The sequence below is a fragment of the Hemicordylus capensis genome, chromosome 6 (genome assembly GCF_027244095.1).
Source record: "Hemicordylus capensis ecotype Gifberg chromosome 6, rHemCap1.1.pri, whole genome shotgun sequence".
NCBI classification, from domain to species: domain Eukaryota; kingdom Metazoa; phylum Chordata; class Lepidosauria; order Squamata; family Cordylidae; genus Hemicordylus; species Hemicordylus capensis.
Window position 1 is genome coordinate 167,912,169 of NC_069662.1, and position 142,526 is coordinate 168,054,694.

The 142,526-nt window shown below is 47.7% G+C and overlaps 5 protein-coding genes across 9 annotated transcripts in view; all 5 read left to right on the forward strand.

Annotated features, from left to right (window-relative positions):
- Positions 1-12,218: 12,218 nt before the first annotated feature.
- On the forward strand, positions 12,219-36,925 carry LOC128330481 (cytochrome P450 2C19-like). Of its 3 annotated transcripts, none has more exons than XM_053263459.1 (9): positions 12,220-12,453; positions 16,719-16,881; positions 19,292-19,441; positions 22,600-22,760; positions 28,916-29,092; positions 32,064-32,205; positions 33,102-33,289; positions 35,512-35,714; positions 36,324-36,446. In XM_053263459.1, the coding sequence occupies exons 1-8, from the start codon at positions 12,274-12,276 to the stop codon at positions 35,686-35,688; spliced, it is 1,338 nt and encodes a 445-aa protein (XP_053119434.1). In that variant the 5' UTR covers positions 12,220-12,273; the 3' UTR covers positions 35,689-35,714; positions 36,324-36,446. The 3 variants fall into 3 exon arrangements, with proteins under 3 accessions (XP_053119435.1, XP_053119434.1, XP_053119433.1); XM_053263458.1 differs by having other exon boundaries at positions 12,224-12,453; positions 35,512-35,653; positions 36,324-36,925; XM_053263460.1 differs by lacking the exon at positions 35,512-35,714 and having other exon boundaries at positions 12,219-12,453; positions 36,324-36,490.
- An 8,222-nt stretch (positions 36,926-45,147) lies between these two features.
- LOC128329876 (cytochrome P450 2C19-like) lies at positions 45,148-71,297 on the forward strand. Of its 2 annotated transcripts, none has more exons than XM_053261733.1 (10): positions 45,148-45,223; positions 48,306-48,512; positions 49,646-49,808; positions 56,334-56,483; positions 56,811-56,971; positions 61,046-61,222; positions 64,263-64,404; positions 65,726-65,913; positions 70,002-70,143; positions 70,844-71,297. In XM_053261733.1, exons 2-10 carry the CDS (start codon positions 48,342-48,344, stop codon positions 71,023-71,025), a joined length of 1,476 nt encoding a protein of 491 aa, XP_053117708.1. In that variant the 5' UTR covers positions 45,148-45,223; positions 48,306-48,341; the 3' UTR covers positions 71,026-71,297. The 2 variants fall into 2 exon arrangements, with proteins under 2 accessions (XP_053117708.1, XP_053117709.1); XM_053261734.1 differs by having other exon boundaries at positions 45,217-45,341.
- A 7,814-nt stretch (positions 71,298-79,111) lies between these two features.
- Positions 79,112-88,834, forward strand: LOC128331376 (cytochrome P450 2C42-like; the record flags this gene model as incomplete). Its single annotated transcript, XM_053264719.1, is given in 6 exon segments — positions 79,112-79,297; positions 84,164-84,305; positions 85,058-85,186; positions 85,189-85,244; positions 87,808-87,949; positions 88,653-88,834. Coding segments are annotated over 6 exon segments (837 nt in total), but the record flags the coding sequence as incomplete, so codon positions are not given.
- Positions 88,835-96,559: 7,725 nt separating this feature from the next.
- Positions 96,560-121,037, forward strand: LOC128329874 (cytochrome P450 2C19-like). 2 transcript variants are annotated; one of them, XM_053261730.1, is made up of 9 exons: positions 96,564-96,790; positions 98,989-99,151; positions 101,521-101,670; positions 101,884-102,044; positions 107,772-107,948; positions 110,121-110,262; positions 111,384-111,571; positions 115,590-115,731; positions 119,450-121,037. In XM_053261730.1, exons 1-9 carry the CDS (start codon positions 96,620-96,622, stop codon positions 119,629-119,631), a joined length of 1,476 nt encoding a protein of 491 aa, XP_053117705.1. In that variant the 5' UTR covers positions 96,564-96,619; the 3' UTR covers positions 119,632-121,037. The 2 variants fall into 2 exon arrangements, with proteins under 2 accessions (XP_053117706.1, XP_053117705.1); XM_053261731.1 differs by lacking the exon at positions 119,450-121,037 and having other exon boundaries at positions 96,560-96,790; positions 114,407-115,726.
- Positions 121,038-135,065: 14,028 nt separating this feature from the next.
- The window catches only part of LOC128329875 (cytochrome P450 2C19-like), a 26,212-nt gene continuing 18,751 nt past the window's right edge, over positions 135,066-142,526 (forward strand). Inside the window, exons 1-4 of the mRNA XM_053261732.1 lie at positions 135,066-135,272; positions 137,477-137,639; positions 140,085-140,234; positions 141,610-141,770. Coding sequence (XP_053117707.1) covers positions 135,102-135,272; positions 137,477-137,639; positions 140,085-140,234; positions 141,610-141,770 — 645 coding nt within the window. The 5' untranslated portion in view covers positions 135,066-135,101. The remainder of the gene's footprint in view (positions 135,273-137,476; positions 137,640-140,084; positions 140,235-141,609; positions 141,771-142,526) is intronic.

Genomic DNA, 142,526 nt, shown 5'->3' on the forward strand with positions numbered 1-142,526 from the left:
TAAGGTACGGCTGTGCCCTTGAATCGGTGTCGACTCCTGATGACCACAGAGCCCTGTAGTTGTCTTTGGTCGAATACCAGAGGGGTTTACCATTGCCATCTCCGGCGCAGTATGAGATGATGCCTTTCAGCATCTTCCTATATTGCTGCTGCCCGATATAGGAGTTTCCCATAGTCTGGGAAACATACCAATGGATATTCGAACCAGCAACCTCTTGCTCACTAGGCAAGTAATTTCCTCGCTGTGCCATTAGGATGCTCATACACTCTTGATAGTCATGACATTAAAAAATAATCCAGTAGATGTAAGAACTAACAAATAAATTATTTTGTGGGTGGGAAGAAAGAAGCAAGAATAAAGAAAGAACAAGTTAGAATTGCCCAATTTGTACTGCAAATAAGGCTTTGATAGGGTAGCTGGATGTTTCTGGCTGCTGCAGTTCCTGTATTTTGAGCTGTATGACATCCAGGGCCCCCTTTCTGGCTGTCAGAACAGCTCTGGCCACCAGGCGGGGGAGACTGAGGAAAGCCCCTCCACCCAAAGCAGTTTAACTAGAGAAATAAGCATAAATAAAATGGCTCCCTGTCCCCTAAGGGCTCACAATCTAAAAGAGAAACATGAAATAGACACTAGCAACTGCCACTGCAGGGATTCTGTGCTGGGGTTGGATAGGGCCAGTTGCTCTCCCCCTGCTAAATACAAGAGAATGATCACTTTCAAAAAGGGCCTCTTTGTTCAGTTGAGGGGTTTGTGGTTTGCTCCAACCTCCGTTCCTCCGACTTTGTCAGATGGGTGTATTCTGATTCGCTGGTCTGAATGCTTTCGCCTTGTCTGCCATTCAGAACTGCAGTCCTTTTGCCACTGACGGGCAGATTTAACTAAGCTGGGCTCCTGATCTGCCAAGAAGCCTATGAGCCAGGATGATGCCCAGTTAGCTATGCATAATGTGCCCTTGAGTGGGGACAGGGGAACACCATCCTCCTGGAAGAGCTCTGGCCACTTGGCAGAGAAACCGGGTTGTAGAAGAAATTCTCCACCCTTCTGGCTCTGATCTTTGCAATGTCTTTTGATCCTGGTTCTTTCTACAACCCCCTCATTCTTGGTCCCTTGCTGGAGAAGCTGCAGAAGCACTTCCACGAAAGCTATGACAGCCCTGGAAAATAGCTTTGCCAGTTCCGTGATGTCCCTGGCAAGGATAGAGATTACCCCCAGGCTGGAGGACCGCACCAGCTTATTCTCCTCTAAATGGATGGCCAATGGCTTATTCATGAGAAGGGCCAGGCAGCAGGATCGGCATTGCCATCACTGAGAGGGCGATTTCTCCTCTGTGATAATGATGGATGCTGACTGGGGGTGGACCATGGTCACTCAAGAGATTTCCAGGCCTTGGGGACACCCCCTAACAACTCATGAGAAGGACCATGATAGGGAGGGGAGGGGAGAGAATTGCCGAACAAAATCTGTAATGATACCTGATGGTATCATTTCTCCCACAGATCGCTCTCTCACGAGAGTGACAGCCCATTGTGGGGCTCTATATCGGACCGGGTGGATCTATGGAGGAAAGCCATGCGGATGGGTACCTCTGTGACTGCTCTGCTGTCTAGGTGACTGTGGCCAACTAGCTGTCAAAGTGTGTCTCCTGTCAGCTGCTCCGCACAAGTGGACATGTGTACCCTTGCTTGTGTCCCCAAAGGGTGATCCTACGATCCTGGGGTTGCTGGAAATCAAAGATCTCCTTTGCCACGAATCCCTGCATTGGCATTTCTGCATATGGTTCAACATATGGTTTCTCTGTGTAAACCGCCCTGAGCCATTTTTGGAAGGGTGGTATAGAAATTGAATAATTAACAACAAACAAACAAACAACAACAACAATGGACCTAACCCAGGAATTTTGAATGGGTTCAAAATCTGTACATGCGCCTGGTGTGTGTTCCCCCGTACATGCATGCAGCCAGGATCTGATACAAGGAGCGTCAAAATCCTCTATGGGTGTGTGCAAAGTTTCACAGGGAGGCAAGGGGTTTGTAGAGATTCTGTTCTATCTTTTGCCATGGAGAGTTGGAGGCCCCATGCCAACGGGGCCCCCTTTGGAGGGATTGGTCAACTCATGAGTGTTCAGTCGAAAGGGAGACCTAGGGCTAACAACCCATGGTCCTCCTCTGTAGGCTGGCCCTCTCATGAGAGGGAGAGCCCATCGTCAGCAAGCAATATAAGCAGGGCACCCCATTGCAGTGCCGGGAGGGGAGCAAATGGCTGGGTAGGGTGCCCGGGATTGGGTTTAAAAGGCATCCCCCAAGAGGGAATCTGGAGCAGCCAAGTTCTATTTTTTTCATAGAAAGGTTGGGGAAAGGGGCCCAGACCCTTCCCCTTGGGGGCTTTGCGCTCCCTAGGCTTACTCATGAGCAGGGCCAGTCACCAGGGTCAGTAGTGCTCCAGTCAAAGGAGAGTGCCCACTGCAGTGACGACAGAGTATTATGCGGACCCGGAGCGGACCACGCTCACTCAAGAGAATGCCAGGCACCCTCACAACTCACAAGAAGAACCGTCTGTGGGGAACAAGGCAGAGGTGCAGATTAATAACGGCTAATAATGCATGATGATGAAGCAATCCCTTCTCCTAAAGAGCGCTCTCTCATAAGAGTGACAGACCATTGGGGCTCTATATGGGGTCAGGTTGCTGTATGGAAGAAAGCCAAGAGGACGGCTACCCTGGCGACTGCTCTGCCTGTCTTGGTGATGGTGGCCAAGTAGCCATCAAAGCATGTCCGTTCAAGTGGACATGGGTGCCCTTGCTTGTGCCCTAAAACTGTGACCCCGCTCTCCGGTGGCCACTGGAAACTGGGGCTCCCCTCTCCCGTGATTCCCTGCACCGTCATATCTGCATACAGTGCAATGCTGGACTGGATCTGGGGATTTTGAATGGGTCTAAAGGTCTCTCCCAGAACTGTCCATGCACGTGGCCAGGCTATGGCACATGGAGTATCAAAATGTGATGTGAACTGCCTGGAGCCTCTGAGGCAGGCGGAATATAAATCACAACAATTTTTTAAAATCTCCTTTGGCTGCTTGCAGGGCTTCACAGGGAAGGGTTGGGCTTTTGGTCTTTGCAGAGATTATGTTCGATGTTCTACCATGGAGAGTTGGGGGCCCCACACAAGCGGGGGGCCCTTTGGTGCATTAGCTCAACTAATGAGCATGGAGTCTGGAGGGAGCCCTAGGGGTCACAGCCTCATGGTCCTCTCCATTAGACTGGCCCTCTCATGAGAAAGCAAGCTGCCAGTGGAGCTGGGGTTCTGTTTGGTCTGCATGGACTGCTTAGATTGATCTGTGCCCGAAGTTTTTTGCACATCCCTACTAAATTGTTGTGCACGCAGGACAGGGCCTTCTCTTTGTTGCCCCCAGGCTCTAGAATGCTCTCCCAGTGAATGTCTGCTCTTTTGACATCTGTGTCTGCTTTTCAAAAACAACAACTAAAGACCCTTTTAATTGTTCAGGCGTTTACCCCTTAGGGCTAGGGATTAGCCCTTAGGGGCTGCCAGGTCTCTCAGCCTTTCTGCTTCTGTTTGTCTTTTTAATGGTGTTTAAAAAAAACAAACACGTTTGTATGTGTTAGGTTTTTTACTGTTTAACTGATTTTAAGGTTCTAAATGTGATTTTTATAGAATTTTATTGTATTTTAACTTCTGTAAATCCCTTTGTTATGTCTTATCAATGGCGGTATCCAAACTGAACAATTAGAGTCCCCTCCATCTTGGGACTCTTTTACTCAAGTGGCAGCTGTGTCTTGGGGGTGCCTGCTTTGTGTCCCAAGTGAGGCCCTTTTATGCACTGCCTTGCCCTGGGTTTTGGAGCAGGTGAGTTCATGATTCATCAGGTAAACCCTCAAGCAGACTCTCCCGAAGGACTCCCCACTCTTCTAATTATGAGAAATGCTTTTTGGCCATTATGACTGCGTTAGTAGGAGTTGGGTGGGATTGGAGGTGGGGAGGAATTTCCCAATTTTCTGCTGACTCTAGGTGAAAATAAATCATAATAATCCAAAGTTTGGGGATAGGGTGCAACTCCAGAAGTGATTAATGTTGCTCTTCATGTCCTAAATGGTGCAGTGCGAGCCTCCAGCCAGTTTCTCCATTGCTGGCTATATGTTGGGTTCCTGATCCAAGAGGGAACATGAGAACATAAGAACACGAGAACAGCCCTGCTGGATCAGGCCCAAGACCATCTAGTCCAGCATCCTGTTTGGCACAGTGGGCCATCAGATGCCGCTGGAAGCCACAGGCAGGAGTTGAGGGCATGCCCTCTATCCTGCTGTTACTCCCCTGCAACTGGTACTTGTACAGACCACAAATGAGTGCAAAATTCACTCACATGTAGGACCAGCCAGCTGCACAAGGAATCCCAACAATAATCGTGGCAAGATTTCCAATGGCACCAGTGAAGCAGCAGCATTTCAAGAGAGCCATTGGTAGCAGATTACCACCTTTGTCTCAGAGCTAGCTCACATGAGGGAGAGAAAATGCTGAGTCATCCCTGCTGAGCAGCTTCAGTGGGCTTCTCCTGAAAACTTTTCTATATTACCAGTAGATATAAAATGCTGCTGCCACCACCTCCTTTATCTACAAAACCTCTCTGGGATAACTCAGAGAAAACTCTTTTAATTTGGCTATTGGAAAAATACAATGTTGTTCTAGTAAGAACTAATCAGCTACTTTCCTTTTACTATCTCTACATCTGGACTAAATTTGGTGCAAATCTAGGTCCACAAGTTACATCTCTTGGGTCTCAAATGTTCATTTGTCTGCCATCTTGGATCGGGATGGATGTCATCATTACAAACCACACCACTGAAGTGTCCCTGTGTGTCACTCACTACAGCTGTTCCAAATTTGGTTCAAATCAGTTAGACAGTCCTCAAGTTAGTGCACTTGCACCTCAAAAGTTTATGCATCCACCATCTTGGATAGGGGTGGGTGACTTCATTACAATCTAAACCACTGGGGCATCCCTATGGGTCCTTACAGTTGTAGCAAATTTGATTCAAATCATTTAAGTGGTTCACAAGGTAGCTCACTTGTGTCAAAGTTTATGGTTCCGCCAACTTGGATCAAGGTGGATGACATCTTCACAAACTGCACCACTGAGGTGTCCCTGTGTGTCACTGATTACAACTCTACCTAATATGGTTCAAATCAATTAGGCAGGCCACAAGTTATCCCACTTTATGATTGATTGATTGATTGATTGATTGATTGATTGATTGATTGTAAAATTTATATACTGCCTTTCATTAAAAACAATCCCAAGGCAGTTTACAAAAGTTAAAAAATATATAATAAAAATGACAGTCAAGAGTATTTAGCTAAAAATATGAAAACAAATCTGATTTAAAATATATAATATAAAACCACAAAAGCCGTACATGGATAAAAACACACAGAAGCAGCAATAAAACAATCATGTAAAGGCCTAGATAAAATGCCAAGATTTAACAAGCTTTCTAAAAACTGTGATGGAGTCCGAGGAACGAATGGCCACCAGGAGAGCGTTCCAAAGTCTGGGGGCAGGAACAGAGAAGGCCCTGTCCCGTGTGCACGACAACCAAGCCTCCCTCATTGTCGGCACCTGGAGCAGAGCCCCCTCAGATGATCTCATCAAGCAGGCAGCAACCCTTGGGCGCAGACGGTCCCTAAGGTATCCTGGGCCCAAACCATTAAGGGCTTTAAAGGTCAAAGCCAGCACCTGGAATTGGATCCAGAAACACACTGGTAACACACTGGTAATCTTTCAAAATAGATGTGATATGATCACACCAGGTAGCTTGAGATAGAACTCTAGTTGCTGCATTTTGTACAAGCTGCAGTTTCCAGATATTCTTCAAGGGCAGCCCCACTTAGAGTGCATTACAGTAATCCAGCCATGATGTGACTGGATTAGGCATGGGTAACTGTGGCCAGAGCTGCCTTCTTGAGAAAGGGATGCAGCTGGCACACTAGCCGAAGCCATGCAAAGTCACCCCTGGCCGCTTAATTGGTTAAACGGTTCACAAATTAGTCCACTTATGCCTCAAAAATTTACGCGTCCACCATCTTGAATTGGTGTGGATGGTATCATCACAAAGTATGCCATGGAGGTGTCCCTGTGTGTCACTCACTGAAACTGTACCTAATCTATATATATATTTCTCCTGGGTGTGCCAGGGAAAATGCGTCCCGGCAGCCCAGCTGATTGGCTGGGCTGCGGGGGCGCCTGATTGGCTGGCGCACCCAGGAGAATTAATGCCTGGCCTAGCCGCGGATGTTAAGGTAGTACTTGGCCCGGTGGCGGCGGCCACAGCGGCGGGGGGACCCGGCCCGCTGGCGGCGGCGGCCATGGCGGGGGGACTCGGCCCGCTGGCGGCGGCAACCGCACTCAGCCCCACCAGAGACGGGGGGTGGAGAGAGAGAGGTAGCTGGCCCCAAAGAGCACACAGATGCTCTGTGCGGGGTCAGCTTGTTTGGTTTAAATTGGTTAGACAGTCCACAAATTAGCCTGCTTGCGCCTCAGATGTTCACATGGTCGCCATTTTGAATTGGAGCTGAATGCATCATCACATACCACACCATTTGAGCATCCCTATGTGTCCCTACAGCTGTAGCAAATTTGGTTCAAATTAGTTTGGCGGTTCACAAGTTAGCCCACTTGCACCTCAAAAGTTTTTGCATCTGCCATCTTGGATCAGGGTGGCCGACATCATCACAAACTATGCCATTGAGGTGCCCCAATGTGTCCTTACAACTGTACCTGATTTGGTTCATTTTGGTCCATTTGTTGCAAAGTTGATGGGGGGGGGAATACATGGAAAGACACACACAGGGACATAAGGACACACACACTGAATGTTGGGTGATCTCATAAGCCTACTGCAAATTAGGCTAAAAACCTTCCATGTGTAAGCCTACATGTGGTGAGAAAACTGATAGCTGCTAAATGCTTGAGGGCATATTTGCACCAGAGAAATTCCCCTTTCCCGCCCTCTTTTCCTGAGTGAAAAACCAACTCGGAGAGGCTGGTTAAAAGAAAAGAAGAAGGGGGGGAACAGTTTCTGTCTGCTTCTGTCTGAGGCTTTCTCAGCTTTTAGATACAATTAAAATACTTAGTAGGATGATAACAAAAATAGGTTGTCTTAATGTATCTTTAAATGTTTACAGAGGCTTTTGCAACACCCTAGATGTATTGCATGTAGGCTAGTGTTTCTTATTTCAATTATGTTGCAGCTAAGCTATAATAGAACAGTATCCAGAATGTGCAAAGCAGTTTGAGTAGCAGAAATTTGGTGAAGGTTTACTGTATTAGTATTTGCTTTGTTTTTGTTTTATTCTATTATTATCCGCTTTTACTCTGTAACCTGATTGTATTATTCTGTAGTTGTTTTATTTTATTTGGCCGTTGGCCGTAATAAAGTGGATGGAAGGAATATGCAAAGCACACACACACAACCCAATATTACATCCCTAACGCACAGTCTGACTAAACAAATTGTTCCCTATGCTTCTCCCCTTGAACTCAACAAACCCCTAGACAAGGGTTCACTTCCTGTTAACTCTTTAGAGGTTGAGGAGGCTGGTCACTACAGCATCCCCAATCCACTTGCTGTGGAGTGCCTCTTTCAGGTCATGCACAGCAACATCACAACTCCAGGCTTCTCCCAGCAACCCTTGACAGACTGCAAGGGATCCTAGACACATGTCTCGGGGCACACTGGCCAGCCATTTGGGGCCACAAGATGCCTCAGTTTGGCCACACCTTTAGAATAGTAAAAACCTTTGGTCTATCTAGTTCAGTATTGTCTACACAGACTTGCAGTGGCTTCTCCAAGGTTGCAGGCAGGAATCTCTCTCAGCCCTATTTTGGGGATGTCAGGGAGGGAACTTGGAACCTTCTGCATGCAAGCATGCAGATGCTCTTTGCAGAGCAGTCCCATCCCCTAAGGGGAATCTTTTACAGTGCTCACACATGTAGTCTCCCATTCATATGCAACCAGGGTGGACTCTGCTTAGCAAAAGGGGACAATTCATGCTTGCTACCACAAGACCACAATCATGTTCTTCTGCATGATCCCTACTGCACATTAAGGTCATCTGAGGAGATCCGTCTCCAGAGCGCAGCAACAGAACTTTTTCTCTTTTATGCTCTGAGGGGGCTTGCATCCCAAACTGTGCATATAGCCAATCAAACCAGGGGGAGGATCCCATTCCAATGCCAAAGCAATAGTCAACAGAGTACCTGTCTCTCTCCCCATGTCAACTGAGGGAACAGCAGCTTCAGGTCAAACGGCATGGGAAGTGGTTAGAACCTTCTCCCAGAGAGCGGTAATCGTGGTATATGGTTCAGGGCCACTAGGTGGCACTGTGTGGGGAGAAGGGGGAGGTTTGGAAAGAGAGGCTAAAAGTTAGTTTCTGTTTCAGCTCAACATGGTGTCCAGGCTCTTTGCTATCTCTACACAGAGCACTGTCTCCCAAATCTTCATAGCAGTGATACAGGGCTCTTGAATAGGCTTGTGCATTTCGATTTGGGTACAAAACGTTTTGTGCCCGAAAATGGCAATTTCAGAGGTTTTGTAACCAAAACAAAATCAAGAATTAAAAAACAGAGATTTTTGTTTCCAAATCGAAATGACTGTGTTTCGGACAGAATGCTTTGTTCTTCGGAAAAGCACTGCAATTCAAATTGACTTCTCTGACTCTCTCCACTCCAGCTGAGGCACTGAGTGATTAGCAGAAGATAAGATATGCAAAAAGCTGTTGAGCATGAATGGTTTGGTTAAGCGTTGTATTCAGTGTGGTTGAAATGCAAACTGACCTTGCAAAGGGATTTGGAAGACAGCATTTTGAGACAGAAATACCCAAATATCTTTGGGAGCTCAATACAATTCCAAAGCTCTTGCTAAAAGCCATGGTATAAATTGTGTGGAGAAGCTTTTCGAGAAGCTGGTTAGGAAAGTTCTGAAATGACACAGGTTTTTCTTTCCAAAGGTTTAGAAAGAATCTCTTGACTTGTTCAGGGCTCTTTTGAAGAGCTATTTTGTTTTTCTTCTGATTTTTATGAGTTATAGTGGTGTCTAAGTTTTGTTGCCCAAGTTGAGCAGTCTAATGTAATTTAGGCCACAATGTAATTTGGTGGGACATGATGTCTAAGCCAGTGGTTCACATTTTGCCATTGCAGGGACAGGTCATCCACATGGGACTACAGGAGACAAAAGGAGGGGGGTGGGGAATACCCCTGTCAATCTATTGACATCCCCAGGAATCTTAGTTGCTTCTCTCTTTCTTGTAACCATGTTCCATAGTTTTGCACTTTCTTAAATGGAGTGATGAAAAATCTCAACAATTCTGAACAGTAGGCTATCCCCTGCTAACTGGGCAAAAAAGGCACCTTTTACCGTGGTGATTCTCTTTATTTAGCAGGGGGAGAGTAACTGGCCCTATCCACCCCAGCACAGTACCTCCAGTGACTGTAGCTGGTGTCTATCTTGTGTTTTTTTAGAATGTGAGCCCTTTGGGGACAGGGAGCCATCTTATTTATTTGTTGTTTCTCTGTGTAAACCACCCTGAGCCATTTTTGGAAGGGCGGTATAGAAATCAAATTATTATTATTATTATTAATAATAATAATAATAATAATAATAATAATAAAATTGTTTGGGATATGGCTCACTCCACTTCAGTTAAATGAACATTTGAAGCTGTTCCATAGTACCAAGGCAGATTTATTTATTTATTTATTTATTTATTTATTTATTTATTTATCCATCCATTTTATATCCCCCTCTTCCTCCAAAGAGCCCAGAGCAGTGTACTACATACTTAGGTTTCTCTTCACAACAACCCTGTGAAGTAGGTTAGGCTGAGAGAAGTGAATGGCCCAGAGTCACCCAGCTAGTATCATGGCTGAATGGGGATATGAACTCGGGTCTCCCCAGTCCTAGACAAGCACTCTAACCACTACACCATGCTGGCTCATTGGTCTATCTTGCTATCTCAAATGACCTGTGGTCACTGTTCCATGGGGAGGGAGTATTTTTATTAAAAGATTGGTTGAATCCACAAATGGGTTGTGCTGCTGTGCTAGTGCCACAGGGACAGGCTCACACCCACTGCAAAATTCTCAAATAACTGTGCCAAAAAATTAAGTGTCATTGTTGTTCATCATTCTCTTCACTCTTTCAATTTGTTTATGTGGGGCTTCAGGGGAAAAACAGTGGGTTGGCTGGCAGTGCCCAAAAGGTGGTGCACTCAGATTCCAAATAGGGCAAAGGGCTGATTTCTTAGGGATTTTTGAGGTTTACGCATGTCTAAGATTTTTCCCCATACGGAATAATGGAGGTTTCAGCAGCCCCATAACTCCACATGGGGGGCACTGGGATGGCCCAAAGAGAGTGGTGGTGTAGTGCACAGAGGGTGCCAACCACCCCCCTGGATTGCTAACCCATTGGGGTACTGGGCTTTGTTGTTTCTGAGGTGCTGAGTTTAGATTCTCTGGTAGCAAATGAGATTTTTAAATGAAAAACCATGAATCCACTCTCATATGCTTCTAGAGAATCTACTCTCAGAACACCTCTAGAACAACAAAACCCTGTACTTCATGGGTTGGCAACCCATGTGGGTGGTTGGCACCCTATGTGCACTACACCCCCACTTGCTATGGGCCACCCCAGTGCCCCTCAAGTGGAGTTATGGGACTGCAGAAACCTCCATTATACCCTCCAAGGAAAATCTCAAATCCGTGTAACTTCATTAATTCTTTAAAAATCAGCCCTTTGCCAAATTCCTCTGAAAAAATTGTGGTAGCTTCCTTGTACCAACTGGGCACTACCACCAAACACACTCCTCACTGGGCCACCCCTCCACCACCCACGTGAAGCTATACTTTTCCTGAAACCTCCATCATACCCTATGGGGAAAATCTGAAAGAAGCGCAAACTTCAAGAATTCACCAAAAATCAGCAGTTTGCCCAATTCCTTTGAAATTTTTGTGGTAGCTTCCACTCATTGGGCACTCTAACCCCCACCCACTCTTTTGACCACATGACCCATTTTTAAAATCTGAATTAACTTGGATTCAGATTCGGATTAATTCGGATACAAAACAAAACTGGGGTGATTCGGAAGGCTTAATTTCGGACAAAATATAAAATGGGGTTGATTCGGATTTGGTACAAATCGAAACAGAAAAAAATACAGAACGCGCAACCTTACTCTTGAATGGTTAAAAAAAAACACAGACACAGGAGATCCCAATCATGAATTTCCTGTATCATGCCTAGTTTAACTCTGATTGGCAGCAGTTTCCCAGGGGCGGCTCCTCCTCCTCCTCCTCCTCCTCCTCCTCCAGATATGATGGAAACTGGGACCTTCTGCCCAACTTGCTCCCCTGCACGGGGGGCTGTCTTCTGAGGGCACTTCTCCATTCAATCACATAGTTTTCTTACGACAGCCATGAGGAGGCTTTTACCAGAGCCCCAATGTCTATCAGCTGGAGCCAGATGCAAAATGAAGGCTCAGGGGCTATACGCTGTGATGACTTGCATGCACCATTACAAATCTGGTATACTGAGTGCCCCGTTTGTATTACTCATTTTTTTCCATTGGAATGCTTCACTTGCTTGAGTCTCCTCTGAAGCTCTTTGCATGGCAAGCACCTTTCTGTTTCTTTGCATGCAAAAGAGAGAGAGAGAGAGAGAGAGAGAGAGAGAGAGAGAGAGAGAGAGAGAGAAATTGGTGGGGGCAGGGCCATCTTAGCTTACACACGTGCACACACACACACACCGGCAGAGGGTCTGCTGTGTTGAGTTGACTGGGTGCATCTTTGTTCCCTGGCAACCTTAGAAGCCAAGGGTTTGGAGTGCGCTGAACATACAGGTGGGGTGGCCAGGAGTGGCCCAGAATAGAAAGTGTGATTTAGGAGAAATCGTGAGCTGCTTCTCAGCAAATTACTCCAGACTCCCAGCACATGCGCCCTGCCCCATATATGTCTCTTCCACCAGTGGTTCTCACCCATAGTTGGAGAGCACACAGGAGAGTATGAAGGGTTCATATTCCTCCTTGGAGCTACAAAAGAGAAGAGGGCACAGTTCATGCCAAACACAAACACAGGCTCTGTTCCAAGAAGTATACAATGATCTTTGGACCAATGGCCATTCACCCCTGATATCTCCCGTCTCCCTACTGCTGACTCTCATTCTATCACTCTGAGAAGCTCTAGAAAATCCAGCCATCCTTCGCAGCTGCCATGGATCTCTTGGGGAGCCCCACACTGCTCCTGGTCCTCTGCCTCTCCTGTCTGTTTTTCGTGGCCATGAGGAGGAAGAGGGCCAAGCACAAGAACCTCCCCCCTGGCCCAACACCCCTGCCGCTTATCGGGAACCTCCTACACCTAAACACCAAGAACATTATGGAACCCCTAAAGAAGGTAAGAAATGGGAATTCAGCTCTGCAGTTTCACCCTGACTCCATCTCTGTCTAGGACTTCAGGCATCACTTCATGCTGCTGGATCTCGCCCCGCAACAGGGCTTTCTGTCCCGCATCCCAGCTGTACCTTCATGTCTCAGGTCAGGCACTGCTAAAACAACAACAACAAAACGCCAGAGAGAAAAGGTTTCCACTTTTAATTTTTTTTGCCCCTTCTGTCTTACTTTCCCCCTCCCTCAAAACTGGTGCTGGCCACAATTGCAAACTACATATGGATAGGACACAAACAAGCCATTTTGGAATCACCATCTACCAGCTGAAGACCAGCAACCAAATATCAAATTCCAGCCTGGGTTTTGTACAGACACGGCTTGGGTTGTTTTCATTGACAATCTACACTGGAAACTAAACAAGGGAAATTTTCCCTGTTGGCTCTAGCATTAACCAGGGCTTCCCAACCATGGGTATCCAGATGTTGTTGGACTACAACTCCCATCATCCCCAGCCACAACAGCCAAAGGGCATTGTGGCTGGGGTTGATGGGAGTTGTAGCTGCACAACATCTGGGGACTGGGAGCTAAGGTAGGCAAGCAGAAGGACTGGGGGGGGGGGGCAGTGTTTTTCAGTGGCACCAGTCTCTCCTGGGAGGTAGATTCCAGAAGATGGCCCCGGAGTGCTCCTGCTCTATGCCATGGTCTTTGGCCTATGGCATCCCACAGGCTTCCTTTTTGTCTGTGATGCTGTTTAACATCTACACCTGCTAACTGGGCAAAGAGGCTTCTTTTACTGTGGTGATTCTGTTTATTTAGCAGGGAGAGAGTAACTGGCCCTATCCACCCCCAGCACAGTGACTGTTGCTGGTGTCTATCTTACGTTCCTTTTTTTATTGTGAGCCCTTTGGGGACAGGGATCCATCTTATTTGTTTGTTATTTCTCTATGTAAACCACCCTGAGCCATTTTTGGAAGGGCAGTATAGAGATTGAATTAATAACAACAATAACAACAACAACAACAACAACCTCACAATGAGCAACCTCATTGTCTCACACATGGATACTAAAATTAGAAACAACTGGTGTCAGCAAAAACATTCAGATATTTATTTTAAAAAGCAATGAGCATGTGGAGTACACAGTTAACCATCAACGGCGAGACACTTGGACAGGTTAGCATTAGAAGAGGTATTTTCAAAGGGGACTCACTATCCCCTCTGTTGTTTGTAATCGCCATGACTCCACTTTCACAAATACTAAACAATACAGGCCTCGGATACCAAACATCTAAAACATCAAGTAAAATCAACCATCTGCTCTACATGGACAATCTGAAGCTATATGGAAAGTCCCAGTCAGAAATCGAATCACTGCTAAACACTGTCCGTATATTCAGTAGCAATATAACAATGGAGTTTGGACTAGACAAGTGTGCTGCATTAATAATGAACAGAGGAAAAATAAGAAAAACAGAAGGAATAGAACTTGCCCAAAGGAAGCAACAGCAAGAACCTGGAAGAGAAAGAACATTACAAATACTTGGGCATTCTCCAGGCTGATAACATCGCACACACTGAAGTTAAAAGAAAAATTGGGAGTGAATACATCAGGAGAGTTAGAAAAATCTTAAAGTCCAAACGCAATGGCAGGAACACCATACAAGCCATAAACACCTGGGCTATACCTGTTATCAGATATATTGCAGGAATAATAGACTGGACCCAGGCAGAGCTAGAGACACTAGATCGTAAGACCAGGAAAATAATGACCATCAATCATGCTCTGCACCCCCACAGTGATGTAAATAGGCTATACCTCCCTTGCAGCTCAGGTGGAAGAGGAATGCTACAAGTCCATCAAACAGTAGAGGAGGAGAAAAGAGGCCTTGAAGAATATATCAAGGACAGTGAAGAAGATCCACTTAAAATGGTCGATAATGAGAAACTATTCAACACCAATGAAACAAAGCAGGCCTACAAGAAAGAACAAGTCAAGAACCGAGCAGAAAAATGGAAAAAGTAAGCCACTGCATGGTCAATATTTGTACAATATAAGTGGAAAATCAAACATCACCAAGACCTGGCAATGGCTTAAGAATGGCAACTTAAAGAAAGAAACAGAGGGTTTAATATTGGCTGCACAAGAACAGGCACTAAGAACAAATGCAATAAGAGCTAAAGTAGAAAAATCAACAACAAACAGCAATGCCGCCTTTGTAAAGAAGCAGATGAAACACTGGACCACCTAATCAGCTGTTGTCAAAAGATTGCACAGACTGACTACAAACAAAGGCATGACAAGGTAGCAGGGATGATACACTGGAACATCTGCAAAAAATACAAGCTACCTGTAGCCAAAGATTGGTGGGACCATAAAACTGAAAAAGTGGTAGAAAATGAAGATGCAAAAATATTATGGGACTTCCAACTACAAACAGACAAACATCTGCCACACAATACACCAGATGTAACTGTAGTCAAGAAAAAAGAAAAACAAGTTAAAATAATTGACATAGCAATACCAGGTGATAGCAGAATAGAAGAAAAAGAAATAGAAAAAATCACCAAATACAAAGATCTACAAATTGAAATTGAAAGGCTGTGGCAGAAAAAGACCAAAATAATCCCAGTGGTAATTGGCGCCCTGGGTGCAGTTCCAAAAGACCTTGAAGAGCACCTCAACACCCCAGGGACCACAGAAATCACCATCAGCCAATTACAAAAAGCAGCTTTACTGGGAACAGCCTATATTCTGCGATGATATCTATAATAATAACAACAATGATATTGATAATAAAATCCAGCCATCCCAGGTCCTTGGGAAGGACTCGATGTCTGGATAAAACAAATCAGTCAATAACACCTGTCTGACTGTGTAACAAGAAATAATAATAATAATACATGAAACCTCTGGGAGGGATCCTTGGGGGTTTGGGGTGGAGATGTGCCTCCTGAATATGCCGGTGACTGCTGGAGTCCACCAAGGCTTGAGGCCCAAACTCTGCTTGCCACTGACTGCAGCAGCTTTTGAGTCTCGGCGTTCCAAGTGACCCCTGTCCTCTTTGGCGGCCGTTCATTGGTTTCCAGGGAGGAAGAGGAGTCTTGTCTGGAACAGACCTTGCCTCATTTTCAAGGTCCCCTTTGGTCCTGGTGTGTTGGGTGTCTCGATCCTGGTTCCTGCTCGGCTTGGCTTCAGGTTGCCACAAGTCTAGCATTGGTCTGGACATTTCAGGAATTGGATGTCCTGACCAGGATGTAGGAAAAGTCTTACCCTGGATATGAAATGTCCAGGGATTTGAGCATGAAGATTGCTTTGATGGATTTTATCTATTTTTTCCCCTGGTGCTTTTCTCCAGGTCTTTCTAAGTGGGCAGAAAGAAACCAAAGGATCTGCTGACGGCAGCAACAGGGGAGCTCAAATACAAAACAAAAAAGAATAAATGTTCCAAGTCCAACTCTTGGTTGGACAAGGGTTATTTTTAAAATTGTTATTCAAGAAAGTCAACACTTAATACAAGTGTCTTTCATTTCTCACCTGCACTTGTGTTTCTGTCAATATATTTGTTTCACATCTTTGGTTGTGTTTATTGGGCTGAAATGATCCTAAAACTCTCCTTGTAAAGTCTGCTATAAGGGAGAAAAGTGTGAAACAGGCACTAGAGTGTCACGCTCTCTTTCCAGTCCTTAACTCCTGGATCCAGTTTTTCTGCTCAGCTTTGATACTTGGCTTCAACTCTCCAGATCGTGGTTCCTGATTTTCTGCTTGACTTTGATTCTTTGTTTTGGCATTAATACTGAGCTAAGCTGGCTTGTTGACCCCAGTCCACAGATTGTCTTGTTGTTTAGTTTATCTGTTAGCCAGCTTGCATTCCTGCAGCAAGAAAGGTGAGTACCAGTTGCAAGGGGGAAAATAGCAAGAGAGAGGGCATGCCCTCAACTACTGCCTGTAGGCTTCCAGCTGCATCTGGTGGGCTACTGTGGGAAACAGGATGCTGGACTAGATAGGCCTTCTTGGGCCTGATCCAGCAGGGCTGTTCTTATGTTCTTATGCTCTTAGGTGGGGTACACATCTCTAAGTAAATAAATAGCATTGTTTCTAGGATCAATTTTGTTTTGTCCCTGGTGGGAACATTCAAAGAAGTGATCAAGATACCAAAAGGTTACTCAGCTCCTGGTGGCTTCTTCTCTGTCTCCTTAGCCTCCATTTCATCTGTTTGTCTGAATGCATCTTCACCCTGCTCAAGTTCTCTCCTCCCTGCTCTGTCTCTACAGATGTGTGAAAAATACGGACCTGTGTTCACCGTGTATTTTGGCCCAGAGCGAGTGGTGGTTCTCCACAGTTATGAGACAGTGAAGAAAGTTCTGGTTGAACACGGAGATGAGTTCATGAACCGAGGCACCTTGCCAATAATAGATAAGAACAACAAAGGATTAGGTATATTATTTATTTATTCATCTCTCAAACTCATTTAAATGTTATTTTTGATCTTCTTACACCAGGTATACAGTAGACACAGGAGCAGTCACTCACATGTTATGCTGAACACAGGTACAGATGTACACTTCCTATCTGTCCCATGCATCGGAAGGGCTGCTGGTATCCAGGTCCACTTTTTAAATGAGCACAGGTACAGTCATCTACACCAACATGAGTATGATTATACAGATATCTGTACACACATGCAGCATAATGTCAGAATTGAGCTTAGGATCACCCAAAAAGCAAGTCACAGGAGCGAATGGCTTAAACACACACACTCCAATAGCTTGAGCACCAGTGCATGGTAGAACTTTTCATGGGATAGCAGGGAGATCCTGCTGGTGTCCTGACTGTGTACCCTTACCCAGCATATGCCCCAGATCTTCTGTAACACATTAAGTTCCATGGGAGATGTGTACAGATGCGTAGAGAAACTGATAACCAGGGAAGCTGCTGCAGGGAAGCTGCCACTGGATGGGTGTCATACTTGTGAAATGTCTTGTGCCCGCAAGCATCCTTGTTGCAATGTCCCAGAACAGCTGAAGCTTCCAAATAGTCTTCAAGGGCAGCCCCACACAGAGTGCATTGTGATACTCCATTCTGGATGTTATGAAAGCATGATAGAGTGTTTGCCTTCATCCTCTGCGAAGCTCACTTGCTGCTAAGGGGGCTAGAGCAGGACAGGCTGGTTTTTCCTGGTCAGCTGACAGCCCTAGAAATCATGGTCATGGGGGCCAGCTCACATGTGTGTTGTGGCCGCTGAGTGTGCCCTCCATATGCTTAGAAGTTCCTACAGGAGTATCATGTGTGAATCTGCATCCCAGGCAGGTTGGCAGCCTGGCTCTTCTGGTCTGTGCGGAGGTGCAGTTCTATCTTGGTTAATTATTGGCCTCCTGACCATGGAAGCCATTTTGAAAGGCAAACACTGTAACTGTGGGAACCCTGTGAATGGTTCTCAGAGGAGAAATGACTTGGGCAGAGGTGGGGGTGGGGAGAGAGGAATATCTTTTCTTTAAAGGTACCACAATTTAAATTCCCTCATTCCTGAACTGTTTGGTTGTGTGCGTATTAAAGCTATGTCATGACCCCAAATTTAGGGGGCCCCCCAGCACTTGAGGAGAGACCCAAAATTCAGATGCCAGGTGACCCTGCACTGCTCGGGACTCCCACCCCAGAAGAAGCAGGGGAAACCAAGCTAAGGCTCCCACCACCACCAGAGGACACAGGTGTGCCTCCATCCTCTGACTTGGATGTGACCTCTGAGGACCTCCTAGTCCTAGTGGGGGCAGAGGGCTAGCATTTGTGGACCTAGTGGTTAGGACACAAGGCAAGGCGGCACCTTCCTAGAGGTGGGGCGGAGCTAATTCACCCTGCCTGAGCAGCAGCTATAAGAACCAAGAAGTCACTGGAGCAACATTCCCTTCTAGGCTGCAGTGCCTGCCTTCTGTTTCCCTGCTCTGTGCTCTCCAAGGTCCTGACTTTGGCCTTCAGAGCTGCCCTGTCTGGCCTGTCTTGGTGGAGACCCAGAATGGGCTAAGTAGTGAGGGTTGGCTCCACATACAAAGACAGTAAAGGAGGAAGGGACCCCTAAAAGTAAACAGGAAATACCCTGTTCAGGCATTCGGGATCTGTGTGCACACACCACATGGGACAGTGAGCCAATCCATTGGAGAGCAGAGCAGTGTTGCCTCTAACAGGGATTCCCAGATGTTGTTGACTACAACTCCTTTAATCCCCAGCCAAAGGCCACTGCAGTCAACAACAGTTGGGAATCCCTGTTAGAGGGCACAGTGGAGCAGAGGTATGACCCACTTTCCCCACCACAAGTTGAATCTGCGTGGATTCTGGATGTACCAAAAAGAGCTACTCTCTGTCCTTCCACGTGTGAACAAAACATGAAGGAATGCAGTGTTGAATGTAGGGGCAGCCAACCAGAGGCTCTCCAACAGTGGTTGGACTACAACTCCCATCATCCCAAGCCAATCTACATTGTGGCTGGGATGATGGATTGTAATCCAGTGACAACTGGAGAGCCTCAGGTTGTTCTGCATAGAATGCTCACTCACATTTCAGACAAGGCGAGCAGTCGTGCAGCCATTCTGAAGTTCTTAGCCTGTCCTCTCTAAGCAAAGAGGCACCTTTTTAGAAGTGGTGATTCTCTTTTCTGAGCAGGGGGAGAGCAACTGTCCCTACCCATCCCCAGGACAGCATTCCTCCAATGGCTGTTGCTGGGGTCTATCTTATGTTTCTTTTTTAGATTGTGAGCCCTTTGGGGACAGGGAGCCTTTTTTCATTTGTTTATATCTAAACCACTTTGGGAACTTTTGTTGAAAAGTGGTATATAAATATTCATCATATTCTCCAGGTATGCTCATGTCCAATGGTGAGCGTTGGGTTCAGCTCCGCCGTTTCTCCCTCACAACCTTGAGGGACTTTGGGATGGGTAAGAAAAGCATCGAGGAGCGAATCCAAGAGGAGGTCAAGCACTTGGTGAAGGAACTCTGGGCCAAAAAAGGTTGGTGGCACATACATGCATGTGTTGTGCCCTGTCGGTCGTGTGAATACCCTTACAGACTTCAATCAGGCTTACTCTTGTCTAACTGTGCACAGAATCAAAATCTCTGCCCAACCATTGTGTTCTCTAAGAGGGGAAAGGAGGGTCAGGAGGGCAGAGGCGGAGATGAATATTTAGTTAGTTAGTTAGTTAGTTATCTAACATATTTTTATACCGCCCAAACCTTGCATCTCTGGGTGGTTCACAAGAAAAAATAACAGAAAATTTAAAACATTAGTTTAAACAAATAAATGACAAGAACAACAATTTAAACCCTGGTTAAAATAAATGACAGCAAAGAGTTAAAACATTACATCAATTTATAATTTTAAAACATTATTTTAAAACAATGTTAAAACTATTAAAACAGTATTTAATTAAAGGCCTGGGAGAACAGAGGCATCTTTAAATATATATTTTTAATATATAATAGGTGGGGATTCTCTTTTTTCACTAGGGAGCGCATTCCAAAGCCTTCGGGCAGCAGTGGAGAAGATCTGTCCCCGAGTAGCCACCAGACAAACCGGGGGCAACTGCAGACGGACCTCTCCTGATGATCTCAATGGATGGTGGGGTCCATGACAAAGAAGATGTTCTCTTAAATACCCAGGGCCCAAGCCGTTTAGGGCTTTATCCTCTCTAATAAAACGCTTGGTGTCCGTCCGTGGACGGACACCAAGCGTGTGTTCGTGCCTCCCTGCCCTGTTTTGCGCCTGCGCGAAGCACAGGCGCAGAACAGGGCAAGGGAGACACGACCACCGGCACCCGGTGGCCATCTTGGGCGGCCAGAAGCGGCCGCCCTGAAAAAACGAAGCCTGGCGGTGGACGGCGAGTGGAGGAGGCGGCGGGGGAAAGCCAGGCAAGCGGAGGAGGCGGCGGCGGCGGCGGGCCCGGCCGGAGCCGCCGACTCACCCGGAGAAGGTGGCGGGCCCGGCAGGGGAAGGCCAGGGAAGGCGGCGGCGGCCCAGCGAGGCGAGTGGCCGCCCCGAAGAAGCGAAGCCTGCAGGAGGCGGTGGACGGCGAGCGGAAGAGGCGGCGGGGGAAGGCCAGGCGAGCGGAGAAGGCGGCGGCGGGCCCAGCCAGAGCCGCGGACTCACCCGGAGAAGGCGGCGGGCCCAGCAGTGGAAGGCCAGGGAAAACAGCGGCGGGGGCCCAGCGAGGCGGCGGGGCCGGCTGGGAGAGGGCGAGGGCGGGGGCAGGGGCTACGGGGAAGGCAGAGACGGCAGCGGAAGGCAGCAAAACTCTCCCCTACTAGCGCCCGTTATTACAACGGGCTAGAAAACACTAGTTGGTTATAAAGCAGCATCTTGTATTTTGCACAGAAACCTATTGGCAGCCAGTGTAGATCTTTCGATACGGGAATAATACGGTGTCTCCAAGATGACCTAGGGACCAAACTGGCTGCCTCATTGTGAACCAGCTGTAGTTTCCTGACTACATAGAAAGGCAGCTCCACATAGAGCACATTGCAGTAATCCAGTCTGGAGGTTACCAGAATATGTACCACTGTTCTGAGGTTGTTTATCTCAAGAAACAGACACAGCTGGCATATCACCCAAAGCTGATAGAAAACACCTCTGGTCACTGCCTCAACTTGGGAAACCAGGGAGAGACTTGGATCTAGAAGCACCTCAAAACTGCGTACCTGTTCCTCCCAGGGAAGTGTGACCCCATCCAGGACAGGCAGATCAGGCTCATTTCCCAGGTTTTGACCCTGCACAATGAGTACCTCCGTCTTATCTGCATTCAGTCTCAGTTTGTTATCCCTCATCCAGCCCATCGCCACCTCCAGGCAGGCATTTAGGGAGGTTATGCCTTTTCCCGGTGATGTTGACATAGAGAAATAGATTCTCCATGTAGCAGCTTATCTAAGGCCACTTAGGAAGTCCATAACTCAGCTGAGATTAGAACTGGAGATTTCCACTGTGCTCACTCAGCAGGGCTTTGTTGCAATGGACTGACATTGATAACTGGATAGGTCCAAGCAGGGGCGTATCTAGGGTGGTGCAGGCAGGGCATGTGCCCCGGGTGCCACTTGAAGGGGGAGTGCCATTTTGTTAAAAATAAAATAAAAAATGGCTGCTGAAAACAAAATGGCCACTGTGCATGCTCAAATGGCCTCTGTGAGGCCCTAGGTCATGCCAGGCCTTGCAGAAACCATTTGAGCATGTGCAGTGGCCATTTTGTTTTCAGTGGCCTTTTTTTTTACATATTATTTTTAAAAATGGCCACCGCACATGTTCAAATGGTCCCTGCGAGGCCCTAGTGGCCAGCGGGGTGAGGGGGAACCTTTGCAACCCCCCAGCATTTAGGAAGCCCCCGCAAAGGGGCTACAGGTAAAATATAATATTAATATAATATAATATAATATAATATAATATAATATAATATAATATAATATAATATAATATGACACTGTACACATATTCAGATTGTCACTATGTACAGAGAATCAGGGCTTGTGAATGCGGAGCTGACGCTTAAGAGCCAGGATTGTATTCATTTGCTCTTACTTTGCTTCTTGTGATAAGTGAGTTAAATGTGATGTCTTGCTAATATGGCTATTAATGGTGAGTTTGTCTTTGAATCAATGTGAAATCCTTAATATTAAGGCCCACTGGGAGTTTCTTGCTTTCTCTCATTTTAACTGTCTTTCTGAAAGTCTAGAATATATCCCAAACAGTGACACAGTTTACTCTACATATCCTTTAATTATTTACAGAGTATCTGGGAAATGTCAAATTCTCCATTGATTTTTAAAACTTATGAAATAGTGATGCTACAATGCATAGTAGAGAATTAGACAGGCACTTCTGTTTAGTTTTCCAAGTACAGCTCCACATAGTATTTGGGTATTTCATGAGCCCTCACATACTGAAATTTGTAGTTTTCCGGCATTTTTTTTTGGTCTGGCTAAGTCCACTGCTAAATAGTTTTTGAAGTATTAAGATTAACGAGCTTGACTTGTATTTTTCAGCTGATATTATGGTAAAGTTATCTCAAAGATGGGTGTCAGATGCTTGGACAGGGGGCGCAATTTCAGTGTTTGCCCTAGGCGCTATTTTCCCTAGATACGCCTCTGGGTCCAAATTTTGCAGTCTTTCCAATTCTCTCGGCAGGCCAGCCCTTCAACCCAGCGTTCCTCTTCAGCTCTGCTACCTGCAATGTGATCAGTCACATCCTCCTTGGAGAAAGGTTCGATTACCAAGATGAGCAGCTTCTCCAGATCCTTCACTGGATCACTGAAAGTATCCGGATTGAGAACTCCACTGCAGGGCAGGTAAGCTGGCTTGGAAGAAGAACATGAAGGGGATGAAAATAAATTGTGTGCCGTTGAATGGTCGAAAGGGGCGGGTGTGTTTATGAAGGGCAGAATGGATGGAGTTTGGGATTTATATTGGCACAGTAGTGTCAGTATAGTTTAGATGAGGAGTTTCCCCCTACATTCTACCATCTTCTTTATATATATATTTCTCTTAGGTGTACCCATTGCTCATCCTATGTGTGGCAGCTTTTACGAGAGTTCATGAACGAGTTGCCACATAGCAACGGGGACAGTGGGGTGGAGGAAACTGCGGCTGCCAGCAGGTGGGTGGGAAGCGGAGAGGGTGGCACAGCCTCTCTTTCCAGACCACCTGCCGGCCTAAAGGAAGGATGGCCCAGCCACTGGGCAGAAAAAGGCAGTGGCAGTCACGAAACCAGCGGCTGCGGGTGGGCAATAGAGAGGGCGATGTACACCCTCTCTGGAAGAAGAACATGAAGGGTGTGAAAATAAATTGTGTGCCACTGAGTGGTCGAAAGGGGTGGGTGTGTTTAGGAAGGGTCGAATGGATGGAGTGTGGCCTTTATAATGGCACAGTAGTGTCAGTATAGTTTAGAAGAGGACTTTTTCTACCATCTTTCTCTCTCTATATATTTCTCCTAGGTATATTCATTGCTAATCCTATGCATGGCAGCTCTTGTGAGAGTTTATGAACGAGCTGCCACATAGCAACGGGGACAGTGGGGTGGAGGAAACTGCGGCTGCCAGCAGGTGGGTGGGAAGCGGAGAGGGTGGCACAGCCTCTCTTTCCAGACCACCTGCCGGCCTAAAGGAAGGATGGCCCAGCCACTGGGCAGAAAAAGGCAGTGGCAGTCACGAAACCAGCGGCTGCGGGTGGGCAATAGAGAGGGCGATGTACACCCTCTCTGGAAGAAGAACATGAAGGGTGTGAAAATAAATTGTGTGCCACTGAGTGGTCGAAAGGGGTGGGTGTGTTTAGGAAGGGTCGAATGGATGGAGTGTGGCCTTTATAATGGCACAGTAGTGTCAGTATAGTTTAGAAGAGGACTTTTTCTACCATCTTTCTCTCTATATATATTTCTCCTAGGTATATTCATTGCTAATCCTATGCATGGCAGCTCTTGTGAGAGTTTATGAACGAGCTGCCACATAGCAACGGGGACAGTGGGGTGGAGGAAACTGTGGCTGCGGGCAGGCGGACAGGCGGAGGGTGGCGGAGAGGGTGACACAGCCTCTCTTTCTGGCCCTCCTGCCGTCCCAAGGGAAAGATGGTTTGGCTGCTGGGCAGAAGAAGGTGGCGGCGGCCGCAAAACCAGTGGCTGAGGCCAAAAGGCAGGAGTGCCAGGGTCAGGAGCACAAGGGGGGAGAAAATCGGGGGGTGGGGGTGGAGGCTGCAGAACGGGACATGATGTCTAAGCCAGTGGTTCACAACTTTTGCCATTGCAGGGACAGGTCATCCACATGGGACTATGTGGAATGGAAAATTCCTTATTGTTCTCTACTGTTGAAACTGTGGAGTCTCTTATCTACCAAGGACAGACAGGGTGGGGGAAGTGGGTATGGATGTTGCAAACTTCATTAGCAATAGGCGTCGAATGATAGGCTTATTCCAAACTGTAACTGTTCTGTTTCTTGGAATGTGGATGTGTCTTCTCTTAATTTGCTTATCTGTCTGCTGAAGGACCAAAACTTAGGGCAAAGTCCAGCCTCAAAGCAAACACATGTGTAAATGTAATAAATTAATTGGTCCCTCGGGCTGAATGGTGACACCCAGCTGTGTAACAATGCCAAGGTATAAAATCCCCAGGCACTGGGTATTTGGAGCGTTTTTCTGGTAGGCCGAGAGGCGCCAGGAAAAGCCACCAGCGCTGGTTTTGGTTCAATAAATGGTGACTATTGCTTCCTTCAATCATCCTTGTTCGTCTGGTTTGTGGTAGCTGGGGTCTCCCAGGTAACAACTACAGGAGACAAAAGGAGGGTGGGGTAGGGCATACCCCTGTCAATCTATTGACATCCCCGGGAATCTTAGTTGCTTCTCTCTTTCTTGTAACCATGATCCGTGGTTTTGCACTTTCCTAAATGCAGTGATGATACATCTCAACAATTCTGAACAGTAGGCTGATTTGTTTGGGCTACTGCTCACTGCACTTCAGTTAAATGAACATTTGAAGTTGTTCCATAGTACCAAGGCAGGTCATTGGTCTATCTTGCTATCTTACATGACCTGTGGTCACTGTTCCATGAGGAGGGAGCATTTTTATTGAAATATTTCTTGAATCCACAAATGGGTTGTGCTGCTGTGCTAGTGCCACAGGGACAGGCTCCCACCGGCTGCAAAATTCTCAAATAACTGTGCCAAAATATTAAGTGTCGTTGTTGTTCATCATTCTCTTCATTCTTTCAACTTGTTTATGGGGGCTTCAGGGGCAAAACAGTGGGTTGGGCGGCAGTGCCCCAAGGGGTGGTGCACTCAGATTCCAAATAGGGCAAAGGGCTGATTCCTTAGGAATTTTTGAGGTTTATGCATCTTTAAGATTTTCCACCATAGGGGAGGTTTCAGCAGCCTCATAACTCCACCTGGGGGGCACTGGGGTGGCCTGGAGTGAGTGGTGGTGTAGTGCACATAAAGTGCCAACCAGCCGCATGGGTTGCTAACCTATGGGCTGCTGCGTTCTATTGTTTCTGAGGTGTTCTGAGTGTAGATTCTCTGGTAGCATATGAGATTTTCCATGACAAACCATGAATCCACTCTCATATGCTACCCGAGAATCTACACTCAAAATACCTCAGATACAACAAAACCCAGTACCCCATGGGTTAGCCACCCATGGGGGTGGTTGGCACCCTATGTGCTCTACACCACCACTCTCTCTGGGCCACCCCAGTGCCCCTCAAGTGCAGTTATGGGGTTGTTCTAACCTCCATCATTCCTTATGGGGAAGAACCTTAAAGACTCCATTAATGTAAACTCCATTAAATCTCTAAAAATCAACCCTCTGCCCAATTCCTTTGAAATTATTCTGGCAGCTTCCTTGCCCCCACTGGGCACTACCAGCCACCCTACTCTGCTCTGGGCCACCCCCACATGAAGCTATACTTTTGCTGAAACCTCCATTATTCCCTCTGGGGAAAATCTTAAACTTCAAAAATTCACCAAATATCACCCCTTTGCCCAATTCCCCTGAAATTTGGGTGGTAGCTTCCACCCATTGGGCAATACCAACCCCACCCACTAGTTTTGCCCTGGGGCCATTTTTTAAAATCCAAAACGTTTTAGATTCAGATTGGTATATAGAAGAACTACGGGGGCTGAAGCAACAAGGTAGACGATTGGAGCGCAAGTGGAGAAAGACTCAGCTGGAATCCGACAGATTGCAACATAGAGCTCATTTGAAGACCTATGCTCAGCCGATACGTGCAGCAAAGAAGCGATTCTTTTCTGCCCGTATTGCATCCTCAAGTTCACGTCTGGTGGAGTTGTCCAGGGTTGTAAGAGGGCTAGTATGTGCCCCTCCTCCCTTGAATCAGAATCCCGAACCATCGATTATCCGCTGTGATGTGTTTAATGTATTCTTTGTTGAAAAAATCTCTCGTATTCGGGCTGACTTAGATTCCGTCACCACAATTACTTCAGTGTCTGATGTGGAGGTGTCCAGCGACTCCTCTTGTGTGGTTAGGTTGGATCAGTTCCAGTTTGTGACTCCTGAGGATGTGGACAAGCTGATTGGAATGGTGCGGCCTACCACTTGTTCTCTTGACCCTTGCCCGACATGGCTTATACTATCTGGCAGGGCAGTTGTTGTAGAAGGCCTGGTAGAGATTATAAATGCATCTCTGAGGGAAAGTAGGATGCTTCCTAGTCTTAAGGAGGAAATTATTAGACCGCTTCTGAAGAAGCCTACCTTGGATCCCTCTGAGCTGAGTAACTACAGGCCTGTCTCCAACCTTCCGTGGTTGGGCAAGGTAATTGAGAGGGTGGTGGCCTCCCAACTCTAGTCAGTCTTGGATGAAACTGATTATCTAGAGCCATTTCAGACTGGCTTCCCAGTTGGCTATGGGGTGGAGACTGCCTTGGTCAGCCTGATGGATGATCTCCAACTGGGAATTGACAGAGGAAGTGTGACTCTGTTGGTCCTTTTGGACCTCTCAACGGCTTTTGATACTATCGACCATAGTATCCTTCTGGAGTGTCTGAGGGGGTTGGGAGTGAGAGGCATTGCTCTGCAGTGATTCTGCTCCTGCCTCTCGGGCACAGGCAGGTTCCAGATGATGTCCCTTGGAGACTGTTGTTCTTCAAAATATGAACTTTTGTATGGTGTCTCTCAGGACTCCGTATTGTCTCCGATGTTGTTTAACATCTACATGAAACCGCTGGGAGAGATCATCAGGATATTTGGTGCACAGTGCTATCAGTATGCTGACGACACACAAATCTATTTCTCCATGTCAGCATCATCGGGAGATGGCATAATCTCCCTAAATGGCTGTCTGGAGTCGGTAATGGGCTGGATGAGGGATAACTAACTGAGACTGAATCCAGATAAGATGGAGGTACTCATTGTGCAAGGTCGGAACTCGGGAGATGATTTTGATCTGCCTGTTCTGAATGGGGTCACACTTCCCCAGAAGGAACAGGTATGCAGTCTGGGGGTGCTTCTGGATCCAAGTCTCTCCCTGGTGTCTCCGGTTGAGGCAGTGGCCAGAGGTGCCTTATATCAGCTTCGGCTAATACGCCAGCTGCGTCTGTTTCTTGAGATATATGATCTCAAAACAGTGATACATCTGCTGGTAACCTCCAGACTGGATTACTGTAACACGCTCTATGTGGGGCTGCCCTTGTACATAGTCGGGAAAATACAGTTGGTTCCGAATGCGGCAGCCAGGCTGGTCTCTGGGTCATCTCGGAGAGACCACATTACTCCTGTATTGAAGGAGTTACACTGGCTGCCGATAGGTTTCTTGGCAAAATACAAGGTGTTAGTTATAACCTACAAAGCCCTAAACATCTTGGGCCCTGGGTAATGTCTTCTTCATTATGAACCCCACTGCCCATTGAGATCATCAGGAAAGGTCCATCTGCAGTTGCCACCGGCTCGTCTGGTGGCTACTCAGGGATGGGCCTTCTCCGTTGCTGCCCCAAGGATTTGGAATGTGCTCCCTAGTGAAATAAGAGCCTCCCCATCTCTGACAATTTTTAAAAAGTTTTTAAAGACACATCTGTTCCCCCAGGCTTTTAACTGATACTGTTTTGATTGTTTTTAATGTTGTTTTAGAATATTGTTTTAAAAATTTTAAATTGTTATGTTTTAAATTTCTTGTTTTTGTTTTTAATTAATTAATTTTTATCTTGTTGTAAACCGCTCAGAGACGTAAGTTTGGGTGGTATAAAAATATGTAAAATAAAATAAATAATAATAAATAATTTTGCAATAAGAACAAAATTGGGGTGTTTTGGATTGGCTGATTTTGAACAAAGAACAAAATGGGCGTGTTTTGGATTTGGGCAAAAACAAAACAGAAAAAAACCACCCAAAATGCACAACTCTAGTATGAAGCCACCAGGGGACCAAGCGCTGAATCCTGACAGAGATGCTGTAAGATCATCCCTTGGCTGCCCCATTCCAGGTTCTCTCTTGGATCCTTTTCCTAAGCCTCTCTTCACGGCCACCTGCTCTTCTTTACACACACACACACACACACACACACACACACACACACACACACACACGTACTTCCATGGATGGGGGGCTGGGGAAGGGATGAGGTCATCCTTCCCTTGAGTCCCTGCCAGGAGTGGGGACATGATTTGTTAAGGGCTGTTAACCTGAAAAGGAATAGCTAACCAGGCAACAGCTCTTCATTTCGCAGCAATCTAAACAGATATCACAAAATACCATTTAAAAGTCAGTTTTCCAATGAAATCAACCCTGAAAATCTTCAAGGAACCTCATACTGGAGAGTGCAAAGGAATACAACCCAGGATAGAAGGGTGGGAGTGCATGCATTTTTGAGGTGTGTGCAGATACATATTTTTTCCGATGGTAGGGGCTAATTTCATCCATGGGACCATCATCTGTGCTTAAAAATGGATACAAGCCCACCAAGGAATTCACCACCACATCTATCAACCCTTCCTTCTCTTTCTCTCTCAGCTCTACAACCTCTTCCCCAGGATCATGGACTACTTGCCTGGCCCTCATCAAACCTGCTTCAAAAACCTCATCCGTATCCATGCTTTTGTAGGCCAGAAGGTGAAAGACCATGAGGAAACCTTGGATGCCAACGATCCTCGAGACTACATAGATTGCTTCCTCCTCAAAATGGTTCAGGTAGGAAATGGAGGAACTCAGTGAAGTCATTCACATGATCACCAAGGGGTTGGGCTGGTGGAAAGGCAGGAGCCTGCTTGCCTCTCCGCAACCTGATGACCATTTGCCCATCAGGGCTCCACCACCTGCGCACGCACACAAGTGGCGTGACAGCAAGCCCAGTGGCGATTGGAGGAGAAGCAAGCCAGGAATGCCAGACATCTCACAATGCACCACACAAGCAGCATTGTCCTTTGTGGAAGTTCTGCCCTGCCTGGCTGCTCCTTCCCCTCAGCTCTATCATAAAGATGGCTGCCAGCAGCGCAGAGCCCCAGATGACCAGACCGTGAGGTAAAAGGCACCCGCTTGTCCTCCAGGTATCCCACAATGCACCGCTCAACAAGCACGGTGCATTGCAGGATTTCCCTCATCAGTCGGGCGTTCTAGGCATGACTCACCCAAGAAAAGTTGGGTAAGTCAACGGCTTGGGTAGGTAAAAAGTCAGGTTAAATTCCCGGGCTGCCCAGGGAAGCAGTGGCAGGATCAGTCTCAGCCTCAGTGTCTGTTATAAAAATCCTGACCCCCTAGACCAGGGGCTACCAACTTTGGGTCCCCCAATGTGGTTGGACTACAGCTCCCATCACCTCCAGCTACATCCCCAGCTGAAGGCCATTGTACCTGGGAATGATGGGAGTTGTAGTCCAACCACATCTTGGGGTCCAACCTTGAGAACTGCCGTCCTAAACAGCAGGGTGTGTTCAGGCCAAACTAAATGGTGCTTATGAAGAGCAGTCGGAGGGTCTTTCCACACAAAGGAATGCTCCATTTGAAAGAGGGAATTCTCACTGTTTTCCTGCTGGATGTTCAGATGACATACTTGACCTCCATGCTGTACTATCTACTGGCCATTTGCTTCAAATCCACAATTGGTCTTTTGAAAATATTCTATTAAGCAAATGGACAGCAGATGGCGATGCAAACTTGGGTGTGATGGCCAAGTACATCATCGGAATGACCAGAAGAAAAGTGGTAAGAATGTCAATCTCAGATAGAGCATTTTCCATCTAGAAACACCCAGACAGTCCTTACTCTGGTGCAGAAAGCCTTGGCAGCTGGAAAAGCAGAACATTTTATTTTAATGGAAGCCACCCCAAGCCACAATAGGAAGGGCAGCATATGAATCAAACAAACAAACAAACAAACAAACAAACAAACAAACAAACAAATAAATTCTGTTCTTGAGCAGGGATTTCTATCAACAAATTGATAGCACCCTGCACCAAACCTCCTGATGAGCTCTTCTAGAGGTTTCATGTAGATGTTAAAGAGCACTGGAGACAGTATGGAGCCTTGTTGCAAAGTTTCAGTCTTCAAGCAAAAACCATCTGGAATCTACCAGAGAGGATCTTATAGAATACAAAGAGACATTTAGGAACATGACTTACGTGAAACAGAGATATTTTGAGAAAGATAATAAGCCAGAAAAGTGTTAGCATATCAATTAAGAAAAGAACAGGAAAAGAGAATTATAACATCCGTTTGGAATGGCAAGGAATTTGTTATGTCAAATCATTAAATGTCAGTAAATTTGTACAGTATTATTCTAAACTATATAAAGTAGACAAGAAAGATCCTGAGAAAATCAAACAATTCTTAGAGGAAATACAATTGAAGTCATTGTCAGAAGAACAAAGGAGCTGTTTAAATAAACCTATTTCCAGGGATGAAACCAGGGTGGCAATAAAAAATCTTAAAAACAATTCGCCAGGTTCGGATGGATTATCTTCACTGTACTACAAAGCGTTTCAGGACAAATTAATTGGACCTTTAACAGAAGTAATGAATGCGATATTATCTCATTACACCTTACCTGTTTCTTGGCAAGAAGCATTCATTTCATTAATCCATAAAGAAGGGAAAGACCCAACACAACCAGAATCATATAGACCTATAACCCTTTTAAAAGTGAATTACAAAATTTTTACTTCAATCTTGGCGGCGAGATTAAGAAATTTCCTGTCCGAAAGAGTCCATACTGACCAATCTGGTTTTATACCGAAAAGACTCATGAAAGATAATATAAGATATGTCTTGAATGCAATTGATAAAGTAACCGTGACATGTACAAAAGCAGCTATGATTTTCCTAGGTGCTGAAAAAGCCTTTGACAATTTGGAATGGCCCTTCTTGTTTGCAGTGTTGTAGAAAAGGAACTGTGGCCCTCATTTATTATCCTGGATTCATAGTATATATCAACAGCAATCAGCAAAAATTAGGAGGAACAGAACCACTGTAAAACAGTGCCAACCAATCCCACCCTCCTCAGGTGACCCAGAAGGATACCAAGGTCGATGGTATCAAAAGCCACCAAGAGATCCAAAAGGATCAGCAGTTGATAGCCAACTGGAGATCTCCCTCTGTCAATAGCAAATTGGAGATCATCCATCAGGCCGACCAAGACAGGCTCAACCCCACAGCCCACTCGAAAGCTGGTTTAAAATGGCTCTAGATAATCTGTATCATCCCAAAATGCCAAAATTGACACAACCTTTCCCAACCACGGAAGGTTAGAAATAGGTCTGTAATTAGTTAAGTCTGAGGGATCCAATGCAGGTTTCTTCCAATAAACTCTAAAAAAAAGCTGCCTTAAGACTAGGAGGCATACTGCCCTCCCTCAGGGAAGCATTTATAATATTCTCCAGACCTTCTCTGATAATATTACTAGATGAGATAAGCCAAGTTGGGCAAGGGTCAAGACACACAGTCTGAAGCACCTTGTCCACATCCTCAGGAATCACATACTGAAAGGGATCCAATCTAATCCTATAAGAGGAGTTGCTGGACAGCTCTACAATAAACTCTGCAGTAACTGTTAAATCCTGCTTGGCCCAAATACGAGAGATGTTATCTGCAAAATGTTTGACACTTGTTTAAGTATCAAGTCGGCCCTTGGTATGGAGGGTGACTTCCTCAGCATTCTCCCTGCTTTCAGGAAAAGCACAATCCCAAGACTGAGTTTACTAGAGAGAACCTGATTATGACGGTTTATGACATATTCTTTGCCGGGACAGAAACCACCAGCACCACTTTGAGATACTTCTTCATGGTCCTGACAGAACACCCAGCAGTGGAAGGTATAACAACTGAATTTTGTTCGGCTTGCTAATAGATTGCATGTCTCTTAAAGGAGGGTGATTATGCTGGAGATCCATGTTTCTCAGGCAGCTGATTTGTCATTTCAAAATGTTGTCTGTCTGATCCCCTTCCTGTGATGGCTTGTTAATTTCACTTGTTTCCTTCCCTGCCTTATGCCACAGACCCCAGAGAGGTTCCAATATATTCCAACCCCATTTTGTCATGAAAACTGCTCCAAGCAACAGGCTAGGCTGAGAGGGAGAGGCTCGCTAAGCTGGAGGGCAAAAGATTGGTGGTGTGCGGCTGCAGCACACAAACCGTAGCTGTCCACAGAATCAGGGGAAGTGCTGAAAATCCCAGGCAGTCCAGCACAAGGGTTCCGTTCATGCCAGGCCCACTAGGAATGTGCACCAAATCGGTTTACCCAGTTTGGTTCAAGTCCAAACCAGACACGAACTGAACTGGGCATGTTCGGTTTTGTGCCCATTGAACAGACCTCTGGCTCGACTAAGATTAGAGCTGGATTGGGGGTTCTAAAGTTCTTGTTAAAGTTTAGAGCCCTTGAACTTGCCCTGAGCCGAGCTGGACCAAACCGGCTCAATGGCAAACTGGTTCGACACATCCCTAAGGCTTCAGGCACAAAAAAGTCTCTCTGGTTCTGCTCTATAAGCTTGTCTGCTCAAGAAGACTTGAGATTTATTTCTCAGGCAGTGAAAACACAAGATTAATCTTGTGGAAGCCTGACACTGAGAATTTTCCTAAGAATTCTGGGTGCAGAGAACAGCCAAGGGACTATACCAATACATTAAGAGGTAGCATTGTCGGGTTGAGCAAGACGATCCTTTGATTTTGCTATGTGTACTTAAAAATGCTCCATCTCTGAATCCATTTCCAGCAAAGATCCACGAGGAGATAGACCGAGTGATAGGCCGGGAGCGCCCTCCTGTTATGAAGGACCGCCCTCAGATGCCGTACACGGAGGCCGTCCTACACGAGGCCCAGAGGTTTCTTGATTTAGCCCCTTTAGGGCTCATCCGTATGCCAAGACAGGACGTTGAAATTGAAGGCTTTACCATACCCCAGGTAACGGGAGGTCAATCTGTTGCAATTCCAGACCAGGTTGCTAAAGGAGTAGTCCACTCTTTGTTCAGAGGTTAACCATTACAGACCCCAGGAGTTAGGCAGGATTTCATTTCCCACAAACCCTCTTTGCAAACGTCTTGTTGAAAAGCGATGTCTAGTTTAGGGAGCTTGGAGGGAAGATTTCTTTATCTCTCCCAGAACCTGCAGTGGAATTGCACAGTTAAGGAGAGCACTGCTAATTAATAATGTCATGGAGTTAAAGTTCTTCTAAATGAAGTGGTTTATTTAGAAAACCCATCAGGGAGATAGATAAGGCCTACATGCCTTGATGCCAGTATAGACAGGACTGTGTTTCCCCCCGAATCGAGGCTGCACTTTCTGACTTAGCCCGAAGAATGTCCGGCTTTATGAAATCCTCTAGTTTCAGCAGCTTTTCAAAAAAATATCTGAGGCTTCTGTTACGACCCGCCACGTCTCCCTTGATGTGTGGAGTAGCAATGCAGTAATTTGGCTTTTCAAAACTCAATGAAGGGGAGTTTACATGGTATGTGTTTGTTTGATTGATTTCTATACCAAGCTTCCAAAAATGGCTCAGGGCAGTTTACACAGAGAAATAATAAATAAATGAGATGGCTCCTTGTCCCCAAAGAGCTCACAATCTAAAAAGAAACACAAGATGGACACCAGCAACAGTCACTGGAGGTTCTGTGCTGGGGTTGGAGAGGGCCAGTTACTCTCCCTGTGTAAAATAAAGAGAATCACCATGTTAAAAGGTGCCTCTTTGCCTAATTAGCAGGGCTAACTTGGCAAAGTTAATAGATATGCAGAATGGATGTAACCTGAGCCTTTTTGTCTGAGCTGATTCTATTAGCCTGCAATTTTCTTCAGGACAGAGAGAAAGCTCTGATTTCAGCTTTAAACTTCCCAGCCTCTTAAATTGTCTAGTTTGGTGGGGGAACATGAGATGATGAAGGCAGTCACTCACAAAGGCAAGGGTTAAGCATTCTTCTGTTTGATCCAGGATTTGGCAACTTCCTGCTAGTCTTCCATTCCTCCATAGCTCAAACTAACAACAACCAAAAGCTTTACTCACCACCTCCTCTCTGTCATGTGATTTGTGATTGGCTGGAGGAAAAACCCAGAGCAAGCTGGTGTGTACACACAGGAAAAAGATCTGCAACGGATTGCGGAGAGGAGCTGACCCTATGTGAACTCTCCATTTAGTGAACTATGTGAACTCTCCCCCAAATTAAACATCTTGCAAATCTGCGGTGAAGCAGATTCGCTTTTCAGCATGAAGGCATGTGTGAATAACTCCCTGGAGATGCAAGGGAGGGAATTTTGAACCTTCTGCATGAAAGCATCCAGATGCTCTTCCCAGAGCAGCCCCACCCCTAAGGGGAATATCTTACAGTGCTCACACATCTAGTTTCACATTCAAATGCAAACCAGGATGGACCCTGCTTAGACTAGGATAAGTCTGGCACCTGCATCATGATATTCCCCCACTTAGCCCTGTGTCCATCTTAGACCCCGCCCCCTTCTCTCCCCCCTCTCTCCCTGTTTTAGATTATACACTTCCCAGGAGCAGGGACTGGTGGCAAAGCACCAAGCATGCAGGGTCTGCTCAATAAACAAACAGGGATACATCAACAGTGGCCGGGGGGAGCAGAGGGGAGGCTACGGATGGGAATGTGGCTGGCAGAGGGAATGAGGGAGAAATAGGAGTAGACACAGTCACACGTCTTTAGGCCTCATTTCACTGGAGAGTGGGGTTAAGATCCAGCTCCGGAGAAGAGCAGAGTTCTGAAGCCGGCTGTTGGAGAAAATGAGGACACAGAACCACAGGAGTTGTCTCTGGAGCAGTTGCAGGCATAGGGGCCAGCAAGCGAGAAAGGGCAGAGCCTTGTCAGGGAGCAGGAGGACCTTTGGCAGCTCAGAGCGGGAGAGCAGGACGTGTCGGGAGGAAAGGGCAGACAAATACAAAGTGTCATATTTATGAGCAGTAAAATTGTGGGGCTTATAATGGGCAGCAGAGATCTAGGAAGATGCTGAAAGTCATCTTTCTTATTATTATTTCTTCTTCTTTTTCTTCTTTTTTTGCTGCTCGCCTTAACTGAAGTGGCATTATTGTGCCCCCTTAGTTCTTGAAAAGGAATGATTAACTCTTGATTGTCACTCTTGGGGTGTTGCCTTGCTCTCTCCTCTGCTTTTTCCTGTAGGGAACCACCATCTTTCCCATGCTGACCTCTGCACTGCATGACCCCAAACAGTTTAAAAATCCACATTTGTTTGACCCAAAACATTTCCTGGATGAAAAGGGAAACTTCAAGAAGAATGGAGCAGACATACCTTTTTCTGCAGGTAGGAATGGAACTGCCACAAGGAAAAGGACGTAAGCACAGCCCTGCGAAGTCAGGTAAAGGTCAGTTGTGCCACCGGGTCGGTGTCCACAGAGCCCTGTGGTTGTCTTTGGTTGAATACAGGAAGGGTTTACCATTGCCTCCTCCTGCATAGTATGAGATGATGCCTTTCAGCATCTTCCTAGATCGTTGCTGCCCAACAGAGCTGTTTCCCATTGTGTGGGAAACAAACCATTGTGGATTCCAACCAGCAAACTCTGGTTTGATTATCAAGTCATTTTTTCCAGCAGACTCTTTCTGAGAAGACTAGACCTGTGGTCAACCTGTCCCTCCTGATATTTCCTTCCCAGCGACTGGAATTCAGAGATGCTCCCTCTGAAGCTGAATGTAGCCATAGCCGTCATCATGACTATGAGACACTGATAGGTCTATCAGCCATTAACCTTTATATCCTCTTCTTAAAACTATCTTCAATGCCAAAACTGCAACTTGTGGCACTGGATTCGGGCAATTAATTGTGTGAAGTCCCTGAGTTGACCCCAGTCAGTTGACAGGATATCTCTGAATTCTCGTAGTGGGAGAGGGAACAATGGAACTAATGTTGGGACTCACAGGGATTTGTGGGAACTGAAAAATAACCGGCTGGTGCCTTCTGTTCCCCTCTATTACAGGGAAGAGGAACTGCCTAGGAGAGGGTTTGGCCCGAATGGAGCTCTTCTTATACCTCACCAGCATCCTGCAGAACTTTCGTCTCAAGCGCCCTCCAGGAGTCACCAAAATCGACCTCACACCGGATGTCAGTGGGATAATGAATGTACCACGCCAAGTCCAGATCTGCTTCTGCCCACGCTAATCAGCTGCCTCCCCACCCATAGCATTGCTGGGGGTCTCCCAAGGACTTCCACCTTCTCTCACTGAGTCACTATATAGCTACAAAATAGATATTAGCCTTTTGGGGTTCAGGATTAGAACTGCTTCTTAGCTTCTGTACTTTCAGGATTCTGGGAACTGGACTTTCAGAAGGCTTCACAGCATTCTCTACGGAAGGCACAGACATGCTGTTTCTTTGTTAGCAGCCTGGATCATTTTTGATGCCATGGTGGCTATCAGAATTACCACACTCATGATAAAGTGAAGTATGGCTGTGCCTTACTTCATTCATCCAGAGAGTGGATTCATTTTCAATGACAAACGATGAATCCACTCTCTTTTGCTACCAGAGAATCGACTCTCAGAACACCTTTGAAAGAATAAAACCCAGTACTCCATGGGCTTGTGGGTTTGGGGGTCGTTGGCATCCTATGTGCACTATACCACCACTCGCTCTAGGCCACCCCGGTGCCCCCCAAGTGGAGTTATGGGGCTGCTGAAATCCTCATGATTCCCTATGAGGGGAAAGCTTAAAGATACACAAAGATCAGAAATTCTTTAAAAATCACCCCTTTGCCCAATCACTCTGAAACCTGGATAGTACCAGGCATCCATTGGGGCACTACCACCCAACCCACTCTTCTGCCCCCAAAGCCCCTTTTCTGCCCCAAAGATGCCACAAACTGCAGAAATTCTTTAAAAATCAGCCCTTTGCCCAGTTCCTTTGGAATCTGGTTGGTAGCAGGCACCCATTGGGGCACTACCACCCAACCCACTGTGGCACTCCTAGGGGGCACCCACAGGTAGAAATCAGCACTGTCTGTCCCCATTGTCCCATAGGGTGGATGCAGCACACATTAACAACAGCAGAGCTTGCAAAGAACAAGGTTCCCAAAGGTCACGCACATCCACTGTGTCACTCACCACATCCACTGTGTCCCACCATCCCCCCCAACAGAAATGCAATTGATCTACACACAACAGTGTGAAACAACAACAAGGAAATGCACTGTCCCACGCGCCCCCTCCCTATGCAGGATAACAGCAGCAGCCAGCAACAAACAAGCAAGCAAGCAAGTGTGATATCACAGATGCAGCAGACTAGGGCCAACAACAGCCTCAAATGTGCCCTGCCCTCCCTCCCCCAAGCAATTCATCAGCAAGCAACAGAGACACAGCTACTTCTGCGGCACCCGGCCATAAAAGCAGGTTAAGTAAGGATGCAAAACAACATTCTGCCAGTGGAACAGAAAGAGGTTTGTAGGTGTCTCCTACCTACACAAGTAGAAGAGTGATGATGACAACAATGGCAAACAATTTTTGGGCAGCATTTTTTTTTTACACTTCTGCCATGGATGATGAAACGCTGATGATACTAGAAGTCACAATATGACCCAATCTTCATTGCAAAGAAGTCCGGAGAAAAAGAGAGAGAGAGAGAGAGAACCTGTCCCGTGCCCATCCATGCAACACCCCAAATACACAGGCAAAACACCAAACTAAACCAAGGCATTTGAATTGCATTAGAGAGAGAGAGAGAGAGAGAGAGAGAGAGAGAGAGAGAGAGCGCTAGACTTGAGATTGTGTAGGGGGAAAATATAGTATACCTTTGCATATGTGCTCTGCAAAAGGGTTGGTGAGTTTATTCATTTGATTGAGGGTTTAACATTTTGGGGTTTAGGGTTAAAATTTTGGCTCCGGCCTCAGAATGCTATGTGCTCTCTAAGTCTGCATGACAGACATGTGAGGGCACCAGCAGCAAGCTCATCCGTGGCCACGGCTGGAGGTGGGAGTGGGGGGTAGGTGGGTGCATGTGTGTATGTGTTGCTGCTTCAGTCACAGACCTTCCATGGCTGGAAAAAATCAAAGCCAAGTCTCAGAAAACGAACATTAAAGAGACAAGTGAAAGCCACATAACAAAACAGAAATGTTTGAACAACTCATCATCACATCATCAGCATCGGCATCAGATTATCACCTTGGCATTCATCATTTGCACTACAGCATCAGTTCAATGACAGCAATTCTTTCATATCAGCATGCATCTTCTGAAACCCTCCCTCCTGCCACCCCCACCCCAAGCGCAGCCTCTGTGGGTGGGGGTGGTGGTGGTGGTGGTGCTGGGCCACAGTGGCGCCAGGCCAGGCCGCGCCACCCACCTGCGTCATGGGCCTCGTGGTATCATGCGTGGTTGAAACAAATCAAACTATGTTAAACATTAAAGGGAAACCAAGCAAGCCCTGTGTGACAGTGTGCTCTGCGTGTGTGTGTGTGTGTGTGTGTGTGTGTGTGTGTAGTTCAGCATAAGCATGTGTGACACGTAGCATCCCAGAAAGGTTCCTGTGCCCGCACACGCAGCAGCCTGCAGGGACCGGTGGGGAGGGTGGCAAGGTGGATATGGCTGGACTAGCAGCTGGCTCCACCTGCACCACCTCCACATCTGCCATGGGAAGAACGTCTTCCCTGGCAGGGGAGGCCCTCCCCACTAACACAGCTGCCCAGCTGCAGGCCCTGGCGTAGAGCCAGGCAGAGGAAAGAAGTCCGATCTGCACACCAAAGCAGAGGTGGGGGTGACTCAGTGAATAGGCCCCTGTCGCCGCCCCCCACCACGACCAGCAAGAAAAACCCTCCCCCTGTCTGGCACTCTTCCACCTCTCCCAACCTTCTCTTTGGGGACTTCTTTTTAAAACCCTGACTCTTTTTTTAAAAAAACCTTTTTGAAAGAATTGAGGGGCAAGGGGCAGAAGAGGGGTGAGTGTCTCAGGGCAGGGGACACTCAGTTGGGAGAAGGGCCAAGAACAGGGGCTGGGCTGACTTCAGCAGAGTGTGTGCCCCCCCCCACACACACACCCAGAGCCAATGGGTTGTGCTGCTGATGGCACTTTGTTTAAAGGCTGCAGTTCGGGGTGGGGGGTAAACTTAATGTGCAGTGAGGAGGCTGGAGTGTGTGCCCACTCAGAGCTGGTAGGCTGCTGGGCAGAGAATAATAATACTGATCTATATTATGGGCACAGAGGGCTGGAGGAGAGGTTTCTGTTTTTTTAAAATGCACACACAAAAATCTTTGGGGGAAAAACAGAATTGTTTTTTAAAACCATGAGGCTATGCTACCCTTCTAACCACCTACTAGTATTAGCTAATGGGGATCCCTCCCACAGACAGAACCCAAATTTAAACTTCTTTTAAACTAAACAACACACAACTTTTAAAATTCAATTGCAAGCCAAAACCTCCCTCCAAACAGGAAAAAAGCCCAAGAATACACAGTTCCAGAGACGTGTGTGTGTGTGTGTGTGTTTTAAATGGGTACTCAGTCTAGGGCTTCATCCACGTTGTGTCTTCTAGTCGTCCACTTCTGTGGTCTGGTCTCTGCTGAGTCTACTCTTTCTTCCTTTCTGCCTTTCTTCCTTCAATCTTCTTCTCTTTCTTCAGTCTTCAGAATGTGCAGCTGGAGGCTGGGGCAAAAGCCTGGAAAATCTGGAGGGGAGGGGTGGCAGGCCAGGCTGGTGGCTGGCACAGACACTAGGCACAGGCAGGCAGTGATTCTCTCAGCTGCAGGAAGGGGGTGAAAAAAGATAGATTTCTCTTCTCTTCTCTTCTCTTCTCTTCTCTTCTCTTCTCTTCTCTTCTCTTCTCTTCTCTTCTCTTCTCTTCTCTTCTCCTGAATCACCAGCAGGAACAAAAAAGCAATGCAGCAGAGAATCCACTCCAGGCTGGCATGCAGCAGGGGCAGGCAGGCTGGGTGGCAAGGCAGGCTGGGCCCAGGCTGGCAAGGCAGAAGGCAATAGGCGGCAAGGCAAAGCAAAGCAAAGCACTCTCTCTCTCTCACTCTCTCTCTTCTTCCACGAGGCAGAAAGGCAGAATGGTGGCTGCTGCCTCTTGAAATCTATTTGAAAATCCCTCCTTGAACTCCCCCCCACCCTTGCCCCTTCGACCCTTACCCTGGCAAATCTGGGGTCCGTTAGCACTGGCAAGAGCCAAAAGAATCAATCTGGAACAAGGAGGGAATCGTCAGCAGATCAGCCCAGGCTTTCGTCCACCAATCTGAAGCCTGAAGGGGCAGGAAATTCAAATAGATGTTAAAACAAAAATGGAGACTGCATGAAGATCGCCACAAAATGGAGGTCTGAAACAACAAAACATTCGGCTGCAAAATTCAGGCAATTTGTTTTGGAGCTGAATCTTGCCAGGCTTGCAGAGGGGCAATTTGTTTTGTGTACAAATTGGTCGAAACAGGTAGATTCGGATACAGATCGTTCTGTATCCGAAACATTTCACACAGCCCTAGATTTGAACCAGGAACCTCTTGCTCGCTAGACAAGTCATTTCCCCGCTGGGCTATTAGGAGGAGCATACACTCTTGATAACCATGACATTAAAAATAATCCAGGCAGTAGACAAAGGAACTATCAAATAAATACTTTGTGTGGATGGGAAGAAAGAATGAGTTAGAATAGCACAATTTGTACTGCAAATAAGGCTTCGATAAGGAAGCTGGCTGTCTCTGGCTGCTGCAATTCCTTTATTTTGAGCTGTATGACATCCAGGCCCCGCTTTCTGGCTGTCAGAACAGCTCTGGCTACCAGGCAGGGAAGACTGAGGAAAGCCCCTCCACCCAAAGTGAAATAAAAATAAATAAAATTGGTTAAAAGGCTCCCTGTGCCCAAAAAGCTAACAATCTAAAAGACAAACATAAGATAGACATTAGCAACAGCCACTGCAGGGATGCTGTGCTGGGGTTGGATAGGGCCAGTTGCTCTCCCCCTTCTCAATAAAGAGAATGATCTCTTTAAAAGGGGGCCTCTTTGCCAGTCAGTGCTAGAGGCCACCCCCCTGCTCTCCGCCCCCCCAGCTCAGATCTCTGTTGCGTGACTTGTGAGTCGCGGCTGCATGAGTGGGGGCAGCAGCGGGCGCCCAGCAGGGGGGAATTACACACACACACACACACACACACACACACACAACTGTGGAGGTTGCGGGTGGGGGTGGGGCATGGCAGACAGTTTGCATCCCCTGCAACTGGCACCTAGGGCACGTGCCCTGCTTGCCCCACCCTGATTACGCATCTGCCTGGGAAATAGCTTTTGCCATTTGTGTGATGTCCCTGGCAAGGATAGAGATGACCCCCAGGCTGGAGAACCGCACCAACTCGTTCTCCTTAAGTGGGTGGCCAATGGCTTATACATGAGAAGGGCCAGGCATCAGGATCGGCATTGCCATCACTGAGAGGGCAATTCCTCCTCTGTGATAATGATGGATGCCAACCGGGGGCGGACTGTGGTCACTCAAGAGATTTCCAGGCCTTGGGGACACCCCCTAACAACTCATGAGAAGGACCATCAGAGGGAGGGGAGGGGAGGGGAGGGGAGAGAATTGCCGAGCAAAATCTCTAATGATACCTGATGGCAAACATCTCTTTATCCCACAGATTGCTCTCTGACGAGAGTGACAGGCCACTGGGGGACTGTTCTATCTGTTCTGTTCTGTTTTTTGCATGGAGAGTTAGAGGCCCCATGTTAATGGGGCCCCCTTTGGAGGGATTGGCTCAACTCATGAGTGTTCAGTCCAAAGGGAGACCTAAGGCTAACAACCCATTAGCTTTCTCCCACAGACCCCTCTCTTACGAGAGTGACAGCCCATTGTTGGGCTCTATATCGGACCGGGTGGATCTATGGAGGAAAGCCATGCGGATGGGTACCTCTGCGACTGCTCTGCTGTCTAGGTGACTGTGGCCAACAGGCAAAGAGCCCCTGGTGGCGCAGTGGTAAAACTGCCGCCCTGTAACCAGAAGGTTGCAAGTTCGATCCTGACCAGGGGCTCAAGGTTGACTCAGCCTTCCATCCTTCCGAGGTCAGTAAAATGAGTACCCTGAATGTTGGGGGCAATATGCTAAAAATCATTGTAAACCGCTTAGAGAGCTCCGGCTATAGAGCGGTATATAAATGTAAGTGCTATTGCTATTGCTATTGCTAAAGTGTGTCTCCTGTCAGCTGCTCCGCACAAGTGGACATGTGTACCCTTGCTTGTGTCCCCAAAGGGTGATCCTACTATCCCGGGGCTGCTGGAAATCAGGCATCTCCTCTCCCATGAATCCCTGCATTGGCATTTCTGCATATGGTTCAACATATGGTTTCTCTGGGTAAACCGCCCTGAGCCATTTTTGGAAGGGTGGTATAGAAATCGAATGAATAACAACAACGGACCTAACCCAGGAATTTTGAATGGGTTTAAAGATCTGTGCATGAACCTGGTGTTACCCCCACCCGTACATGTATGTAGCCAGGATCTGACACAAGGAGCGTCAAAATCCTCTATGGGTGTGTGCAAAGCTTCACAGGGAGGCAAAGGGTTTGTAGAGATCCTGTTCTATCTTTTGCCATGGAGAGTTGGAGGCCCCATGTCAACGGGGCCCCCTTTGGAGGGATTGGTCAACTCATGAGTGTTCAGTCCAAAGGGAGACCTAGGGCTAACAACCCATGGTCCTCCTCTGTAGGCTGGCCCTCTCATGAGAGGGAGAGCCCATTGTTAGCAAGCAATATAAGCAGGGCACCCCATCGCAGTGCCGGGAGGGGAGCAAACTGCTGGGTAGGATGCCCGGGATCAGGTTTAAAAGGCAGCCCCAAGGAGGGAATCTGGAGCAGCTAAGTTCTTTTTTTTTTTTCACAGAAAGGTTGGGGATAAGGGGCCAAGACCCCTCCTCTTGGGGGCTTTGTGCTCCCTAGGCTTACTCATGAGCAGGGCCAGTCACCAGGGTCAGTAGTGCTCCAGTCAAAGGAGAGTGCCCACTGCAGTGACGACAGAGTATTATGCGGACCCGGGGCGGACCACGCTCACTCAAAAGAATGCCAGGCACCCTCACAACTCACGAGAAGGACCATCTGTGGGGAACAAAGCAGAAGTGCAGACAGGGCGGAGCCACTATTGGGCCAACGGGTTCAAAGAACCCGGGGCCGGTGGCCAATCAGGAGCCGCAAGAGTGGCCCCGACACGCCCCCCACGTCTAACATCAGATGCGGGGGTGGTAGTTTAGCTCCTGAGCAGGGGTCGCGCATCCAATTCGGAAGCTAAACGAAAGCCATGCAGCCCCTTCAGGAGCTAAGACTGGTGCTGCGTTTGCAACGCAGCCCAGAAGCGGCTCTTCCCTGCAGGGAAGAGCCGCTCCTGGGCTGCGCTGCTAACGCAGCACCAGGCTTCGTCTAACTGCCGAAGGGGCCGTGCAGCCCCTTCAGCAGTTAAACTGCTTCAGCGATCCTGAATGGAGCCTCAAGGCATCAGACGCAGGGGGCGGGGCTATCGGGGCACCCGCCACGGCCGCACATGGGCTGCCGGCGGGCTAGCTACGCCCCTGGGTGCAGGTTAATAACTGCTAAAAATGCACAATGATGAAACAACCCCTTTGCGCGCTCACACGAGAGTGACCGACCATTGGGGCTCTATATGGAGCCAGGTTGCTGTATGGAAGAAGGCCACGAGGACGGGTACCCCAGCGAATGCTCTGCCTGTCTTGGTGATGGTGGCCAAGTAGCCATCAAAGCATGACCCCTGCCAGCTTGTCCGCCCATGGGTACATGGGCGCCCTTGCTTGTGCCCTGAAATCGTGACCCCAATCTCCAGTGGCCACTGGAAACTGGGGCTCCCCCTCCTGTGATTCCCTGCGCCGGCATATCTGCATACAGTGCAACGCTGGACTGGACCTGGGGATTTTGAATGGGTCTAAAGGTTTGTCCCAGAACTGTCCACGCACATGGCCAGGCTATGGCACATGGAGTATCAAAATGTGACGTGAACTGCCTGGAGCCTCTGGTGTCAGGCAGTATATAAATAAAATAATGAAATAGAATAAAATAAATTTTTAAAATCTCCTTTGGGTGCTTGCAGGGCTTCACAGGGAAGGGTTGGGTTTGGGGTTTTTGGTTTTGGCACAGATTATGTTCTATGTTCTACCATGGAGAGTTGGGGGCCCCACACAAGCGGGGGGCCCTTTGGTGCATTAGCAAATCTAATGAGCATGGAGTCTGGAGGGAGACCTAGGGGTCACAGCCTCATGTTCCTCTCCATTAGACTGGCCCTCTCATGAGAGAGCCAGCTGCCAGTGGAGCTGGGGTTCTGTTTGGTCTGCATGGACTGCTTAGCTGGGGTGATCCCTTGCAAGAGCATCCTAGGTCATAGCAGGACAGACCCCGCCCCCAGGATCCTTTGCCTTGCCTCATCCACATATCCCCTCCTAGCAAGTCATCATGTTCCCTTCCCTTTCCTGAGCAACAGATAAATAGTGCCCCCCCCAAAAAAAAATTCATGCTTCTGCCTTCACTGTTGCTTCTGGCTCCCTTCCTCGGACTTCCCTTGCCCACTTAAATCACCCGTTCCAGGACCCTTCTCTCTGGCTTCCAAGTCTCTCAGCTTCCCCAACAGGCATTCTTCACATTGCTTCCTGTGAATCTGGGTGTGCTAGGAAATGGTTAAGAGTCAGTGTCTGCAGATGGGAGGGGACCAAGAGCAGCCTCTGTGTCTCCAGAGGAGCCTTTGCTCGGAGTCTACACCCCCTTTCCAATCAGACCAATGGGGAGGTAATAGCTGACTCTTGCCAGCAGCAGGGCAGGGCAGGCAAGGTCAGAATCCGGGCAATGTGCGGAAGGGTGGGACCCATATACAAGCCAGCTCCAGGTCCGGTGCAAGAAATTGTGGGGGGAGAGGAAACAAAGTAAGTCACCCTACAGCTCAGCTGGAAAAGCTGCTGTCTGGAAACAAGGAGTGGGGGGAAAGTCTAGCTACAACTGCTTCCGCACAGCTTGGCAGTTACGAAGGTGGTGGTGGAGAAGGTGAGAGAGAGAGAACAGGCGCTTCCTGCATGGAAAGGGAAAGAGAAAGCAAGCGACAGAAAGGCTATGCACATGAGCAGCCCAGCCTGGGTTGGGCTGCTTGTGTGGAGTGTGATCCTGCCTCTTCCACCCCCGCTAGCCTGATTTTTAACCTTGGCCCTTAACCCGGGTTAGAGGGTACAAGGCAAGTGCAAGTATCATGCCTTGTTTAGCTCTGATTGGCAGCAGTTCTCCATGGGTTCTTTCCTCCTCCTCCTCCTTCTCCGGAGATGATGGAACCTGGAACCTTCTGCCCACCTCGCTCCCCTGCACGGGAGGTTGTCATCCTGGCAGGGGCGTAGCAAGCTTGGAGTGGGCCCAGAGACAAGATTTTAAAATGCCCGCCCTCCCATCACTGAAGCTCAGCTCACGAAGTCAAGAAATCTTAAATGAGGCTGAATAGTGGTAACAAAAAGCATTATACACACACACACACACACACACACACACACACACACACACATATATAGATATATACACACACACATATATGTGCCACAATAGAACAAGTCATTTAATATTACTAGAGAAAGACATGCTGTTCTGGTACCTCCAGGTCTTAACACTCCAGTGTGTATCTAAGTCAGTTATACCCCACCATTTTCTTTTAATCTCTTTCTTTTGTATGCTGCTCTTGGTCCTAGATAGGAACCCCAGCAGTGAGCCTCAGATTAAAAACAGCAAATAATCATAACACTTCATTAAAAATACACTAAAATCCAACAAACTACAACTGTCAGCATGGTATGGGGCCCTCATAGAGTGGGCAAAAATGTCTGAAGTGCTTTGAATGTTGACATAAACTGTGGCGTATCAACAAGTTCATGATGATGATTATGATGAAGAAAATGAAAATGAAAATGAAAATGAATGGAGGCGGTTGGATAGAGAGAAATGTCACCCGCCGCCTCTGAAACCTGCAACCCACCTTCTCTATATTGCATCACTATAAGGATTTCGTAAAGAGGGGTCAGAAGAAGGTGGGGGCTGGGGGGGTCCCTTCTAGGGAAATACTCAGGAGGATCGAGGTGGACTGACAGGTGTGTGGAAAACCACTAGTGTGTGTGAGGGCGGGGGAAGGAGAAGCTTTGCCAGTTGAATGCCTGCCTGATGTTCACAGCAACTTTCCAGCAGTGGCCGTTTCAGCGGCGTCCCTCCCCATCCTCTTCCTCCCTTGCGCCTCCAGTGCTGAATGGTTCAGCCTGAACCGGCTGGATGGTCTGGTCTAGCCAACCCCCCTGTTAGGACCTGAGGGAAGCTCCCGCAGACTGGGGCGGAGACTTCGCCACTACAAAGGCAGCGGTGTGGTGGCAGCTGGTTATGGGGCTGGGAAGTTGCAGAGCAACATAGGGAAGAGGACTCGGTGGATTCCGGTAACAGGTGCGCCTCCTCCGCCACCCCATGATCCCGGGAGCAGCGCGGGAAGCGGGGCGTCTGGGTGGGCTTACGCGCCCCGAGTTCCTGCCTTGAGCGAGGGCAGCCTAAAGAGGGGCGGGGCACCCGCGGCTGGCACGGGCCAGGGCGCTATGCCGGTGAGAGTCAAAAGTGAAGATGAGCACATGCAGAGTGCTTTTCTCTTGCCCTTCGGCAGCTGAGCCGCAGTCGATTTGGGCTAGGGAGCTGGTTTTCTATCCACAGGGTCGTCTTTCCAAACAGGTCAGTGCTTCTCGTAAATCTATGAGCTGCCAGAGATGGGACTGCGAGGTTTCGACGGAGGAGGAGCCTACAAGGGGAAAGGGTGGAGAGGGAGGGAGGGACGGCAAGGAAATATGGCACGCACGTTCGCATGCATGGAGGAAAACAAAAATAAAATAATTCAAATTGAAGGAGCTGCGGCAGGTGCTGGGTGGGGGGAGGCACGTGACATGTCTCTGGAGGGCCCCCCCAGAGGCCAGGGCCCCTAGACAGCTGCCTCCCCTTGCCCGATCATAGTTACGCCCCTGCATCCTGGGGCACTTCTTGGGGTCCCATGACCCCCAGCCTCCTGGGCGGCCCTTCCTTGGCTTCCGGAGAAGAAGAGGCGTCCTGTCTGGAGCAGACCTTGCCTCATTTTCAAGGTCCCCTTGGTCCTGGTGTGTTGGGTGTCTCGATCCTGGTTCCCGCTTGGCTTGGCTTCAAGTCGCCACAAGTCCAGGAAGTGGCCTGGACATTTCAGGAATTGGATGTCCTGACCAGGATGTAGGAAAAGTCTTGTCCTGGATATGAAGTGTCCAGGAATTTGAGCACAAAGATTGCTTTAATGGATTTTATCCCTTTTTCCCCTCTGGTGCTTTTCTCCGGGGTTGCACAAACCAAAAGATCTGCTGAAGGCAGGAATAGGGGACATCAAATATAGAACAAAAAAGAATAAATGTTCCAAGTTTAACTATTGGTTGGACAATGGTTATTTTTTAAGTTGTTATTAAAGAAAGTCAACCCTTATTACAAGTGTCTTTCATTCTCACCTGCACTTGTGTTTCTGTCAATATACAGTATTTCTTTCACATCTTTGGCTGTGTTTATTGGGGTGAAATGCTCCTAACACTCTCCTTGTAAAGAATGCTTTAGGAAGGAAAGTGTGAAACAGGCACTAGAGTGTCAGGCTCTCTTTCCAGTCCTTAACTCCTGGATCCAGTTTTGCTGCTCAGCCTTGACGCTTGGCTTCAACTCTCCTGATTGAGGCTGTTTTCAGCGCATGTGCCCTGCCCCAGAGAGGCCTTTCCCCCATATAGGTCCCTCCACATGTGGTTCTTGCCCATAATTTGAAATCATATAGGCGAGTATGATTCATTTCCCTAGTTGCCACAGCAGAGAACAGGGTATTGTTTCTGCCAAACACAAACATAGGCTTTGTTCCAAGAGGTATAGCATGAACTTTGAACTGATAGTGATTCTCGCCCACAATCTCACCTTGTCTACTGCTGACTCTCATTCTCTCACTCTCAGAAGCTCTAGAAACTCCAGCCGTCCTTCGGTGCTGCCATGGATCTCTTGGGGAGCCTCCTGGTCCTCTGCCTCTCCTGTCTGTTTGTCCTGGCCGTGCGGAGGAAGAGGGCCAAGCACCAGAACCTCCCCCCTGGCCCAACACCCCTGCCGCTTATTGGGAACCTCCTACAGCTGAAGACCAAGAACCTTATGGAACCCCTGCAGAAGGTAAGAAATGGGAATTCAGCTCTGCTGTTTCACCCTGACTCCATCTCTGTCTAGGACTTCAGGCATCACTTAATGCTGCTCGATCTCACCCCCCAACAGGGCTTTCTGTCCCGCATCCCAGCTGCACCTTCATGTCTCAGGTCAGGCACTGCTAAAACAACAACAACAACAACAAAAACGCCAGAGATAATATTTTTCCACTTTTAATTTTTTGCCCCTTCTGTCTTACTTCCCCCCTTCCTCAATACTGGTGCTGGCCACAGTTGCAAACTACACAAACAAGGCATTTTGGAGTCACCATATTCCAGCTGAAGACCAGCAACCAAATATTTTATTTATTTATTTATTTAACATATTTTAATACTGCCCAAAACTTACATCTCTGGGTGGTTATCAAAATATGAAAATCCAGCCTGGTTTTTTTTTACAGACATAGCCTTGGTTGTTTTCATTGACAATCTACACTGGAACCTAAACAAGGGAAGTTTTCCCTGTTGGCTCTAGCATTAACCAGGGCTTCCCAACCTTGGGTATCCAGATGTTGTTGGACTACAACTCCCATCATCCCCAGCCACCAGAGACAAAGGGCATTGTGGCTGGGGGAGATGGGGGTAGGGGTGTGCACGGAACCACCACACTGCGGTCCGGCACTGGGGTGGGGGGTAGCTTTAAGAGCGGCGGGAGGGTTTACTTACTCCTCCCGCTGCTTTCCCGCTCTGCGGCCGTAATCTTCAGAGTAATTGGGGCGGCAGGATACCTCCCTGCCGCCCCTTCCCCGCTGCTGCCCGGCAAACCTTCCCAAGAGTGTTTGCACGCGTGCGCGTGCGCACATCAGAGACGTGAAGCGCACGCACAACGTGCCCGCGCGCGCAAAGCACTCTTGGGAAGGGCTGTTCTTATGTTCTTAGGTGGGGTACTCCTCTCTAAGTAAATAAATAGCATTGTTTCTGGGATCAAATTTGTTTTGCCCCTGCTGGGAACATTCAAAGAGGTGATCAACATACCAAAAGATAACTCAGCTCCTGGTGGCTTCTTCTCTCTCTCACCAGCCTCCATGTCATCTGTTTGTCTGAATGCATCAACAGAGGCCTACACCCTGCTTAAGTTTTCTCCTCCCTGCTCTGTCTCTACAGATGTGTGAAAAATATGGACCTGTGTTCACCATGTATTTTGGCCCAGAGCGGGTGGTGGTTCTCCACAGTTTTGAGACAGTGAAGAAAGTTCTGGTTGAGCACGGAGATGAGTTCACCAACCGATTCACCTTGCCAATAATAGATAAGATCAACAAAGGATTAGGTATATTATTTGTTTATTCCTTTGTCAGACCCATTTAAAAGTTATGTTCAATGTTCATATGCCAGGTATACGGTATCCACAAGTGCAGTCACTCAGACGTTATGCTGAACACAGGTACAGACGTACACTTACTATCTGTCCCATGCATTGGAGAGGCTGCTGATATCCAGGTCCACTTTTTAAATGAACACAGGTACAGTCATCTACACAAACATGTTTATGATTGTACAGACATCTGTACACTCATGCCGCATAATATTTATTTTATTATTTATTTATTTATTTATTTATCAAATTTTTATACTGCCCCAAACTTTTGTCTCTGGGCAGTTTACAATAACATAAAACCAGTTAAAAACATATACAAAAACTTAAAAACAATTTAAAAATTTAAAAATAGCTAGAGATTAAAACCCCAAAATATTAGGAAGCTTAGAAAACTTGGGTGAAATGATGAGTTTTCAGGTGTTTTCTGAAAATTGCCAGAGATTAGGAGGCTCATATCTCAGCAGGGAGTGCATTCCACAATCTCGGGGCAGCGACCGAGAAGGCCCGTCTCTGTGTAGCCACCAAACGATTTGGCGGTAACTGGAGACGGACCTCCTCAGATGACCTCAATGGGTGGTGGGGCTCGTAGTGAAGAAGACGCTCGCTTAGATACCCAGGGCCTAAGCCGCTTAGGGCTTTGTAAGTTATAACTAGCACTTTGTATTTTGTCCGGAAATCTATTGGCAGCCAGTGTAACTCCATCAGTAAAGGAGTAACATGGTCTCTCCGAGATGACCCAGAGACCAACCTGGCTGCTGCATTCTGAACCAAATGAAGTTGCGTACAAAGGCAGCCCCAAGTAGAGCACATTACAAAAGTCAAGAATGGAGATTACCAACAGATGTACCACTGTTTTGAGGTTGTTGATCTCAAGAAACAGGCGCTGCTGGCGTATCAGTCAGAGCTGATAGAAAGCACCCCTAGCCACCGCCTCGACTTGAGAAACCAGGGAGAGGTATGAGTCCAGATGTACTCCCAGACGGCGAACCTGTTCCTTTTGGGGAAGTGTGACCCCATCAAGAACAGGCAGATCAAAATTGTCTCTAGAGTTCTGACAATAAGTACCTCCATCTTATCTGGATTCAGCTTCAGTTTATTCTCCCTCATCCAGCCCATTACGGCTTCCAGGCAGGCATTTAGGGAGGATGTGCCAGCTCCTGAAGAAGTTGACATGGAGAAGTAGATCTGGATGTCATCAGCGTACTGGTAACACCCAGCTCCAAATCCCCTTATGATCTCCCCCAGCAGTTTCATGTAGATGTTAAAAAGCATTGGAGAAAGTACAGAGCCTTGAGGGACACCATACTTAAGCTCAGCTTTTGAAGAGCAACAATCTCCAATTGACACCATCTGGAATCTATCCGAGAGGTAGGAGTGGAACCACCGTAAAGCAGTGCCTCCCACCCCCAACACCCTCAGTCGTTCCAGAAGGATACTATGGTCAACAGTATTGAGCCGCCAAGAGATCCAAGAGGACCAACAAAGTCACACTTCCTCTGTCAATTGCCAATTGGAGATCATCCATCAGGCCAACCAAGGCAGTCTCCACCCCATAGCCTACCCAAAAACCTAGAATAGATTATCAGTTTCCTCCAAGACCGCCTGGAGCTGAGAGGCCACCACCCTCTCAATTAACTTGCCCAGCCATGGGAGTTTGGAAACAGGCCTATAATTGCTCAACTCTGAGGGATCTAATGCAGGCTTCTTTAGAAGAAGTCTAATGAATACCTCCTTAAGTCAAGGAGGCATCCTGCCCTCCCTCAGAGAAGCATTTATGATTTCCACCAGGCTGTCTACAGCAACCTCCCTACTAGATCGAACAAGCCATGTTGGACAAGGGTCAAGAGAACAAGTGGTAGGCCTCACCACTCCAAGCAGTGAGCGGTGAGCATAATATTAGAATCGAGCTTAGGACCACCCAAAAAGCAATTCACAGAAGTGAAGGGCTTACCGCCCCCGCCCCCATAGTTTGAGCACCAGTGCATGGTAGATCTTTTTATGGGATAGCAGGGAGACCGAGCTGGTGTCCTGACTGTGCACCCTTAGCCAGAGCTTCTGTAACACCCATGGGAGATGTGTACAGATGTGTAGAGAAACAAATTACCAGGGAAGGTAATGCAGGGAAGCTGCCACTGGAATGGTGTCATACTTGTGAAATGTCTTGCACCCGCAAGCATCCTTGCTGCAATGTCCCAGAACAGCTGAAGCTTCCAAATAGTCTTCAAGGGCAGCCCCACATAGAATGCATTGCGACAATCCAGTCTGGATGTTATGAAAGCATGATAGAGTGTTTGCCTTCACCCTCTGCAAAGTTTCACTTGCTGCTCAGGGTGCGAGAGCAGGACAGGCTGGTTTTTCCTGGTCAGCTGACAGCCCTAGAAATCATGGTCATGGGGGCCAGCTCACATGTGTGTTGTTGCCACTGAGTGTGCCCTCCATATGCTTAGGAGTTCCTGCAGGAGTAGCATGTGTGAATCTGCATCCCAGGCAGGTTGGCAGCCTGGCTCACTGGCACTTCTGGCCTGTGGGGAGGTGCAATTCTGCTGGGTGATTATTGGCCTCCTGAACTTGGAAGCCAGTTCAAATGGATACATGATGCGGAAGACATTTTCAAAGGCAAACATTGTGATTGTGGGAACCCTGTAAGTGGTTCTCAGAGGAGAAATGAACTGGGCAGGGGAGAGAGGAAAATTTCTTCTTTAAAGGTACCCCAGTTTATATTCCCCACTTCCTTAATTGCTTGGTTGTGTGAGTATTAAAGCTGTGTCATAACCCCAAATTTAGAAACCCCTCCGAGGAATTGGGGAATGAGATGGAAATTCAAAGGATGAAACAGGGTGGAGACAACCTAAGATTCAGATGCAGGTAACCCTGTGCTCCTGGGGACGCCCAACCCAGAAGAAGCATGGGAAACCAAGCTAACACCCTTACCACAACCAGAGGACACAGGCCTGCCTCTATCTTCTGACTTGGATGTGACCTCTAAGGAACTCCAAGTCCTAGTGGGGGCAGAGGGCTGGCGTTTCTGGACCTAGTGCTTAAGACACAAGGCAAGGTGGCCCCTTGCCTTGAAATAGCACCTTCCTAGAGGTGGGGCCAGGCCAATTCACCCTGCCTGAGCAGTGGCTATAGGGGTGTACATTTTAGAATTTTCTTGTTTCGATTTGTATCCGAATTGAAACACCCCAGTTTTGTTTTGTAACCAAATTTTCTGAATCCGAATCAGCCCTGTTTTGTTTTGTAGCCGAATTTTCCAAATCTGAATCTGAATCTATTTGGATTTTTAAAAAAGGTACCAGGGCAAAAAGAGTGGGTGGTGCTGGTAGTGTCCAATGGGTGGAAGCTACCACCCAAATCTCAAAGGAATTGGGCAAAGGGCTGATTTTTTGTGAATTTTTTAAGTTTACACATCTTCAAGAATTTTCCCATAAGGAATAATGGGGATTCCAGCAAATGTATCGCTTCAAATCAAGGGGAAAGGGATGTCCCAGAGTGGAGTGTGGTGGGTGGTAGTGCCCAAAGGGGGCAAGGAAACTTCCAGAATTATCTCAAAAGATTTAGGAACATAGGAAACTGCCATATACTGAGTCAGACCATTGGTCTATCTAGCTCAGTATTGTCTTCACAGACTGGCAGCGGCTTCTCCAAGGTTGCAGGCAGGAATCTCTCTCAGCCATATCTTGGAGAAGCCAGGGAGGGAACTTGAAACCTTCTGCTCTTCCCAGAGCAGCTTCATCCCCTGAGGGGAAGATCTTGCAGTGCTCACACATCTAGTCTCCCATTCATATGCATCCAGGGCAGATCCTGCTTAGCTATGGAGACAGGTCATGCTCAACCACAAGACCAGTTCTCCTCTCCATTGGGCAAAGGGCTGATCTTTTGTGAATTGTTGAAGTCTACATGTCTTTTAAGATTTCTCCCATAGGGAATAATGGAGGTTTCAGCAGCCCCATAATTCCATGGGGGGGGGCACTGGGGTTTCCCAGAGCAAGGGGTTGTGTAGTGCACATAGGGTGCCAACCACCTCCATACCCACAAGCCCTTGGGGTACTGGGTTTTGTCTTTCTGAGGTGTTCATTGTAGATTCTCTGGTAGTATGAGATTTTCAGTGAAAAATAACAATCCACTCTTATATGCTACCAGAGAATCTACACTCAGAACACCACAGAAACAACAGAACCCAGCACCCCATGGGTTAGCAACCCTTCCCCTGGCCAATGTGGGGTCAGTAAAGAGTGGCAAGAAGCAAAAGAGCCAATGGGGAACAAGGAGGGAATTGTCAGCAGGTCAGCCCATGATTTAGGTCACCGATCAGAAGGCTGGAAGGGTGGGAAATTCAAAGAGATGTCAAACACAAAATGAAGACTGACTCAGAGATCACCACAAAATGGAGGTCTGAAACAATAAAATGTTTTGTAGCCGAAACAGGGACATTTTGTTTTGTATACAAAACTTTTGGATCTGGAAAATGGGTGTTTTTTTTTTGTCTACAAAACACCCGAAACAGGCTGTTTTGGGTACAAAACGTTTTGTATCCGAAATGTTTCGCATATCCTCTATAATAAAACCCTTGGTGTCCGTCCGTGGACAACCAAGCGTGTGCCCGTGCCTCCCTGGGCTGTTCTGGGCATGCGCAAAGCGCATGCTCAGAACAGACCGAGGGAGACACAACCGCCAGCACCCGGCGGCCATGTTGGGCGGCCAGAAGCGGCCGCCCCGAAGAAGCCGATGAAGCCCCGCAAAGCCGGGAAAGAGGCGACGGGGGAAACTTGCCGAGGCGGCGGCAGAGCCGCCGCCTCAGCCATTGGACGCAGCGCGCCCAAGGCGGCGGTGGAGCCATGGCCGAGGCTTGGCCGCGCCGCCAAAGCCGGGTGGGAGGAAGAGGCGGCGGGGGAAGCCGGCTGAGGTGGTGGCAGAGCCGCCGCCGAGGCCTGGCGGCGCCACCAAGGATGGGCGACTCGGAGACTTTGGGGCCCTTGCCCGGCCCCAAAATTGCCCTTCCCCTTGCCCCAAATGTTTCCCGCCACCGCCGCCACCTCCGGCCGCCCTCCCACCCTCCCAGCTGCCCGATTTCTCCTTCCCCGCACCCCCCCCCCCCAAATGATTAAGGGCCAAAATGGCCCATGAGAATGCCTCCGCGGCTGCCGGCTGCCCTTCCGCCCTCCCAGCAACCCGAGCCCTCCTTACCTGATCCAGCCCGCGACAGTTGAGCAAACTAAAAGCATATTTTGCGAAGAAGAGAGGAGCTCATGAACAGAGCTCCTCTCTGTGCAAAGCCACTGCCCAAACTGCCGCTATGGACGCCAAGGACGCAATAGGCGTTCTTTGCGCCCAAAGCGCCAGTTCAGGAACAGGCTTTGCACAGAGAGGAGCTCTGTTTGCGAGCTCCTCTCTCCCTCTAAAATTAAGGACTTTCATCGCCCGACGGACGCGGGCCGGGGTAAGGAAGACTCGGCGGTTGGCGGCGGCGCCCACGGCAGCAATTTTTTTAACAACAGCAACAATTGGGGCAAAATGGCCGGGATGAGGCCCACAACATCAAAAACCCCAAAGTTCAGACCTCAATAGCTACCTGTAAACTGAGAGCTACTTCCAGGTGGGCTGTCACTGGGACCCCCATTCAAAACAACCTCTTGGATATGTACAGTCTGCTCAGGTGAAGTGATCACTCAGGTGAGGTGAAAGCCAGCCAGCAAAAGAGAAAACAAGGAATGAGGGAGAAAGACAGAACAACAGATAAAAGATAAGAAATAAAGAAGGGGGGGGGACAAAAGAGAAGGGATAGAAAATAGAAATGAAAGAACACTTAAAGGGGGGGGGAATAGCTAGCGCCCGTTATTATAATGGGCTTAAAAATACTAGTCCCTAATAAGAACCAAGAAGTCACTGGAGCAACATTCCCTTCCAGGCTGCAGTGCCTGCCTTCTGTTTCCCCGCTCAGTGCTCTCCAAGGTCCTGACTCTGGCCTTCAGAGCTGCCCAGAGTCTGTCCTGTCTTGGTAGAGACCCAGAATGGGATAAGTAGTGAAGGTTGGCTCCACATACAAAGACAGTAAAGGAGGAAGGGAACTCTAAAAGGAGACAGGAAATACCCTGTTCAGGCATTCAGGATCTATGTGAACACACATAGTGTGCCAATCCATTGGGAAGCAGAGGTGTGACCCACTTTCCCTGCCACAAACCGAATCTGCATGTATTCTGGATGTACAAAAAGAGTTGCTCTCCATCCTTCCATGTGTAAACAAAACATAAAAGATGCAGTGTTTGATGTAGGGGTGACCAACCTGTGGCTCTCCAACTATGTTTGGACTACAACCCCCATCATCCCCAGCCAAAATACATTGTGCCTGGGATGATGGATTGTAATCCAGTGATAGCCAGAGAGCCTCAGGTTGGCCTGCATAGCATACTTACTCACATCTGAGACAAGGCAAGCAGTCATGCAGACATTCTGATGTTCTCAGCCTGTTTTCTCCAGGTATCTTTATGTCCAATGGTGAGCGTTGGGTTCAGCTCCGTCGTTTCGCCCTCACAACCTTGAGGGATATTGGGATGGGGAAGAAAAGCACTGAGGAGCGAATCCAAGAGGAGGTCAAGCACTTGGTGAAGGAACTCCAGGTCAAAAAAGGTTGGTGGCAGATCCACACATGTATTGTGCCCTGTCCGTCCTGTGGACTCCCTTACTGACTTCAATCAGGCTTAGTGCTGTCTAACTGAGCACAGAATCACAATCTCTACCCAACCTTTGTGCTCTCTAAGAGGGAAAAGGAGGATCAGGAGGGCAGAGGCGGAGATGAGTAGCAGCTTGTCCAAGGCCACTTTGGGAGTCCATAACTCAGCAGAGATTTGGACTGGAGATTTCCAATGTGTTCACTCAGCAGGGCTTTGTTGCAATGGACTAACATTGATAACTGGATAGTTCCAAGCTTTTCAGTCTTTCCAATTCTCTCGGCAGGCCAGCCCTTCAACCCAGCATTCCTCTTCAGCTCTGCTACCTGCAATGTGATCAGTCACATCCTCCTTGGAGAAAGGTTCGATTACCAAGATCAGGAGCTTCTCCAAATCCATCACTGGATCACTGAAAGCATGCAGACTCAGAGGTCCCCTGTAACACTGGTAAGTTGCCTCGGAAGACGAAAACGTAGGGGATGAAAATAAATTGTGTGCTGTTGAGTGGCCGAAAGGGGCGGGTGTGTTTAGGAAGGGCTGAGTGGATGGAGTGTGGGCTTTAGATTGGCACAGTCGTGTCAGTATAGTTTAGATGAGGAGTTTTCCCTACATTCCACCATTATTATTAATAGGACCTGAGCATCCTATTGCTCATAAAAATCTAAACTGCCTGCTCAATCTGCATGGACATATACAGACATGGATTGGTGGAGAAAGGAGTGAGTGTGGTGAGGAAGGGCAGAATGGATGGAGTGTGGGATTCCTTTCAGGATGATGAGATAATAGATGCAAAGGATGTTTTGCAAGCCTGACCTTTCTGTGGCATCAGAGAGCTTTCTCTCTTGGTTTGTGCCTACAGCAACAACCTGGTAGATGCCCCTGAAGATGAGTTTGTAGAATATGTCTATCATGGGACCCAGGATAGGGGCTAATTCAGATCTCTGTTCCATCTGAATCTGGGCACAGGAGGATCGAAAGTTTCCAGCATCGGAGTTGGCCAGGAAGTATTGCTAAGAGGTGTCTGGGGTGATGGAAGCAGATTTTCCGGCTGCATCGGTGGGCGGCAAGGGGCTAGTGTTGCCTGCCTTGGTGCTTGCTGAATCATTCTTTGCCCAAACTCCATAATATTGTCATGCTGTTTCTGATTAGCCCATTTCCTCGAGTGGTGAGAAGTTCCAGGGTCCTCCTGTGCCTGAATCCTGACTGAGATGCTGTAACATCCTCCCTTGGCTGCCCCATTCAAGGTGCTCCCTTGGATCCTTTCCTTGAGCCTCTCTTATGTGGCCACCTGCTCTTCTTTACACACACACACACACACACACACACACACACACGTACTTCCAAGGATGCAGGGGCTGGGGAAGGGATGAGGTCATCCCATGAAGCTCCCTGCCAGGAGTGGGGACATGATTTGTTAAGGGTTGTTAACCTGAAAAGGAATGCCCAACCAGCCAACAGTTTGTCATTTCACAGCAATCTAAACAGATGTCACAAAATGGCATTTAAGAGTCCAGGGAGCTCAGTTTTCCAATGAAACCAACCCTGAAAATCTTTGAGGAAACTCATACGAGCCAGAGAACTGGAGAGTGCAATGCTAGAAAACCTAGGTGGACTGGAGTCCTCCACAGAAACCCTGTGGGTGACTATACAAGGCCGGAAAGGGAACATGCTACTGGGGACGTGCTATCGCCCTCCGGATCATAATGCCGACAGTGACTGGGAGTTGGAGGAGGAAATCAGGGAGGCATCAAGGAGAGGCAGGGCTGTAATTATGGGTGATTTCAATTACCCACACATAGACTGGGTAAATTCACATTCAAGTCAGGACAAAGAGGTCAAATTTCTAGATACGCTAAATGACTGTGCCCTAGAACATTTGGTCTTGGAACCAACCAGAGAGAAGGCAACCTTGGACCTAATTCTGAGTGACACCCAGGTCCTGGTGTGTGACATCAGTGTCATCGATCCTTTAGGGAACAGTGACCACAGTGCCATCAAATTCAGCATACATGCGGGGAGAGAATCACCAAGGATGTCTAACACAGACATTTTGAATTTCAGAAGAGGAAACTTCTCCAAAATGAGGAGTATGGTGAAAAGAAAGCTGAGGGGGGAAATCAGGAGAGTCACTTCGCTCCAGAGTGCATGGAGTTTACTCAAAACCACAATACTAGAAGCCCAGTTAGATTGTATACCCAAAAGGAGGAAAGGCACCACTAAGTCCAGGAGGATGCCAGCATGGCTCACGGGTACCGTCAAGGAAGCCATAAAAGGGAAGAAGACTTCCTTCTGAAATTGGAAGGCCTGTCCAAACGAAGAGAACAGAAAGGAACACAAACTCTGGCAAAAGAAATGCAAGATGACAATAAGGGAGGCAAAAAGAGAGTTTGAGGAACATTTAGCCAAAAGTATCAAGGGGAATAACAAAAACTTCTTTAAGTACATCAGAAGCAGGACATCTGCCAGGGAGGCAGTTGGACAATGAGGGAGTGAAAGGGATTATTAAGGAGGATATGGAGGTTGCAGAGAAGCTGAATGGGTTCTTTGCATCTGTCTTCACGGCAGAGGATACTGAGCATATACCTGTTCCTGAACCAGGCTTTTTAGGGATGGAGGCTAGAGAGTTGAGTCAGATAGAAGTGACAAGCAATGATGTTCTAAACTGTCTGGAAAAACTGAAAGCTAACAAATCACCAGGGCCGGATGGCATCCATCCAAGAGTCCTCAAAGAACTCAAATGTGAAATTGCTGACCTCCTTGCTAAAATATTTAACTTATCCCTGAAATCGGGCTCTGTACCAGAGGACTGGAGAGTAGCAAATGTAACACCGATTTTCAAGAAGGGATCCAGGGGCGATCCGGGAAATTACAGACCGGTTAGCCTAACGTCTGTTCCAGGCAAATTGAAGGAAAACATCCTCAAGGATAAAATTGTAAAGCACCTAGAAGAACAGGCCCTGCTGGGAGTGAGCCAGCATGGCTTCCGCAAAGGTAAATCTTGCCTCACCAACCTTTTGGACTTCTTTGAGAGTGTCAACGAGTGTGTGGATCAAGGTGATCCAGTTGACATAGTCTACCTGGACTTCCAAAAAGCTTTTGACAAAGTTCCTCATCAAAGACTCTTGAGGAAACTTGGCGGTCATGGGATAAGGGGACAAGTACATGTGTGGATTTTCACACATTTCACACAGTTTTCACAATGGAGGGAAGTAAGAAGTGAGGTCCCCCAGGGATCTGTACTGGGACTGGTGCTTTTTAATTTATTCATAAATGATCTAGAAGCAGGGGTAAGCAGTGATGTGGCCAAATTTGCAGATGATACCAAACTCTTCTGGGTAGTGAAATCCAAAACGGATTGTGAGCAGCTCCAAAAGGATCTCTCCAAACTGGGGGAGTGGGCGACAAAATGACAAATGTGGTTCAATGTTAGCAAGTGTAAAGTGATGCACATTGGGACGAAAAACCCCAACCAAGTATATACTGATGGGAACCAAGCTGTCGGTGATGGACCAGGAGAGGGATCTTGGGGTTGTGGTGGACAGCTCGTTGAAAGTGTCGACTCAATGTGCAGCAGCTGTGAAAAAGGCAAATTCCATGCTAGGGATCATTAGAAAAGGGGTTGAAAATAAAACGGCTAACATTATAATGCCCTTATACAAAACTATGGTGCGACCACACTTGGAGTACTGCGTACAATTCCGGTCACCACATCTTAAAAAGGACCTTGTTGAACTGGAGAAGGTACAGAAGAGGGCAACCAAGATGATCAGGGTCCTAGAGCACCTTTCTTATGAGGCAAGACTACAACACCTGGGGCTTTTTAGTTTAGAAAAAAGACGACTGCGGGGAGACATGATAGAGGTCTATAAAATCATGTATGGTGTGGAGAAAGTGTAGAGAGAGAAATTCTTTTCCCTCTCACACAACACTAGAACCAGGGGTCACTCCATGAAATTGATTGCCAGGAGGTCTAGGACCAACAAACGGAAGTACTTTTTCACACACCGCGTGATCCACTTGTGGAACTCTCTGCCAAAGGATGTGGTGACAGCCAACAACCTGGATGGCTTTAAGAGGGGTTTGGATGACTTCATGGAGGAGAGGTCTATCAATGGCCACTAGTCGGAGGGCTGTGGGCCAGCTCCAGCCTCAAAGGCATGATGCCTCTGAGTACCAGTTGCAGGGGAGTAATGGCAGGAGAGAGGGCACGCCCTCAACTCCTGTCTGTGGCTTCCAGCGACATCTGGTGAGCCACTGTGCGAAACAGGATGCTGGACTGGATGGGCCTCCTTGGGCCTGATCCAGCAGGGCTGTTCTTATGTTCTTATGAATACAACCCAGGATAGAAAGGTGGGAGTGCATGCATATTTGAGGTGTGTGCGGATACATATTTTTTCCAACGGTGCGGGCTGATTTCATTCATGGGACCATCACCTGTGCTTAAAAATGGATACAAGCCCACCAAGGAATTCACCACCACATCTATCAGTCTATAAACCCTTCCTTCTCTTTCTCTCTCAGCTCTACAACATCTTCCCCAAGATCATGGACTACTTGCCTGGCCCTCACCAAACTTTCTTCAAAATCCTCTTCAGTATTCAAGACTTTATAGCCCAGAAGGTGAAAGATCATGAGGAAACCCTGGATGCCAACGATCCTCGAGACTTCATAGATTGCTTCCTCCTCAAAATGGAGCAGGTAGGAAATGGAGGAACACAGTGAAGTCATTCACATGACCACAAGGGGGTGGGCTGGGGGAAAGGCAGGAGTCTACCTTCCCTCCCCTACCCACCTACCCACTGACCATTTGCCCATCAGGGCTCCACTGCCTGAACACCCGCATGAGCAAGCCAGGGATGCCAGACATCCCACAATGCACCATACAAGCAGCATGGTCCTTTGGGAAGCTCCGCCCTGCCTGGCTACTCCTTCCCCTCAGCTCTCTCATAAAGATGTCTGCCAGCAGTGCAGAGCCCCAGATGACCAGACAGTGAGGTAGGAGGCACCCGCTTGTCCTCTAGGTTAAATTCCCGGGCTGCCCAGGGAAGCAGTGGCAGGATCAGCCTCAGCCTCAGTGTCCGTAATAAAAAACCTGACCCCCCTAGACCAGGGGTTACCAACTTTGGGTCCCCAGATATGGTTGAACTACAGCTCCCATCACCTCCAGCTGAAGGCCATTGTGCCTGGGAATGATGGGAGTTGTAGTCCAACCACATCTGGGGGTCCAGCCTTGAGAACTGCTGCCCTAAACAGCAGAGTGTGTTCGCACCAAACTAAATGGGGCTTATGAAGAGCAGTGGGAGGGTCTTTCCCGTCAAAGGAATGCTCCATTTGAGAGGGGGAATTCTCACTGTTTTTCTGCTGGATGTTCAGATGACATACTTGACCCCCATGCTGTACTGTCTACTGGCCATTTAAATCAGATCTTTTGAAAATATTCTATTAAGGTTTGGCAGCAAATGGACAGCAGATGGAGCTGCAAACTTGTGTGCGATGGCCAAGTACATCATCTGAATGGCCAGAAGAAAAGTGGTAAGAATGTCAATGGATGGAGCATTTTCCATCTGGAGAGATGGAGCATTTTCCATCTGGAAACACCCAGACAGTCCTTACTCTGGTGCAGAAGGCCTTGGCAGTTAGAAAAGCAGAACATTTTATTTTAATGGAAACCACCCCAAGCCCCTTTAGGAAGGGCAGCATATAAATCAAATAAGTAAGTAAAAACTTCCATCATCCCCAGCTACAATGGTGATGGGAGTTGCAGTCCAACAACATCTGGGGACTCAAGTTTGGACACCCTTGCTCTAAAGACTGGCTGTGAGAGAAGATCTTTTAGAAGGTCTTAAATCTTCCAGGTGACCAGGGCTTTGTGACTGGTGTGTGCTGTGCGTTTGTTTGTTTCTCATATTTTTATACCACCTGATATATGCATCTCCAGGTTGTGAACAGAATTAAAACACAACAAATATAAAGCAGAATAAAACCAGTTAAAAGTCCCCAAAATTTTAAAAAAGCAATCTCATACTATAAAAACAAAGTAAACAATTTAAAATTAATTTCAGCCTAAGGAATTAATTTCAGCCTAAGCCTAAGGAAAAAGGCGTGTCTTGAGGGTCGTCATAAAAACAAACGAGAGGGAGATGCTCTAAATTCAACAGGGAGCGAATTCCAACCCGCCGGGACAGCCACAGAGAAGGCCCAGTCCCAAGTCACCACCAAACAAGCCGTAACCGGACCTCTCCAGATGATCTTAACAGGTGACAGGGCTCATGACAAAGAAGGTGCTCTCTTAAGTGTCCTCAACCAAAGCCATTGAGGACTTTATAGGTAATAACCTGCACTTTGTATTTCACTCAGGAACATAGCTGGCTAGCTGCTGCTTGCTGTACCAATTGTAGTTCCGGACCACGTACAAAGGCAGCCCCATGTAGGGTGCATTACAGTACACAGGGCACGAGGTTTCCAGTATATGCACCACTGTTTTAAGATCATTTACCTCCAGAAATGGACATAGCTGATGTTTCAGTGGAAGCTGATAAAAAGAGCTCCTGGCCACTGCCTCAGCCTGAGAAACCAGAGTGAGTCATGGTTCCATGAGCACTCCCAAGATACGTACCTGATCTTTCAGAAGGAGTGTAACCCCATCCAGAACAGGCAGATCGAAACCATCTCTCAGGTCCCAACCCCCCACAGTCAGTGCCTTAATCTTATTTGGATTCAACTTCAGTTTGTTATCCCTCATCCATTATCACCTTCAGGCAGGCATTTGGTGGGGGGGTGGGGGATATACCATTTCCTGATGAAGTTGATATGGAGAAATAGACCTGGGTGTCATCAACATATTGATAACACCCTGCACCAAACCTCCTGATGGTCTCTTCTAGCGGTTTCATGTAGATGTTAAAGAGCACTGGAGACAGTATGGAGCCTTATGGAACTCCATACTTTAGCTCTTGCTTTGCAGAGCAGCAGTCTTCAATCAACACCAACTGGAATCTACCAGAGAGGGAGGAACAGAACCACTGCAAAACAGTGCCAACCAATCCCACCCTCCTCAGGTGACTCAGAAGGATACCATGGTCGATGTTATCAAAAGCCACCAAGAGATCCAAAAGGATCAGAAGTTGATAGCCCAGCTGGAGATCTCCCCCTGTCGATAGCCAACTGGAGATCATACATCAGGCTGACCAAGACAGTCTCAACCCCATAGCCCACTCAAAAGCTGGTTTGAAATGGATCGAGATAATCTGTATCATCCCAAACTGCCAAAATTGACACAGCCTTGCCCAACCATGGAAGATTAGAAACGGGTCTGTAATTAGTTAACTCTTAGGGATCCAATGCAGGTTTCTTCAAATAAAGTCTAATAACAGCTTCCTTGAGACAAGGAGGCATCCTGCCCTCCCTCCCTCAGGGAAGCGTTTATAATGTTTACCAGACCCTCTCTGATAATACGATTACCAGATGAGATAAGCCAAGTAACGCAAGGGAACAGGTTGTAGGACACAAAGTCTGAAACATCTTGTCCACATCCTCAGGAATCACATACTGAAAGGGATACATCCAATCATATTAGAGGAGTTGCTGAACATCTCTACAATAGACTCTGCAGTAACTGTTAAATCCAGCTTGGCCCAAATACGAGAGATTTCATCTGCAAAATGTTTGACGCTTGTTTAAGTATCAAGTTGGCCCTTGGTATGGAGGATGACTTCCTCAGCATTCTCCCTGCTTTCAGGAAAAGCACAATCCCAAGACTGAGTTTACTAGAGAGAACCTGATTATGACGGCTTATGACATATTCCTTGCTGGGACAGAAACAGCCAGCACCAGCCTGAGATACACCTTAATGGTCCTGACAGAACACCCAGCGGTGGAAGGTATAACAACAACTGAATTTTCTTCTGCTTGCTAATAGATTGCATGTCTCTTAAAGGAGGGTGATTATGCTGGAGATCCATGTTTCTCAGGCAGCTGATTTGTCATTTGCCAAATGTTGTCTGTCTGTCCCTTCCTGTCATGGCTCGTTAATTTCACTTGTTTCCTTCCCTGCCTTATGCCAAAGACCCCAGAGAGGTTCCAGTATATTCCATCCACATTTTGTCATGAAATCTACTCCAAGCAACAGGCTAGGCTGAGAGGGAGAGGCTCGCTAAGCTGGAGGGCAAAAAAAGAGGGCACGGCTGCAGCACACAAATTGTGGCTGTCCACAGAATCAGGGGAAGTGCTGAAAATCCCAGGCAGTCCGGCACAAGGGTTCCATTCATGGCAGGCCCACTAGGAATGTGAACAAAATCGGTTTACCCAGTTTGGTTCCAGTCCAAACCAGAACCTGACTGGACCGGACCGGGCATGTTCAGTTTTGTGCGCCCTGAACAGACCCCCAGCTCATCTCGAATTTTGAGTTGGGTTGGGGGTTCTAAAGTCTTTGTTCTTTAAAAAATATTTTAAAAAACACTCATCGCTGGGTCCAGCGGCCTCAGGAGCTGCTGCCGTAGCCCGGGAAGAGCTCTGCTGCTGCCGTTCCCTCTGTTGGCCTCCCCCTGCTCTTCAAAGGGCCATTTTGGCCTTTTTTTGAGGTCATTCCATCCCTTTCTCTGGTGGCAGTGGCCATTTTGGAGATCGCCATGCATGCATCCTGGCCATTTGCATGGCCAGTCAGGACCGCCACCAGAGAAAGGGCTGGAACGCCCCCAAAATGGCCCTTGGGGGAGCAAGGGGAATCTGGCCGGGGAAGGGGAAAACAGAACAGACTGCCCTGCAACCACAGCGAGTGTTTAATTTTAAAAAAAACAGAAAAACATTAGAACCCTCGAACCGGCCCCAAGCTGAGTTGGACCAGTTTGATGGTGAACCGGCTCAACCTTGAGCTGCTTAGAACACCCCTAAGGCCCACTCAAGTAAGATTGTTTGTTTGTTTGTTCGATTTGTTCAATTCAGGCTCAAAAATGTCTATCTGGCTCTACTCTATAAGTTTGTCTGCTCAGGGAGACGTGGGATTTATTTCTCAGCCAGTCAAAACACAAGATTAATCTTGTGGAAGCCCAACACTGAGAATGTCCCTAAGGATTCTGGATGCGGAGAACAGCCAAGCGAGGATACCAATAAGTTGAGAGGAGACATTGTCACGTTGAGCAGGATGAGCCTTTGTCTGATTTTGCTATGTTTACTTAAATGCTCCATCTTTGAATCCATTTCCAGCAAAGATCCACGAGGAGTTAGACCGAGTGATAGGCCGGGAGCGTCCTCCTGTTATGAAGGACCGCCCTCAGATGCCGTACACGAATGCTGTCCTACACGAGGCCCAGAGGTTTCTTGATTTATTCCCTTTAGGGATTGTCCGTACGGCACGACGAGACTTTGAAATTGAAGGCTTTACCATACCCCAGGTAAGGAGAGGTCAATATATTACAATTCCAGACCAAGCTGCTAAAGGAGTAGTCCACGCTTTGTTCTAAAGGTTAATCATTACAGAACCGAGTAGTTAGGCAGGATTTCATATTCCACAAACCCTCTTTGTGAACTTCTTGTTGAAAAGCGAAGTTCTAAATGAAGTAGTTTATTTAGAAAACCCATCAGGGAGATAGATAAGGCCTACATGCCTTGCTGCTAGCTACATACAGGAAGAGGGAAAGGGAGAAGACAGAAGTCTCTCTCTCCAGGAGTCTTTACACACAGGGCTGTTACTTTGAATCTCCTCCAGAATGGAGTGTGCCAGTCCACATATTAGCTGCATTTACCCCCAAGTCCCTGCAGGCTATCAGGGACCAGTACAGACATAACTGTTTTTCCCTGAATCAAGGCTGCACTTTCTGGCTTAGCCCAAAGAATTTTCGGCTTTAAGAAATCCTCTAGTTTCAGCAGCTTTTCAAAAAAATATCCAAGGCTTCTGTTATGGCCTGCCACATCTCCTTGATGTGTGGAGTAGCAATGCAGTAATTTGGCTTTTCAAAACTCAATGAAGGGAGGTTTAAATGGGATTCATGTATGTATGTATTCATTCATTCATTTGATTTCTATACCGAACTTCTAAAAATGGCTCAGCGCAGTTTACTCAGAGAAATAATAAACAAGTAAGATGGACCCCGGTCCCCAAAGGGCTCACAATCTAAAAAGAAACACAAGATAGACACCAGCAACAGTCACTGGAGGTTTTGTGCTGGCCGTGGATAGGGCCAGTTACTCTCTCCCTGTTAAATAAAGAGAATCACCACGTTAAAAGCAGGGCTAACTTGGCAAAGTTAATAGATATGCAGAATGGATGTAACCTGAGCCTTTTTATCTGAGCTGATTCCATTAGCCTGCAATTTTCTTCATGACAGAGAGAAAGCTCTGATTTCTCCTTTAAACTTCGCTGCCTCTTAAATCGTCTGGTGTGTGTTGGGGGCGGGGGAGATGAGGTGATGAAGTCAGTCAATCGCAAAGGTAAGGGTTAAGCATTCTGCTGTTTCATCCAGCATTTGGCAACTTCATGCTGGTCTTCCGTTCCTCCATAGCTCAAACTAAAAACAACAAGGTTCTCTTGCTGCCTTCTCTCTGTGATGTGATTTGTGACTGGTTGGAGGAAAAACCTAGAGGAAGCCAGTGGGAACATGCAGGAAATATTCTGCAAGGTATTGCAGAGAGGAGCCGACCTTATTTGAACTCTCCACTTAGAACATCTTGTGAATCTGCTGCAAAGCAGATTCACTCTTCAGATACCCCGCAGCATGAAGGCATGTGTGAATAACTCCCTGGAGATACCAGGGAGGGAACTTGGAACCTTCTGCATGCAAGCATCCAGATGCTCCTCCCAGAGCGGCCCCACCCCTAAGGGGAATATCTTACAGTGCTCACATATCTAGTCCCCCATTCAAATGCAAATCAGGGTGGACCCTGCTTAGCAAAGGGGACAACTCATGCTTGCTGCCACAAGACTAGCTCTCATGGGGATGATGGAATCTGTAATCTGAGAAGACAAGACTATGATCCTCTTGCACTATTTCTGCAAGGTCTATGGAGGAGGTGTCCAGCGATCCCTCTTGCAGTATTAGATTGGATCAGTTTCAATCTGTGACTGCTGAGGATATGGGCAAGCTCCTTGGGGCAGTGCAGCCTATCACCTGTTCTCTGGATCCTTGCCCAACTTGGCTGCCTCTATCTAGCAGGGAGATTGTCGGAGGTGGCCTAGTTAATATCATAAATGCATTGCTTAGGGAGGGTAGGGTGCCTCCTTGTCTGAAGGAGGCAATGGTTAGACCTCTCTTAAAGAAGCCTTCCCTGGACCCCTTAGCGATGGATAGTTACAGGCCAATCTCCAATCTCCCCTGATTGGGCAAGGTGATTGAGAGGGTGGTGGCCTCTCAGCTCCAGGCAGTCTTGGAGGAAACTGATATCTAGACCCATTTCAAACTGACTTAAGAGCTGGCTATGGGGTTGAGACAGCCTTGGTTGGCCTGATGAATGACCTTTACCAGGGAATTGATAGAGGGAGTGTGACTCTGCTGGTTCTTCTGGATCTCTCGGCGGTGTTTGATACCATCAACTATGGTATCCTTCTGGATCACCTGGGGGAGTTGGGGATAGGGGGCACTGCCTTGCAGTGGTTCCACTCCTATCTCTCAAATAGATTCGAGAAGGTGGAGCATGGTGACAGTTGCTCCTCAAAATGGGAGTTGTTATATGGAGGCCCTCAGGGCTCCATTCTGTCACCAGTGCTTTTTAACATCTACATGAAACCGCTGTGTGAGGTCATCAGGAGATTTGGTGCTGGATGTTATCAGTATGCTGATGACACCCAAATCTACTTCTCCTTTTCATCTTCAGGAAATGGCACTCATTCTCTAAATGCCTGCCTACAGGCAGTAATGGGCTGGATGAGGGAGAACAAATTGAAACTAAATCCAAGCAAGACGGAGGTGTTCATTGTGGGGGCTCAGAATCTGAGGGGTGTGTTAGAGCTTCCTGTGCTGAATAGGGTTACACTCCCCCAGAAGGAGCAGGTGCGCAGCTTGGGAGTACTCCTGGACCCAGGCCTCACCCTGGTATCTCAGGTGGAGGCCATGGCCAGGAGTGCTTTCTATCAGCTTTGGCTGATTCAACAGCTGCGCCCATTCCTTGAAGAGGATGACCTCAAAACAGTTGTGCATCAGCTGGTAACCTCCTAGCTTGACTATTGCAATGCGCTCTATGTGGCGCAGCCTGTGTACGTAGTGCGGACACTTCAATTAGTTCAGAATGTGGCAGCCAGATTGGTCTCTGAGGAACCCAGAGAGACCATATTTTTCCTGTTCTGAAAGTTACACTGGCTGCCGATATGTTTCCGGGCAAAATACAAAGTGCTGATTATTACCTTTAAAGCCCTGAACAGCTTGGGTCCGAGATATCTTAGAGAGCACCTTCTTCTACATGATCCACACTGCAACTTAAGGTCATCTGAGGAGGTCCATCTCCAGTTACCACCAGTTCGTTTGGTGGGGACTCAGAGGCAGGCCTTCTCTGTAGCTGTTCCTGGGCTGTGGAATTCACTCCCAGCAGAAATCCGTAATCTTAATTCTTTATTAACCTTCAAGAGAGCCTGGCCTTCCAGGGTTTTAATTGGTTTTAATAGTTTTTATACTCTAACCTGGTTTTCAGGGTTTTATTGTTTTGATGGTTTAATTGTTTTTTAAGAAGTTTTAATTTTAATTGGTGTTCATATTTATATTTCTGTTTTGATTGTTATTGGTTTAATGGTTTCTGTTTTAATGGTAAACCGCCCTGAGCCATTTCGGAAGGGTCGTATAAAAATCGAATGAATAAATAAATAAACAAACAAACAAACAAACAATAAACAAACGATAAGTCTGGCACCTGCATCATGATATTCCCCCGCTTGGCCCTGTGTCCATCTTAGACCCCGACCCTTCTCTCCCCTCTCTCTCCCTGTTTTAGATTATACACTTTCCAGGAGCAGGGACTGGTGGCAAAGGACCAAGCATGCTGGGTCTGCTCAATAAATAAACAAGAATACATCAAGGGGGGAGGCTACGGATGGGAATGTGGCTGGCCAAGGGAATGAGGGACAAAGAGGAGCAGACACATTCACACGTCTTTAGGCCTCATTTCACTGGAGAGTGGGGTTAAGATCTAGCTCCAGAGAAGAGCAGAGTTCTGAAGCCGGCTGTTGGAGAAAAGGAAGGCGCAGAACCACAGGAGTTGTCTCTGGAGCAGTTGCAGGCATAGGAGAAAGAGCAGAGCCTTGTCAGGGAGCAGGAGGACCTTTGGCAGCTCAGAGCGGGAGAGCAGGACGTGTCGGGAGGAAAGGGCAGACAAATAGGAAGTGTCATGTTTATGAGCAATAGAATTTGGGGGCTTATAATAGTGGAACCTTTTTTGCTGCTCACCTTAACTGAAGCGGCATTACTGTGCCCCCTTAGTTCTTGAAAATGAATGATTAACTCTTGATTGTCACTCTTGGGGTGTTGCCTTGCTCTCTCCTCTGTTTTTTCCCCTGTAGGGAACCATCATCTTTCCCATGCTGACCTCCGTACTGCATGACCCCAAACAGTTTAAAAATCCACATTTGTTTGACCCCCAAAATTTCCTGGATGAAAAGGGAAACTTCAAGAAGAATGGAGCAGACATGCCTTTTTCTGCAGGTAGGAATGGAAATGCCGCAAGGAAAAGGACATATTAAGCACAGCCCTGCTGGGTCAGGTAAAGGTCAAGTGTGCCATCAGGTCGGTGTCCACAGAGCCCTGTGGTTGTCCTTGGTAGAATCCAGGAGGAGTTTACCATTGCCTTCTCCCGTGCAGTCTGAGATGATGCCCTACAGCATCTACCTATATCACTGCTGCCCGATAGAGTTTCCCATAGTGCGGGAAACACACCAGTGAGGATTCCAGCCAGCAACTTCTGGCTTGATAATGAAGTCATTTCGTCCAGCAGCTTCATTCTGAGAGGACTAGACCTGTGGTCAACCTGCCTCTCCTGCTATTTCCTTCCCAGTGACTGGAATTCAGAGAGGCTCCCTCTGAAGCTGAATGTAGCCTGCAGCCATCATCGTGACTGTGAGACACTGATAGGTCTATCGGCCATTAACCGGTATATCCTCTTCTTCAAGCTATCATAGAAGCTGAACCCGCAACTCGTGGCACTGGATTCCGGCAATTAATTGTGTGGAGATCACCTTGCCTTTGTCTGCCCTGAGTTGACCCCAGTGAATTGACTGGACATCGCTGAACTAGTAGTGGGAGAGGGAGCAATGGAGCTAATTTTGGAACACACAGGGATTTGTAAGAACGGAGTTTCCCTTCTGAAAAATAACTTGATGCTACCTTCTGTTTCCTTCTATTGCAGGGAAGAGGAGCTGCCTAGGAGAGGGCTTGGCCCGAATGCAGCTCTTCTTATACCTTACCAGTATCCTGCAGAACTTTCGTCTCAAGCACCCTCCAGGAGTCACCAAAATAGACCTCACATTGGATGTCAGTGGGATAATGAATGTACCATGCCAAGTCCAGATCTGCTTCTGCCCACGCTAGTCCGCTGCCTCCCCACCCATAGCATTGCTGGGGGTCTCACAAGGACTTCCACCTTCTCTCACCGAGTCACTCTATAGCTACAAAATAGATGTGAGCCTGTTGGGCTTCAGAATTAGATCTGTTTGTAGCTTCACCCAATGGATCCTGGGAACTGGACTTTCAGAATGTTCCACAGCATTCCCTGCAGAAGGCACAGACTTCCCATTTCTTTGTCAGCAGCCTGATTCATTTTTACCACACTCATGATAAAGTAAAGTAAGGCTGTGCCCCTGTATCGGTGTCAACTCCTGGTGACCACAGAGCCCTGTGGTTGTCTTTGGTAGAATACAGGAGGGGTTGACCATTCCCTCCTCACCCCATGCAGTGTGAGATGATGCCTTTCAGCACCTTTCTATATTTTTGCAGCCCGATATAGGTATCTCCCATAGTCTGGGAAACATACCAGTGGCGATTCGAACCAGCAACCTCTTGCTCTCTCTATGCAGGTCATTTCCCTGCTGCACCATTAGGAGGCTCATACACTCTTGATAGCCATGACATTTAAAATAATCCATGATGTAGATGAAAGAAGGATCAAATAAATACTTTGTGTGGATTGGAAGGAAGAGGCAAGAAGAAAGAAAGAAAGAGTTAGACTTGCACAATTTGTTCTGCAAATAAGGCTTCGATAAGGTAGCTGGATGTCTCTGGCTGCTGCAATTCCTGTATTTTGAGCTATATGACAGCCAGGCCCCCCTTTCTGGCTGTCAGAACAGCTCTGGCCACCAGGCGAGGGAGACTGAGGAAAGCCACTCCACCCAAAGTGAAATAAAAATAAATAAAATTGGTTAAAAGGCTCCCTGTCCCCTAAGGGCACACAATCTAAAAAAGAAACATAAGATAGACACTAGCAACTGCCACTGCAGGGATGCTGTGCTGGGGTTGGATAGGGCCAGTTGCTTTCCCCCTTCTCAATAAAGAGAACGATCACTTTAAAAAGGGGCCTCTTTGCTCAGTTGTGGGGGAGGGGGGTTTCTCCAACCTCCCTTCCTCCGACTTTGTCAGATGGGTGTATCCTGATTTACTGGCCTTAATCCTTTCTCCTTGTCTGTCATTCAGAACCGCCATCCTTTTGCCACTGACAGGGCCAGACTTAACTAAGCTGGGCTCCTGACCTGCCAAGAAGCCTACGAGCCAGGATGATGCCCAGCCGGCTATGCATAACTTGCCCTTGAGTGGGGACAGGGGAACACCATCCTCCCGGAAGAGCTCTGGCCACTTGGTGGAGAAACCGGGTTGTGGAAGAAATCCTCCACCCTTCTGGCCTACAATCTTTGCAGTCTCCTTTGATCCTGGTCCGTCTATAACCCCCTCATTCTTGGTCCCTTGCTAGAGAAGCTGCAGAAGCCCTTCCATGAAAGCTATGACAGCCCTGGGAAATTGCTTTACCAGTTCCATAGTGTCCATGGCAAGGATAGAGATGACCTCAAGGCTGGAGGACCACACCAGCTCGTTCTCCTTAAGTGGGTGGCCAATGGCTTATTCATGAGAAGTGTCAGGCAGCAGGATTGGCATTGTCATCCCTGAGAGGGCGATTCCTCCTCTGTGATAATGATGGATGCCGACCGGTGGCGGACCGTGGTCACTCAAGAGATTTCCAGGCCTTGGGGACACCCCCTCATGAGAAGGACCATCAGAGGGAGGAGAGGGGAGAGAATTGCCGAGCAAAATCTATAATGATTTGATTCAAAGTTGAATCACTCAATTGACCCAGATTTGAGTCAAATTGATTTGAATTCGATTTGAAAATTATGTAGCAGATCTCATCCAATCCCAATGCATATGTGATGTTGGGTGGTGATTTCAATGCTAGGATGGGCTCAGATGACCGCACCTTATACTCCCAACAAAGGTCCTATTAGTAGTAGTAGTAGTAGTACATTTATATCCTGCTCTTCCTCCAAGGAGCCCAGAGCGGTGTACTACATACTTAAGTTTCTCTTTCACAACAACCCTGTGAAGTAGGCTGGGCTGAGAGAGAAGTGACTGGCCCAGAGACACCCAGCAAGTATCATGGCTGAAGGGGGATTTGAACTCGGGTCTCCCCGGTCCTAGTCCGGCACTCTAACCACTATCCTAGTCACTATCCCTATCCACCCAGCCCCGAGGCAGATGGGCTCCCTCTGATCCCTCTCTCTAAGGATCAAAAGTTAAATTATGCAGGTCTCCGCTTGAGCCACAAGACTTGACCTTTCAATTCTGAAAGGCTCATTTGAAAAAGTCCACCCTGCTGAGTTTACTTATCTCACCGGCACTAGAATGAGCCTGATTGATTATTTTAGTACATCAGGGAAGCTGCTTCCTCTAGTAGAAGATTGGAGATTTTTCCTAAATTTGATAGTGACCATCTCCCTATCTTGCTACTTCTAAAACCACTCATCTATCAGTCACACATTGAGAATTATTACAATTCCTCCATATTTTCAGCGAATGGAGTATATTGCCACGCCAAATGGTCACCATGGCTGGATCAAGCACTACGAGAACTACTTGCCTCTGATCTCTTGCAGTATATCAACTCATCTTTACTAAACAATGATCCTACCTATCCCCCCACACACACTTTTTATTGCCTTTTATAATTTTAAATCTGGACTTTTACAATTTTATACTCCCCTTTTTATTTTTTCTGGGCCTTTCTATAATGGGACTCTTTTACTCAACTAGTAGCTGTGTTTTGGGATGCCATGCTTTGTGTCCCAAGTGAGGCCCTTTTATGCACTGCCTTGCCCTGGGTTTTGGAGCAGGTGAGTTCATGGTTCATCAGATAAACCCCTAAGCAGACTTTCCCAAAGGACTCGCCACTCTTCTAATTATGAGAAATGCTTTTTGGCCTGTATGGCTGAGTTAGTAGGAGTTGAGTGGGATTGGGGGTGGGGAGGAATTTCCCAATTTTCTGCTGACTCGAGGTGAAAATAAATAATAATAATCCAAAGTTGGAGGGGTGATGTGTGTAACCTCAGAAGTGATTAATGCAGTTCTTCATGTCCTAAATGGTGCAGTGCCAGCCTGCAGCCAATTTCTCCATTGCTGGCTATATGTTGGGTTCCTGATCCAAGAGAGAACAGACCACAAATGAGTGCAAAATTCACTCAAATGTAGGACCAGCCCAGCTGCACAAGGAATCCCAACGATGATCGTGGCAAGATTTCCAACGGCACCAGTGAAGCAGCAGCATTTCAAGAGAGGCATTGGTAGCAGAGCTAGCTCACATGAGGGAGAGAAAATGCTGAGTCATCCCTGCTGAGCAGCTTCAGTGGGCTTCTCCTAAAAACCTTTCTATATTACCAGTAGATTCAAAATGCTGCTGCCACCACCTCCTTTATCTACAAAAACTCTCTGGGCTTGGAATGGGCTAACCCAGAGAAAACTCTTAATTTGGCGATTGGAAAAATCTAGTAAGAACTAATCAGCTACTTTCCTTTCACTATCACTACATCTGGACTAAATCTGGTGCAAATCTAGGTCCACAAGTTACATCTCTTGGGCCTCAAATGTTCATTTGTCTGCCATCTTGGATCAGGATGGATGTCATCATTACAAACCACACCATTGAGGTATCCTTGCGTGTCACTCACTACAGCTGTTCCAAATTTGGTTCAAATCAGTTAGACAGTCCTCAAGTTAGTGCACTTGCACCTCAAAAGTTCACAAGGTAGCTCACTTGTGTCAAAGTTTATGGTTCCGCCATCTTCAATCAAGGTGGATGACATCATCACAAACTGCACCACCGAGGTGTCACTAACTAGAACTCTACCTAATATGGTTCAAATCAACTAGGCAGTCCACAAGTTAGCCCACTTAACCCTCAAATGTTCATGTGTCCACCATCTTGGACTGGGGTAGATTATATCATCACAGACATCACTGAGACATCATTGAGGCGTCTCTATGTGTCCCTATAGCGGTAGCAAATTTGGTTCAAATCGGTTAAACAGTTCACAAGTTAGTCCACCTGTGCCTCAAAAGTTTATGTGTCCACCATCTTGAATCAGTGTGGATGATATCATCACAAACTATGCCATTGAGGTGTCTCTGTGTGTCACTCACTTAAACTGTACCTAATTTGGTTTAAATTAGTTAGACAGTCCACAAATTAGCCTGCTTGCACCACAGATGTTCACGTGGCCACCATTTTGAATTGGAGTGGAATGCATCATCACACACCACACCATTTGGGGATCCCTATGTGTCCCTACAGCTGTAGCAAATTTGGTTCAAATCGGTTAGGCGGTTCACAAGTTAGCCCACTTGCACCTCAAAAGTTTTTGCGTCCACCTTCTTGGATCGGGGTGGCTGACATCATCACAAACTACACCATTGAGGTGCCCCAATGTGCCCTTACAATTGTACCTGATCTGGTTCATTTTGGTCCAGGCATTGCAAAGTAGATGGCGGGGGGGGGGGCACATGGAAAGACACACACAGGGATACAAAGACACACACCCCGAATGCCGGGTGATCTCATAAGCCTACTGGAAAGTAGACTAAAAACCTTCCATGTGTAAGCCTACATGTGGTGAGAAAACTGATAGCTGCTAAACACTAGAGGACGTTTTTGCACCAGAGAAATCCCCCTTCGCCGCCCCCTTTTCCTGAGTGAAAAACCAATTCGGAAAGGCTTTTAAAAGAAAAGGAGAAGGAGAAGGAGAAAACAGTTTCGTTCAATTACTTCAGACTGCTTCTGTCTGAGGCTTTCTCAGCTTTTAGATACAGTTAAAAATACCTAGTAGGATGATTACAAAAACAGGTTGTCTTAATGCACCCTTAAATGTTTACAGAGGCTTTTGCAACACCCTAGGTAGGCTAGTGTTACTTATTTCAATTACGTTGCAGATAAACTATAGTATAACAGTATCTAGAATATGCAGTGCACACACACACACAACCCAATATTAAATCCCTAACACATAGTCTGGCTAAACCAACTGTTCCCTATGCTTCTCCTCTTGAACTCAACAAACCCCTGATGAGAACGCAAGCCTCGTGTAATCCTGTCTTCCCAGGCTTTACAGTCATCCTGGTGCAGCCAGACTTCATGGACACATGTCCCCTGTGCACCTCCAGCCAGGCTTCTTCAACAAAGATATTCCTTCTTCCTCGTAACAGCTTTCGAGGTCCCACCCACCTGGCCAACTGATTGGTTGAGCTCTGGAGCTCAATAGCCTGTCAGACAAGACAAGGGTTCACGTCCTGTTAACTCTTTAGAGGTTGAGGAGACTTCACTACAGCATCCCCAATCCACTTGCTGTGGAGTGCCTCCTTCAGATCATGCACAGCAACATCACAACTCCCGGCTTCTCCCAGCAACCCTTGACAGACTGCAAGGGATCCTAGACACATGTCTCGGGGCACACTGGCCAGCCATTTGGGGCCACAAGATGCCTCAATCTGGCCACACCTTTAGAAAAGTAAAGACCTTTGGTCCATCTAGTTCAGTATTGTCTACACAGACTGGCAGTGGCTTCTCCAAGATTGCAGGCAGGAATCTCTCTCAGCCCTGTTTGGAGATGTCAGGGAGGGAACTTGGAACCTTCTGCATGCAAGCATGCAGATGCTCTTTGCAGAGCAGTCCCATCCCCTAAGGGGAATCTTGTACAATTATAACAAATTAAGGCTTGACTTATCTCGCTTTGCATGTAATGCGTCTGTCTCATATATCAGTTTCACCTTTTAATTTGCATTACTGAAATTAATGGACTTTTGCACGATATTCTAATTTTCTGAGTTTCACCTGTATATATTTCTCTTAGGCATACCCATCGCTAATCCCATGTGTGGCAGCTCTCGTAAGAGTTCACAAGTGAGCTGCCACATAGCAACAGGGACAGTGGGGCAGAGGAAACTGTGGCTGCCAGCAGGCGGGCGGGAGGTGGAGAGGATGGCACAGCCTCTCTCTCTGGCCCACCTGTCGGCCCAAAGGAAGGACGGCCTTGCCGCTGGGCAGAAGAAAGCGGTGGCAGCCACGAACCAATGGCTGCAGGCAGGCAGCAGAGAGGGCAGTGCACTCCCTCTCTGGCCTGCCTGCCAGCCAAAAGGCAGGACTGCTGGGGTCAGGAACACCGGTGGGGGGGTAGGGAATGGGGGCATGGCGGCAGCTGCAGGTGGGCGGGAGAGGGTGGTGCAGCCTCCCTCGCCAGTCCACCTGCCGGCCAAAAGGAAAGATGACCTGGTGGCAGCAGCAATAGGTGTTGGGGTGGAAATGTTGACAGCGGCAGCACCAGCACAGCTATGGGGGAGAACTAGAGGCACAGATGCTCTTCCCCTAGCCCAGCTAGTTATTATTAATAGGACCTGGACATCCTATTGCTCATAAAAATGTAATGAACATATACAGACATGGATTGTGCTGATGGGTCCAGCACCAGGTGGAGAAAGGAGTGAATATGGTGAGGAAGGGCAGAATGGATGGAGTATGGGATTCCTTTCAGGATGATGAGACAATAGATGGAAGGGAGGTTTTGCAAGCCTGACCTTTCTGTGGCATCAGAGAACTTTCTCACTTGGTTTGCGCCTCACTCTTGTGTATAGCAACAGCCTGGTAGATGTCCCTGAAGATGAGTTTGTAGAATATGTCTATCATGGGACCCAGGATGGGGGCTAAGCAAGGAACTCTTTGTCCCAACTGAATCTGGGCGCAGAAGGATCAAAACGTTCCCGCATTGGAGTTGGACAGGAAGTATTGCTAAGAGGTTTCTGGAGCCCTGGAAGCAGATTTTCAGGCTGCATCATTGGGGGGTGGGGCGTGGGCTAGCGTTGCCTGCCTTGGTGCTTGCTGCATCGTTCTTTGCCCAAACTCAATATGTTTATGCTGTTTTCAACTAGCCCATTTACCCGACTGGTGAGAAGATCCAGGAGGAGGCGAGAGATGCCTCCCTCAGTATTAATTTTTTTAGTTTGACAGCCAGCCGGATGTCCCCAAAAGTGGCAAGTCTTAATCCCAACCTGCAGTTTCCATTGTTAAGCTTCCAAACATCTGCATATCCAAACATCTGCATATGTAAGCTGTGTTGCTATGGTGACCAAACTTTGAGTAAACACATTTTGCTTGTGTTTGTGTTTAACACAGGAATTCCTTGCAGATTGAGCAGTCAGACTCTCCTTTGCTGACACCTGGGTGGATTTACAGTAATCCACACAGCAGACTTTAAAAAAAAAAAAAAAACACGAAAGTGCGACTAAGCCAAAAAGTCGGCAATGGCCCATCCGCACATCAAAGGGAAATGTTGGGTTTTCTTCAGAAGCTGCTGGAAATACAGGATTTTTTAAAAGCCGGACATACTTTGGGCTAAGCCAGAAGGCCCAGCCTCGCTTAGGAGGAAAAGAGAGTCATGTCTTTACTGGTGCATGATACGTCAGGGTAAATACAACTAATTTGTGGACTGGCACACTCCAATCCAGAGTGGATTTGAATTAAAATCCATGTGTAGAAAGCCTCCAGGGAGACCAAGCGCTGAATCCTGACTGAGATGCTGCAACATCCTCCCTTGGTTGCCCCATTCCAGGTGCTCTCTTGGATCCTTTCCTTGAGCCTCTCTTCAGGGGCCACCTGCTCTTCTTTCCATACACACACACACACACACACACACACGTATCTCCATGGATGTGGGATGGGGTGGGGAAGGGATGAGGTCATCCTACACATTCCCATGAAGCTTCCTGCCAGGAGTGGGGACATGATTTGTTAAGGGTTGTTAACCTGAAAAGGAATCGCCAACCAGGTAACAGCTCTTCATTTCGTAGCAATCTAAATAGATATCACAAAATGCCATTTAATAGTCAAGGGAACTCAGTTTTCCATTGAAATCAACCCTGAAAATCTTCAAGGAACCTCATACGAGCCAGAGAACTGGAGAGTGCAAAGGAATACAACCCAGGATAGAAGGGTGGGAGTGCATGCATATTTGAGGTGTGTGCGGATTAAAAAATTTGCCAAAGGTGCAGGCCGATTTCATTCATGGGACCATCACCTGTGCTTAAAAATGGATACAAGCCCACCAAGGAATTCACCACCACATCTATCAATCTATAAACCCTTCCTTCTCTTCTCTCTCAGCTCTACAACCTCATACCCAGGATCATGGACTACTTGCCTGGCCCTCACCAAACCTGCTTCAAAAAACTCATCTGTATCCATGACCTTATAGCCCAGAAGGTGAAAGATCATGAGGAAACCTTGGATGCCAACAATCCTCGAGACTACATAGATTGCTTCCTCCTCAAAATGGAGCAGGTAGGAAATGGAGGGACACAGTGAAGTCATTCACATGACTACAAGGGGGTGGGCTGGGGAAAGGTAGGAGCCTACCTTCCCTCCCCCTCCCCCCTACCCACTGACCATTTGCCCATCAGGGCTCCACTGCCTGAACACCCACATGAGCAAGCCAGGGATGCCACATCCCACAATGCACCACACAAGCAGCATGGTCCTTTGGGGAAGCTCCGCCCTGCCTGGCTGCTTCTTCCCCTCAGCTCTATCATAAAGATGGCTGCAAGCAGTGCAGCGCCCTAGACGACCAGACAGTGAGGTAGGAGGCAGACACTTGTCCTCCAGGTATCCCACAATGCACCACTCAACAAGCACAGTGCATTGAGGGATTTCCCTCATGAGTCTGGCACTCTAGGCCTGACTCACCCAGGTAAAGTCACCAACTTACGCAGGTACAAGATCAGGTTAAATTCCCGGGCTGCCCTGGGAAGCAGTGACAGAATCAGCCTCAGTGTCCATTATAAAGATCCTGTCCCACTAAACCAGGAGTAACCAACTTTGGGTCCCCAGATGTGGTTGGACTACAGCTCCCATCACCTCCAGCTACATCCCCAGATTAAGGCCATTGTACCTGGGAATGATGGGAGTTGTAGTCCAACCACATCTTGGGGTTCAGCCTTGAAAACTGCTGTTCTAAACAGTAGAGTGTGTTCGGGCCAAACTAAATGGGGCTTATGAAGAGCAGTGGGAGGGTGTTTCCATACAAAGGAACGCTCCATTTGAGAGAGGGGATTCTCACCGTTTTTCTGCTGGATGTTCAGATGACATACTTGACCCCCAAGCTGTACTGTCTACTGGCCATTTGCAACAAATCTTTTAAAAATATTCTATTAAGGTTTGGCAGCAAATGGACTGCCGATGGCGCTGCAAACTTGTGTGCGATGGCCAAGTACATCATCTGAATGCCCAGAAGAAAAGTGGTAAGAATATCAGTTTCAATTTGGGTTCCCCAGATATTGTAGGACTACAACTTCCATCATCCCCAGCTACAATGGTGATGGGAGTTGCAGTCCAACAACGTCTGGGGACTCAAGGTTGGACACCCTTGCTCTAAAGACTGGCTGTGAGAGAAGACCTTTTAGAAGGCCTTAAACCTTCCAGGTGGCCTGGGCCTTGTGACTGGTGTGTGTTTCTGTGTTTGTTTGTTTCTCATATTTTTATACCACCTGATATGCGCATCTCCAGGTGGTGTACTGTACAGTATTAAAACACAACAAATATAAAACAGAATAAAACCAGTTAAAAGTCCACAATAAAAACAAAAACAATCTCATATGATAAAAACAAATTTAAAAATTAATTTCAGTTTAAAGCCTAAGGAAACAGGTCTTGAGGGTCTTCATAAAAACAAACTAAGAGGGAGATGCTCTTATTTCAGTAGGGAGGATATTCCAATGCCCCGGGACTAGGCTTGTGCATTTCGATCCGGGCACAAATTGATTTGTGCCTGAAAATGGCAATTTCGGATGATTTGTCTACAAATCGAAACCAGAATTAGACCGAGAATTTTTGTATACGAACCGAAATGACCTCTTCTTGGATCCGAAGTTTGTGCACTTCGGAAAAGTGCTCCATTTGCATTTCAGCATTGCATTTTGTCCTGTTGGTCTCTCTACTCAGCAACTGAGTGTTTGTCAAAAGGATTAGCAATTATCATAACAGAAGATAAGATATGCAAAAAGGGGCACATCTTCTTTGAAGACATTTCCTTGGGCATGAATGATTTAGTTGAGAATGTGTTGTATTGTATTTCAATTGTGTACTAAGAATGCAATGATTAACCTGAAGAGTAGCCAATACAGTGCCAACTCTAAGTAACAATATCTGGAGCTTTGCTAGCAAAAGCCCTCCCCACCCCTTTTCTTTCTCTGCTTCTCCTGTATTTTCAGCCTTAAAAAAAAAAAGAGGGCATGTGAAGGTGATTATTTACTTTTATTTATACTTTAAATAGACTTTTATACTGCATTCCAGTTTTTCATGCTTTTAGAAAGATTGGCTTGGTAGAGAAGGGGATTATATCTACTTTTATGTGTAAAACATATTTCATCCATGCTTGCATGCCAGCCAGCCTGCCTGCACAAGCAGCCTCTACTTGTTGAATTCCCCCAGACTTTTTAAATCTTTATTTATTGTTGAGTGAGTTTATATTTCTATATTTATATTTATATGATTGTCTCTGCTGCTGCTCTTTGTACTTGGTATTTATTGTTTTTATACTTGTGTCTTAAATATTTTTAATCAGATTTGTCTCATATTTTTAGCTTAATATTTTAACTATCATATTTATAATCTTGTTTTTAAATTTTGCTGTAACCCACCTTGGGATTGTTTTAATGAAAGGCAATATATAAATTTATAAATAAATAAATAAAATCTCACATTGTACTTGTACTTATTGTTCATTATATCCCGCCTTTCCTTAGATACAATCCTGAGGCGTTATTCCTTTCAAGGCTGTGTTTGTGTCTTTTGGCCCACCAGAGAAGAGCCTTGCTCTTCTCCAAATTATTCAATCTTTTAAAAAAATTAGCTTGGGAGAGTGGGGGATTCTATTTAATTTTGGTATTTGAACATAATATTTCTTTCTTCCTGGCCTGCACTGCAAGCAAGCCTCCTGCCTCCCAGAGCAACATCTCCATGTGGGAGGAGGGAAAGAAAGGGAAATGTGCAAAGGGATGATTTTTAAGTAACTGCTGGAGACTGCGTGTCTTTGTGGCAGATTTGGGGCAGAAAGAAGTCTGCTGGGGCAGAACAGTGAAAGTGCCTGCCACAACCCAGACTCTCATGGAATCGGCCAAAGGGCTGATTTTTAAGTAATTACTGGAGTCTGCGTGTCTTTGGGGCAGAAAGAGATCTGCCAGGACAGAACAGTGGGTTGAGTAGAAGTGCCCCAAGGGGTGCCTGCCACAACCCAGACTGCCATGGAATTGGCCTAAGGGCTGATTTTGAATTGTGTGCCTTTGGGGCAGAAAGAGGTCTGCTGGGGCAAAACAGTGGGTTGGGAGGAAGTGCCCCAAGGGGTGCCTGCCACCACCCAGATTTCAAAGGAATTGATCAGAGGGTTGATTTTTCGTGATTTGGGGAGGTTTCAGTGTCTTTAAGCTTTTCCCCCATAGAGAATAATGGTAGTTTCAGCAGCCCCATAACTGCACTTGGGGGGCACTGGTGTGGTGCTGAGCAAGTGGTGGTGTAGTGCACAGAGGGTGCCAACCACCCCCCTGGATTGCTAACCCATTGGGGTACTGGGCTATGTTGTTTCTGAGGTGTTGAGTTTAGAGTCTCTGGTAGCAAATGAGATTTTTAATGAAAACCCTTGAATCCACCCTCATATTCTACCAGAGAATCTACTCTCAGAACACCTCTGGAACAACAAAACCTTGTACTTCATGGGTTGGCAACCCATGTGGGTGGTTGGCATCCTATGTGCACTATACCACCACTTGCTCTGGGCCACCCCAGTGCCCCTCATGTGGAGTTATGGGACTGCAGAAACCTCCAGTCAAGAGGTTTCCAGTATCTGCACCACTGTTTTAAGATCATTTACCTCCAGAAATGGACATAGCTGATGTTTCAGTCGAAGCTGATAAAAAGAGCTCCTGGCCACTGCCTCAGCCTGAGAAACCAGAGTGAGTCTTGGTTCCATGAGCACTCCCAAGCTACGTACCTGATCTTTCAGAAGGAGTGTAACCCCATCCAGAACAGGCAGATCGAAACCATCTCTCGGGTCCCAACCCCCCACAGTCAGTACCTCCATCTTAATTTGGATTCAAATTCACTTTGTTATCCCTCATCACCTCCAGGCAGGCATTTAGGGGGAATATACTATTTCCTGATGAAGTTGATATGGAGAAATAGATCTGGGTGTCATCAACATATTGATAACACCCTGCACCAAACCATCAGGCACCAAACCTCCTGATGGTCTCTTCTAGGAGTTTCATGTAGATCTTAAAGAGCACTGGAGATAGTATGGAGCCTTGTGGAACGCCATACTTTAGTTCTTGCTTTGCAGAGCTGCAGTCTCCAAGTGACACCATCTGGAATCTACCAGAGAGGGAAGAACAGAACCACGGTAAAACAGTGCCAACCAATTCCATCCTCCTCAGGTGACTCAGAAAGATACCATGGTCAATGGTATCAAAAGCCACCAAGAGATCCAAAAGGATCAGCAATTGATAGCTAACTGGAGATCTCCCTCTGTCGATAGCCAACTGGAGATCATCCATCAGGCCAACCAAGACAGTCTTAACTTCATAGGCCACTCAAAAGCTGGTTTGAAATGGATCTAGATAATCTGTATCATCCCAAACTGCCAAAATTGACACAGCCTTGCCCAACCATGTAAGATTAGAAATGGGTCTGTAATTAGTTAACTCTGAGGGATCCAATGCAGGTTTATTCCAATAAAGTCTAATGACAGCTTCCTTAAGACAAGGAGGCATCCTGCACTCCCCCCCTCAGGGAAGCATTTATAATATTTATCAGACCCTCTCTGATAATACGATTACCTGATGAGATAAGCCAAGTTGGGCAAGGGTCAAGAGAACAGGTTGTAGGACACAAAATCTGAAGCACCTTGTCCACATCCTCAGGAATCACATACTGAAAGGGATCCAATCTAATCCTATAAGAGGAGTTGCTGGACATCTCTACAATAAAAATATCAGGAGGTATAACAATATGACAGACAGACAGACTCGGAAGTAACTGTGGAATCCAGCTTGGCCCAAATATGAGAGATTTCATCTGCAAAATGTTTGACGCTTGTTTAAGTATCATGTCGGCCCTTGGTTTTGAGGGTGACTTCCTCAGCATTTCCCCTGCTTTCAGGAAAAGCACAATTCCAAGACTGAGTTTACTAGAGAGAACCTCATTATGACGGTTTATGACATATTCTTTGCCGGGACAGAAACCACCAGCACCACCCTGAGATACATCCTCATGGTCCTGACAGAACACCCAGCGGTGGAAGGTATAACAACAACTGAATTTTGATCTGCTTGCTAATAGATTGCATGTCTCTTAAAGGAGGGTGATTATGCTGGAGATCCATGTTTCTCAGGCAGCTGATTTGTCATTTCAAAATGTTGTCTGTCTGTCCCTTCCTGTCATGGCTTGTTAATTTCACTTGTTTCCTTATGCCAAAGACCCCAGAGAGGTTCCAATATATTCCAACCCCATTTTGTCCAAGAAATTGACTAGCCTGAGAGGGAGAGGTTTGCTAAGCTGGAGGGCAGAGAGCCTGGTGCAGCACACAAACTGTGGCTGTACATGAGTCCAAAGAATCAGGGGACGTGCTGAAAATCCCAGGCAGTCCAGCACAAGGATTCCGTTCATGGCAGGCGCACTAGGAGCATGAACAACATTAAAGCCGAGCTGAGCCGAGCCAGACTGTTTAGATGGCGAACCGGCTCGACTTCAAGCTGGTTCACACATCCCTAAGGCCCACTCAAGTAAGGATTCGGGCTCAAAAGTGTCTCTCTGGCTCTTCTCTATAAGTTTGTCTGCTCAGGGAGACATTGGATTTATTTCTCAGGCAGTCGACACAAGATTAATCTTGTGGAAGTCCAACACTGAGAATGTCTCTAAGGATTCTGGATGCAGAGAACAGCCAAGGGACTATACCAATAAGTTGAGAGGTGACGTTGTCAGGTTGAGCAGGATGGGCGTTTGTCTGATATTGCTATGTGTACTTAAATGCTCCATCTTTGAATCTCTTTCCAGCAAAGATCCACGAGGAGATAGACCGAGTGATAGGCCGGGAGCGCCCTCCTGTTATGAAGGACCGCCCTCAGATGCCGTACACGGAGGCTGTCCTACACGAGGCCCAGAGGTTTCTTGATTTAGTCCCTTTGGGCTCATCCGTATGGCAAGACAGGACGTTGAAATTGAAGGCTTTACCATACCCCAGGTAACGAGAGGTCAATACGTTGTAATTCAAGACCATGCTGCTAAAGGAGTAGTGAACTCTTTGTTCCAAAGGTTAATCATTACAAACCCGGAGTTAGGCAGAATTTCATATTCCACAAACCTGCTGGAAGCCTACAGGCAGGAGTTTAGGGCATGCCCTCTTGCCTGCTGTTACTCCCCTGCAACTGGTACTCAGAGGCATCCTGTCTCTGAGGCTGGAGGTGGCCTATAGCCCTCCAACCAGTAGCCATAGATAGACCTCTCCTCCAGGACGTTATCCAACCCCCTCTTAAAGCCATCCAAACTAGTAGCCAACTTAGGGCACATATAGCCAACAGGACACACTTAGCCCTGTGTCCATCTTAGACCTCCCCTTCCTTTCTTCTCTTCCCCCTCTCTCCGTTTTAGATTATACACTTCCCAGGAGCAGGGACTGGTGGCAAAGCACCAAGCATGCTGGGTCTGCTCAATCAATAAACAGGAATACATCAACTGGGGGGGCGGCAGAGGGGATGCTACGGATGGGAATGTGGCTGGCAAAGGGAATGAGGGAGAAATAGGAGCAGACACAGTCACATGTCTTTAGGCCTCATTTCACTGGAGAGTGGGGTTAAGATCCAGCTCCGGAGAAGAGCAGAGTTCTGAAGCCGGCTGTTGGAGAAAAGGAAGGCAGAGAACCACAGGAGTTGTCTCTGGAGCAGTTGCAGGCATATGGGCCAGCAAGGGAGAAAGGGCAGAGCCTTGTCAGGGAGCAGGAGGACCTTTGGCAGCTCAGAGCGGGACGTGTCAGGAGGAAAGGGCAGACAAATAGGAAGTGGCATTTTCACAAGTAAACAGGGTGACACTTTTTTCTACTTCTAGCGCTCCAATTGTCCTCCCTCTGCATTGATCATTGCCTGAGCGCCACCACCTATTAATATGCACTTCCAAAAGCTCTTCTGCACAGTCTGTGTGATGCTCTGTTCATTAACTCTCCAATAATCTGCCCGGCAGTGGTTGTGTTGGAAGTGAAGGACTCTGCGCTGTCTCATGGCTCAATGACAGAGGGGGACAGACTAGTGAGTCAGAGGGCTAGAGGGGTCAAGACATTGGTCATCCCTTCTCTACTGCTCTGACACTATCCCTTTGATATGTAGATTGCTACTCTCGGGGACTGCCTGCCTGCCTGCCTGCCTGGCCTCTTCCTCTTCCCTTGCAACACCCATGCTCCTCTCTCCCTGCACCATGTGTGCAGAGATGCAGAAACCATCCCTCTGCATCCAGCTAGCTAGCTAGATTAGAGATCTTATCTCTCCACTTTACTATCTAGAATGGAGTTCACCAGTAAAGACTCCTTATATTGATTTGAAACTATGAACTGGCTCCAGGTTTATTTTACTCTCAGCATACACACATGCCTAGGCAAACTCTGCTGTGTTGTGCCTCAGTGCACTCTGCTGTAATAGAAGGGTATCTCTTACCAGAGAGAATTCCCAACAGGCTGGGGGCAGGGGAACAGGGTTATTTCCCCCAGTTAAGGAAATATTAGGAAAACATAATTTGTTACGAGGCTGTAATAATTTATCGGCGGTTCAAAATGAGCTGCACCAGCTGTCATGGGGGCATTGATGTTGGTGCCAGGCACTCCATCCTCCCCATCTTGATTTGGGCAAAGACCAAGGAATGGTGTGGGTGCATGGAGGGCAAGTCACTCTCTGCCTGACAGATGAGAGGATGAGGGAGGGGGAAGCAAAGGGTGCAGCAATCTTGGGCAGGCTTCCTCAGGAGTAAGGTCTCCTGCTGCTTCTCCCCTACTTTGCGCCATCTCCCCACCTGGCTTTCCCCAGCTGTCCACTCCATGTCTCCCCTCACCCTCTTCCCTGACAGTTCACCTTCCATCACCAAAGAGGCCATTGCCCCTGCAAGAGAACCCAATGGCAGGCTGGCTCCCCCTGCGGATGTCAGGCTACTGGCAAAATGCGTCAGCATTCCCACTTCCTTATCCAAACCATCATGCTCTGTATAAGTTTGCAGGACTTTAATGGGGCAGGAACACCATAATAACCTTTGAACCACTGCTCGAAACTTCACTAAACCAAAAACAGCATTCCTCGTAGACAAGGCTATTTTAGAGTACATCCGTCATTTCCTACCAAACTGGTAAGGGATTTGGGCTATGCTGTTCTAGAGACTGGGGGGAAAGGGCCAAACCATCAATTTCCAGCACTTTATAAGCTGCTGTAGCTGTGGCAATTTTTATCAGACCTCCCAGGAATCCAGCACATTTGTAGACCTCATCAAGTTTCAAGATAGTAGCTCAAGAAATGTCAAATTTAAGAGCAATAGAATTTTGGGGCTTATAATGGCGGAAACATTTTTTTGCTGCTCACCTTAACTAAAGCGGCAATACTGTGCCCCCTTAGTTCTTGAAAATGAATGATTAACTCTTGATTGTCACTCAATCATTTATTTATTTATTTATTTATTTATTTATTTATTTATTTGATTTTTATACTGCCCTTCCAAAATGGCTCAGGGTGGTTTACAATGTGTTGCCTTGCTTTCTCCTCTGCTCTCTCCTATAGGGAACCACCATCTTTCCCATGCTGACCTCCGTACTGCATGACCCCAAACAGTTTAAAAACCCACATTTGTTTGACCCCCAAAATTTCCTGGATGAAAGAGGAGCCTTCAAGAAGAATGGAGCAGACATACCTTTTTCTGCAGGTAGGAATGAAACTGCTGCAAGGAAAAGGACATAAGCACAGCCCTGCTGGGTCAGGTAAAGGTCAAGTGTGCCATTGAGTCAGTGTCCACAGAGCCCTGTGGTTGTCTTTGGTTGAATACAGGAGGAGTTTACCATTGCCTCCTCCCACATAGTATGAGATGATGCCTTTCAACATCTTCCTGTATCGCTGCTGCCCAACAGAGGTGTTTCCCATAGTGTGGGAAACCTACCAGCAGGGATTCCAACCAACAACCTCTGGCTTGATAATCAAGTCATTTCGTCCAGCAGCCTCTTTCTGGGAAGACTAGACCTGTGGTCAACCTGTCCCTCCTGCTATTTCCTTCCCAGCCACTGGAATTCAGAGAGGCTCCCCCTGAAGCTGAATGTAGCCTGCAGCCGTCATCGTGACTGTGAGACACTGATAGGTCTATCGGCCATTAACCTGTATATCCTCTTCTTCAAGCTATCATAGAAGCCGAACCCGCAACTTGTGGCACTGGATTCCAGCAATTAATTGTGTGGAGATCACACTTGCCTTTGTCTGCCCTGAGTTGATGCCAGTTAGTTGACTGGATATCTCTGAATTCTAGTAGTGTGAAAGGGAGCAATGGAGCTAATTTTGGAACAGACAGGGATTTGTGGGAACGGAGTTTCCCTTCCGAAACATAACCGGCTGGTGCCTTCTGTTCCCCTCTACTACAGGGAAGAGGAACTGCCTAGGAGAGGGTTTGGCCCGCATGGAGCTCTTCTTATACCTCACCAGCATCCTGCAGAACTTTCGTCTCAAGCACCCTCCAGGAGTCACCAAAATCGACCTCACACCCGATGTCAGTGGGGTTGTAAATGTGCCGCGCCAAGTCCAGATCTGTCTCTGCCCACGCTAATCTGCTGCCTCCCCACCCATATATTCAAACATCACTATCACCTAGTTCAGGCTAGTGAGAACAGCCATATATTGTTTTCAATTTCATAAAGTCACATCAAGTGACAAATAATCATAAGATATCACAGAGTGTAAATACAAAAATAAGGCAGGAGAAACACATACAATGTGGAAGAGTAGTAGTCAATATAGTACACTCATTCCAGATCCAGAAACTTGAAAAGCTGACTGAGAAGGATATATTCCCAATTCAAAACCTTGAACAGCTGGCTGAGATGAATATGTTCAAATTTCCAGAATGCATGAGAATAGTCCTTGAAAACTGCCTAGGTATCAGGTTTTTTTCACCACTGATTCCTCACGAAGGGCTATGAAAATAGAAACACTTCACTGTCTGCTACAATATAGATAAAAACCATACTGCAATACCTTTAGAGTGCACAATAACATAGTGCCTAATTAACAGCAAATTCCATACTCCCATAGTATAAAGCTAATTCTTACCTGAACATAATTCTTCAAGACTTTCCTGAAGATTAAAATCTTATTTTTACTGAGTTCCTGCTGCATGTCCTTCTATATGCAGCTGCGCATAAAGGTTTAACCGGCTAACACTTAGTGTACACCAGGTGGGGGTATAATGTCCTTAATGAGGAGACAATAAAGCTCTCAACCCTAAATCCATGTGAGCAAATGCTTAAAGGGAGACTGTTAAATGTTGTTTTCTCAAACATATCATAGGCTGTTATAAACTCCAAACCATAAATCTACTCAGGGGACGACATATACATCAACAACCATTCAAATTCAGATAAACCAGCGGCCAAGATGATAAAAATAGCCAATAATTTCAGATTAAGTACATCACATATCTATCATCCATTTCCAGGGTACAGTCATAGCACTGGATACAGAATACAACTGCTAATATAAATACCTTCAAAGAGTCTTATAAAAAGCAGGACAAATCCAATTGGGTGTTTAAACCACCTATTCCCATTGATTTAAACTTATATATAAATTCTGCTTCTTTTTTTAGTAAGATTTTCCATGCATCATCTCTTTTAGATGGTTTAGATCTGTATTTAAACAAAATACAGACTTTAAGATCTTTTGGGGAATGACCCTTATTCATGAAGTGAGAAGTCAAGGGAGCTTTCAGAACACAGTTTTTCAATCTGGATAGATGCTCCAGTATTCTGGTGCGCAGAGGTCTGGTGCTCATGCCAATGTATATGGCAGGGCATAGATAAACAATATTCCTAGTACTGCAATTACCAAGACACTCCAATATGATGGTTCTGTCTATGGTGGGAATAAACACCTGCTTGTCACTAATCACAAAGTTACAAATCCTACAGTGACCACAGGGATAAGATCCATAGGGGTTATCTCTGTAAAAATTTTGTCCTGTCTACATCAGCTCTTATTAGAATATTACTTAAGTTTTTTGCATTACGAAAAGCTATATGAGGTGGTGAATCACATCCTGGGATGTCTGCAACCAATGACGGCGTATAATATTCTTAATCTGGTACCCCAGAGTAGAAAACTCCAGGGATATATGGACTGATTATACTGTTCACTGAGTATGTGTACTAGTCTTTTCCACTGCATTCACTTGTTCTATCAACACGGTTTTTTGACTGAGGTTTCTTGACTTTACATGTTTCCCTTTTTGCATTGTAAATTTCTGCCTCCCCACCCATAGCATTGCTGGGGGTCTCACAAGGACTTCCACCTTCTCTCACTGATTCACTCTATAGCTACAAAATAGGTGTGAGCCTGTTGGGGTTCAGGATTAGATCTGCTTCTTAGCTTCACCCAATGGATCCTGGGAACTGGACTTTCAGAAGGTTTCACAGCATTCTCTGCGGAAGGCACAGACATCCCATTTATTTGTCGGCAGCCTGCATCATTTTTGAGGCCATGGTGGCTATCAGAATTATCACACTCATGATAAAGTAAAGTAAGGCTGTGCCGTTGTATCGGTGTCAACTCCTGACGACCACAGAGCCCTGTGGTTGTCTTTGGTAGAATAGAGGAGGAGTTGAACATTGCCATCTCCGGCGCAGTATGATGCATTTCAGCACCTTCCTATATTGCTGCTGCCAGATACAGGTGTCTCCGATAGTCTGGGAAACATACCAGTGGGGATTCGAACCAGCAACCTCTTGCTAGCTAGGCAAGTCATTTCCCAGCTGTACCTTTAGGAGGCTCATACACTCTTGATAGCCATGACATTAAAAATAATCCAGGCTGTAGACGAAAGAACTATCAAATAAATACTTTGTGTGGATGAGAAGGAAGAGGCAAAAAGAAAGAAAGAAAGAAAGAAAGAAAGAAAGAAAGAAAGAAAGAAAGAAAGAAAGAAAGAAAGAAAGAGTGAGTTAGACTTGCACAATTTGTACTGCAAATAAGGCTTTGATAGGGTAGCTGGATGTCTCTGGCTGCTGCAGTTCCTGTATTTTGAGCTATATGACATCCAGGCCCCCCTTTCTGGCTGTCAGAACAGCTCTGGCCACCAGGCGAGGGAGACTGAGGAAAGCCCCTCCACCCAAAGTGCTGTGCATAGAGAAATATTTTTTTAAAGGCTCCCTGTCCCCTAAGGGCACACAATCTAAAAGAGAAACATAAGATAGACACTAGCAACTGCCACTGCAGAGATGCTGTGCTGGGGGTGGATAGGGCCGGTTGCTCTCCCCCTGATCAATAAAGAGAACGATCAGTTCTTGCCCCACTGTGTAAAGGGGCCTCTTTACACAGTGGGGCGGGGGGGGGTGTTGCTCCAACCTCCCTTCTTCCGACTTTGTCAGATGGGTGTATCCTGATTCACTGGCCTTAATCCTTTCTCCTTGTCTCTCATTCAGAACCGCAGTCCTTTTGCCACTGACAGGGGCAGATTTAACTAAGCTGGGATCCTGATCTGCCAAGAAGCCTACGAGCCAGGATGATGCCCAGCTGGCTATGCATAACTTGCCCTATGCATAACTTGCCCTCCCAGAAGAGCTCTGACCACCTGGTGGAGAAACTGGGTTGTGGAGGAAACCCTCCACCCTTCTGGCCTACAATCTTTGCAGTCTCCTTTCATCCTGGTTCCGTCTACAACCCCCTCATTCTTGGTCCCTTGCTAGAGAAGCTGCAGAAGCCCTTCCATGAAAACTATGACAGCCCTGGGAAATAGCTTTACCAGTTCCGTGATGTCCCTGGTAAGGATAGAGATGACCCCCAGGCTGGAGGACCGCACCAGCTTGTTCTCCTCTAAGTGGATGGCCAATGGCTTATTCATGAGAAGGGCCAGGCAGCAGGATTGGCATTGCCATCACTAAGAGGGCGATTCCTCATCTGTGATAATGATGGATGACGACCAGCGGCGGACTGTGCTCACTCCAGGCCTCACTCCAGTTCCAGGCCTTGGGGCCACCCCCTAACAACTCTTGAGAAGGACCATTGGAGGGAGGGGAGGGAGAGAATTGCCGAGCAAAACCTCTAATGATACCTGATGGCAAAACATCCCTTTCTCCCACAGTTTGCTCTCCCGCAAGAGTGACAGGCCCTTGGGGGGATCTATAGCAGGCCAGGTGGCTCCATGGAGGAAAGCCATGCAGATGGGTACCTCAGCAACTGCTCTGCTGTCTTGGTGACTGTGGCCAACTAGCTGTCAAAGTGTGTCCCCTGTCAGCTGCTCCGCACATGTGGACATGGGCACCCTTGCTTGTGCCCCCAAAGGGAGATCCTACTATCCTGGGGTCACTGGAAATCAGGGTCTCCTCTCCCACGAATCCCTGCATTGGCATTTCTGCATATGGTTCAATGCCAGACCTAATCCAGGAATTTTGAATGCGTTTAAAGATCTGTGCACGCACCTAGTGTCCCTCCCTCATACATTCTTGTGGCCAGAATCTGACACGTGGAGTCCCAAAATCTCCTATGGGTGTGTGCAAAGCTTCACAGGGAAGCAAGAGGTTTGTAGAGATCCTGTTCTATCTTTTGCCATGGAGAGTTGCAGGCCCCATGCCAATGGGGCCCCCTTTGGAGGGATTAGCTCAACTCATGAGCGTTCAGTCCGAAGGGAGACCTAAGGCTAACAACCCATGGTCCTCCTCTGTAGGCTGGCCCTCTCATCAGCACATAAGCAGGGCACCCCATTTCAGCTCTGGAAGGAGAGCAAATGGCTGGGGAGGGTGCCCGGGATCGGGTTGAAAAGGCAGCCCCCAAGAGGGAATCCGGAGCAGCCAAGTACTATTTTATTCACAGAAAGGTTGGGGAAAGGGGGCCCAGACCCTTCCCCTTGGGGGCTTTGTGCTCCCTAGGCTTACTCATGAGCAGGGCCAGTCACCAGGGTAGTAGTGCTCCAGTCAAAGGAGAGTGCCCACTACAGTGACGACAGAGTATTATGCTGACCGGGGGCGGACCACGCTCACTCAAGAGAACGCCAGGCACCCTTACAACTCATGAGAAGAACCATCTGTGGGGAACAAGGCAGAGGTGCAGATTAATAACTGCTAATAATGCACGATGATGAAGCAATCCCTTCTCCCACAGAGCGCTCTCTCACGAGAGTGACAAACCATTGGGGCTCTATATGGGGCCAGGTTGCTGTATGGAAGAAAGCCAGGAGGACGGCTACCCTGGTGACTGCTCTGCCTGTCTTGGTGATGGTGGCCAAGTAGCCATCAAAGCATGACCCCTGCCAGCCTGTCCACCCATGTGGACATAGCACCGCTCTCCAGTGGCCACTGGAAACTGGGGCTCCTGTCTCCCACGATTCCCTGCGCTGGCATATCTGCATACAGTGCAATGCTGGGCTGGACCTGGGGATTTCGAATGGGTCTAAAGGTCTCTCCCAGAACCGTCCATGCACGTGGTCAGGCTATGGCACATGGGGCATCAAAATGTGATGTGAACTGCCTGGAGCCTCTGGTGTCAGGCAGTATATAAATAAAATAATGAAAAAGAATAAAATAAATTTTAAAATCTCCTTTGGGTGCTTGCAGGGCTTCACAGGGAAGGGTTGGGTTTGGGGTTTTGGCACAGATTATGTTCTATGTTCTACCATGGAGAGTTGGGGGCCCCACACAAGTGGGGGCCCCTTTGGTGCATTAGCAAATCTAATGAGCATGGAGTCTGGAGGGACACCTAGGGGTCACAGCCTCATGGTCCTCTCCAGTAGACTGGCCCTCTCATGGAAGAGCCAGCTGCCAGTGGAGCTGGGGTTCAGTTTGGTCTGCATGGACTGCTTAGCCGGGGTGATCCCTCACAAGAGCATCCTAGGTCATGGCAGGACAGACCCTGCCCCCAGGATCCTTTGCCTTGCCTCATCTACATACTCCATCCCAGGAAGTCATCATGTTCCCTTTCCTGAGCAACAGATAAATAGTGCCCCTCACACACAAAAATTGTGCTTGTGCCAGACTATCTGGGTGCAGGGCTCTTTGGGACACAGCGATGCCACCACTGTCAGCAGAAGCACCAATGTGGCATGGCATTTAAAGGGATGTAAATGCCCTTTCCATGCCAAGGATCACGCTAGGCATGCTCCCTTCGAGATCGTGGCCAATTGCAGCTGCTCCGCTGGGGTGTTGACGCTTTCCCCACAGTCTAACCATGGAACTTGGCCTTGGCAGGCAGGAAGCAGGGAAGGGTTCCCCTATCCTGCAACTGGAGGGTGCTGGACCGTAGTTGGACGAATGTCTGTGATGCGATTCACAGTTTCAAATTGAAACCATGGGTTCGCCAACCTCCAGTTTCGTGTTACATCTGAACTCGGCCATAAGCTAAAGGCCAGCAACAACCACGGGAGGGATGCTGTGCTGGGGTTACATAGGAACAGTTCCTCTCCCTCTGCTAAATAGAAGAGAATCACAACTTGAAAATGTGCAGTTAGCAGGAGTTAATCTTGCCCTTCACTGTCGCTTCTGGCTCCCTTCCTCGGACTCCCCTTGCCCACTTAAATCACCCATTCCAGGACGCTTCTCTCTGGCTTCCAAGTCTCTCAGCTTCCCCAACAGACATTCTTTGCATTGCTTGCTGTCAATCTGGGAGTGCTAGGAAATGGTTAAGAGTCCGTGTCTGCAGATGGGAGGGGACCAAGAGCAGCTTCTGTGTCTCCAGAGGAGCCTTTGCTCGGAGTCTACACCCCCTTTCCAATCAGACCAAGGGGAGGTAATAGCTGACTCTTGCCAGCAGCAGGGCAGGGCAAGGCAGGCTAGGCCAGAATCCGGGCAATTCGCAGTAGGGCGGGACCCATATACAAGCCAGCCCCAAGTCTGGTGCAAGAAATTGTGGGGGGAGAGGAAACAAAGTAAGTCACCCTACAGCTCAGCTGGAAAAGCTGCTGTCTGGAAACAAGGAGTGGGGGAAAGTCTAGCTACAACTGCTTCCGCACAGCTTGGCAGTTACGAAGGTGGTGGTGGAGAAGGTGAGGGAGAGAGAACAGGCGTTTCCTGCATGGAAAGGGAAAGAGAAAGCAAGTGACAGAAAGGCTATGCACATGAGCAGCCCAGCCTGGGTTGGGCTGCTTGTGTGGAGTGTGATCCTGCCTCTTCCATCCCCGCTAGCCTGATTTTTAACCTTGGCCCTTAACCCGGGTTAGAGGGTACAAGGCAAGTGCAAGTATCATGCCTTGTTTAGCTCTGATTGGCAGCAGTTCTCCACGGGTTCTTTCCTCCTCCTCCTCCTCCTCCTCCTCCTCCACATCCTCTGGAGATGAAGGAAGCTAGGACCTTCTGCCCACCTCACTCCCCTGCATGAGGGGCTGTCATCTGAGGGCACTTCTCCATTCCATCACATAGTTTTCTTAGGACAGGCATGAGGAGACTTCCGGATATACTTTGGTTTTTACCAGAACCCTAACGCCTATCAGCTGGAGCCAGATGCAAAATGAAGGCTCTGGGGCCATGAGCTGAGAAGACTTGCATGCACCATTACAAATCTGGTATACTGAGTGCCCCATTTGTATTCCTCATCATTTTCTATTGGAATGCTTCACTTGCTTGAGTCTCCTCTGAAGCTCTTTGCATGGCAAGCACCTTTCGGTAATGCACCTTGCTGGTCCTGTTTGCAGACCCTATGAAGCTGGCTATTGGGGCTGATACATCTTGCCTTGTGCTGCAGGTCCTGAATCAGACTCAGAGTTTGGGGGCGGGGGTGCAAAGCGGGACAGGTTGTCTGGCTCCTTGGTAGTCCTAAGTGCCAGTTACATTAAGCTTTTTTTAAAAAAAAATCTTTGCATGCAAAAAAGGAGGGGAGGGAGATAAATTTGTGGGGGCAGGACCACCTTAGCTTACATACTTGTGCGTGTGTGTGTGTGCGCACACAGAGGCAATGGGACTGTTGTGTTGAGTTGAATGGGTGCATCTTTGGTCCCCGGCAACCTTAGAAACTGGGGGTTGGGGTGTGCTGAACATGCAGGTGGGTTGGTCAAAAGTGGCCCAGAATAGAGAGTGTGATTTAGGAGTAATCTTGAGCTGCTTCTCAGCAAACTACTCCCAGCCTCCCTTCACATGTGCCCTGCCCCATATATGTCTCTTCCATCAGTGGTTCTCACCCATATAGTTGGAGAGCACACAGGAGAGTATGAAGGGTTCATATTCCTCCTTGTAGCTACAAAAGAGAAGAGGGCACAGTTCATGCCAAACACAAACATGGGCTCTGTTTCAAGAAGTATACAATGATCTTTGGACCGATGGCCATTCACCCCTGATATCTCCCGTCTCCCTACTGCTGACTCTCATTCTCTCACTCTCAGAAGCTCTAGAAACTCCAGCCGTCCTTCGGTGCTGCCATGGATCTCTTGGGGAGCCTCCTGGTCCTCTGCCTCTCCTGTATGTTTTTCCTGGCCGTGCGGAGGAAGAGGGCCAAGCACCAGAACCTGCCCCCTGGCCCGACACCCCTGCCACTTATCGGGAACCTCCTACAGCTGAAGTCCAATAACATAATGGAACCCCTGCAGAAGGTAAGAAATGGGAATTCAGCTCTGCTGCATTTTCACTCCCTGATCCCATCTCTGTTGAGGACTTCAGGCATCACTTAATACTGCTGGATCGAGCCCTCCAAGAGGGCTTTCTGCCCCGCATCCCAGCTGGACCTTTGTGTCTCACGTCAGGCACTGCTAAAACAACAACAACAACAACAACAACAACAGAGATAATATTTTTCCACTTTTATTTTTTTGCCCCTTCTGTCTTACTTCCCCCCCTTCCCTCAAAACTGGTGCTGGCCGCAGTTGCAAACTACATAACGACAGGACACAAACAAGGCATTTTGGAGTCAGCATCTACCAGCTGAAGACCAGCAACCAAACATTTTTTTTTTAATTTAACATATTTTTATACTGCCCAAAACTTACATCTATTATCAAAATATGAAATTCCAGCCTGGTTTTTTTTACAGACACAGTTTTGGTTGTTTTCATTGACATTCTACACTGGAAAATAAACAAGGGATGTTTTCCCTGTTGGCTCTAGCATTAACCTGGGCTTCCCAACCTTGGGTATCCAGATGTTATTGGACTACAACTCCCATCATCCTCAGCCACAACAGCCAAAGGGCACTGTGGCTGGGGGAGATGGGAGTTGTAGCCCGACAACATCTGTGGAGCCAAGGTAGGGAAGCAGAATGATTGGGGCGGGCAGTGTTTTGCAGTGGCACCAGTCTCTCCTGGGAGGTAGGTTCCAGAAGATGGCCCCGGAGCGCTCCTGCTCTATGCCATGGTCTTTGGCCGATGGCATCCCACAGGGTTCCTTTCTGTCTGTGATGCTCTTTAACATCTACATGAAACCTCTGGGAGGGATCCTCAGGGGGTTGGGGTGGAGAGGTGCTGCCTGGATATGCTGGTGACTGCTGGACTCCACCAAGGCTTGAGGCCAAAACTCTGCTTCACACTCATTGCAGCAGCTTTTGGGTCTTGGGGTCACAAGTGACCCCCGTCCTCCTTGGCTGTCCTTCATTGGTTTCTGGGTAGGAAGAGGAGTCTTGTCTGGAGCAGACCTTGCCTCATTTTCAAGGTCCGCTTTGGTCCTGGTGTGTTGGGTGTCTCAATCCTGGTTCCTGCTCGGCTTGGCTTCAGGTTGCCACAAGTCCAGGATTGGCCTGGACATTTCAGGAATTGGACGCCCTGTCCAGGATGTAGGAAAAGTCTTGTCCTGGATATGAAGTGTCCAGGAATTTGAGCAGGAAGATTGCTTTTATGGATGTTATCCTTTTTTTCCCCCTGGTGCTTTTCTCCAGGTCTTTCTAAGTGGGCACAAACTAAAAGATCTGCTGAAGGCAGCAACATGGGACATCAAATATAGAATAAAAAAGAATAAATGTCCCAAGTCCAACTCTTGGTTGGACAATGGTTATTTTTAAAATTGTTATTCAAGAAAGTCAAAACTTAACACAAGTATCTTTCATTTCTCACCTGCACTTCTGTTTCTGTCCTTATATTTCTTTCACATCTTTGGTTGTGTTTATTGGGGTGAAGTGCACCTAACACCCTCCTTGTTAAGAACGCTATAGGGAGAAAAGTGTGAAACAGCCACTCCAGTGCCAAGCCCTCTTTCCAGTCCTTAACCCATGGACCCTGGTTTTCTGATCAGCTTTGACGCTTGTCTTCAACTCTTCTAATCGTGGTTCCTGATTTTCTGCTCGACTTTGATTCTTTGTTTTGGCATTCACCCCAAGCTAAGCTTGTTTGTTGACCTCAGTCCACAGACTGTACTGTTGTTTAGTTTATCTGTTAGCCAGATTGCATTCCTGGAGAAAGAAAGGTGAGTACCAGTTGCGGGGCGGGGTGTGGACAGCAGGATAGAGAGCATGCCCTCAACTCCTGCCTGTAGGCTTCCAGCAGCATATGGTGGGCCACTGTGGAAATAGGATGCTGAACTAGATGGGCCTCCTTGGGCCTGATTCAGCAGGGCTGTTCTTACGTTTTTATGTTCTTAGGTGGGGTACTCATCTCTAAGTAAATAAATAGCATTGTTTCTGGGATCAAATTTGTTTTGCCCCCTGTGGGAACATTCAAAGAAGTGATCAACATACCAAAAGGTAACTCAGCTCCTGGTGGTTTCTTCTCTCACACACCAGCCTCCATTTGATCAGTTTGTCTGAATGCATCAACAGAGGCCTTCACCCTGCTTAAGTTCTTTCCTACCTGCGCTGTCTCTACAGATGTGTGAAAAATACGGACCTGTGTTCACGGTGTATTTTGGCCCAGAGCGGGTGGTGGTTCTCCACAGTTATGAGACAGTGAAGAAAGTTCTGGTTGAACACGGAGATGAGTTTACCAACCGAGGCACCTTGCCAGTAGCAGATAAGATCAACAAAGGATTCGGTATATTATTTGTTTATTCCTTTGTCAGACCCATTTAAAAGTTATGTTCAATGTTCATACACCAGGTATACGATATCCACAAGAGCGGTCACTCACATGTTATGCTGAACACAGGTACAGATGTACACTTCTATCTGTCCCATGCATTGGAAGGGCTGCTGGTATCCAGGTCCACTTTTTAAATGAACACAGGTACAGTCATCGAGCCTATGATCACACAAAAAGCAAGTCACAGGAGTTTGAGCACCAGTACATGGTAGATCTTTTCATGGGCTAGCAGGGAGACCCAGTTGGTGTCCTGGCTGTGTACCCTTAGGCAGCATATGCCCCAGATCTTCTGTAACACAATAAGTTCCATGGGAGATGTGTGCTGATGTGTAGAGAAACTGATAACCAGGGAAGGTAAGGCAGGGAAGCTGTCACAAGATGAGTGTCATACTTGTGAAATGTCTTGCATCCACAAGCATTCTTGCTGCAGTGTCCCGGAACATCTGAAGCTTCCAAAAAGTCTTCAAGGGTAGCCCCACATAGAGTGCATTGCGATAATCCAGTCTGGATGTTATGAAAGCATGATAAGAGTGTTTGCTTTCGTCCTCGGCAAAGCTTCACTTGCAGCTCAGGGTGCAAGAGCAGGGCAGGCTGGTTTTTCCTGGTCAGCTAGCAGTCCTAGAAATCATGGTCATGAAGGCCAGCTCACATGTGTGTTGTGGCCACTGAGTGTGTCCTGCATATGCTTAGGAGTTCCTGCAGGAGTAGCATGTGTGAATCTGTATCCCAGGCAGGTTGGCAGCCTGGCTCATTGGCACTTCTGGCCTGTGGAGAGGTGCAGTTCTGTCTTAGGTAATTATTGACCTCCTGACCTAGGATGCCAGTTCAAATGGATACATAATGTGGAAGCCATTTTGAAAGGCGAACACTGTGCCTGCAGGAGAGCAGTGGGTGGTTCTCAGAGGAGAAATGACCAGGGCAGGGGGGAGAGGAAAATTTCCTCTTTAAAGGAACCCCAGTTTATATTCCCCCACTTCCTGTATTGCTTGATTGTGTGAGCATTAAAGCTGTATCATGACCTCAAATTCAGGGGGAAAACACCACATCACTTGGGGAGACACCCAAAATTCAGATGCCAGGTGACCCTGTGCTACTGGGGACCACCACCCCAGAAGGAGAAACCAAGCTAACACCCCCACAACAACCAGAGGACACTGGTCTGTCTCCATCCTCTGATTTGGATGTGATCTCTGAGGACCTCCAAGTCCTTGCAGGGGCAGAGGGCTAGCATTTCTGGAGCCAGTGCTTAAGACACAAGGCAAGGTGGCCCCTTGTCTTGAAATAGCACCTTCCTAGAGGCAGGGCGGGACCAATTCACCCTGCCTGAGCAGCAGCTATAAGAACCAAGAAGTCACTGGAGCAACATCCCCTTCTAGGCTGCAGTGCCTGCCTTCTGTTTCCCTGCTCTGTGCTCTCCAAGGTCCTGACTCTGGCCTTCAGAGCTGCCCAGTCTGGCCCGTCTTGGTGGAGACCCAGAATGGGATAAGTCATGAGAGTTGGCTCCACATCCAAAGACAGTAAAGTAGGAACGGACCCCTAAAAGGAAACAGTAATACCCAGGCATTCAGGCATTCAGGATCTGTGTGAACACACCACATGGGATAGTGTGCCAATGCATTAGAGATCAGAGCAGTGTTCCCTCTATCAGGGATTCCCAGACGTTGTTGACTACAACTCCCATAATCCCCAGACAAAGGCCATTGCACCTGGGGATGCTAGGAGTCGTAGTCAACAACAGCTGGGAATCCCTGTTAGAGGGAACAGTGCAGCAGAGGTGTGACCCACTTTCCCCGCCACAAATTGAATCTGCGTGGATTCTGGATGTACAAAAAGAGCTACTCTTCATCTTTCCTGTGAACAAAACAGAAAGGAATACAGTGTTGGATGTAGCGGTGGCCAACCGGAGGCTCTCCAACCTTGGTTGGACTACAACTCCCATCATCCCTGGCCAATCTACACTGTGGCTGGGATGATGGATTGTAATCCAGTGACAACTGGAGAGCCTCAGCTTGGTCTGCATAGCAAGGTCACTCACATTTCAGGCAAGGCAAACAGTAGAGCAGCCATTCTGAAATTCTCAGCCTGTCCTCTCTAAGCAAAGAGGCACCTTTTTAGAAGTGGTGATTCTTTTTACTGAGCAGGGGGAGAGCAACTGTCCCGAACCATCCCCAGCACAGCATTCCTCCAGTGGCTGTTGCTGGGGTCTATCTTATGTTTCTTTTTTGGACTGTGAGCCCTTTATTTATTTATTTATTTACATATAAACCATCTTGGGAACTTTTGTTGAAAAGCGGTATATAAATATTCATCATGTTCTCCAGGTATCTTCATGTCCAATGGTGAGCGTTGGGTTCAGCTCCGTCGTTTCTCCCTCACAACCTTGAGGGACTTTGGGATGGGGAAGAAAAGCATCGAGGAGCGAATCCAAGAGGAGGTCAAGCACCTGGTGAAGGAACTCTGGGCCAAAAAAGGTTGGTGGCAGATACACACATGCATTGTGCCCTGTCAGTCTTGTGGACTCTCCATGTAGCAGCTTGTCTAAGGCCACTTAGGAAGTCCATAACTCAGCTGAGATTTGAACTGGAGATTTCCACTGTGCTCATTCAGCAGGGCTTTGTTGCAAAGGAGTGACATTGATAACTGGATAGGTCCAAGCTTTGCAGTCTTTCCGTTTCTCTCGGCAGGCCAGCCCTTTAACCCAGCGTTCCTCTTCAGCGCTGCTACCTGCAATGTGATCAGTCACATCCTCCTTGGAGAAAGGTTCGATTACCAAGATCAGCAGCTTCTCCAGATCCTTCACTGGATCACTGAAAGTCTCCGGATTGAGAGCTCCACTGCAGGGCAGGTAAGCTGGCTTGGAAGAAGAACATGAAGGGGATGAAAATAAATTGTGTGCCGTTGAATGGTCGAAAGGGGCGGGTGTGTTTAGGAAGGGCAGAATGGATGGAGTGTGGGCTTTAGATTGGCACAGTAGTGTCAGTATAGTTTAGATGAGGAGTTTTCCCTACATTCTACCATCTTCATATATATATTTCTCTTAGGTGTACCCATTGCTCATCCTATGTGTGGCAGTTCTCGCGAGAGTTCACGAATGAGCTGCCAGATAGCAACGGAGACAGTGGGGTGGAGGAAACTGCAGCTGCCAGAAGGTGGGTGGGAGGCGGAGAAGGCAGGCCAGCCTCTCTCTCTAGCCTACCTGCTGGCCCAAAGGAAGGATGGCTTGGCCACTGGGCTGAAGAAGGCAGTGGCAGTCAGGAGAACGGGGGGGTGGGGGTGGGGGTGGCAGCTGCAGCGGGTGGATAGGAGAGGGTGGAGCAGCCTCTCTCGCCAGCCCACCTGAAAGCCAAAAGAATTTATGGGAGAAAACGGCAGTGGCAGCCGACTAGAGGAAGCAGACGCGGGCTGGCCTCAGGCAGCCGCTGCCTGAGGAAAAGGCGGGGGCAGCCAGCACATCAAGAAAGAAGGTGGCGACTGCCTGGGGAAGAAAGAGATGGCCGCCGGCTGGCCAAGGAAGTAAGCGGTCAGTTGGCGGGGGTGGGGGGGGAGAAGAAGAAAGCAGCAGGGGCCGGGCAGAAGAAAGTGGCGGTGGAGGAGTCTACGGCTGGTGGGGGAGTTGCAAGAATGGGGGAAAGCCCTTCACAGCAGAATTTTTATTTATTTTTATTTATTTTTGCATTTTTATACCGCCTTTCATTAAAAAATAACCCCAAGGCGGTTTACAAAAGTTAAAAACATACAATAAAAACACAATAAAAACATCATGCTAAAAGTATAGAAACATATAAAAACAGGCATAAAACAATACAACAGATAAAAACACCCACAGCAGCAGTAAAAACGATGATGTAAAAGCCTGGGTAAAAAGCCAAGTCTTTACAAGCTTTCTAAAAGCCGTGATGGAGTCTGAGGAACGAATGGCCACTGGGAGAGCATTCTAGAGCCTGGGGGCAGCAACAGAGAAGGCTCTGTCCCGAGTGCACAACAGCCAGGCCTCTCTCATTGTTGGCACCCGGAGCAGGGCCCCCTCAGATGTCCTTGTCAAGCGGGCAGCAACCCTTGGGAGCAGGCGGTCCCTCAAATACCCCAGGCCCAAACCGTTTAGGGCTTTAAAGGTCAAAACCAGCACCTTGAATTGGACCCGGAAATGAACCGGTAGCCAGTGCAGATCTTTCAAAATGGGGGTGATATGTTCCCAACGGGCAGCTCCGGATAAAACCCTCGCTGCCGCGTTTTGCACTAGCTGCAGTTTCCGGATATTCTTCAAGGGCAGCCCCACGTAGAGTGTGTTACAGGAATCCAGCCGCGACGTGACTAAGGCGTGGGTAACCTTGGCCAGATCTGCCTTCTCGAGAAAGGGACGCAGCTGGCGCACCAGCCGAAGCCGTGCAAAGGCACCCCTGGCCACCGCCTCTAACTGAGCTTCCAAAAGCAGAGCCGGGTCCACTAGTACCCCCAAGCTGCATACTTGCTCCTTCAAGGGGAGTGCAACGCCATCCAGAACCGGTAAAATCTCCTCATCCCGATTGGCTCTCCTACTGACCAACAGTACCTCCATCTTATCCAGATTCAATTTCAGTTTGTTAGCCCACATCCAACCCATCACGGCCTCCAGCCCCCGATTCAGGACATCCACCGCCTCCCTAGGATCAGATGACAAGGAGAGATAGAGCTGAGTTTCATCCGCATATTGCTGACAACTCAGTCCAAATCCCCGGATGACCTCTCCCAGCGGCTTCATGTAGATGTTAAACAGCATGGGGGACAAGACCGAACCCTGCGGGACCCCACAGGCCAACGGCCACCCCACAGGCCACCCCACAGGCCAACGGCCACGGGGCCGAGCAGTAGTCCCCCAGCACCACCTTCTGGACCCTCCCCTCAAGAAAGGACCGGAACCACTGCAACGCAGTGCCTCCGATTCCCATACTCGAGAGGCGGCCCAGAAGGATACCATGGTCGATGGTATCGAACGCCGCCGAGAGGTCCAGCAGAACCAACAGGGACGCACTCCCCCTGTCTAGTTCCCGGCGTAGGTCATCCACTAGACCAAGGCAGTCTCAGTCCCGTACCCGGGGCGGAAGCCAGATTGAAAAGGGTCCAGATAATCCGTATCATCCAAGACCCTCTGCAGCTGGGACGCCACCACACGCTCCATCACCTTGCCCAAAAAGGGGAGGTTAGACACAGGTCTATAGTTGTCCAGGTTGGAGGGATCAAGGGAGGGCTTTTTTAATAGAGGTCTTACCACCGCTTCCTTGAGGCACGATGGCATCCTGCCCTCCCTTAATGAAGCATTAACGATCACCTCCAACCATCTGCCTGTCCCCTCCCTGGCAGCTTTTATTAGCCAAGAAGGGCAAGGGTGAAGAGCGCATGAAGTCGCCCGCACACTGCCCAGGATCTTGTCCACATCCTCAGGCCGCACCAACTGAAAAGAATCCAACACAACGGGACCAGATGGTACCAAAGGCACGTCTGCCGGAACTGCCAAAACTCTGGAGTCCAGGTCAGCACGGATGCAAGCGACTTTATCTGCAAAGTGACAGGCAAACCGATCACAAAGAGCTGTAGATGACTCCTCCCCCATTGTCTTGGGGGAATGTGTGGAGCAAACGTTTTCGGCACATGAAACAGCTCTGTTTGCCTGCACTGAGCAGACACAATGGAGGCGGAGAAAAAGCATTTCTTCGCCGCCCCCACCGCCACGGCATAGTCCCTAAAATGGGCTCTAGCCCGTGTTCGATCGGATTCGTGACGACTCTTCCTCCAGCGTCGTTCTAGCCGTCGTCCAAGTTGCTTCATCGCCCTAAGCTCCGCGGAAAACCAAGGAGCAGAACGGGCTCCACCAAGCCGGAGAGAGCGTTTGGGGGCAACCGTGTCAACAGCCCGGGCCATCTCTCCATTCCAGAGATCAACCAAGGCCTCGACAGGGTCACCAGCTCTGGACACTGGAAACTCCCCGAGGGCCGTCTGAAATCCAAGCGGATCCATAAGCCTCCAGGGGCAGACCATCTTAATCGGCCCACCACCCCTGCAGATGGGGTGCAAGATGTTTACTTCGGGGATGAAATTGACAGTTTATATAGCTCTGTGCTCCTCTCGCACTCCCTGCAATCTTTCTCCTGTGTGAGTTCCCACTGTTTGTTTCAATTTTTTCCTCCAACCACTCACACCTCAGGAGGAGGCACAAGACGCCTCCCTTCAGTATTACTTTTTTTTAGTTTGACAGCCAGCTCCAAAAAGTGACAAGTCAAAGCAACAGAACATTACCCCAACCTGCAGTCTCCATTGTTAGGCTTCCAAACATCTGCATATTCAAACATCCACATATGTAAGCTGTGTTGCTATGGTGACCAAACTTTGAAGAAACACATTTTGCTTGTGCTTCCCTTTAACTCAGGAATTCATCCCTCCCCCTCCCCTTCTGGACTCCATAGAATTGCATCAGTCTGCGGCAACCACCCCCCACTTCTCCCAGCGCTTGCCATTGCAAATCACTCAAAGAACATACCAGACTGAGCTGTCACACTCTCCTTTGCTGATACCTGGGTGGATTTACAGGGGAAAAAAGGGGGGGACCACGAAATTGCAACTAAGCCAAAATGTTGGAAATGGCCCCTCCGCACATCAAAGGGAAATGTTGGGTTTTCTTCAGAAGCCACTAGAAATACAGGATTTTAAAAAGCCGGACATTCTTTGGGCTAAGCCAGAATGCCCAGCCTCGCCTTTGGGGGGAAAGAAAGTCATGTCTTTACTGGTCCATGATACGTCGGGGTAAATACAACCAATATTTGGACTGGCACACTCCAATCCAGAGTGGATTTGAATTAAAAGCCATGTGTATAAAGTAGGCCTGTGCATTTAGATTTGGGTACAAAATGTTTTGTGCCCGACAATGGCAATTTCGGAGGTTTTGTAAACAAAACAAAATCAAGAATTAAAAAACAGAGATTTTTGTTTCCAAATTGAAATGACTCTGTTTTGGAGCCGAATGCTTTGTTCTTTGGTAAAGCATTGCAACTGAAATTGACTTCTGCAGCTGAGGCACTGAGTGATTAGTAGAAGATAAGATATGCAAAAAACTGGCAGAGCTTCCTTGATGGGCATGAAATGTTTAGTTAAGTATGTTTTGTATTCAGTGATTGAAATGCAAACTGACCTTGCAAAGGGATTTGGAAGACAGCATTTTGAGACAGAACTACCCAGATATCTTTGGCAGCTCAATGCAATTCTAAAGCTCTTGCTAAAGGCCATGATATAAGTTGCATGGAGAAGCTTTTCCAGAAGCTGTTTAGGAAAGTTCTGAAATTACACAGGATTTTCTTTCCAAAGGTTTAGAAATAATTTCTTGATTTGTTCAGGGGACTTTTGAAGAGCTATTTTGTTTTTCTTCAGATTTTTATGAGTTATAGTGGTGTCTAAGTTTTGTTGCCCAAGTTGAACAGTCTAATGTAATTTAGGCCACAATGTAATTTGGTGGGACATGATGTCTAAGCCAGGGGTTCACAACTTTTGCCATTGCAGGGACAGGTCATCTACATGGGACTGTAGGAAACAAAGGCGGGGGGGATATCCCTGTCAGTCTATTGACATCCCCAGCAATCTTAGTTGCTTCTTTCTTTCTTGTAACCATGATCCATGGTTTTGTACTTTCTTAAATGCAGTGAAAGTCTTAAACTTCAAAAATTCACCAAAAATCGCCCTTTGCCTAATTCCTCTGAAATGCGGGTGGTAGCTTCCACCCATTGGGCACTACCAACACCACTCACTAGTTTTGCCCCGAGGCCATTTTTTAAAATCCAAAACATTTTGGATTCGGATTTTGCAATTTCGAACAAAGAACAAAATGGGGTGTTTCGGATTGGCTGATTTGAACAAAGAACAAAATGGAGGTGTTTCAGATTCAGGCAAAAATAAAAAACCAGGGGAACAAAACAAAACACACAACCCTAGTATAAAGCCTCCAGGGAGACCAAGCGCTGAATCCTGACTGAGATGCTGTAACATCCTCCCTTGGCTGCCCCATTCCAGGTGCTCCCTTGCATCCTTTCCTTGAGCCTCTCTTCTGTGGCCACCTGCTCTTCTTTACACACACACACACACACACACATGCTTCCATGGATGCGGGGGCTGGGGAAGGGATGAGGTAATCCTACACCTTCCCATGAAGTTCCCTGCCAGGAGTGGGGACATGATTTGTTAATGGCTGTTAACCTGCAAAGGAATAGCCAACCAGCCAACAGCTTGTCATTTCACAGCAATCTAAACAGATGTCACAAAATGGCATTTAAGAGTCCAGGGAGCTCAGTTTTCCCATGAAACCAACCCTGAAAATCTTCGAGGAACCTCATACGAGCCAGAGAACTGGAGTGTGCAAAGGAATACAACCCAGGATAGAAGGGTGGGAGTGCATGCATATTTGAGGTGTGTATGGATACATATTTTTTCCAATGCTGCAGGCTGATTTCATTCATGGGACCATCATTTGTGCTTAAAAATGGATACAAGCCCACCAAGGAATTCACCACCACATCTATCAATCTATCAACCCTTCCTTCCCTTTCTCTCTCAGCTCTACAACCTCTTCCCCAGGATCATGGACTACTTGCCTGGCCCTCACCAAACCTACTTCAAAAACCTCATCTGTATCTACAACTTTATAGACCAGAAGGTGAAAGATCACGAGGAAACCGTGGATGCCAATGATACTCGAGACTACATAGATTGCTTCCTTCTAAAAATGGAGCAGGTAGGAAACGGACGAACACAGTGAAGTCATTCACATCAGCACCAGGGGGGTGGGCTGGGGGAAAGGCAGGAGCCTCCATGCCTCCCCACTACCCGGTAACCATTTGCCCATCAGGGCTCCAACACCTGTGCACCCACACGGGTGGCGTGACAGCAAGCCAAGTGGCAATCAGAGGAGAAGCAAGCCAGGGATGCCAGGCATCCCACAATGCACCACACAAGCAGCATGGTGCTTTGGGGAAGCTCCACCCTGCCTGGCTGCTCCTTCCCCTCAGCTCTATCATAAAGATGGCTGCCAGCAGCGCAGAGCCCCAGACAACCAGACCTTGAGGTAGGAGGCACCCGCTTGTCCTCCAGGTATCCCACAATGTACCACTCAACAAGCGTGGTGCATTGAGGGATTTCCCTCATGAGTCCGGGGGCTCTAGGCATGACTCACCCAGGTAAAGTTGGGTAAGTCACTGACTTAGGTAGGTAAAAGGTCAGGTTAAAGTCTCAGGCTGTCCAAGGAAGCAGTGGCAGGATCATCCTCAGCCTCAGCATCTGTTATAGAAATCCTGACCCCCCTAGACCAGGGGTTACCAACTCTGGGTCCCCAGATGTGGTTGGACTACAGCTCCTATCACCTCCAGCTACATCCCCAGCTGAAGGCCATTGTGCCTGGGGATGATGGGAGTTGTAGTCCAACCTCATCTTGGGCTCAAACATTGAGAACTGCTGTCCTAAACAGCAGAGTGTGTTCGGGCCGAACTAAATGGGGCTTATGAAGAGCAGTGGGAGGGTGTTTCCCGACAAAGCTATGCTTTATTTGAAAGAGGGAATTCTCACTGTTTTCCTGCTGGATGTTCAGATGACATACTTGACCCCCATGCTGTACTGTCTCCTGGCCATTTGCAACAAATCCTATGAAACTATTTTATTAAGGTTTGGCAGCAAATGGACAGCACATGGCGCTGCAAACTTGGGTGTGATGGCCAAGTGCGTCATCTGAATACTGATAAGAATAGTGGTAACAATGTCAGTCTCAGATTGAGCATCTTCCTAATGGAAACACCCAGACACTCTTTACTATGCTGCAGAAGGCCTTGGCAGCTGGAAAAGCAGAACATTTTATTTTAATGGAAGCCACCCCAAGCCACTATAGGAAGGGTAGCATATGAATCAAATAAATAAGTATATAACTAACTAACTAACTAACTAACTAACTAACAAAATAAATAAATAAATAAATGAGTTGCAAAATTGTTCTTGGGCAAGGATTTCAATCAAGAAATTGATAGCACCCTGCACCAAACCTCCTGATGGTCTCTTCTAGCGGTTTCATGTAGGTGTTAAAGAGCACTCGAGACAGTATGGAGCCTTGTGGAACTCCATACTTTAGCTCTTGCTTTGCAGAGCTGCAGTCTCCAAGCGACACCATCTGGAATCTACCAGAGAGGGAAGAACAGAATCACGGTAAAACAGTGCCAACCAATCCCACCCTCCTCAGGTGACCCAGAAGGATAACATGGTCGATGGTATCAAAAGCCACCAAGAGATCCAAAAGGATCAGCAGTCGATAGCCCATCTGGAGATCTCCCTCTGTCAACAGCCAATTAGAGATCATCCATCAGGCCGACCAAGACAGTCTCAACCCCATAGCCCACTCAAAAGCTGATTTGAAATGGATCTAGATAATCTGTATCATCCCAAACTGCCAAAATTGACACATCCTTGCCCAACCATAGAAGATTAGAAAGGGGTCTGTAATCAGTTAAGTCTGAGGGATCCAATGCAGGTTTCTTCCAATAAAGTCTAATAAAAGCTGCCTTAAGACTAGGAGGCATCCTGCCCTCCCTCAGGGAAGCCTTTATAATATTCACCAGACCCTCTCTGATAATATGATTACTAGATGAGATTAGCCAAGTTGGGCAAGGCTCAAGAGAACAGGTTGTAGGACACACAGTCTGAAGCACCTTGTCCACATCCTCAGGAATCACATACTGAAAGGAATCCAATCCAATCCTATAAGAGGAGTTGCTGGACATCTCTACAATCGACTCTGCAGTAACTGTAGAATCCAGCTTGGCCCAGATACGAGAGATTTCATCTGAAAAATGTTTGACGCTTGTTTAACTATCAAGTCAGCCCTTGGTATGGAGGGTGACTTCCTCAGCATTTTCCCTGCTTTCAGGAAAAGCACAATTCCAAGACTGAGTTTACTAGAGAGAACCTGATTATGACGGCTTTTGACATATTCTTTGCCGGGACAGAAACCACCAGCACCACCCTGAGATACATCTTAATGGTCCTGACAGAACACCCAGCGGTGGAAGGTATAACAACAACTGAATTTTCTTCTGCTTGCTAATAGATTGCATGTCTCTTAAAGGAGGGTGATTATGCTGGAGATCCATGTTTCTCAGGCAGCTGATTTGTCATTTGCAAAATGTTGTCTGTCTGTCCCTTACTGTCATGGCTTGTTAATTTCACTGGTTTCCTTCCCTGCCTTATGCCACAGACCCCAGAGAGGTTCCAGTATATTCCAACCACATTTTGTCATGAAATCTACTCCAAGCAACAGGCTAGGCTGAGAGGGAGAGGCTCACTAAGCTGGAGGGCAAAGAGGCTGGTGGGGCGCGGCTGCAGCACAGAAACTGTGGCAGTGGATTGTGCACAAAACTGGTTTACCCAGTTCGGTTCGAGTCCAAACCAGACACAAACTGAACTGGGCATGTTTGGTTTTGTGCCCGTTGAACAGACCTCTGGCTCGGCTCAGATTTGAGTTGGGTTGGGGATTCTAAAGTTAAACAAAGTTTTTGTTTAATTTTTTTTTAAAGAAACCTCTCGGTTGGGCAGCCTTGGGGGATACTGCCATGCCCCCGGGGGTCTCTGCCATCCCCCCCAACTGGCCTCCCCCCACACTTTAAAGGGCCAATTTAGACTGGTTTGGGGTAATTCCAGCTCTTTCTCTGGTGGCAGTGGCCATTTTGGAGATTGCCATGCATGCGCCTGGAATGGACCAGAAATGGGCCAAAACAGCCCTTGGAGGATCAGGGGGAGGCCAGCAGGTTGAGGGCACAACAGCAGAAACCACCGCACAGCTGCAGTGAGTGTTTAATTTATTTTTATTTAAAACAATAATTTAGAACCCTCCAACTGGCCCTGAGCCGAGCTGGACCAGATTGATGGCAAACCGGCTCGATACATCCCTAAGACATCAGGCTCAAAAAATTCTCTCTGGAAGACTTGAGATTTATTTCTCAGGCAGTGAAAACACAAGATTAATCTTGTGGAAGCCTGAAACTGAGAATTTTCCTAAGCATTCTGGATGCGGAGAACAGCCAAGGGACTCTACCAATACACTGAGAGGTAGCATTGTCGGGTTGAGCAAGATGGGCCTTTGTCTGATATTGCTATGTGTACTTAAATGCTCCATCTTTGAATCCATTTCCAGCAAAGATCCATGAGGAGATAGACCGAGTGATAGGCCGGGAGCGCCCTCCTGTTATGAAGGACCGCCCTCAGATGCCATACACGGAAGCCGTCCTACACGAGGCCCAGAGGTTTCTTGATTTACTCCCTTTAGGGCTCAACCGTATGCCAAGACAGGACGTTGAAATTGAAGGCTTTACCATACCCCAGGTAACGGGAGGTCAATCTATTGCAATTCGAGACTAGGCTGCTAAAGGAGTAGTCCACTCTTTGTTCCAAAGGTTAAGCATTATAGACATGAAGAGTTAGGCAGGATTTCATATTCCATGAACCCTCTTCGCGAACTTGTTGAAAAGTGATGTCTAGGTTAGGGAGCTTGGAGGGGAGATTTCTTTATCTAGCCCAGCTTCTACAGCAGAATTGCACAGTTAAGGAGAGCACTGCTAATTAATATTGTCATGGAGTTAAAGTTCTTCTAAATGAAGTGATTTATTTAGAAAACCCATCAGGGAGATAGATAAGGCCTACATGCCTTGCTGCTAGCTACATACAGGAAGAGCGAATGGGAGAAGACAGAAATCTCTCTCTCCAGCTGAGAGAATGAAAGCTGAGACTCTCAGGGGGAGTAGAGAAAGCATAGTCAGAGAGGGGATTCCCTTGCTCACTATCTCTACCTCTAGTGCCCCTAGTGGTCAATAGGTTGCTGGTGCAAAGGGTCGATACCATCAGGAACTGCATTTCCAACAGTCTAAATATTCTAGATAAACAGATCTGAGGGAGAGATTTGGTGGAGTTACAACCAAAGTCAGATTGGAAGGGCTGACTTAAGCATGTTGCCCCTTGAGTTTGGAGCAGCCCCGTCCCACAAGACCTCTGTGATGCCACCTCTCTTGCAACCTTCAAATGCCCTTCAAGACCCACCTTCTCTATGAAGGTTTGGCACAACTCCTCCCTCCCCACGCCCAACTGTGGGTGTGGTCATGCTGAGGCTCTCCATCTGCAGTGGGACTACAACTCCCATCAATCCCAGACACAACAAACCTCACTGTAAGAAGAAAGGAAGGGGGACTGAGTTGGAGGCTGAGGTAAGCAGTGTGATAAGATGTGTTTATATCAGTCACACAGACTTAGGCTTGCTTACTGTGGGAGACTTCCAAGCTGGAGGTCTCTAGCTGTTGCAATACAACTCCCATGATCACCATAGGAACATAGGAAGCTGTCTTCTACTGAGTCAGACCCTTGGTCCACCTAGCTCATTATTGTCTACACAGACCAGCAGCGGCTCCTCCAAGGCTGCAGGCAGGAGTCTCTCTCAGCACAATCCTGAAGGCATTACACACAGGGATTTTACTTCAAATCTCCTCTGGAATGGTGTGTGCCAGCCTGCATATTAGCTGCATTTACCCCGAAGTCCCTGCGGGCTATCAGAGACCAGTACAGACAGGACTGTATTTTTCCCCAAACCGAGTCTGCACTTTCTGGCTTAACCCAAAGAATGTCTAGCTTTATGAAATCCTCTAGTTTCAGCAGTTTTTCAAAAAAAAATACCCGAGGCTTGCTGATGGGATCTGAGCTGTCGGTGACTGACCAGGAGAGGGTTCTTGGGTCTTGGTGGACAGCTCGTTGAAAGTGTCAACTCAATGTGTGGCAGCTGTGAAAAAGGCAAATTCCATGCTAGGGATCATTAGAAAGGGGATTGAAAATAAAACGGCTAATATTATAATGCCCTTATACAAAACTATGGTGCGACCACACTTGGAGTAATGCGTACAATTCTGGTCACCACATCTTAAAAAGGACATTGTTGAACTGGAGAAGGTACAGAAGAGGGCAACCAAGATGATCAGGGGCCTAGAGCACCTTTCTTACGAGGCAAAACTACAACACCTGGGGCTTTTTAGTTTAGAAAAAAGATGACTGCGGGGCAACATGATAGAGGTCTATAAAATCATGCATGGTGTGGAGAAAGGGTAGAGAGAGAGATTCTTTTCCCTCTCACACAACACTAGAACCAGGGGTCACTCCATGAAATTGATCGCCAGGAAGTCTAGGACCAACAAACGGAAGTGCTTTTGCAAACAATGCATGATCCACTTGTGGAACTCTCTGCCACAGGACGTAGTGACAGCCAACAACCTGGATGGCTTTAAGAGGGGTTTGGATAACTTCATGGAGGAGAGGTCCATCAATGGCTACTAGTCGGAGGGCTGTGGGCCACCTCCAGTCACAAAAGGCAGGATGGCTCTGAGAACCAGTTGCAGGGGAGTAATGGCAGGAGAGAGGGCATGCCCTCAACTCCTGCCTGTGGCTTCCAGCAGCATCTGGTGGGCCACTGTGAGAAACAGGATGCTGGACTAGATGGGCTTTGGGCCTGATCCAGCAGGGCTGTTCTTATGTTCTTATGCTTCTGTAATGGCATACAATGTCTCCCTTGATGTGTGGAGTAGCAATGCAGTAATTTGGCTTTTCAAAACTCAATGAAAGAGAGTTTACATGGGATGTATGTATGTATGTATGTATTCATTCATTCATTCATTTGATTTCTATACTGAACTTCCAAAAATGGCTCAGGGCAGTTTACACAGAGAAATAGTAAATAAATAAGATGGCTCCTTGTCCCCAAAGGGCTCACAGTCTAAAAAGAAACACAAAATAGACACCAGCAATAGTCACTGGAGGTTCTATGCTGGGGTTGGATAAGGCCAGTTATTCTCCACCTGCTAAATAAAGAGATTCAACACATTAAAAGGTGCCTCTTTGCCTAGTTAGCAGGGGTAACTTGGCAAAGTTAATAGGTATGCAGAATGGATGTAACCTGAGCCTTTTTGTCTGAGCTGATTCCATTAGCCTGCAATTTTCTTCAGGACAGAGAGAAAGCTCTGATTTCTCCTTTAAACTTCCCTGCCTCTTAAATCGTCTGGTGTGTGTGTAGGGGCGGGGGGTCATGAGATGATGAAGGCAGTCACTCACAAAGGCAAGGGTTAATCATTCTGCTGTTTGATCCAGCATTTAGCAACTTCATGCCGGTCTTCCGTTCCTCCATAGCTCAAACAACAACAACAAAGTTTTCTTGCCACCTCCTCTCCGTGATGTGATTTGTGATTGGTTGGAGGAAAAACCCAGAGCAAGCTGGTGAAAATGCACAGGGAAAAGATCTGCAAGAGATTGCGGAGAGGAGCCGGCCCTATGTGAACTGTCCATTTAGTCCCCCAAATTAAACAACTTGCGAATCTACTGCAAAGCAGATTCACACTTCAGATACCCCGCAGCATGAAAGCATGTGCGAATAACTCCCTGGAGATGCCAGGGTGGGAACTTGGAACCTTCTGCATGCAACCATCCAGATGCTCTTCCCAGAGCAGCCCCAGCCCTAAGGGGAATATCTTACAGTGCTCGAACATCTAGTCTCCTATTCAAATGCAAACCAGGGTGGACCCTACTTAGCAAAGGTGACAACTCATGCTTGCTACCACAAGACCAGCTCTCCTGGGGATGACGGAAGCTGTAATCTGAGAAGACAAGACTATGATAAGTCTGGCACCTGCATCATGATATTCCCCCGCTTAGCCCTGTGTCCATCTTAGACCTCCCCTTCCTTTCTTCTCTCCCCTCTCTCTGTGTTTTAGATTATACACTACCCAGGAGCAGGGACTGCTGGCAAAGGACCAAGCATGCTGGGTCTGCTCAATCAATAAACAGGAATACATCAAGAGTGGGGGAGCAGAGGGGAGGCTATGGATGGGAATGTGGCTGGCCAAGGGAATGAGAGACAAAGAGGAGCAGACACATTCACACGTCTTTAGGCCTCATTTCACTGGAGAGTGGGGTTAAGATCCAGCTCCGGAGAAGAGCAGAGTTCTGAAGCCGGCTGTTGGAGAAAAGGAAGGCACAGAACCACAGGAGTTGTCTCTGGAGCAGTTGCAGGCATAGGGGCCAGCAAGCGAGAAAGGGCAGAGCCTTGTCTGGGGGCAGGAAGACTTTTGGCACCTCAGAGCGGGAGAGTGGGATGTGACAAGAGAAAAAGGCAGACGAATAGGAAGTCTCATATTTATGAGCAATAGAATTTGGGGGCTTATAATGGCGGAACCTTTTTTTTTTTTTTTTTTTTGCTGCTCGCCTTATCTGAAGCAGCAATACTGTGCCCCCTTAGTTCTTGAAAATGAATGATTAACTCTTGATTGTTACTCTTTGGGTGTTGCCTTGCTCTCTCCTCTGCTTTTTCCTGTAGGGAACCACCATCTTTCCCATGCTGACTTCCGTACTGCATGACCCTAAACAGTTTAAAAATCCACATTTGTTTGACCCAAAACATTTCCTGGATGAAAGAGGAACCTTCAAGAAGAATGGAGCAGACATACCTTTTTCTGCAGGTAGGAATGGAACTGCTGCAAGGAAAAGAATATATGTACAGCCCTGCTGGGTCAGTTAAAGGTCAAGTGTGTCGTCGGGTCGGTGTCCACAGAGCCTTGTGGTTTTCTTTGGTAGAATACAGGAGGGGTTTACCATTGCCTCCTCCTGCGCAGTATGAGATGATGCCTTTCAGCATCTTCCTATATTGCTGCTGCCTGTTAGAGGTTTTTCCCACCGTGTGGGAAACCTACCAGTGGGGGTTCCAACCAGCAACCTCTGGCTTGATAATCAAGTCATTTCGTCCAGCAGCCTCTTTCTGGGAAGACTAGACCTGTGGTCAACCTGTCCCTCCTTCTATTTCCTTCCCAGTGACTGGGATTCAGAGAGGCACCCTCTGAAGCTTAATGTAGCCTGCAGCAGTCATCATGACTGTGAGACACTGATAGGTCTATCGGCCATTAACCTTTATATCCTCCTTTCTGTGCTACTGGGGACATGCTATCGCCCTCCATATCAAAACGCTAGCAGTGACTGGGAGTTGCAGCAGGAAATCAGGGAGGCGTCAAGGAGAAGCAGGGCTGTAATAATGGGTGACTAGAATTACCCACACATAGAGGCTATTCTGACGATCAGCCGAAATCGGGCTAGGAGAGCCTAAGTACCCCTCCCCTTAAACCGGGTTTGCAGAGCGAGCGCAATCCCAGTTTTTTAAATCGTTATTAGCCGCTGCGCAGTTGACCCCCCCCCCAAGGAGGGGGGAAAAGCTCACACAGGGCATACTGGTGCTTCTGGGGGCTGTGTGGCCCCCGAACACCCCAGCCCCCGCTGGCTCCATCACGGAGCCGGCAATCGTGTGAGTGGCCGATCCGGCTGCCCAGGGCTCCCACCCTGCTTGTGCGGCTCACTCTCACAAACTGGGTCTCACTGATTGTGAGACCCAGCTCAATGACTGGGTAAATTCACAGTCAGGTAATGACAGAGAGGTCTAATTTCTAGATACACTAAATGACTGTGCCCTAGAACAGTTGGTCTTGGAACCAACCTTGGACTTAATCCTGAGTGGCACCCAGGACCTGGTGCATGATGTCAGTGTCATCGACCCTTTTGGGAACAGTGACCATAGTGCGATCAAATTCAGCATACCTGTGGGGAGAGAATCACCAAGGATGTCTAACTCAGACATTTTGAATTTCAGAAGAGGAAACTTCTCCAAAACAAGAAGTATGGTGAAAAGAAAGCTGAACGGGAAAATCAGGAGAGTCACTTTGCTCCAGAATGCATGGAGTTTACTCAAAACCACAATACTAGAAGCCCAGTTAGATTGTATACCCAAAAGGAGGAAAGGTACCACTAAGTCCAGGAGGAAGGCAGCATGGCTAACGGGTACTGTCAAGGAAGCCATAAAAGGGAAGAAGACTTCCTTCCGAAATTGGAAGGCCTGTCCAAATGAAGAGAACAGAAAGGAACACAAACTCTGGCAAAAGAAATGCAAGATGACAATAAGGGAGGCAAAAAGAGAGTATGAGGAATATTTAGACAGAAGTATCAAGGGGAATAACAAAAACCTGTTTCAATATATCAGAAGCAGGAAACCTGACAGGGAGGTGATTGGACCATTAGACAATGAGGGAGTGAAAGGGATTATTGAGGAGGATATGGAGGTTGCAGAGAAGCTCAATGAGTTCTTTGCGTCCGTCTTCATGGCAGAGGATACTGAGCATATACCTGTTCCTGAACCAGGCTTTTGGGGGATGGAGGCTAAAAACTGAGTCAGGTAGCAGTGACGAGAGATGATGTTCTAAACAGTCTGGAAAAATAGAAAACTAGAAAATCGCCAGGGCCGGATGGCATCCATCCAAGAGTCCTCAAAGAACTCAAATGTGTAATTGCCGACCTCCTTGCTAAAATATATAACTTATCCCTGCAATCAGACTCTGTACTGGAGGACTGGAAAGTAGCAAATGTAACACCAATTTTCAAAAAGGGATCCAGGGGCGATCCGGGATATTACAGGCTGGTAAGCTTAACATCTGTTCCAGGCAAATTGATGGAAAGCATCCTCAAAGATAAAATTGTAATGCACATAGAAGAACAGGCCCTGCTGGGAGAGAACCGGCATGGCTTCCGCAAAGGTCAATCATGCCTCACAAATCTTTTGGAGTTCTTTGAGAGTGTCAACAAGTTTGTGGATAAGGGTGATCCAGTTGACATAATATACCTGGACTTCCAAAAAGCTATTGACAAAGTTCCTCATCAAAGACTCCTGAGGAAACTTATCAGTCATAGGATAAGGGGACAAGTACATGTGTGGATTGCTAACTGGTTGAAGGACAGGAAACAGAGGGTAGGAATTAATGGAGAATATTCACAATGGAGGGAAGTAAGAAGTGGGGTCCCCCAGGGATCAGTACTGTGTCCGGTACTTTTTAATGTATTCATAAATGATCTAGAAGTAGGGGTAAGTAGCGAGGTGGCCAAATTAACAGATGATACCAAACCCTTTCGGAGGCTAAAATCCAAAACGGAGTGTGAGGAGCTCCAAAAGGATCTCTCCAAACTGGGTGAGTGGGCAACAAAATGGCAAATGCGGTTCAATGTTGGCAAGAGTAAAGTGATGCACATTGGGATGAAAACCCCCAACTTCAAGTATACATTGATGGGATCTGATCTGTCGGTGACTGACCAGGAGAGGGATCTTGGGGTCATGGTGGACAGCTCATTGAAAATGTCTACTCAATGTGTAGCAGCTGTGAAGAAGGCCAATTCCATGCTAGGGATCATTAGGAAGGGGATTGAAAATAAAATGGCTAATATTATAATGCCCTTATACAAAACTATGGTGCGACGACACCTGGAGTACTGCATACAATTCTGGTCCCCACATATAAAAAAGGACATTGTAGAACTGGATAAGGTGCAGAAGAGGGCAACCAAGATGATCAGGAGCCGAGAGCACCTTTCTTATGAGGCAAGACTGCAACACTTGGGGCTTTTTAGTTTAGAAAAAAGATGACTGCAGGGAGACATGATAGAGGTCTGTAAAATCATGCATGGTGTGGAGAAAGTGGAGAAAGAGAAATTCCTCTCCCATGAAATTGATTGCCAGGAAATCTAGGACCAACAAACGGAAGTACTTTTTCACACAATGCATAATCAACTTGTGGAATTCTCTGCCACAAGATGTGGTGACAGCCAACAGACTGGATGGCTTTAAGAGGGGTTTGGATAACTTCATGGAGGAGAGGTCTATCAACGGCTACTAGCCGGAGGGCTGTGGGCCAGCCTCAAAGTCAGGATGCCTCTGAGTGCCAGTTGCAGGGGAGTAACAGCAGGAGAGAGGGCATGCCCTCAACTCCTGCCTGTGGCTTCCATCGGCATCTGGTGAGCCACAGTTTGAAACAGGATGCTGGACTAGATGGGCCATGGGCCTGATCCAGCAGTGCTGTTCTTATGACACTGATAGGTCTATTGGCCATTAATCTGTATATCCTCTTTTTAAAGCTATCATAGTAGCCAAACCTGCAACTTGTGGCACTGGATTTTGGTAATTAATTGTGTGAAGACCACCTTCCCTTTGTCCGCCCTGAGTTGACCCCAGTCAGTTGACTGGACATCTCTGAATTCTAGTAGTGAAAGGGAGCAATCGAGCTAATCTTTGGAACAGACAGGGATTTGTGGGAATGGAGTTTCCCTTCTGAAACATAACCGGCTGGTGCCTTCTGTTCCCCTCTACTATAGGGAAGAGGAACTGCCTAGGAGAGGGTTTGGCCCGCATGGAGCTCTTCTTATACCTCACCAGCATCCTGCAGAACTTTCGTCTCAAACACCCTCCAGGAGTCACCAAAATCGACCTCACACCAGATGTCAGTGGGATAATGAATGTACCACACCAAGTCCAGATCTGCTTCTGCCCACGCTAATCAGCTGCCTCCCCACCCATAGTATTGCTGGGGGTCTCACAAGGACTTCCACTTTCTCTCACTGATTCAGTCTCTAGCTACAAAATAGATATGAGCCTCTTGGGGTTCAGGATTAGATCTGCTTCTTAGCTTCACCCAATGGATCCTGGGAACTGGACTTTCAGAAGGCTTCACAGCATTCTCTGCAGAAGGCACCGACAGGCTGTTTCTTTGCCAGGTGGCTATCAGAATTACCACACTCATGATAAAGTAAAGTAAGGCTGTGCCTCTATCCAGAGAGTGGATTCTTTTTCAATGACAAACAATGAATCCACTCTCATTTGCTACCAGAGAATCTACTCTCACAACACCTCTGAAACAATAAAACCCAGTACTCCATGGGCTTGTGGGTTTGGGGGTGATTTGTATCCTATGTGCACTACACCACCACTCACTCTGGGCCACCCCAGTGCCCCCCAAGTGGAGTTATGGGGCTGCTGAAATCCCCATTATTCCCTATGGGGGTGAACTTAAAGATACGCAAAGTTCAGGAATTCTTTAAATATCCTCCCTTGCTCAATCACTCTGAAACCTGGATAGTAGCAGGCATCCATTGGGGCACTACCACCCAACCCACTCTTCTGCCCCCAAAGCCCCTTTTCTGCCCTGAATCTTCCCCAAAGATCCACAAACTTCAGAAATTCTTTAAAAATCACCCCTTTACCCAGTTCCTTTGGAATCTGGTTGGTAGCAGGCACCCATTGGGGCACTACCACCCAACCCACTGTGGCACTCCTAGGGGGCACCCACAGACAAAAATGGGCACTGTCTGTCCCCATTGTCCCATAGGGTGGATGCAGCACACATTAACAACAGCAGAGCTTTGCAAAGAACAAGGTTTCCAAAGGTCACGCACATCCACTGTGTCCCACTATCCCCCCCCAACAGAAATGCAATTGATCTACACACAACAGTGTGAAACAACAACAATGAAATGCACTGTCCCACACACACCCTCCCTATGCAGGATAACAGCAGCAGCCAGCAACAAACAAGCAAGCAAGCAAGCAAGTGTGATATCACAGATGCAGCAGACTAGGGCCAACAACAGCCTCAAATGTGCCCTGCCCTCCCTCCCCCAAGCAATTCATCAACAAGCAACAGACACAGCTACTTCTGTGGCACCCGGACATAAAAGCAGGTTAAGTAAGGATGCAAAACAACATTCTGCCAGTGGAACAGAAAGAGGTTTGGCCCCCCCTCCCACCTACACAAATAAGAGTGATGATGACAACAATGCCAAACCATTTTTGGAGCACTTTTTTGACACTTCTGCAACGGATCGGAGCCTATGACACCAGCACAACCTATTGTAGATGCAAGCAATCTAGTTTGAATAAAAACGCAGATGATGCTAGAAGTCACAATATGACCCAATCTTCATTGCAAAGAGGTCCACAGAGAGAGAGAGAGAACTTGTCCTGTGCCCATGCCTGAGGCCCCCAAAATACACAGGCACAACACCAAGCCAAACAAAGGCATTTGAATTGCATATTGCAGAGAGAGAGAGAGAGAGAGAGAGAGAGAGAGAGAGAGACTTGAGATTATGTAGGGGGAAACATAGTATACCTGTGCGTATGTGCTCTGCAAAAGGGTTAGTAGGTTTATTCATTTGATTTAGGGTTTAACATTTTGGGGTTTAGGGTTAAAATTTTGGCTATGGCTTCAGAATGCCATGTGCTCTATGTGTGGTCACGGCTGGGGGTGGAGCGTGGGGGGTAGGTGGGTGCACATGTGTATGTGCTGCTGCTGCTTCAGTCACAGACCGCAACGTCCTTTGCATCCATAGCGGCAGTTTGGGCAGCAGCATAGCACAGAGAGGAGCTCTGTTCCTGAGCTCCTCACTTCCACTGTGCGAATAATTTTTTTTTTCTTCGCCCGACTGCCGCGGGCTGGAGTGGGTAAGGTGGGCTCGGGCAGCTGGGTGGGCGGGTGGGCGATAGGCAGGGGCGACGGCCTTCTCATGGGCCATTTTGGCCCATAATCAATTGGGGGGAGGAGCGGGGAAGGGGATTTTGGAAAGCTGGGAGGGCGGGTGAGCGGGCGGCAGGAGGACAGAGGGAGGAGGGGAAAATGAAAAAAAAAACAACCGAGAGAGAGAGACAAGCAGAAAGGTGGAAGAAAAAGAAAAAAAACCACTTAAAGGCAGGAGAGAAAGCTAGCGCCCGTTATCATAACGGGCTTAAAAATACTAGTTCCATTATATTCCATAATACTTTTGAGTTATACTTTGATACACACTTTTATATACTTATTTGTAGGCCTGGATTAAACAATTCATTATCAGTCCCCCCTTTGACCCTGTCCCGCATCGGGAGCAAAGGGTCACTCATTCACATATGCTTCATTCACATATACCTTGCACAGCCTAGCTTTCAGCTGCTCAGTCAGTGTTCTCATGGGGATTTGGGGAAATTGCCCATTCAGATTTTGAGGACACATTTTCCACAAGTTACATACTCATTGAAAGCAGCAGCATGCACTTAATACAATTATAGCTGAAGCAATAAGCGTTACAATGAGTCCTTTGAGCCAATTCAGGTTTGGTAGCCATCCGGTTAACCAATTCCACAATCGAGGAGCATCTCCCTTTTGTACCTGAGACAGCTCATTACTGATAGACTCCATGTGTTTAATAGAACCTGAGATATTGACTTTATAATCAGAAATGTAGGAACAGCATTCTTGTTTCAAAAGGCCACATACACCATTTTCATCCCCCCCCCCCCCAGCAAACTGGTGTGGGCTGGAGAGAATGGTCGATAGACAATGGGAGGATGCCCAAACAGGATCTCGTAGGGGGATAACTTCAGCCTGGACGTGGGGCAGGTACGAATATGAAACAAAGCTAAAGGTAGGGCATCTATCCAGGTGAGGCAAGTCTCTGAGCATATTTTGGCAATCTGGGTCTTTAGTGTTCTGTTCATACGTTCAACTTGCCCAGAGGAACTCGGGTGCCAGGGGGTGTGGAGAGCTTGTTGAATTCCCAAGGCTTTATACAGTTCTGACAACACTTTGGCAGTAAAGTGCCCCCCCTGATCTGAATCTATTACCTCAGGTATTGAATACCTGGGTACAATTTCCTTCAGCAGGCTTTTGACAACAGCTGCCGTGTCTGCACGCTTACATGCAAATGCCTCGGGCCATCCTGTTAGCTGGTCCATGATGGCAAGTATGTGTTTAAAACCCTGACGTGGGGGCATGTCTGCAAAGTCAATTTGTAAATGCTGGAAGGGTGCATAAGTCCATTGTCTGGCTCCAGGTATTTTCTGCTTGCAGCCTGTTGGATTGAAGGCCTGACAGGTTGGGCACATGGAGGCCACCCTTTTAGCCTCTACATGTATCCCTGGAGCAAACCATGTTCGGAGAATTTGGTCAGCCAGCCCGGTCTTGCAGGCATGGCCATTTCGATGGGTTAACTGGGCTAAGGTTCTCAGCAATAGTTTTGGGGCAATCGGTCTCCCATCCGGGACTCTCCAGACCCCATCAGGATCAGTCTTAGCCTCATACTACTTCCAGGACTCTAGTTCCTCTTGGGGCACTGTTCCATAGATTCTCTGCACGGCCCCTTTAAGTGAGGTGTCTTCATCTAAGGGCTGCTGCATGGCCTGCAACCTGAGAGGTTGTAGAGCAGCGGCTTGGGCGGCGTTGTCTGCTAGCCTGTTTCCTACACTTACTGGGTCTGTGTTTTGCGTGTGGGCCGCACAGTGCATCACTGCAATACTAGAGGGTAGTTGTATTGCTTCTAACAACTCTCGAACCTGCTGCCCATTAGCTACCTTACTCCCTGAGGAGGTAATAAAACCTCTCTGTTTCCACAGCTGACCAGTAGCATGACAGATCCCAAATGCGTAGCGAGAATCTGTGTATACATTTACACTTTGGTCTTTGGCCCACTTACAAGCTTGGGTAAGTGCCACAAGTTCCACTGCTTGTGCACTCAAACTAGGGGATAGGGGTTCAGCCTCTATCACCCAGTGGTCAGTTACTACTGCATACCCAGTCTTTCGGGTTCCTTCTGTCATATAGGAGGACCCATCTACATACAAAATCCAATCTGGGTTCTGTAATGGAACATCTGTTAGATCCATTTGGGGTTTCTCAGTCATTTCAACCAACTGGCAACAGTCATGATGGGCTTCCCCTTCAGTTGGCCCTGGCAGCAGAGTAGCTGGATTCAGAGTGCTACATCTCTCAGTTTTCAGATTTTCAGCAGTCAGTAACAGTATCTCATAACGATTCAGTCTCTGGTTAGAAAAATGCTGAGTATTGTGTTGCAGCAAGAGAGCCTCCACAGCATGGGGAACCATTACAGTGAGGGGGTGTCCCAAGACTAGATCCTGGGCCTTGCTAACTAGCAGGGCAGTGGCTGCCAAAGCTCTTAGGCATCCCACTGTCCCTTGGGCTACTGGGTCCAATTGTGCGGAATAATAGGCCACTGGACGCTTTCTGGGGCCCAAAGATTGAACCAAGACCCCTGATGCTACTCCTTTTCTCTCATGAACGTATAATACAAAGGGCTTGCTGTAATCAGGTAAACCTAGAGCTGGAGCTTGCATCAAAGCATGCTTTAATGAATGGAAAGCACGCTCTCTTTCCTGGTCCCAGAACACAGGATCTTCTGCCTCCTTGGAGGTCATTTCCACTAATGGCTTCACTAGTTCCCCATACCCAGGTATCCATGGGCGACAGAATCCTGCAGCCCCGAGTAGGGCTCGAACCTGTCGCTTGGATATGGGTTTTGGGAGGTTTTGAATGGCCTGCTTTCTTTTATCCGTCAGCTTCCGGGTCCCATAAGAAATTAGATGACCCAGGTATTCCACCTCTTCCTTACACCACTGGAGTTTACTGGGAGAAATTTTATGTCCTCTCAGTGCCAGTCCTTTCAATAATTCTTCAGAGTCTATTTGACAGTCAATTTTGGTCTTACTGCAAATCATCAGGTCATCTACATAAACAACCAAAACCGAGCCTGCAGGTAGTACCAGGTGAGCGGGGTCCTGGTGCAGGATTTGGCTGAAGATCCCGGGACTTTCTATGTACCCCTGGGGCAATCTTTGCCATGTTATCTGATTAGTGGGGTGTCCATCCTTCTCCCAGGTAAATGCAAACAAGGGTTGGGACTGGGGGGCCACAGGTATGCTTAGAAAGGCAGCACATAAGTCTACAACGGAGAAAAACGTTGCCCAGGGAGGGATTCCAGTAAATATAGTGGCTGGATTTGGGACCACAGGATGTCTAGCTACAACATGTTGGTTTACTGCCCTTAGGTCCTGCACAAACCGGTACACGGGCTTCCCATCTGGCCCTGGTTTGGGTTTTCTTACAGGTAGAATTGGGCTATTGTAGGGGCTTTGACATCTCACAAGAATCTTTTGTTGCATATATGAATCTATCAAGGGCTGTATGGCCTTCTCTTGCTTCTTTGGTCAGTGGATATTGCTTAACATGGGGTGGAGGCGAGTTGGGCTTTTATTTATTTATTTATTTATTTTTGCATTTATATACCGCCTTTCGTTAAAAAGATAACCCCAAGGCGGTTTACAAAAGTTAAAAACATACAATAGAAAGACAATAAAAACATCATGTTAAAAATATAAAAACAGGCATAAATACAATACAACAAATACAACAAATAAATAAATACAACAAATAAAAACACAGAGAGGCTGCAGTAGAAAACGATCATGTAAAAGCCTGGGTAAAAAGCCAAGTCTTTAAAAGCTTTCTAAAAGCCGTGATGGAGTCCGAGGAACGAATGGCCACTGGGAGAGCATTCCAGAGTCTGGGGGCAGCAACAGAGAAGGCCCTGTCCCGAGTGCACGACAGCCGGGCCTCCCTCATTGTCGGTACCCGGAGCAGGGCCCCCTCAGATGTCCTTGTCAAGCGGGCAGCAACCCTTGGGAGCAGGCGGTCCCTCAAATACCCCGGGCCCAAACCGTTTAGGGCTTTAAAGGTCAAAACCAGCACCTTGAATTGGACCCGGAAACGAACCGGCAGCCAGTGCAGCTCTTTCAAAATGGGGGTGATATGTTCCCAACGGGCAGCTCTGGATAAAACCCTCGCTGCCGCATTTTGCACTAGCTGCAGTTTCCGGATATTCTTCAAGGGCAGCCCCACGTAGAGTGTGTTACAAGAATCCAGCCGCGACGTGACTCAGGCGTGGGTAACCGTGGCCAGATCTGCCTTCTCGAGAAAGGGACGCAGCTGGCGCACCAGCCGAAGCCGTGCAAAGGCACCCCTGGCCACCGCCTCCACCTGAGCTTCCAAAAGCAGAGCCGGGTCCAGTAGTACCCCCAAGCTGCGTACTTGCTCCTTCAAGGGGAGTGCAACCCCATCCAGAACCGGTAAAATCTCCTCATCCCGATTGGCTCTTCTACTGACCAATAGTACCTCCGTCTTATCCGGATTCAATTTCAGTTTGTTAGCCCACATCCACCCCATCACGGCCTCCAGCCCCCGATTCAGGACATCCACTGCCTCCCTAGGATCAGATGACAAGGAGAGATAGAGCTGAGTGTCATCCGCATATTGCTGACAACTCAGTCCAAATCTCCGGATGACCTCTCCCAGCGGCTTGACAGTAATCACGACAGGGACAGCTGATAGCAAGAGTCCTACATCATTAGAGTCTTTTGCCCATAGGGTAGTGGGTAGGTGCCTCAATTCCTCAGGTATTCCTTCAGGTAGTTCACTTTGTCCCTCCAGGAGGGCAGCCTGAAGGGCTGGAACTTGATGTACAGGTAGTACAACTCGAATACCAGATGGTGAGCACTCGAGAGTGGCATGCAGTTTACATAATAAATCTCGTCCCAGCAAGTTAACAGGTCCCACAGAGGATAGCAGGAAAGCATGTTCCTCTGAGAGAGGACCAATGGAAACCTTGGTGGGGTGTGAAAGGGGAAGTTTGAAAGGTGTTCCTTCTATACCCATCACCCGCACACCCTTCCCTGAGGGTTGTAAATCAGACCCAGGAGCCACCTGAATTGTTGAATAAGCGGCACCAGTATCCACCAGACAATCATACATTTGCTCCCCCACCCTCATAGACAAAGTTGGATCATTTACAGCACAACAAAAAGACATTGTATCAGCATTATCCCAATTCCTAACCACCCACAAGCCCTCTGCCTCCACCTCCCGTCAATCTATAATATCTTGAGTAAAATCTTCATTGCTATTTGGGCGTTGATCTGACCTGCTTCCCTGTGGCCGAGGGTTCCCAGGGAACCTTGGCCCAGGGTGGCCCCGGGGCCTGGAGGGGCACTCTGGCTTCCAGTGACCATATTCCTTGCAATAGTGGCAGAGGTCCCCCCTTTGTTCCCCACCCCCTTGGGGTCCCCCACTCCCTCTTTGTTCTCGGCCCCCTTGGGGTCCCCCAACCCTCCTTTGTCCATAGCGCAACTGGTTCCCTCCTCTTTCCCCTTGCGCTCTAACATTGTAACACTGTAGCCAGCAGCTTGAGTTCTTGTGTCTTTGAATTCTGTTTTTCCTTCTTTTTCTGTTCCTCCCACCCGTTGAATACAAAGGTGGCTATGCTCAGTACTTCAGGGAGTGGCTTTCCTTGCCAGCCTGGGGCACGCTTGGTAAAATACTTGTTAATATCTGGGGCAGCTTGCTCTACAAACAGGGAAGCCATCATGGCTTGATTGGCTTGGGCTTCAGGATCTATTCCCCCATGGGTCCGTGCAGCCTTCATGAGGCGATGGTAGTATTTAGAGGGGTGTTCATCAGGACCCTGAATCACTGTCTTCACCTTTGCCCAATTGACACTCTTCTGTCCTGCCACTTTAATTCCTTCTAATATAGTTTTCTGTCCGGACTGGAGGCGAGCCATGTCAACATCATCATTTGGGTCCCAGTTTGGGTCCTCCCGTGGCCATGGATTAAGTGCTGGGTTTTGCCCTGCTGCATATTGCTGAGCTTTCTGCAGTACTAATGCCTTTTCTTCTGTGGTTAGCAGGGATGACATTAGTTGCTCTACATCTTGCCAATTGGGCTGGTGTGTATTGAAGATTGTTTGAAATCTTCGGTGCACCAGCTCTGCATCATCTCGCAAGTGCGGGGTGTTTTGCTGCCACAGAACCAGGTCTGCTGCAGCAAAAGGGACATGACTATAGGGATGCGCTATCCCATTGTTAGTGGGAACAGGGTAAGTTCTGAGAGAGGCTATCACTTGGGGACTTCCCTCCCCAAAAGATGCCATTCGAGAGGGCTGGTTTCCTAATGCTTGTTCAAGGGCAGTGGAAATTGCCTTAGTTGCTGTTTCCAGGAGAGAGAGAGGCTGCTTCTCCTGCATGAGTTTGCTCTGACAGGCAGTTTCGGTGAGATCTCTCCCAGCTGCTCCAAAGGGGAGCCCTGACCTGGTGTGAGGGGGAGAGATCGGAGGCTGAACGTTTTGACTTGCCCCAGCTAACATAGGACTGGCTCCGGGAAGGAGAAGAGGAGCCGGGGGCATAGTGCTTGGTCTCCACCCATCCTCCTGTGTAGAAAGGTAGGGAGGAGGAAGGGGAGCTGTGGTGGCCACCATTTGATTATTGATAGGGCTGGGAACCCCACCTGCTCTCTTTTCAACAGCATTTGCCCAGACAAACCAATAATCCATTTGCCCAGGCTGTGGGACCTCCAGGAGCCCTCACAAATAGCTGAGACGATCATGCTCAAATGACCCAGTTGCTGGCCATTGTCTTGCAGGAGTCTCAAAGGTATATCCTGGCCAAACGGAGGTACAAAGAGTGACCATCCGAACCCGTGACAGTCCCACAGTCCCTGTCAAATCCCTCCAGTTTTCATACATGTATGCTAGGGGAGTTCCTGGAACTAGTCCTTTGCTCTGTCAAGTCCCCATCCTTTCCAAGGATCCCTCCCAAGGAATCCTTCCCCAAGGTACCTTAAAACCCGTAGAGCACACACCTGATTCTCAATGTGGAATCTTGGAAGCTCTCCTTTTCGCCTTACCCAACCCAGGGGGTCCCACCGAGTCCCAGCAATGGTGAACTCACCGTTTTTGGCGCCGGCTGGTTGTCGATGGATCCTCCCGGGTTCAGGCAGACAGGGTGGACAGTCCCATCTGGGGTGCCAGGAAATTGTTGCGGGGAAAAGATCCCTCTAGAATCTAGCCTTCCTGTTTGATTCAGCCACTGGCTTTCATCCTTCTATCACCTGGATAGAGAACGGGGCGTCTTGCCAGAACCAAAGAGGATTAGGCTCAATTCTCGCCGATATACTTGTTGTCTTAACTGAATGGAGTCATACAACAAGGGTGCGTGCTCAAAGAAAGTGCTTTATTTCATGTCATGAAAGGCACGAGTATCATCAGAAAGCATCTGGATGACACTGCGCCCCGAGTTATACGGCGGGTAAGTTTTTATAGGTTTCCAACATACAAGCATATCGATAAAGCTATTAATACACGTCATTAGTTATCAACCTTACATATTCCAGAGGTGTCATCTAGAGCCTGAGAAGATGATTTATTATCTGGCTTCTGACATCTTTAATCCCTATGGTATCTCTTCGTACCAGCCAGACCCTCTTTCAGCTGGCTAAGGAATTCAGCTAATGGCCTGTGCTTGACCACTCTTGGTACCTGTTATCTCGGTGGGCCTCTTAACCCACATTCTTGAGAGGGGGCCTCTTGCTCTTAACTCTGGCCTCCGAGAGGCTTCTCAACTCTGAATAACCTGCTAGCTTTATATTCCATTATATTCCATTATACTTTTGAGTTATACTTTGATACACACTTTTATATACTTATTTGTAGGCCTGGATTAAACAATTCATTATCACCTGGAAGGGCAGGAAATTCAAATAGACGTCAAAACAAAAATGGAAACTACATGGAGATCGCCACAAAATAGAGCTCCGAAACAACAAAACATTTGGCTCTGAAATTTGGGCCATTTGCTTTGGGGCGAATCTTGCTGGGCTTGCAGAGGGGTGATTTGTTTTGTGTACAAATTGCCCTAAACAGGTGGATTCAGGTACAGATCATTCTGCACCCGAAACGTTTCACACATCCCTAGATTTGAACCAGCAACCTCTGGCTCGCTAGGCAAGTCATTCCCCCACTGTGCCATTAGGAGGCTCATACACTCTTGATAGCCATGACATTAAAAATAATCCAGGCTTTAGACGAAAGAAGAACTATCAAATAAATACTTTCTGTGGATGGGAAGAAAGAGGCAAGAAGAAAGAAGGAACGAGTTAGAATGGCACAATTTGTACTGCAAATAAGACTTGGATAAAGTAGCTGGACGTCAAAGTCCTTGGCTGCTGCAATGGCTGTATTTTGAGCTGTATGACATCCAGGCTCCACTGTTGGCTGTCAGAACAGCTCTGGCCACCAGGTGGGGGGACTGAGGAAAGCCCCTCCACCCTAAGCGCTGTACATAGAGAAATAAAGAATAAAATGTCTAAAATGGCTCCCTGTCCCCTCACAATCTAAAAGGGAAACATAAGATAGACTCTAGCAACTGCCACTGCAGGGATGCTGTGCTGGGGTCGGATAGGGCCAGTTGCTCTCTCCCTGCTCAATAAAGAGAATGATCACTTTTAAAAGGGGCCTCTTTGTTCAGTTGGGCGGGGGGGGGGGTTGCTCCGACATCCCTTCCTCCGACTTTGTCAGATGGATGTATCCTGATTCACTGGTTTCTCTTCATCCTTTCTCCTTGTCTCTCATTCAGAACCGCAGCCCTTTTGCCACTGACAGGGGCAGACTTAACTAAGCTGGGCTCCTGACCTGCCAAGAAGCCTACGAGCCAGGATGGTGCCCAGCTGGCTATGCATAACTTGCCCTTGAGTGGGGACAGGGGAACACCATCCTCCCAGAAGAGCTCTGGCCACTTGGCGGAGAAACCGGGTTGTGGAGGAAATTCTCCACCCTTCTGGCCTACAATCTTTGCAGTCTCCTTTGATCCTGGTTCTGTCTACAATGCCCACATTCTTGGTCCCTTGCTGGAGAAGCTGCAGAAGCACTTCCATGAAAGCTATGACAGCCCTGGGAAATAGCTTTGCCAGTTCCGTGATGTCCCTGGCAAGGATAGAGATGACCCCCAGGCTGGAGGACCGCACCAGCTTGTTCTCCTCTAAGTGGATGGCCAATGGCTTATTCATGAGAAGGGTCAGGCAGCAGGATCAGCATTGCCATCACTAAGAGGGCGATTCTTCCTCTGTGATAATGGTGGAAGCCTACCGGGGGCGGACCGTGGTCACTCAAGAGATTTCCAGGTCTTGGGGACACTCCCTAACAACTCATGAGAAGGACCATAAAGGGGGGATGGGGAAGGAGGGAGAGAATTGCTGAGCAAAATGATGCCTGATGGCATCTAATGATGCCTGATGGCAAAACATCCCTTTCTTCCACAGATCGCTCTCTCACGAGAGTGACAGGCCATTGGGGGCTCTATATCAAGCCAGGGGGCTCTATGAAGGAAAGCGATGTTCCCGCTATCCTGGGGTCACTGGAAATCAGGCTCTCCTCTCCCACGAATCCCTGCATTGGCATTTCTGCATATGGTTCAATGCCAGACCTAACCCGGGAATTTTGAATGGGTTTAAAGATCTGTGCATGCACCTAGTGTCCCTCCCTCATACATTCTTGTGGCAAGACTCTGACACGTGGAGTCCCAAAATCTCCTATGGGTGTGTGCAAAGCTTCACAGGGAAGCAAGAGGTCTGTAGAGATCCTGTTCTATCTTTTGCCATGGAGAGTTGGAGGCCCCATGCCAATGGGGCCCCCTTTGGAGGGATTAGCTCAACTCATGAGTGTTCAGTCTAAAGGGAGACCTAGGGCTAGCACCCCATTTCAGCTCTGGGAGGAGAGCAAATGTCTGGGGAGGGTGCCTGGGATCGGGTTTTAAAGGCAGCCCCAAGGAGGGAATCTGGAGCAGCCAAGTTCTATTTTTTTTCCACAGAGAGGTTGGGGAAAGGGGGCCCAGACCCTTCCCCTTAGGGGCTTTGCACTCCCTAGGCTTACTCATGAGCAGGGCTAGTCACCAGGGTCAGTAGTGCTCCAGTCAAAGGAGAGTGCCCACTACAGTGACGACAGAGTATTATGCTGACCCGGGGTGGACAACGCTCACTCAAGAGAACACCAGGCACCCTTACAACTCATGAGAAGAACCATCTGTGGGGAACAAGGCAGAGTTGCAGATTAATAATTGCTAATAATGCACGATGATGAAACAACCCCTTCTCCCACAGAGCACTCTCTCACGGGAGTGACAAACCATTGGGGCTCTATATGGGGCCAGGTTGCTGTATGGAAGAAAGCCATGAGGAGACTGCTCTGCCTGTTGTGGTGATTGTGGCCAAGTAGCTGTCAGAGCATGACCCCTGCCAGCCTGTCCGCCCATGTGGACATGGCACCGCTCTCCAGTGGCCACTGGAAACTGGGGCTCCCCTCTCCCGTGATTCCCTGCGCCGGCATATCTGCATACAGTGCAATGCTGGGCTGGACCTGGTGATTTTGAATGGGTCTAAAGGTCTGTCATAGAACAGTTCCTGCATGTGGCCAGGCTATGGCACATGGAGTATCAAAATGTGATGTGAACTGCCTGGAGCCTCTGGTGTCAGGCAGTATATAAATAAAATAATGAAATAGAATAAAATAAATTTTTAAAATCTCCTTTGGGTGCTTGCAGGGCTTCACAGGGAAGGGTTGGGTTTGGGGTTTTGGCACAGATTATGTTCTATGTTCTACCATGGAGAGTTGGGGGCCCCACACAAGCGGGGGCCCCTTTGATGCATTAGCAAATCTAATGAGCGTGGAGTCTGGAGGGAGACCTAGGGGTCACAGCCTCATGTTCCTCTCCATTAGACTGGCCCTCTCATGAGAGAGCCAGCTGCCAGTGGAGCTGGGGTTCTGTTTGGTCTGCATGGACTGCTTAGCTGGGGTGATCCCTCGCAAGAGCATCCTAGGTCATGGCAGGACAGACCCCGCCCCCAGGATCCTTTGCCTTGCCTCATCTACATATCCCCTCCTAGCAAGTCATCATGTTCCCTTCCCTTTCCTGAGCAACAGATAAATAGTGCCTCTCACACAAAAAAATTGTGCTTGTGCCGGACTATCTGGGTGCAGGGCTCTTTGGGGCACAGTGGTGCCACCACTGTCAGCAGAAGCACCGGTATGGCATGGCACTTAAAGGGATGTAAATGCCCTTTCCATGCCAAGGATGGGCAGAGTCCTCTGAAAATGCACAATCACTCTAGACATGCTCCCTTCGAGATCGTGGCCAATTGCAGCTCCTGCGTTGGTGTGTTGACGCTTTCCCCACAGTCTAACCATGGAACTTGGCCTTGGCAGGCAGGAAGCAGGGAAGGGTTCCCCTATCCTGCAACTGGAGGTTGCCGAACTGTAGTTGGACAAATGTCTGTGATGCGATTCACGGTTTCAGATTGAAACCATGGGTTCGCCAACCTCCAGTTTTGTGTTACATCTGAACTCGGCCATAAGCTAAAGGCCAGCAACAACCACGGGAGGGATGCTGTGCTGGGGTTACATAGGAGCAGTTCCTCTCCCTCTGCTAAATAGAAGAGAATCACGACTTGAAAAGGTGCAGTTAGCAGGAGTTAATCACTGTCGCTTCTGGTTCCCTTCCTTGCACTCCCCTTGCCCACTTAAATCACCCATTCCAGGATTCTTCTCTCTGGCTTCCAGGTCTCTCAGCTTCCCCAACAGACATTCTTCACATTGCTTCCTGTCAATCTGGGAGTGCTAGGAAATGGTTAAGAGTCAGTGTCTGCAGATGGGAGGGGACCAAGAGCAGCTTCTGTGTCTCCAGAGGAGCCTTTGCTCGGAGTCTACACCCCCTTTCCAATCAGACCAAGGGGAGGTAATAGCTGACTCTTGCCAGCAGCAGGGCAGGGCAAGGCAGGCTAGGCCAGAATCCGGGCAATTCGCAGTAGGGTGGGACCCATATACAAGCCAGCCCCAAGTCTGGTGCAAGAAATTGTGGGGGGAGAGGAAACAAAGTAAGTCACCCTACAGCTCAGCTGAAAAAGCTGCTGTCTGGGAATAAGGAGTGGGGGAAAGTCTAGCTACAACTGCTTCCGCACAGCTTGGCAGTTACGAAGGTGGTGGTGGAGAAGGTGAGAGAGAGAGAACAGGCGCTTCCTGCATGGAAAGGGAAAGAGAAAGCAAGCGACAGAAAGGCTATGCACATGAGCAGCCCAGCCTGGGTTGGGCTGCTTGTGTGGAGTGTGATCCTGCCACTTCCACCCCCGCTAGCCTGATTTATAACCTTGGCCCTTAACCCGGGTTAGAGGGTACAAGGCAAGTGCAAGTATCATGCCTTGTTTAGCTCTGATTGGCAGCAGTTCTCCACGGGTTCTTTCCTCCTCCTCCTCCTCCTCCTCCTCCTCCTCCTCCTCCTCCTCCTCTGGAGATGAAGGAAGCTAGGACCTTCTGCCCAACTCGCTCCACTGCATGAGGGGCTGTCATCTGGGGGCACTTCTCCATTCCATCACATAGTTTTCTTAGGACAGGCATGAGGAGACTTCCGGATATACTTCGGTTTTTACCAGAACCCCAATGTCTATCAGCTGGAGCCAGATGCATTACAAATCTGGTATACTGAGTGCCCCGTTTGTATTCCTCGTCGTTTTCCATTGGAATGCTTCACTTGCTTGAGTCTCCTCTGAAGCTCTTTGCGTGGCAAGCACCTTTCGGTAATGCACCTTGCTGGTCCTGTTTGCAGACCCTATGAAGTTGGCTATTGGGGCTGATACATCTTGCCTTGTGCTGCGGGTCCTGAATCAGACTCAGAGTTTGGGGGTGGGGGTGCAAAGCAGGACAGGTTGTCTGGCTCCTTGGTAGTCCTAAGTGCCAGTTACATTAAGCTTTTTTTTAAAAAAAAAATCTTTGCATGCAAAAAAGGAGGGGAGGGAGATAAATTTGTGGGGGCAGGACCACCTTAGCTTACATAATTGTGCGTGTGTGCGTGTACACACACACACACACAGAGAGGCAATGGGACTGTTGCGTTGAGTTGACTGGGTGCATCTTTGGTCCCTGGCAACCTTAGAACCCGGGGGTTGGGGTGTGCTGAACATGCAGGTGGGGTGGCCAGGAGTGGCCCAGAATAGAAAGTGTGATTTAGGAGTAATCGTGAGCTGCTGCTCAACAAACTACTCCCAGCCTCCCTTCACATGTGCCCTGCGCCATATATGTCTCTTCCATCAGTGGTTCTCACCCATATAGTTGGAGAGCACACAGGAGAGTATGAAGGGTTCATATTCCTCCTTGGAGCTACAAAAGAGAAGAGGGCACAGTTCATGCCAAACACAAACACAGGCTCTGTTCCAAGAAGTATACAATGATCTTTGGACTGATGGCCATTCACCCCTGATATCTCCCGTCTCCCGACTGCTGACTCTCATTCTCTCACTCTCAGAAGCTCTAGTAACTCCAGTTGTGCTTCGGTGCTGCCATGGATCTCTTGGGGAGCCTCCTGGTCCTCTGCCTCTCCTGTCTGTTTGTCCTGGCCGTGCGGAGGAAGAGTGCCAAGCATCAGAACCTCCCTCCTGGCCCGACACCCCTGCCGCTTATCGGGAACCTCCTACAGCTGAAGACCAATAACCTTATGGAATCCCTGCAGAAGGTAAGAAATGGGAATTCAGCTCTGCTGCATTTTCACTCCCTGATCCCATCTCTGTTGAGGACTTCAGGCATCACTTAATGCTGCTCGATCGAGCCCTCCAAGAGGGCTTTCTGCCCCGCATCCCAGCTGCACCTTTGTGTCTCACGTCAGGCACTGCTAAAACAACAACAACAACAACAACAACACCAGAGATAATATTTTCCCACTTTTATTTTTTTGCCCCTTCTGTCTTACTTCCCCCCCTTCCCTCAAAACTGGTGCTGGCCGCAGTTGCAAACTACATAACGACAGGACACAAACAAGGCATTTTGGAGTCACCATCTACCAGCTGAAGACCAGCAACCAAACATTTTATTTTTTTTATTTATTTAACATATTTTTATACTGCCCAAAACTTACATCTATTATCAAAATATGAAATTCCAGCCTGGTTTTTTTACAGACACAGTTTTGGTTGTTTTCATTGACATTCTACACTGGAAAATAAACAAGGGAAGTTTTCCCTGTTGGCTCTAGCATTAACCTGGGCTTCCCAACCTTGGGCATCCAGATGTTATTGGACTACAACTCCCATCATCCTCAGCCACAACAGCCAAAGGGCACTGTGGCTGGGGGAGATGGGAGTTATAGCCCGACAACATCTGTGGAGCCAAGGTAGGGAAGCAGAAGGATTGGGGCGGGCAGTGTTTTGCAGTGGCACCAGTCTCTCCTGGGAGGTAGGTTCCAGAAGATGGCCCCGGAGCGCTCCTGCTCTATGCCATGGTCTTTGGCCTACGGCATCCCACAGGGTTCCTTTCTGTCTGTGATGCTTTTTAACATCTACATGAAACCTCTGGGAGGGATCCTCAGGGGGTTGGGGTGGAGAGGTGCTGCCTGGATATGCTGGTGACTGCTGGACTCCACCAAGGCTTGAGGCCAAAACTCTCCTTGCCACTCACTGCAGCAGATTTTGGATCTTGGGGTCACAAGTGACCCCCGTCCTCCTTGGCGGTCCTTCATTGGTTTCTGGGTAGGAAGAGGAGTCTTGTCTGGAGCAGACCTTGCCTCATTTTCAAGGTCTGCTTTGGTCCTGGTGTGCCGGGTGTCTCAATCCTGGTTCCTGCTCGGCTTGGCTTCAGGTTGCCACAAGTCCAGGATTGGCCTGGACATTTCAGGAATTGGACGCCCTGTCCAGGATGTAGGAAAAGTCTTGTCCTGGATATGAAGTGTCCAGGAATTTGAGCAGGAAGATTGCTTTTATGGATTTTATCCTTTTTTTCCCCCTGGTGCTTTTCTCCAGGTCTTTCTAAGTGGGCACAAACTAAAAGATCTGCTGAAGGCAGCAACATTGGACATCAAATATAGAATAAAAAAGAATAAATGTCCCAAGTCCAACTCTTGGTTGGACAATGGTTATTTTTAAAATTGTTATTCAAGAAAGTCAAAACTTAACACAAGTATCTTTCATTTCTCACCTGCACTTCTGTTTCTGTCCTTATATTTCTTTCACATCTTTGGTTGTGTTTATTGGGGTAAAGTGCTCCTAACACCCTCCTTGTTAAGAACGCTATAGGGAGAAAAGTGTGAAACAGCCACTCCAGTGCCAAGCCCTCTTTCCAGTCCTTAACCCATGGACCCTGGTTTTCTGATCAGCTTTGACGCTTGTCTTCAACTCTTCTAATTGTGGTTCCTGATTTTCTGCTCGACTTTGATTCTTTGTTTTGGCATTCACCCCAAGCTAAGCTTGTTTGTTGACCCCAGTCTACAGACTGTACTGTTGTTTAGTTTATCTGTTAGCCAGATTGCATTCCTGGAGAAAGAAAGGTGAGTACCAGTTGCGGGGCGGGGTGTGGACAGCAGGAGAGAGAGCATGCCCTCAACTCCTGCCTGTAGGTTTCCAGCAGCATATGGTGGGCCACTGTGGGAAACAGGATGCTGAACTAGATGGGCTTCCTTGGGCCTGATTCAGCAGGGCTGTTCTTACGTTTTTATGTTCTTAGGTGGGGTACTCATCTCTAAGTAAATAAATAGCATTGATTCTGGGATCAAATTTGTTTTGCCCCCTGTGGGAACATTCAAAGAAGTAATCAACATATCAAAAGGTAACTCAGCTCCTGGTGGTTTCTTCTCTCACACACCAGCCTCCATTTGATCAGTTTGTCTGAATGCATCAACAGAGGCCTTCACCCTGCTTAAGTTCTTTCCTACGTGCTCTGTCTCTACAGATGTGTGAAAAATACGGACCTGTGTTCACTGTGTATTTTGGCCCAGAGCGAGTGGTGGTTCTCCACAGTTATGAGACAGTGAAGAAAGTTCTGGTTGAACACGGAGATGAGTTTACCAACCGAGGCACCTTGCCAGTAGCAGATAAGATCAACAAAGGATTCGGTATATTATTTGTTTATTCCTTTGTCAGACCCATTTAAAAGTTATGTTCAATGTTCATACACCAGGTATACGATATCCACAAGAGCAGTCACTCACATGTTATGCTGAACACAGGTACAGATGTACACTTCTATCTGTCCCATGCATTGGAAGGGCTGCTGGTATCCAGGTCCACTTTTTAAATGAACACAGGTACAGTCATCGAGCCTATGATCACACAAAAAGCAAGTCACAGGAGTTTGAGCACCAGTACATGGTAGATCTTTTCATGGGCTAGCAGGGAGACCCAGTTGGTGTCCTGGCTGTGTACCCTTAGGCAGCATATGCCCCAGATCTTCTGTAACACAATAAGTTCCATGGGAGATGTGTGCTGATGTGTAGAGAAACTGATAACCAGGGAAGGTAAGGCAGGGAAGCTGTCACAAGATGAGTGTCATACTTGTGAAATGTCTTGCATCCACAAGCATCCTTGCTGCAGTGTCCCGGAACATCTAAAGCTTCCAAACAGTCTTCAAGGGTAGCCCCACATAGAGTGCATTGTGATAATCCAGTCTGGATGTTATGAAAGCATGATAAGAGTGTTTGCTTTCGTCCTCGGCAAAGCTTCACTTGCAGCTCAGGGTGCAAGAGCAGGGCAGGCTGGTTTTTCCTGGTCAGCTGGCAGTCCTAGAAATCATGGTCATGAAGGCCAGCTCACATGTGTGTTGTGGCCACTGAGTGTGTCCTGCATATGCTTAGGAGTTCCTGCAGGAGTAGCATGTGTGAATCTGTATCCCAGGCAGGTTGGCAGCCTGGCTGATCGGCAATTCTGGCCTGTGGAGAGGTGCAGTTCTGTCTTAGGTAATTATTGACCTTCTGACCTAGGATGCCAGTTCAAATGGATACATAATGTTGAAGCCATTTTGAAAGGCGAACACTGTGCCTGCAGGAGAGCAGTGGGTGGTTCTCAGAGGAGAAATGACCAGGGCAGGGGGGAGAGGAAAATTTCCTCTTTAAAGGAACCCCAGTTTATATTCCCCACTTCCTGTATTGCTTGATTGTGTGAGCATTAAAGCTGTATCATGATCTCAAATTCAGGGGGGAAACACCACATCACTTGGGGAGACACCCAAAATTCAGATGCCAGGTGACCCTGTGCTACTGGGGACCACCACCCCAGAAGGAGAAACCAAGCTAACACCCCCACAACAACCAGAGGACACTGGTCTGTCTCCATCCTCTGATTTGGATGTGATCTCTGAGGACCTCCAAGTCCTTGCAGGGGCAGAGGGCTAGCTATGATAGAATGAGAATTCACACCTCAGAAGTTTTTTCTGAGGTGTGAATTCTCATTCTATCATAGCAAATGAGATATTTTTCAATTAAACAGCTCTCATGACCCCACTTTCACTTTTTCACACTTTCCTTTACTATGAATAATATGAGGAAGTAATCAGTTTAGCACACTTCACCTTATGAAGACAAACCTCATACAAATAAATTCACCATAGTTCACCCCTCTGCCCAATCACTCTTAAATTGGGGATGGGTGGTAGCCTCCAGCCATTAGGCACTATCTATCAGCCCACCCCACTCCTTTGGGGCAGATCCACTTTCTGCCCCCAATCTGCCCCAAAGACACCCAAACTTCAAAAATTCTCAAAAAATCAGCCCTCTGCCCAATCCCCCTGAAATGGGGGTGGTAGCCTCCACCCATTAGGCACTACCACCCCACCCCACTATTTTGGGGCAGATCCACTTTATGCCCCCAAACTGCCCCAAAGTCACTAAAACTTCAAAAATTCTCAAAAAATCAGCCCTTTGTCCAAACCCCCTGAAATTGGGGTGGTAGCCTCCACCCATTAGGCACTACCACCCCACCCCACTATTCTGCCCCAGGCCCCACTTTCTGCCCCAATATTCCCCAATCTGCCCCAAAGACATGAAATTTTCAGAAATTTACCAAAAATCAGCCCTTGGCCCAATCCCCCTGAAATTGGGGTGGTAGCCTGCACCCATTAGGCAATACCACCCCACCCCACTCCTTTTGCCCAGATCCCATGCTATGCCCCCGAACTGCCCCAAAGTCACGAAAACTTTAAAAATTCACCAAAAATCAGGATTTTCCCAAATCCCCCTGAAATTGGGGTGGTAGACTCTACCCATTGGGCACTACTACCCCACCCCAAAATTTTGCCCCTGGGCCCCTTTTTACCCCCCCGAATCGATTTGGATTCGGATTCGGATTAAATCCGAATCCGAACCGAATCAAGGGTGATTCGGGTGACCCAGATTCAGGCACAAAACAGAACAGGGGTGATTCGGTTCGGGTCCGAGCCGAATCACCCGAAATCCCGAATTGCACACCCCTACTGTGAGCCCTTCATTTATTTATTTATTTACATATAAACCATCTTGGGAACTTTTGTTGAAAAGCGGTATATAAATATTCATCATATTCTCCAGGTGTCCTCATGTCCAATGGTGAGCGTTGGGTTCAGCTCCGTCGTTTCTCCCTCACAACCTTGAGGGACTTTGGGATGGGGAAGAAAAGCATCGAGGAGCGAATCCAAGAGGAGGTCAAGCACCTGGTGAAGGAACTCCGGGCCAAAAAAGGTTGGTGGCCGATACACACATGTGTTGTGCCCTGTCGGTTGTGTGGATTCGCTTACTGACTTCAGTCAGGCTTAGTCCTGTCTAACTGTGCACTGAATCACAATCTCTGCCCAGCTTTTGTGCTCTCTAAGAGGGAAAAGGAGGGTCAGGAGAGCAGAGGCAGAAATGAATATTTATTTATTATTTATTTATTTAAACATTTTTATACTGCCCAAAACATGCATCTCTGGCTGGTTTACAAGAAAAAATAACAGAAAAGTTAAAAGATTAGTTTAAACAAATAAATGACAAGAACAAAAATTAAAACATTGGTTAAAATAAATGACAGCAAAAAGTTAAAAAATTACAATAATTTAAAATTTTAAAACAATATATTAAAACGATGTTAAAATTTTAAAACAGTATTTAATTAAAAGCCTTGGAGAACAGATGCATCTTTAAATATATATTTTAAAATGGTCAGAAATGAGGAGGCTCTTATTTCAGCAGGGAGAGCATTCCAAAGCTATGGGCAGCAGCAGAGAAGATCTGTCCCCGAATAGCCACCAGATGAACCGGTGGCAACTGCAGACAGACCTCTCATGATGATCTCAATGGGTGGTGGGGTTCATGACAAAGAAGACCTTCTCTTAAATAGCCAGGCCCCAAGCTGTTTAGGGCTTTATTGGTTATAACCGGCACCTTGTATTTTACCTGGAAACATATTGGCAGCCAGTGTAGTTCTTTCAATATGGGAGTTATATGGTGTCTCCAAGTTGACACAGGGACCAACCTGGCTGCCTCGTTCTGAACCAGCTGTAGTTTCCTGACTACATAGAAAGGCAGCCTCACATAGAGCTCATTGCAGTAATCCAGTCTGGATGTTACCAGAATATGTACCACTGTTCTGAGGTTGTCTATCTCAAAACGAATGCAGCTGGCATATCACCCAAAGCTGATAGAAAACACCTCTGGTCACTGCCTCAACCTGGGACACCAGGGAGAGAAGCACCCCAAAATGGCATACCTGTTCCTCCCAGGGAAGTGTGACCCCATCCAGGACAGGCAGATCAAACTCATCTCCCAGGTTTCGACCCTGCACAATGAGTACCTCCGTCTTATCTGGATTCAGACTCAGTTTGTTATCCTTCATCCAGCCCATCACTGCCTCCAGGCAAGCATTTAGGGAGGTTATGCCTTTTCCCAGTGATGTTGACATGAAGAAGTAGATTCTCCACGTAGCAGCTTGTCTAAGGCCACTTAGGAAGTCCATAACTCAGCTGAGATTTGAACTGGAGATTTCCACTGTGCTCATTCAGCAGGGCTTTGTCGCAATGGACTGACATTGATAACTGGATAGGTCCAAGCTTTGCAGTCTTTCCTACTCTCTCGGCAGGCCAGCCCTTCAACCCAGCATTCCTCTTCAGCGCTGCTACCTGCAATGTGATCAGTCACATCCTCCTTGGAGAAAGGTTCGATTACCAAGATCAGCAGCTTCTCCAGATCCTTCACTGGCTCACTGAAAGTCTCCGGATTGAGAGCTCCACTGCAGGGCAGGTAAGCTGGCTTGGAAAAAAAACATGAAGAGGATGAAAATAAATTGTGTGCCGTTGAATGGTCGAAAGGGGCGGGTGTGTTTAGGAAGGGCAGAATGGATGGAGTGTGGGCTTTAGATTGGCACAGTAGTGCCAGTATAGTTTAGATGAGGAGTTTTCCCTACATTCTACCATCTTCATATATATATTTCTCTTAGGTGTACCCATTGCTCATCCTATGTGTGGCAGCTCTCGCGAGAGTTCACGAATGAGCTGCCAGATAGCAACGGGGACAGTGGGGTGGAGGAAACTGCAGCTGCCAGAAGGTGGGTGGGAGGCGGAGAAGGCAGGCCAGCCTCTCTCTCTGGCCTACCTGCTGGCCCAAAGGAAGGATGGCTTGACCACTGGGCTGAAGAAGGCAGTGGCAGTCAGGAGAACGGGGGGGTGGGGGTGGGGGTCGGGGTGGCAGCTGCAGCGGGTGGATGGGAGAGGGTGGAGCAGCCTCTCTCTCCAGGCCACCTGCCAGCCAAAAGAATTTATGGGAGAAAACGGCAGTGGCAGCCGAGTAGAGGAAGCAGACGCGGGCTGGCCTCAGGCAGCCGCTGCCTGAGGAAAAGGCGGTGGCAGCCAGCCCATCAAGAAAGAAGGTGGCGACTGCCTGGGGAAGAAAGAGATGGCCGCCGGCTGGCCAAGAAAGTAAGCGGTCAGTGGGCGGGGTGGGGGGGGGAGAACAAGAAAGCCCTTCACAGCAGAATATTTATTTATTTTTATTTATTTT

Excerpts from the sequence above, each read along its gene's own strand:
- LOC128330481 (XM_053263458.1), top strand. The coding sequence starts at position 12,274 with ATGGATCTCTTGGGGAGCCCCACACTGCTCCTGGTCCTCTGCCTCTCC. Across the intron at positions 19,442-22,599 it reads GGAACTCTGGGCCAAAAAAG|GCCAGCCCTTCAACCCAGCG; the intron begins GTTGGTGGCACA and ends TTCTCTCGGCAG. Across the intron at positions 29,093-32,063 it reads TCCTCCTCAAAATGGTTCAG|GAAAAGCACAATCCCAAGAC; the intron begins GTAGGAAATGGA and ends CCCTGCTTTCAG.
- LOC128329876 (XM_053261733.1), top strand. The coding sequence starts at position 48,342 with ATGGATCTCTTGGGGAGCCTCCTGGTCCTCTGCCTCTCCTGTCTGTTT. Across the intron at positions 49,809-56,333 it reads TAAGATCAACAAAGGATTAG|GTATCTTTATGTCCAATGGT; the intron begins GTATATTATTTG and ends TGTTTTCTCCAG. Across the intron at positions 56,972-61,045 it reads AGAGGTCCCCTGTAACACTG|CTCTACAACATCTTCCCCAA; the intron begins GTAAGTTGCCTC and ends TTTCTCTCTCAG.
- LOC128329874 (XM_053261730.1), top strand. The coding sequence starts at position 96,620 with ATGGATCTCTTGGGGAGCCTCCTGGTCCTCTGCCTCTCCTGTATGTTT. Across the intron at positions 99,152-101,520 it reads TAAGATCAACAAAGGATTCG|GTATCTTCATGTCCAATGGT; the intron begins GTATATTATTTG and ends CATGTTCTCCAG. Across the intron at positions 115,732-119,449 it reads AGACATACCTTTTTCTGCAG|GGAAGAGGAACTGCCTAGGA; the intron begins GTAGGAATGGAA and ends CCTCTACTATAG.